The following is a 144,179-nucleotide window of genomic DNA, read 5'->3' on the forward strand; positions in this document are numbered from 1 at the left end:
CAAATGAGGAGCAAAGTCACATCTTACATGGCAGCAGGCAAGAGACAGCACGTGCAGGGGAACTCCTTTTTATAAAGCCATCAGATCTTGTGAGACTTACTATCACGAGAATAGCATGGGAAAAACCCACCCCATGATTCAATTACCTCCCACGTGGTACTTCCCAGGACACGTGGAGATTATTACAATTCAAGGTGAGAGTTGGGTAGGGAGACAGAGACAAACCATATCATAGACTTAACAGAGCTTGGTGATTACTTGAGTTACAATAAACAAAGCAGGAGAAAGATAGTTCAAAAATGTAAGAGAAGATGATGAGTTCAGTTTGGGATGTATTGAGTTTGGGGTATACACAGAACTGTGAAATATTAAGAGTTGGATATACATTTGGATTTGTAATTCAAGATATATATCTGAGTTAAAGATTTTAATTCAAGAATAATAAGCACACAGATAATAATTGAAGTCTTAATAATACTGACCAAGAGAAAATATGTACAGTGAGAAGAGTAAGTAGCACAGGACAGAATCTGACAAATTATTGTATTCCAAAAATGGGTGAAGAAAAAGATACTCACCAACAAGATAGAAAGAAGCAACCAGATGGAATAAAACCAAAGAATTGGTGGTATTGGGGAAGCCCCAGATTTCTCATCTGTTTCTCTTTCCTCAAAGTCACCAACAGATTTTAAGGAGAAAGTAATCAGCATTGTGAAGAGAAGAGGACTAACCTCAGATGTAAAGTGCCCATTGGACATATCAACAAGAAGCACTTTGCTGACCTTGCTATGAGAATTTTAGTAATGGGGGATGGGAAAATCCAGTTTGCAAAGGGTTAGTGACTGATAGGAGGTGAGGACAACTCTTTGAAGATACCTGAATAGGAAGAGAGAAATGGGGCAGAAAATGAGAGAATGAGAGGTGGATGGATGGAGAATGGATTTTTTTAACAATGAAAGAGTCTCAAAGACGTTTAAATGCTGGTGTGAAGGAGCCAGCAGAGAGTAGAGTTTGGAGGCAGAAGAAAAGGGAATAATCAGGCCTGAGGCAGTGGCTCACACCTGGTATCCCAACACTTTGGGATGCCAAGGCAGAGGGATCATAAGACCAGCCTGGACAACAAAGTGAGACCTCATCTGTATAAAAAGTTAAAAAAGATTCCTTTGGGTATATATGCAATAATGGGATCACTGGGTCAAATGGTAATTCTGTTTTAAATTCTTTGAGAAATTGCCAAACTGCTTTCCAAAATGGCCGGACTAATTTACACCCCCACCAACAATGTATAAGCATTCCCTTTTTTCCACAACCTCGTTACTCTCTGTTATTTTTTGACTTTTTAATAGTAGCCATTCTGATTGGTGTGAGATGGTATCTCACTGTGGTTTTGATTTGCATTTCTTCAGTGATTAGTGATGTTAAACATTTTTTCATATGCTTGTTGACCACATGTACTTCATCTTTTGAAAAGTGTCTGTTCGTGTCTTTTGCCCACTTTTTAATGGGATTATTTTTTGCTTGTAAATTTGTTTAAGTTCCTTGTAGCATCTGGATATTAGATCTTTGTTGGATACATAGTTTGCAAATATTTTCTCCCATTCTGTAGGTTGTCTGTTTACTCTGTTATAGTTTGTTTTGCTGTGCAGAATCTCTTTAGTTTAGTTGCGTTTTGGCCATTAAAACACATGCATGAGTATGTTCTCTGCAGCACTATTTACTATAGCAAAGACATGAAATGCCCATCAATGACAGACTGGATCTTTAAAAGGTGGTACATATAGACAATGGAATACTATGCAGCCATTAAAAAGACAGAGATCACGTCCTTTGCAGCAACATGGTTGGAGATGGAAGCCGTATCTTTAGCAAACTAACACAGTAACAGAAAACCAAATACCGCATGTTCTCACTTGCAAGTGGGAGCTAATCTCGAGGACATATGGACACAAAGAAGGGAACAACAGACACTGAGGCCTACTTGAAGGTGGAGGGTGGGAGGACGGAGAGTATTCAAAAACTACCTGTCAGGTATTATATTTATTACCTTGGTGACAAAATAATCTGTACATCAAGCCCCTGTAACATGCATTTACCAATATAACAAATGCACATGTACTCCTGCACCTAAAATAAAAGCTTTAAAAAATGAAAAATAAGTTGGGCAAGGTGGCATACACCTGTAGTTCCAGCTACTCAGGAGACTGAGGCAGGAGGATCGCCTGAGCCCAGGAGTTCAAGGCTGCAGTGAGCTATGATCATGCCACTGCACTCTAACCTGGGGACAGGGTGAGAACTGGTCTCAAAAAAAAAAAAAAAAAAATCCAAAACCAGAAAAGGGGATAAACCGTTACATGAGGTGTAAGGACTCTGAGCAGGCAGGAAGAGTAAGAACCTGAATGGAAATAGAAAACCAGGCACTAATAGGAAGGAAGCCCACTGAGATAGAAAAGGGGCCAAAGGTGGATACTTATGTGGGAAATCCTTGGTGGGAGACCAAGGGAATTCCAAGCTGATGACTCTTTTTTCCATGCTGAGAGTGAGGTGGAAAAGTTAAGGGTCAGTGGCTTGAGGACGTCATTTTTAAAACACGGTTTACTATGGAACCCAGGAAGAGCAAGCAAACCATGGAAAACAGTGCTGACTAGGTAGCTTTGAGGGCCCGGTTGAGGTTGTAGATCATGCATTCACAGTGCGAGTAATCAACAAAGCTGTATGGTTTTTCTCCATGGATCCTCAGGACCCTAAAGAATCTCTCTCCCTGTAGGCCTTCATCTTTTATCCCACTCCTGCAACCAAGCCAGATTTGACCACCCACACACCTATCAGAGCTGCAGAACCCAGCTCAGATGGAGCCCAGAATTCCCATTTGGCAGGGAAAAGGTTTGGCCAATTTCCAAAGTTCAGTATATGTTCAGTCCTTCTACACTCCTCAGTATTGTGTCTCCAGATGTCTCTCCTTGAAGATACAATCAAAGTGGATCACCCAAAGGGAATTTATTTTCTCCATGAACTGCAGCACCAGTGATGATCAACATATGAAAACTTGTTTATTAATTACATTCAGTCTGTGAGGTGAAGAGTTTAAATCTTAGCTCATAGTGGAATAGTTAACAATAAAGCAGACTCTAGAACTTGTTTCCTTGGCCTAAATCCCTATTTTGCCACTTAACTAGCAGTGTGATCCTGGGTTAACTATATAACTTCATTGTGTCTTAGTTTCCTCATCTGTCAAGTGAGGATATTGATAGGAAAGAAACAGTGGGGATAATAACCGCATTTGTCAGGATTCTCCAGAGGGACAGGGCTAATAGGATAGGTGCATATATGAAGGAGAGTTTATTAAGGAGCATGGACTCACACCATCACAAGGTGAAGTTCCACAATAGGCTGTCTGCAAGTTGAGGAGCAAGAAGGAAGCCAGTCCAAGTCCCAAAACCTCAAAAGTAAAGAAGGCAAGAGAGCAGCCTCAGTCTGTGGCTGAAGGCCCTAGAGCCCCTGGCAAACCACTAGTGTAAGTCCAAGAGTCCAAAAACTGAAGAACTTGGAGTCCGATGTTTGAGGCCAAAAAGCAATCAGCACGGGGGCAAGATGAAGGTCGGAAGACTCATCCAGTATGGTCCCTCCATGTTCTCCTGCCTGCTTTTATTCTAGCTGTGCTGGCAGCAGATTAGATGTGCCCACCCAGATTGAGGGTGGGTCTGCATCTCCCAGTCCACTGACAAATGTTAATCTCCTGTGGCAGCACCCTCACAGACAAACTCAGGAATAATACTTTGTATCCTTCAATCCAATCAAGTTGACACTTAATATCAACCATCACAAAAACTCACTGCATTAATTCAGAAGACAACTTAAAAAAAAAATGCCTGGCACACAGTGAGGTTCATGTGCATAGTTGCATAGTCATGATATTATTATAATATCATTATTAGAGTTTCTTTGCTCCCACATGGTCCCAATGAGATGGCCATCTCTACAAACACAATTTGATATTTATTTATAAATAGACGAAGATAGAAATCTAAAATCTAGTCCAACATTCACATTAACATGCATGTACTATCAAACAGTGCCTCTAATACTAGTAAAGCTAGAGGTGATGTTTCTGGTATACAGGGAGGGTAAGATTTGCTGAGTTCTTTTCACTTTATGTAATCTTTCACTTCACCTATCTATAAAAATAGATCTTAGGCTACATTAAAAATTTTAACTTCCATTATGTGAATGACTGTGTGTTGTCTACAGAATTTGATATAAACCACATGGTTCTACTTTTTACATATTTAGCCCTGCAGATTGTTATGTTCAACATTGTATGTTTTTCTCTCAGTTGTACTTTCTTTTTGAAAAACTGAAATAATCTAAGTATTTTTCTTGCGTGACTTTAAATAATCAGATCACTTTTTTTTTCCACTTCAGCTTAGATCTATTCATGGCTGATAGTCCTTTAGATAGAAAAATTGTTGCCTGTGGTTAAAAAAATTTTTTTTTTGAAATTACATCTTCCCCCTAAAAGCAAAATGTTTAAGGACCATGAGTAATCTTTATAAGCTACTTAAATTTTCTTTGTCTTACAGACAAAACAATATTTTTCCTAACCAACTCTATTTCATAGGTCTATCTACCTGGAAGACAAACTCTTTAAATGTTTCACCAGAATTTATTTAAAATCTATAGCATACGTTTTGGTATAAGGCTTAGGTAAAGTATTAAATTACAGTTCATGCTATGTGTAATGTAATAAAACCTGAACTTGTTTACTCATCTTTGTATAAGACTATGTCTTAAAGAAACTTGATTCAATGCCCCTCTCATAATACTAGGTTAATTATTTTCTCTTGTAAAACTATAGAATATACCCCTTCCTATAGATGCTAAAAGCAGGAATCCAGAACTCTTGTTTTTCTTGGTGGAAACATTTCTACAACCCCCCAAATTAAATTAGGCAAACTTTCAAATCTTCAATTATCTGTTGTTCTATGAAAGTCTAAAGGTAATAGGAGCCCATTTAAAATATGGGCTCCAAATACTTTCAAAATCTAACAGCACTAATATATATATTACAACACTATATAGACATGGCATAGATAATTCCAATTTTAGTTTTGAAGATTTATTTTTGGAGTACCTGTTTCTAAAATGGGAAAGCTATGAGATTATTTAATGGGGATAGTAAACATTAATACTGTCTTGAACTGGGTCTTATAACATATGAGGCACCTAGGAGGGGTCCAGAGTCTGTTCTATTATGGGGCCATCTGTCCTCAGAAAACTAGGTTACAATAACCAAACACACACAATACCCCGGTAGAGATTACCACCTGTGGCAACCACATTATGAAGACTGTGATACGCTGCCTCCCCAGATTGGAACCAATCTGTGGTCGGTAAATTGGTTGCTGGAAAATATAGAACCAGGAGTTCAAAACCAGCCCGAGCAACAAAGGAAGAATCCATCTCTACAAAAATAAAAATAAACAAAATAAAAAAGAAAGAGAGGAAAATGAGTTGAATAGCTGCCTACAATATTTTCTGTCTGCTGCCTTACTCCAATTACTTTAGGGATATGTTAAATATATTTTTAAAAAACCCCAAATATGTAAATACATTGCCTCTCTTCTACTAGAACTGGAGCCCCATGGATAGAAGGATTTACCTTTATCAAAGATCTGTTATCACCCCTTTGATCGTCAGTGTCATTACACTAAGTTGCTGATGTAGTTTCATAATGCCTTATGTAACCTTCAGGTTATTAAGAGATCTAAATTATCAAAAATTTTTATTATATATGATATACAAATAATTCTTCAAGAACTTTATATGATTACATGCATGAGGATGTATCTTGGTTAATACAACAATAGAAAATATTCCAGATAAAGGTCAAGAAAAGGAAATGCTTAGAAAATTGACCAGAGAAAAATTGTTTTTTCCTTCAGACTTGGATATGAGGCAAAAATCTCAAACTTCTGATGAATTATAATCCTTCCTTTTTTCTTATAATGGAAGTGGTAGCTTCAAATAAAAGAAGAGAGAAGTTTTAATTCTATTTGATTTTTGTTTTTTCCAAGTCCCCGTCTTGTGACCTAAATTGATAACAGACTCTATTTGTTGGAAGATTATTCTGTCTACCATGTGAATATGGAAGAAATGCAGAAAGATGAACTGGTTTATATAGAAGATGATCTGTAAGTATGTACAATGTTGAAAAAACAAAGAAACACAATATTGACTGGATAGTACCACTATTAGGACTAAGAATTTCAAATTTGCAATCCAGCCAATAATGTAGGACCTAAGTTTGGAATTAAAGTGGAAACAGCAGCACTTTAAACAAGGCAGAATGGGCATCATTCTTTGGTATAATTTTTCATGATTCACAATGTAATATGTAAGAACTAATCTCTTACATGTGTGTATATGTGCACAAGTGGATGTGCACAAGCATTTGTCAAGGAGCTGATGTCTTGAAAGCATCTCTCTGTTGAGGGTTTTCCAACAGAAGGAGGCATAGAACCCAATCAGAGGTTCACAATTCAAATTTGTATTGTGCTTAGAAAATGAATGAAGTGGTACTCCCAGGACCAAAGGCAGGCCATTTAGGCACATACTTCTCCCTTTCCATACATTTTTTTCTTTAAATGCTTACTAACACTCTAAGATGTATTATTAATCAGTTTTTACTATGATTTGAAAGACACACAAACTTGTCCAAACTTCAAGGATAGTAGGAGGCAGATCTGAGTTTGAATCAAAGTTGGTTTCACTTTAGAGCCTAGGAAATCTCCACTTAGCACAGTGTCTCTGGGTTGCTTGTGAAGCTAGTTGATTCTTAGAATTGGGGCCTCTAACCGAGAATCTGGAGAGACCTTGTATACATCCAGCTGCCATGGTCAGGCCTGACTGCTCTAGTTAGATGCTCAAGGGTGTGAATTAAGAATATTGCCTGTCATATTAAAAATCAGTAATCCTTCTGAAGAGTCTCAATACAATTACTCAAATCAGAACTTTCTTTTTTCTAGAACTGAGTATCAGGGTAAAATCTGTCTCTTCTGATGAACTGTCATCTTTGCTTTTTTACATATAATGGAAATTCCCTGGGAAATTTCCTGGCCAAATATTGTACTCAGTTACAGCAACTGGTTTACAATATTTTGTCCCTGTTTTTCTATCTTTTTACTATACTATCATTTACTTAACCAATTGTATTTATTTGTAAAGCTATATTAAATCATTTTTTACAAAACTGGCTTGGTGTATTCGTCCATTCTCATGCTTTTGTAAGGAAATACCCGAGTTTGGGTAATTTATAAATAAAAGAGGTTTGACTCACAATTCCACATGGCTGGGGAGGCCTCAGGAAACTTACAATCATAGCAGAAGGGACCTCTTCACAGGTGGCAGGAGAGAGGGAATGACTGCCAGCAGGGAAAATGCCAGATGCTTATTAAACCATCATATCTCTTGAGAACGCACTCACTATCATGAGAACAGCATGGGGGAAACTGCCCCCATGATTCAATTACCTCCCTCCAGGTCCCTCCTATGATATGTAGAAATTATAGGGATTACAACTGAAGATAAGATTACGGTGGGGACAGAGCCAAACCGTATCACTTGATATAAATACACGGCAACATTAAAAATAAAATCACACCTGAAGCCATTTTGAAAACCTTGGTCACCAGATCCTTTACTTAATAGATAGTCTGTGATGTAAATTTCCTGGTATTCTGCCCATTCATGCAAAAATACATTCTGAGGTAGGAAAGAGAAAAGAAAATAGGGGAAAATAACGCCTACTAGGTGCCAACAATGATTGGGTACTTCTTGTACATAATACTGATTTTTTTTTTGAGACAGAGTCTCACTCTGTCACCAGGTTGGAGTGCAGTGGCACCATCTAAGCTCACTGCAACCTCTGCCTCCTGGGTTCAAGTGATTCTCCTGCCTCAGCCTCCCCAGTAGCTGGGACTACAGGCATGAGCCACCCTGCCCAGCTAATTTTTGTATTTTTAGTAGAGACAGAATTTCACCATGTTGGCCAGAATGGTCTCAATCTCTTGACCTCATGATCCACCCACCTCGACTTCCCAAAGCGCTGGGATTATAGGCATGAGCCACCATGCCTGGCCCTGTAATACCATTTTATTCCTCATATGTTTACACATGATGAAAGAGACTCAGATGCTCATTAAGCTCACGAAGCTCATAAGTGTCAGAGTCGGGATTTTAAATTCAGGTGTGTCTGAATCCTAACCTTATGCTCTTTTCACTCCACCACTAGCCTTCTGACACACTGTTACTGAACTCTAGTGGTCTAATAGGCCAGAGGATATAATGCCTACAGTCTCACCTAGGGAAATAACTACATAGGCTCTAATTTAAAATAACTTCACTTATAACCATGACTATGTAGTTATCCACAAACTCTATTGATGCTATATGTCCATATTGTAGCAAATTGTTTGAAAAAAGGAAAAATTAAAATTTGCAGGTACGGCAGCATGTGCCTTTATTCTCAGCTACTCAGGAGGCGGAGGCAGGAGGATTGCTTGAGCCTGAGAGGTCAAGGCTGAAGTGAGCTATGATCGTACCACTACACTCCAGCCTGAGTGACAGAGCAAGATTTTGTCTCCAAAAAGAAGAAGATTGGCCTGGTGTGTATTAAAAAGATAGCAAGGGGAGAGCCAAACTCAAACTATGTGATAAAATGGGGCATGCAGATAATTTTTCACTGTTTCTTATTTTGAGGGAAATTTTGAATCCACATTTCTACTTATAATTAACATATCCATCCCTAAATTTAAATTTATAAAATCTTTATAGGACTCCAAGCTTTTCTCAAATAGTACGTAAAGTGTATGTTTACATATATGTAAGATAACATGAGCTGGACAAGATCCAATGAAGAGTATCAAAGTACAGTGAGGAGTGTGTCTTTTGTAGTTATATAATATATTGACTTTGGGCTTGTACTAGAAGAATTGTTCCTTACCTCCAGCTCCTGAATTTACTACAGCTGCCAAACACTTCCAAAACCTCTCAGTCTCAATCCCAGGGCTGGAGAAATTCCACATCCCTGGGAGATCAAGTTTCACATCAATATTTTGGTGGGCTACTTGCCAATGCCTTATCAAGGAAAAATATAATTATAGGCGAGACTGCAGCAAGCTGATTCTATAATATTCTCCTGTCCTGTCTCAGCTGCTAAAATATAATATAATAAAAGTGATATAAGATACTGCATCTGCCCTTTTGGTAATTCTATTTTCATTTTAGTTCCATTGCTGGATTGAGGAAGACTCCAAGCCATGCCAGAGCTACTGATGCACAGCTCCTAAAACTCTAGAATCCGGTTTAGGAAAGTTACAGCCTCAAATAGAATTCAAGATAGAAAGGAAAGGTGGCAGTAGGATAGAAAATTGGGGTCTTGTGGCAAATTGGGCTTTTCACCCTAGAATTGCTCTAATGGATAGTCCAACCTCTACACCAGAGATAAAATTAGGACAGGGACTTCAATAATTCATTCATTTTGTTTATGAGTCACTGGGGGCTTATTTTCTATCACCATGTGCAGTGCATTATAACACCAAGGCATAGTTCAGGACTAATTACTATTGTTCATTCAGACTGAATTATACTAAGGTTTTATCCTGCAGTATATCCAGGAGCGAGGCACAATGTGATCTCTGGTATCTTAAAAACCATAAGCCAACTCAGTGGGGTTAGATGATACTCACACAGTTATTATTTTAAAATACAGTTTTAAACAAAGACTTTTTGTGGCTCTTCATCAGTTATAGACTCAAGTCCGAATGCCTCAGCATAGCATCAAAGACTTTCCGGTGCTTTGGCTCACCCTAACACACTTCCTTAGCTTCTTTTCTCACTCTTCTCCATGAACATATTATTCTATCAAGCCTTATTCCTTCTTGCAGTCCTTCCAACAGCTCCTTTGTCTTACACCTTTGTCGCCTTGTCATGCTATTTACTTGATCTTGGAGCCACGTTTTCTCCTTCCTCTGTCTGTCAGCACCTTCCACCAAAACCTACACATGAAATATGCCCCGACTACACCATACCCAACCGAGGCTGAACTAATTATTTCATAGTCACATGACTTTATCCTCACTTCTCTTCCTCCAGCTACATGAGCTTCTTTGAGCAAGATCATGCTTATCCATCTCTGTATGTTGAACATCTGGGACAGTCCCTGGCATGTAACTGGTGCTCAATAAAGAACAGTTAATCGGCTGTCTTATGTACTTGCTTTTATAAAAGCCAAGTATTTCTTAAAATACAGATCCCAACTATTTGCTTGCTTAGTGCTATATCTTAAAGGTTGTATTTCTTTCTAATTCATATTTGTTTATATGGAGTCACTAAGTGTTAGATTCCACAGAAGGAGCTCAGATCTCAGTTTTCCCACTTTCTACTGTGTGGATTTGGGAGAATATCCCACATGTCTGTAAAATGGAAATAATATTTGCCTTGGAGGAACACCTGAGATAAAACACCTGGCACACACTTGGCATACAACAAATGAACCAACAGAATTCATCTCAGAATGGTAACATCAGCCTCGGGCATCCACATGGAAAGCAGAACCCTGAGGGACTAGGATGAGAGTTGTTAGTTTTTGTTGATGAAACAAGGAAGGTTATGATGGAGCACAGAATATTGATTGGGAGGGCAGTCCTCAACTGTGGTACTCTAGGGGGTGACTACAGTGCCAGTGGATACAGGAGTGGCAGAATCAGGAAGCAGTAAGAAGGGAAGAAGGAAGATATACAGGAAAACTAAGAGTCCTAATACCTGATTTCTGAACAACTGATGATACTGAAATTAACAGCTGCATTTATCGAAGACTGAATTGTGTCAAGTGATTTATAAACTCTCTTTTGTCCTTCAAACTACCTTGCAAGGTAGGCATGGTAAATCTCTTCTTAGAGATGAGGGAATTAAGTCCAGGGAGGTTATGTAAAAGGAGACACAGCTAGTAACTGGTGATGTCTGAATTCAAGATGTCAGTTTCTTAAAAGCCGAGCTCTTTATACCACCCCAGTCTGCTTCCTAAAACCTCTGAAACAACAAACTGCTCCAGCTATCAACATTATCAATGTGAGTTAACTGATTAAATAAGGGCATTTTATTTGTGGGTTCTGTTTTTACATTTAAAATAGGGAACTTTGCTGACATTAAGTTTCACTTCATCATGTGAAAAAGGCCAGGCCTGTTTTCACCCCATTATGCAGATGAAAAAACAAGACTCAGAAATTAAATGCCTAAGAATTACATATGGCATATACAGATATTCACTAAGACACATGTTTACATATTGACACCACTAAACTGTAATCTTCAAGAGATCACGGCGTGAAACTGTTCTGCTAACCATTGTATATGCACCGCCTGGTGCCAGCTGTGGCAAATACAAAGCAAAGAACAAGGAACAGCAAGGTTGCTGAATGAATGAATGAATGCATAGATAAATGAGGAAATGAATGCTTTGATGAATGAATACCATGTATTCAGAGGAAAGGCATGAAAACTTTGGTTTTGGCCAGAGCCCTTGGAATACATGGTCAGATGCCTTGCAGGACATAACTAGGTTAGGGTGGCTGATAAAGATAAACCACTGCCTCTTTGAATGAGGAGTTTTAAGTATTTTCATTTGAGCAGTTTAGATCCCTAAACCATGAGAAAAACATAATAAATCCTTAAGTGACATTTACTTTATAACATTTAAAAGTATGAATTTAACACTCTTGTAGCAGACACACGGTATCTCTAGGAATTGGTTCTTTCTCTACTCCAGTAAATGTTCTTCCACTTACATCCATGAGATTTCTCTTCATGAACTTAATACTTCAGCGAGTTTGAGGGTATTTTAGTCCGTTTAGGCTGAGGTGTATTATAAACAACTGAAACTAGAGTGTATTATAAAAAAACTGAAATTGATTTCTCATAGTTCTGGAGGCTGGGAAGCCCAGGATTAAGGAAGCCCAAGATTGAGATTCAGTGTCTGGTAACAGCCTACTTCCCATTTCATAGATGGCCATCTTCTCACTGTGTCCTCATGGGTAGAAGGGGCAAAGGAGCTCTCTGGGGCCTCTTTTATAAGGGCACTAATCCCATTCATGAGAACTCTACCCTCATGACCTAATCACTTCCCAAAGGCCCCATCTCCAAATATCGTCACATTGGGGATTAGCTTTCAACATAGGAAATTTTGGAGTGATGCAAACATTCAGAGTATAGCAAAGAGCGGGGGTTGCTTTTTGAAAAAGCTTTGATTGGACAATCATCCGAGCCAAAACGTACACTGTAGCTATAGAAAGAAATAGAGAAAGGACTAAAAGCATAAGGACATCCATGGTTTGGGGACATCCTGTCATTTCTGGGGGGCATCTGTGTGCTCTGTATGCTCCAGGGTGATTGATCTTCAGTGACGCTTTCTGGAGTTGCTTCCCATGTGCTTGCCTTAATACTCAGATCCCTTTTTAAAAACTCATAGTTATGTAAACTATTCCTCATCCATGTGTTCATCTAGCCAACGATACTGTGCCACTCATTATTTTAGGCACAAATAATACTAAGATGAGACGTGGCACAGTGTATAGATTAAGGCATGATCTTTTAGTGCCAGACTGCTTGTTTTCGTAGCTCAGCTCTGCCACAAGTTCTCTGTCCCTTCTGAGTATGTTTCTTCAGTTCTCCATGCTTCAATTTCCTCATCTCTAAACATGGGGATGATACCTATGTTATGATGTTATTAGGAGGACTAAGTGAGTTAATACATGGGAAATGTTTGAAATTTAAAATGATACCTGGTATGCAGTAAGAGCTTAATAAATGTTTGTTGTTGTTATATCACAGTTCATGTCCTCAGGGGTATTGAATATAGAAAAAGAGACAAATAAGAAAATAACTGATTACAATACATTGTATTGAGAGTTATAATAGGCATCTCTGGCATTTAAACATACATGTAATAATAACTGCAGCTCATTCTATTCTGCTGAGAATACACATGCATTTTTCACAATAGTGAAAACTAACAAATTGGATAAACAGCTGAAGTGGCAGCCAGGTAAGCACTTTGTGCAGACAAGATTCAATCCTTCCTGGATATTCAATTTCCTTCTCAAAATCTGCATAATCACTGATGATCTTTGACTTGTAACACTTCTTTGAGAGATACACTCTAACATTATTTGAATCTTTTCCTGTTACTTAATTCAAGCTTTCCAGTCTGTATTTCTTGTTCTTACAATAGAGTGAAAGTTACTTTAAAGCAGGAAGAAAAAAAACCCAGGAAAATCATCTTAAATATCTTTAAGCTTCCGCAGCCTACACAGCTAAACATCATGGTTGAATGAATAAATGAGAAGCCAACCTGGTTAGATTGGTAAGCAAGTTATATTTCTGCCTAATATTTCTTTTCCTAATTAGATTTCTTTTGAGTTATTTGAACTCAGTGTATAACTCTTTAAGCTTTTAGTCAAGGCCTTTTATAATCATCCTTGTATTAGCTCAAAGGCACTCATATCAACTGATTCTAAGTCCATTTGCCTGACAAAACAAACATTGAACTATTGGAGCAAGAACTGGGAACCTGAAGTGTGACTGTTGCTTATCTCTGCCTCACTCTGTAGCTTTAAAAACCCCAAGTCCCCCAGTTTGCTGTTATTATAGTATCTACATCTACAAATGGGAAAAACATCTCTGACACAGTGTTACCTTCTACAGGTAAGAGGGGAAAAATGCTTACATGGGCTAACTTTCAATTCTGCCAAGGAAAGAGCCCAGATTCCTCTGTTTTGAATTGAAAAGTCAGCTTCTAAATCCCCCAAAATAAAAAGAGAAAGTATGCCCACAGGGCCTGACTCTATTATGGGATCATTAATGGGTCTCCTCAGTTCATTCTTTTGGAATAGATCATTTAGGTCAAGAGCAATACAACCATAGTATGACATCATGCCGAACACCTGTAAGTCTAATTCTGTTTATGTTTCAGTTGATTTGGTAAAATGCAATACCAGAAGAGCAAAGGTTTTTGCCCAGTCAGTTATTACAGAAACAGGAGTGTCACTGCTCTTTAGAAAGAAGCTGCATATAACTAAAAATGACCTACCATGAAACTCAAAAGTAGAATACCAGTAATTTGAATTTTTGTTTATCAGCTTTTGCTAAGTTTTCTCTCTACTCCAAACCAAGTAACCATTCCTTATTTGCTAAACAGATCTTAAATATAAAATTCTGCCAGCTCTTTGTTTCCCTTAGTATTTGCCAAAACAGGGCTTTTGAAAAAATATTTAACTGGTCTCAATTTTTTGTTCAAGATTGACTTAGCATTTAAATCCAGTTGCAAGCAACAGGTCATATTTCACTTAAATAATGGCAAGTAGCCTTATATTAGAGACATTCTCATATAAAAGTTCCACATTAGGAAAAATGCATTCTGAGAAATATTCAAATACTATAAAGTGGTCAAGTATATGGAAAATGAAGCTCTGATCTGCAAAACAGCCTCAATAGCCTGCATTCATTTACCAAGGGGGAAGGGATGCGTGGAACCAGGCAAGGCCAATGTGTGAAAATCCATTACTCAAGAGGAATGTGCTAAGGTTCTAATGTTTCTAAATCAATTTTTGATTAATATTTAAGATGCTTGATATATATTAAATGTCAAATGTATAATAAAATGTATTTTCTTACAGTTAGTAAAATCCAAAGCATGCCAGCACACTAGGACCTGGTTTTTTTTCAAATGTCTAGCAACCAGTCTCAAATTGTTGACTTCGCTCCATTGCTACTTTTTTTTTTAAGGTAAAAAATTACATATAGGAAAAAGTACACATCTTAAGTTATAAGTTAATGAATTTTGATAAAAGAATACATCCACATCACCACCGCCACAACTGATGCAGAACATTTCCAAAACCCCAGAAAATTTCTTGGTGTCTCCTTCCAGTTAAGTCTTCCTCTCAGAGGTAACCACCATTCTGATTCCAATTCCTAGAGATACATTTTGCCTTATTATAGTACCTCACAGTTGCTATGGGTTGAATGGTTTTGTCCCCTTCAAATTTCATGTTGAAATTGATCCTCTCCAAAATTTAGGTGTCACTACTGTGACAGCATTAACAGGTAAGGCCTTTACAAGGTGATTAGGCCATGAGGGCTGCTCCCTCTCTACTGAGATTAAGATGCTTTAGGGCCAGGTGCTGTGGCTCATACCTGTAATCCCAGCACTTTGGGAGGCTGAGGAGGGTGGATCACCTGAGGTAAGGAGTTCAAGACCAGCCTGGCCAACATGGTGAAACCTTGTCTCTACTAAAAACACAAAAGTTACCCAGGCACAGTGGTGCAAGCCTGTAATCCCAGACACCGGAGGCTGAGGCAGGAGAATCGCTTAGTTTGCAGTGAGTGGAGATCATGCCATTTCACTCCAGCCTGAGTGAAAGAGCAAAACTCCAACTCAAAATAATAATAATAATAAAACAAAAAATGATGTTTTAAAAGAGGCTTCAGGCAGCATCTAGCTAGCTTACACTATCTTCCCCTTCTGCCCGGTGAGAATGCAGCAAGAATACTCTCACCAGATCAGAGGTTAGCACCTTGATCTTGATCTTGGAATTCTCAGCCTCCAGAACTGTGAGAAATAAATTTCTGTACTTTTTAAATTACCCAGTCTGTGGTATGTTGTTAGAGCAGCACAAACTGACTAATATATATACTATACATATCCAATAGTATATCCTATTTTGTGTCTGATTTTTTTCACTCAACATAATACTTGAGATTCATCTACACGAATACGTAAGTAATAAGTCACTTTTTAGATTGCTAAGTCACACTGTATGGTATGAATATATCACAGTGGTGTTACCCATTCTATTGTTGATGGACTTTTGGGGTGATTCCAATATTAGGCTGGCTTGAACAAAACTGGTATGAACACATGAACACTTCATGTATGTCTTTTTGTGGATGTTATGTTTTCACCTCCCTTAGGTAAACATACAGAAGTAGAATCACTGGGTCAAAGGGTAGGTATATGTTTGACTTCATAAGAAATTGTCAAACCTTTTACAAAGTAAAACCACTTTTTACAAATTGGTTGTACCAATTCACATAGTCATCATCAAAAGATGAGGATTCTGGTTGCTTTGCATTTTTGCCAATATTTAGTGGTGTCAGTCTTCTAATTACATCCATTCTACTGAATGTGTAAATATTCTTGTGATTATAATTTGCATTCTCCTGATGAATGTTGCTGATAACATTGTTTATGTATTTATTGGCTATCTGTATATCTTTCTCTGTGAAGTATCTAAGTTTTTTTGCCCACTTGAGAAACTGGGTTACCTCGTTATTGATTTAGAAGTCTGTCTTCAGATACGTATTGTAAATATTTCCTCTTAGTATGTGGCTTATTTTTATATTTTCCTAATGGTGTCTTTTGGTGAAGATACATTTAAAATTTTGATGTTGTGGGTTTTTTGTTTTTTTGTTTGTTTGTTTTGTTCTGAGATGGAGTTTTGCTCTTGTCGCCCAGGCTGGAGTGCAATGGCGCAATCTCATCTCGCTGCAACCTCCGCCTCCAGGGTTCAAGCCATTCTTCTGCCAAGCCTCCCTGGTAGCTGGGATTACAGGCATGTACCACTACACCCTGGTGGTATTTTATTTTTAATAAAATTTTGTATTTTTAGTAGAGACCATGTTGGTTAGGCTAGTTTCTAACTCCTGACCTCAGGTGATCCTCCTGCCTTGGCCTCCCAAAGTGCTGGGATTATAGGCATGAGCCACTGTGCCTGGCCTGATGTAGTGTATTATTTTTTTTTATTTTTACGTTTAATACTGTTTTTGTCCCCTGTAAAAAAAAACTTTGTCTATTCTATTTCATAATGACACTCAAGGTTTTCTCCTATGCTATTACTGAAGACTTGATATTTATAGCTTTAGGTTTAGGTTCATTATCCATTTTGAATTAAGTTTTGTGTGTAGTGTGAAGTAGTGATCAATATTCATTTTCCCATATGTTTATCCACTTTTTTCTAGGATACATGTTAAAAAGACTTTCTTTTCCCTATTGCATTAACTTGGTGATTTTGTAAAATGTAAATATACATGTGGGTATATTTCTGCTCTCAATTCTGCTTCATTCATCTATTTTGTCTATTCTTACAATATCACACTGCCTTTATTACTTTAATTTTTGAAATCAGGTAGTATAAATCCTATTTAATCTCATTCTTCCTTTTAAAAGTCTTTAGGCTCTTTTGATCTCTTTGCATTTTTGCATAAATTACAAAATCAGCTTGTCAATATCTACAAAAAGCCTGTTGCATTAAGTTGATTCACTGAATCTATAAATTAATTTGAGGAGAGTTGGCATCTTTAACAATTTGAATCTTCCAACCCATGTACATGTCATATCTTTCCATTTATTTAGGCCTATTTGATTTTTCTAAGCAGTCCCTTGTGATTTTAAGTGCACAAGTTTTGCACTTAAAATTTTGATGTTGTGGGTTTTTTAGTTTTTTTGTTTGTTTTGTTTTGAGATGGAGTTTTGCTGTTGCCACCCAGGCTGGAGTGCAATGGCGCAATCTCGGCTCACTGCAACCTCCGCCTCCTGGGTTCAAGCAATTCTTCTGCCTCAGCAGGAGAAATACATAAGGGATATATTTTGTTAAATGTATCCCTTATGTATTTCATATCTTTAAAGCTATTGAAAAAAGTATTTTTAAATTTTAATTTCCAAATATTTGTTGCTACTATATAGAAATACAATGGATTTTTGTATATTGAATTTGTTTCCTATGATCTTGCTAGTTATAAGTGTTTTTGTAGATTATTTTGGACAAAAAAGTCATGCTGTCTGTGAATAAAGACAGTTTGGCTTCTTTCTTGCTAATTTTATGTTTATTTGTTTTTTTCTTCTTGTGCTGACTTAATCACCCAGTAAAATATATAGAGGTGCAAACATACTTGATTTGCTCTAATCTAAGGGGAAAAGGACTTACTTTTTTACCATTAACTGTGATGCTACTTTAAGGTTTCCTAAATGCTCTTTATCAGATTAAGAAAGTTCCTTCTCTTTCTAATTTGCTAGAAGTTTTAAATCACAAATGGTTGTTGTACTTTGTCAAATGCTTTTAATGACTCCACTGAGCTGATTCTGTAGTTTTTTTTTTTTGATTTCTTATTATGGTATGGTACGCCACATTGATTGATTTTCAAATGTCAAACCAACCTTGCATTCCTAGGATTAATTGACCTATTAATATTCTATTAATATTTTTATATATTACTATATTTGATCTGTAATAGATTGTTAGAGAATTTTTCATCAATATTTGTGAGATATAGTGATGTGTAATATCCCTTTCATGTAACGTATTTTTTTTTTCAGGTTCTGTATCAGGGTTATATTGGTCTCAAAACAAATAGGGAAGTATTCTCTCATCTGTTTTCTGAAAGATTTTGTGTATCGGTATTAGCTCTTCCTTAAATGCTTGACAGAACTCATTAGTCTAAACAAACTGGCCTAGTGTGTGGTTTTGTGAGGGAAATAGAAATAAAGCTATTGAGATTTCCTATTTATTTTATTTCTTCTTGTAACATTTTAAAGTTGCATTTATGTATGCAATTTATCTAGGTTGCTGAATTTATTGGCATAAAGTTGTTGATTTTTTAAAAATTGTTTTACTAACTATGGATTTATAATAACCACTCTTTTTTCTGGTGATTTGCATTTTTTCTTTCTTCTTGTCTCCTCCATTGGTATTGCTAATTTTTTTTTTGAGAATGAGTTTCACTCTTGCCCAGGCTGCAGTGGCACAATCTTGGCTCACTGCAACTTCCACCTCCCGAGTAGCTGGGATTATAGGCGCCCATCACCATGTTCAGCTAATTTTTGTATTTTTAGCAGAGTCAGGGTTTTATCATGTTGGACAAGCTGGTCTTGAACTCCTGACCTCAGATGATCAACCTGCCTCAGCTTCCCAAAGTGCTGGGATTATAGGCATGAGCCACTGCGCCCAGTACTGCTAATAGTTTAACAAAATTATTAATCTTTTAAACAATGTAGCTTGGACTTTAACTTTATTTTTTCTATATAACTGATTTTGGCTCTTATTTTGATTATTTCCTTCTATCTACTTATTTTGGGATCAATTTATTCTTCCTGTTTTAAAATCTTAAAGGGGAAACTTAGTTGATCGATTTTAAACGTTTCTTATTCTTCAAGTCTACAGATGTCTCTCTTTGAAATACTTTAGCCACATTTCACAAATTCTAACAATTTATTTTCATTATAGTTTAGTTTGAAATATTTACTAATCTTCTATTGATGTCTTACCTGACTCATAGATTAAGATATATGTTTAATTTTCAAATATTTGGTGTTTTTTTCTAGATATCTTACTATTGATTTCTAATTTAGTTCCATTATCACCAGAAAGCATACCTTGTAAAAATTTAATCTTTTAAAATTAACTGAAAATCCTTATTTTATGATATAGCACATGATGTATTGGTAAATACTCCATCTGCACTTGAAAAGAATACACTTAAAATGGGTATTTTGAGGTTGCTGGCTGTATGCTCTATAAATGTTAATCAGGTCAAAGTGATTGATAGTGTTGAAAAAATCTTATATATCCTTGCTGATTTATTTCATCTAGTTGTGCTGTCAAACACTATGAAAGAACTTTTAAAGTCTTCAACCATGTTTGTAGATTTACCTTTTTCTCCCTTCAGTATGTCAGTTTTTTTGCTCTCTACGTTGTTAAATTTTGCTACTAGGTTCCTATACCTTTATGTTACTTTTGTCTTCGTATTAACTTTTATTATTAAAAAAAATCTTTATCTTCAGTGATGCATATTATCTTGAAATGAACCTTGTACGACATTAATAGAGCCGTGCCAACTCTCTCGTGCATACTTGTCTGCATCTCATATCTTTTTCCATCCTTTTACTTAAAACGTACCTGTGGATTTATGCTTAAAGTGTGTTCCATACAAACAGCGTAAAATTGAGTGTTACTTTTTATTTCATTCGGTCAATCTAAATTTATTCAGTTAATATTTAATATAATTATTACCAGAGTTGTATTTATGTCTATTATTTTATTATTCATTTTCTATTTGCTCATCTATCTTTTTGTTACTTTTTATTTCATTCGGTCAATCTAAATTTATTCAGTTAATATTTAATATAATTATTACCAGAGTTGTATTTATGTCTATTATTTTATTATTCGTTTTCTATTTGCTCATCTATCTTTTTATGTTTCTGCCTCTTCTTCTTGCTTTCTTTTGGATATACATTTAAAAAAAAAGTCCATCTTAATTTTTCTAAAGGCTTAACTGTATCTTTTTGCACATTTTTAGATATTACTACACACATACACACCCTTGTCAGTTTATTTAGAATTAATATCATACTTCTTCATAAGAAATGGAAGTACTTTGCAACTGTGTAATTCCATTAACCTCTCTCATCGTTTGTATTAACTTATAAACCTCATGGTGTAATGCTGGAATTTTGCATTAAAGACCAGCTTTTTTAAAAGAAATTTAGAAAACCGTCTTTTGTATTTACCCTCTTATAATTTCTTCCTCTAGATGTGGAGTTCCATCTGATATCATTTCCCTTCATCTTGAAGAACTCTTTTAGCAGTTGTCACAGTGTAGATCTGCAGGCACCAAATTCTCTCAGCTTTCCTTTATCTGATAATGTGTTTATTTCACTTTCATTTATGAAGGATGTTTTTGTTGGATATGGAACTATATATGCACTTGTTTTTCTTTCAGGACTTTAAAGATATTGACGCATTTTCTTCAGCATCAGTATGCTGCCATAACAAACTACCACAAACCTAGGGGCTTAAAACAACACAAATTTATTATCTCACAGTTCTATGGGTCAGAAGTTCAGGTACAGCATGGTTTAACTGTTCCTTTCCTTAGCAACTCACAAGATGAAAATCAAGGCATTGGCAGGGATTACTCCTTCTGGAGGCTCTAGGGAAGAATCTGTTTCCTTGTTCATTCAGACTGTTGGCAAAATTTGGTCCCTTATATTTACAGGACGAAGGTTCCTGTCTCCTTGCTGGCCATCAATTCAGGGCTGTTCTCACCTCCAGAGGCTACCTCATTTCTTGGCTTGCGACTCCCATATCCTCCACCTTCAAAGCTAGAAACAGTGTTGCAAGTCCTATCACACTTCAAATCTCTCTTGTCTCCTACTCATATATTTCTCTGACCCAGCCGGCCCACCTGGGTAATCCAGAAGAACCTCCCCTTCTCAGTGCCCATATCATGAATCGCATCTACAACATTTCTTTTGCCATGTAAGGTAACATATTCACCGTGATTAGGATGTGGACATTTTGGGGTGGGTGAACATTATTCTGCCAACCGTAGACTGACTCCATTCAGGTAGAACTCAGCTGCCATTTTAATAGTTGTTCTTCCATGTGAAGTCTATAGGTGTGGATCCCAACAAATGTAGTACTCTTCTTTTAAGGGTCAAACCCCCTCCTGGATAGGGGAGCTGCTAGCCAAGGAATCAGATGGCTTTTTATCTCTCTCCATAGTCTTCAGATTTTTATTTTTTATATATTTTGAGAGTTTATATAGGGAGAGTCACCCATTATCAGAACTGGAAACTCCCCCTTTAAATCCCTTGGTTTTGAAGTTGCAGAAATATTATGACTATAGTTTATAGTAGTGAAGTTATCAATAATAACAGGATGATTAAGGTTGTTTTGTATTTAATTCATTCCAAAGATCAGTAGACTGAGGCCACATAATTCAAAGAGAGATTTCCACATGATTTAGGAAGTTTAAATCCAGCTCTGTTATTACTATGTGTTATTAAAGGCATGTTGCTTACATTCTTTGATCTTTGTTTTTTGTTTTTTAATAGAGATGGGGCCTCACTCTGTTGCCCAGGCTGGCACCATCATGGCTCACTGAGGCTTCAAACTTCTGGGCTAAAGTGACCCTCTTGCCTCAGGAGTAGCTGGGACTACAGTATAGGCGTGTGCCACTACTTCAAGAAAAAAATTAAAAAAAAAATTGTTTTTAGAGATGGGGTCTTGCTATGTTGCCCAGGCTAGTATCAAATTCCTGGATTCAAGCCATCTTCCTACCTTGACCTCCCAAAGTGTTAGTATTACAGGCATGAGCCACTATACCTAGCTTCTTTGTTTGTAAAATATTAATAATAATGTTATGGACACATGCACTAAAATTATATCTATAAAAGCACTTGGCATACAGCTTGGCATATAATATCCTTTAAATATAAATCCATATAATATCCTTCAGCCATTAGACCTGCCGAATCTGAATCACTTCCAAAATTAAGGCCTAAAACTACATTTAAAAAAAAAAAAACAACTATAAGAAACATGGTCCCTAGAGGGGATATCAGAATCTCTGGGGTACTTTTTCAAATCTGTGAGCCCCTTGGAGATCTGATACACAACTGTAAGGAAGAGGTGCCATCCTTCTCTCCTCTGGTCAGGAAGCAGTGGTTCAGAAAGAACTAGGAATCTGTATCAGGTAGCTAAAAATGTTTTTAAACAGTGGTTCTTCTAAACCAGTATCTTGTAACCTTCAGTGTATATCCAGATCTTCTGAAGGGCTTGTTGAAACATAGATTACTACTACTCAGAATCTGAGTTTTTGATTCAGCGAGTCTGGTGCGGCACCCAGGAATTTACATTTCTAACAAGTTTCCAGGTAGTGCTGATATTGCCAGACCAGACACAGACCACAGTGTGAAAAGCATTAGTCTAAGAATTCAAGAAAATAGAAGTACCCGTCCATAAACCATACTTTGGGGCCACCCTCTAAAATGCATTGCTAGGTATGGATCAACTATGACATTTCTGGCAATAATAATGTTGAAGAACATACAGTGAACTCACCGATGCAAATTAGCATACCATAAAAATAGTCACATTTACCAAATCACTTACAACACACTTTGCATCAAGAGACATGCTTTACTTTAATCATCTCTTCTAAACTTCACAACTATCCCAAGAGGTGTCCAATTTACAGAAAAGAAAACAGAGGCTCAGCAAGATTAAAATTATATCTAACATGTCCAATGTTCAGGGTTGGTAAGGGGCGGAGCCAGACCCACGCTATGTTGTGGTAAGGGGCGGAGCCAGACCCACGCTATGTTGTCCTGCGCTAAGCAGTACAGAAAACAAAACAGTTCCAATTACTTCTTAAAGAGCTGACTAAATCCGGTTCTCCAGGCACGGGGAGTCAGGGACAATTCATCCCTGGTGTTCTCAGGAAGTTTACTTTCTGACAAAGGAAACAGCTAAATCCCAATCTTGTGCCAACTGTTTTGATGGAAGCATTGCTTCTACAGAGAAGCGCTTCACCAAGGCCAGGGATGGAGGTGTAAGGGAAGATCTGGGGGGTGAGCAGTCTGGGTGCTGAAGCAAATAGTCTGGTAAAGATGGGGACTAAAGGCCTTTTAGCAGGCTTTCATCCAAAGCCTGACTGCACATGAGAAACACCTGAAAGGCTCCAGCTCCAACTTTACTGAGGCATAATTGACAAATAAAAATAAAAATTGTATATATCTTAGGTGTACAAATATGATGATTTCATATATGGATGCATTTTGAAATGATTGTCACAATCAAATTAGTTAACACATCCATCACCAAACTTAGTTACAATTTGCTCCTCTGTGTGTGTGTGCATTTGTGTTTGTTGAGGACACTTAAGATACACTTTCTTAGCAAATTTCAAGTAAACCATACAGTATTATTGACAAAAGTCACCCTGCTCTACACTAGATCCCCAGAACTTGTTCATGTTATAACAGAGAGTTGTAGCCTTTGACCAACATCTACCCTTTCCCTCATCCCTTCCTCTAGCCCCTGGTAATCACTATTCTACTCTCTGCTTCTACAGATTTGAATTTTTTCCCAGCTTCCACATATAAGTAAGATCATATGGCATTTGCCTTTCTATGTTTAGTTTATTTCACTTATCATAATGTCCTCTAGGTTCATCCACATTGTCACAAATGACAAGGTTTTATTTTTAAAGGCTGAATAATATTCAGTTGTATATTTATACCACAATTTCTTTGTCCATTCATCCATCCACGGACACTTAGGTCATTTCCATATCTTGGCTATTGTGAATAATGCTGCAATAAATATGGAGGTGTAGACATCCCTTTAAGATACTGTTTTATCTTCTTTGCATATATACTGAGAAACAGGATTGCTGAATCATAGTTTCAATTTTGAGAAGAATCTACTTTCAATTTTGAGAAGAACCTTCCTACTGTTTTCCATATTGGCTGAACCGATTTACATTCCCTTCAACGGTATCCAAACAAGTGTTCTCTTTTCCTCACACCCTCACCAACACTTGTTATTTCATCTTTTTGATAACAATCATCCTTACAGATGTGAGATGATGTCTCACTGTGGTTTTGATTTGTACTTCCCCAGTGATTATAGATGTTGAGCATCTTCTCATATGCCTGTTGGCATTTTTATGTTGTCCTTGGAGAAACATTTATTCAGGTCTTTTGCCCATTTTTTTTAGTTGGGTAATTTCGTGTTTTGCTACTGAGTTGTTTGAGTTCCTTATATATTTTGCATATGAACCCCTTATCAGATGTATGGTTTGCAAATTATTTCTCCCATTCCATAAGGTGCTTTTTCATTTGCTTGACTGTTTGCTGTGCTGAAGCTCATTAGTTCCATTTATTTTGCTTTCATTGCCTGTGCTTTGAAGTCATACCAAACAAGTTTTTGCCAAGACCAGTGTCAAGAAGTTTTTTTCCCTAGACTTTCCTCTAGGAGTTTTACAGTTTCAGTTATTGCATTTAAGTTTTTTTAAAAATCTCAAGTTAAATTTTGTATGAAAGTCCAATTTTATTCTTTTGCATGTAGACATCCAATTTTTCAAACACCATTTACTGAAAAGACTATACTTCCCTTGGAGAGCTTTTAAAAAAAGACAGATGTGTGGGCTTCACTTGACCAACTCAATCAGAATCTCTAGAGGTTTGAACCAGAGATTGGTATTTTTTAAAAACTCTCTATGACTCTAATGTGTCTTTGAAGTTGAGAACAACTTCTTTAAATGATTGTTAAAATAAGTTGGAAATAATGATTATGTAACTCACCTGGAGTGAGTTAACAGCATTTTCTAAATTAATCACCTGGACACTTAAAAGAATACCAGTATCTGAGCACTCCTCCCCTGAAAATTCTTTTTCGATAAGTCAAGCAAATTTGGAATACAAGAATAGTTCTCAAAGAGTTGTCTGGAGGACTAACAGTATCAGCATTGCCTGAGAACTAGCTAGAAATGCAAATTATTGGGCCCTACCCCATACCTACTGAATCAGGAGTTCTTGGGGTGTAGCCCAGCATTCTGTGTTTTAAGTAATCATATGTGATTATGACCCACATCAAAACTTTGAGAATCACTAGTTAAAGAGCTCTTTCAGGCCACAGTCATGAGTTCAATTTGTATAAAAGAAGAACCTTTATTATCTCCACAGACTCTTTTTTCAATCCAGGCCTTTGGCCAAAGGTAAATGAACCAGTGCCCCTTATTAGTATTCTAAAGAACAGAAGTGCATGCTTTAGTGGCTGGTGGCCAAAAGCAGCACATCATTCATATAAATATCATTAAAAACACTCTTTCAACTAGAGTCTAAGCTATTAGAGTGACTGCCATTAAAAATAATCAATCATCTTTGCAGAGAGTTGTATGTTGGGTACTTTCAAGGAACTGAAGACAGTTGGAGAGGCTGGGGTGGGGGTAGACAAGAATCAACAGGTTTGATTTCTATTTTCAAACTAAGGATGAAAAAAATCCCAGCTTACACATTCCTAGGCTTTGTACAGAAGCTTCGTGTTGCTCCAAAAATGTTTAAAGTACCCAGTGGGTGTGTCTTGGCATAGCATACACAGTTTTCCATCTGGCTACCTTAGGTGAAGTCATGTGCACACTCCATGCCACTGCCAGACAACAGTAACTCAGGTTCAAGGCCAAGGCCAGTGCATAGGGCCACCACTTTGCAGCCATTTCCTGTAACTCCTTCTCTCACTTTAATTTTTCTCCTTTTTAAGTCCTCTTATATACAATGATGTGCTGCTTAATATCCATCCAACAGAGGATATAAAATCAACTCCAGGACTTTTGCTCAAGCAAATGCCAGGATGAATACTACTGAGCTTTTAGATACACCATGTCATTTTAATTTTATCCACAGACGTCGCCACCAGAGTTGCTCTGTAGATGATAAACTGGTTAACAGTCCCTGGAACCACCTTACAGGTTAAAGTTCAAATTCCTAAATTTGTCCTTCAAGACCCTTCAGATGGGGGCTAACCCTAACCTGTATCCCCAATTTCATCTTCACTGCTTCCCCTATTTTATTCTAAACAATTTGTCATTGCCTTGATACTGCACATTTTCTCATTCTACTAGGATGTAAGCTTTGTGTGGGCTGGAACTGTAATTACTGTTTTATCATTAGTGCTCAGAACAGCACATAAAAGGCACTCAACAGATACATAATTGTCTGTGCCTTTCCACACGCTGTCCTATCCCTGGGACACATTTTGCTTATTTGGCCACTTGACAAAGGCCTTTTCAGCCACAGCTCTAGACCACTGTGGGCAAAAGGAAGGAGATCTTTATTGCAGCCCTTTGTAATACTGTATTGTGGGTGTACTTTAAATGTGTTCCCATTTCAGTCTCCCCCACTGAACTGTGAGAGTCCTGAAGGCAGGGACTGCCTCTGGCTCAAGCTCAGGAAGCACTTATTGAATCCCCGAATGATTCCAGCATGGGATCCCATTAAGATTCTATGGTCTGTAGCCGTCCTGAGACTTGAGGCCAATTCTATCTGTTCACGATGTTCAGCAGTCTAGGCCTAGGGAAGCACCTAGAGTACAAACCGACACTGAATAAATGTGATGGAGCCAGGTTAGTTCTGCTCCTTCCAGCTACTGGGCAGCTACTACACTTGTGAACTTTGATACTCGGATTGGAAAACACACTAACGTGCTATTTGATTCTACTAGCTTCAGCAGAAGACAGTGATAAAATGATACCATTCTGAAGGATTATACTTTTTAAGTATATATTTTCCTAGAATAAAACAGAAACATTTTTCTGACTATTTCTTAGAAAAGTAGTTTATAGTAAAAACTTTCCTAATTCAGACCCATGAGAAAGTCATTTTGAATTAATGCAAATACAAGTTATAGAATATGCCTAAACTCCATACAAGTACCCAAGGTACAATTTTTTTCCCTAGAATCTTACTATTCATTAGAGAAAAAAGTCTTATAATAAGCATAGTAAAGAGTAGTCCTAAAAAAAAGTTTAGGCTTTTGTGCTACTAAACTTGTCTATATCAGCAACACCAAATGTGTTTGGATGCAGTTTATTTTCTCAATGTAGGTAAATAGCATGCTCACAAATATTTTTAAGTGTGAGTTTTTGAGAAAACTCTTTGCTTCACAAGACAAATTTGAGCCTGTACTCTTTGGGAAGAATTGATTCCACATTTCTATTGAGGTTTTGATATTTTAATGTCACATGATAAACAACACTAGACACAGTACAGTGGAATTAAAAGAAACATTTCCAGCACCCAGGAGTTCACGAGGTTTTCTTTTTTCAAAAGTATCTTTTTCAAAACTTTGCTCCTTGAGGCCCCTCAGGGCCTGCTGGGGGTAGGGGCAAGAGTAAAAGAAGCGGGCCAAGCTCCAGACCCCCTTCTTCCCACCATCACTTCAAAGATCCCAGGTTCACATTGCTTTCCAAACAAATTGGGTTCTATGTGAGAATGAGTTTGAACAAAGTGTTCTGTAACAGAAAAGAAAGGTTTGAAAGCCACTGTTTTATAACAGTGACAGACACATAGAGAACATCTAGACAGGGAAATAAAAATATCAAATTGATACATAAATAGACTCTGAAAGATTTACATCCCCCACAGGTCAAGGTTAAATGCATTTTATTGGTGCAGAGCAGTGTAAGTGTCGAAACGGGTGGAGAGCTCTGGGAAGGGAGCTGTCACCTCCCTACTGATCTGCCCAAAAAGGTCTCACAGAAAAAGGAATAACTGAAAGGCTGTTGGATGAAAGGAAGACAGCGTAGCAGGGTGCAGGAGAGAAAAGCAGGATATTCCAAGCCCAGGTCAAAATTGCAAATGTACTCTAGGATTATTAAAAAGAAAAATATCACTGCTAAATCCATTAATGCTCATAAAACCGTCACCCTTCTCCTCATTAGACAGGATTTTTCTTTACTCTCTTTGGGTTCAGCAAGGTCCACTATTTTACACCCTCATCCCTGCCTTTCTGCGCTCTCTCTTCCTCTCCTGACTCTTGTCATTCTCCTCTTTTCCTTAGGAGTTCCCTTGTTTCCTCAGGTGGATGTCTCAGCAACTCTGGAGAGGAGCTTAAACATGAAACCAACTCACAATGACTCTATTGACCTTCATGGTAGCTGAAGAAGCCGGCTCATGGCCTTGGGCTGAGCTGAGTGGAGTGAGCCATCACTGCCTGTGCTGCAAGAGGGAACAGCTAATGTTTCCCTTTCCTTGTGAAGCATCCCAAACAGGAAGCTGTGGGAAACCTGTTGAAGAAAGGCCTATTGCATTCTGTGACTGAGGCTGGAAGACCTGAGTAGCTCTGCCTCCTGGGAGGCATCAAAGTGTAGAGAAAGGTCTCGGGGTAGGCGATCCAACTTGAGGTGGGAAATTCAGCAACTCTTTAAAAAGAAATTATTACAGCTACATATCTTTGGTTTCTTACTTTTGCACATGAGCACTCCTTGAGGGTTACCTGATTCCTTTAATGTCAAACCTGGTATTCAGTATCTATTCCCATTATTTTCTTTTAGTAAGTTCCTACTGATTACTCAGACCATGCTAGACACTTTCCATACTCTATCCTTTCAATTATTTATGAATATTTGATAAATGGTAAAAGATAAAAGTCTGAGTTTCTCCGTATCCTTTCTTACGTAATAAAGCACCACTATTTATTGATCTTTCTGTTCTGGAAATGTTTTCCAGATACCTTCGTGCCCAAGATATCTCATTAGCTTAGATCCTTCTCTTTCCCGCTTACAACATGCACTCACTCAAAAAAGTGAGAACCAAAATATAAAAGCCTTTGGTCATATTTTAAAGTTAAAAAAATGAGCACTTTCTCATTATAACCTTTCCAAGCACGAAATTTAAAAGATCCATATGAATCTAAGCCACCATTAAGCATTAGTAAGAAACATAAGACAAAGCATTAAAAGGCAGTATGCACCAGCTCCACCAAGGCTGTGGTTGTGAAGAAGATTGAGACCTGCGATGGGAGGCTGGTGTCCGAGTCCTCTGACATCCTGCCCAAGTGAACAGCTGCAACAGCCCCTCCCAGTCTGCCCCTCCTGAGACTGCTCCAGAGCCCGCGAGGGAGTCCGCTGTGCAGGGGAGCACAGGGAACAGGAGACCCACCCGATGCTCAGCCCTAGTCCTCAGCCCACCCTTGGGAAGTTTACTGCCTGGGGACCCCCCTTGCCCATGCCTCCAGCTGCAAAACAATTCAATTGCTTTTTTTTTTTTTTTTTTGGTCCAAAATAAAATCTCAGCTAGCTGGAAAAAAAAAAAAAGGCAGTATGAGTAAATGATTGTTAGACTGCTATGTATGCAGTTAACTCTTTTCAGCCCTAAGTTAGAAAAAGGGTTTAAGTCATATTAAAATCAACAAGTATGTATTTATATATCATCCACTATATACCAAGCACTCTGGCACCAGAGCATTTTGAGTTTAGGCCTTCAAATACTTTATAATTTTGATATAGAGGCAAGATCTAAACAGGTGGAAGGAGAAGTATTTCCCATATCTGTATATCTAAATAGGAAACCCAAATAATGATGGGTTAAGTAGTATGAAACAGCTCTCACCTTTTTTCTTCTCCAGCATACTGAAGGAATAATACATACTTTCATCAATAAATGTGGTGATGCCTCTAAACAGCAAGGTCTTGATGGGGTTGGGCTGGATGCGGAGTATCCTCTAGGAAATGTATCTCATTGAGGTAGCATTATAATTTAAAAATGCTCCAAGGTGACCTGAGAGTCCCCATGAGCAGGGGGAGCTCCCTCTTCCTTTCCCAAATTCTATACTCCACCCTGGCATAAAGAATTGTTGGAATGGCCAAAGTACAGCAGGAACCCAGAAAAGAAAGAAGTCACATAACGTAGGACCTTTCAACAAGCTTTAATGAAATGGGACTTCAATTGGACCTTAAAGATGGTATGGTTTTGACTATTATGAAAATGAATATAACATCCCAAACTCTCTCTTTGGACGTGCTGAGGCCTCCATGATCATGTGTCTGAAGTGGAGGGGTCTTGCAAATAGCACAAAACAAGATATGTGAAATATTTAGCAGTTAAAATTCAAATAATTCTATTTTTGTCAAAATAATGTATACACACAGTTTCAAAGGACGAAAAGTGCTAGAAGACTTAAAACTAAAGACAACAGACTCCGGCACATAACCGCCCTTCACTGTCACCACCTTGCCCCTTCAGGGCAGTATATTTTCTAATTTTCCTAGCAAAGTATTCTAGTATTTCCTCTAAGTGATTATGTGTGTACAGCAGTCCCTCCTTATCTATGGTTTACCTTTCCATCTCAGTTACCAGAGGTCAACTCTAGTCCAAAAATAGGTTAATACAGTACAATAAGATTCTTGAGAGTAAGATCAGATTCACGTAACTTTCATTACAGTGTATTGTTACAATTATTTATTATTATTTCATTAATTATTGTTAATGTCTTACTGTGACAAGTTATAAATTAAATGTTATTAGGCATGTATACATGGGACAAAATATAACATGTAAAGGATTGGATACTCTCAGCGCTTTCCGGCATCCACTGGGGGTTATGGAAGAGATCACTGGTGGAAATGCGGGAACTACCATACTGCAATCTCCTGATTCATCAACATTTACCTACTGTCTTCTGATTATGTTAGATAAATATTTTAGCTTTTTTCACTTCCTTTATTATTCTAATGAACTATATGTCGTTGATTCCAAGGTTCATTGTTTTTATACATTTGAACATCTCTGAAATTGATATGCATTTTGTAATGAATGTGTGTCATACTTTTTTTTCTTCCTGACACTTTAAATAATGGTACATCTTATAATTAAAGGTGTCTTGGATTGACGAAATAAGCTTTGATTGAATCCATATTCAGTGCTTCATTATTATGTCTATATGAATAGTATTTACTGTGGAGTTAAGTCGTGACTCGATGACATTTTTTCTTCTATAACTTTCTACTCCCACCGAAATAATGGTCCATTTTTTTGCTTGCTCAATTTTTTTGAACCTATAGGCCATTTTTCCCAGATATATGAAAAATGCCTCTCAATATAGTCTCAATATAATTTTCTACATGGCCCCAAACTATCAAATCATATTTAATTTTTTTGTAAATTTCCCTCTTAAGCTCTGTTGCAATTTGGAATAGGTACTCTAGGCTTGCTACCCAGGTACCATCCTGAGACTTCCCTTTGCCTTAATCTCAGAAATTTCCTTTGCTTTTCTCCTGTATTGGATCTCCTGCTTACTAGATCTCATGTCTTTCTTCACTCCCTAGTTTTAGGGGAATGTATTCATGAAGAGCTGCTTTAGAAATCATTTTCACTTGGAGTTTTGAAAGCATGACTCCACTTTCTTCTAGTTAGTAATGTTGCTACAGGGAAGACTGATATAATTCTAATCCCCAGTTCTTTGGAATACTTTAGGATCCTTCCGACTTTCCTGGTATTTTGAAGTTTTGCCAGATGATGCGCTTCAGTGTAGATGTCTTTCATATTTCACAGGCTCCACATTTCTGTTACTCTCTCACTCTCAGTGGCCTGGCTCTGGGTCCACAGGCCTGTTTTGGCAGCTTCCAGTCATCCTGCAACCCTTGGAGACTCTCACCCAGGCTCTCTTTCATCACCCAGGTTCTGAAGCCTTGGCTTTGCAGCCAATTCCATTGCAAGCTAAGAATTCCAGGCATGAACTGGTGAGCATGTTCCATGATTTGTCTTCCCCTGAGGGGACATGGCAGGAGTCATAAATAAGCCAGTTCCTTGTGTTCTCTCCCTGAGATCTCTCTTCTCATCTGCAGAGCTCAGAACTTCCTGAATTCTGTTCTAAGCAATAATAAAGACTACGAATGCCTTTATCTAGTCAGCGTCATTAAACAGCCATTCCAACTGATGACTGGTTGTTTCATGGCATTCATTTAAAACCCAATTTTAAAAATAAGATATGAAATACTTTTTAATATTTTCTCTACCAATGGAGAGGATATAGGTAGACGTGTGTGGAGGGAGTTCAAATTTATACAGTAAAAACTACCTAAAAAGGCAGAATAGTGTGGCAGCTCAGAAGGCAGGTGCTAGAAGTCTGGGGTTTGAATTCTGGCTCTCACACTTACTAGCTGTATGATCTCATCAAACTTATCAACTCCTCTAAGCCTATTTCTCTAACTGCAAAATGGTGTTAGTAACAGTACTGATATCACACAGCTATTATGAGAACTAAATGAGGTAAATATACATGTTGCGTAGCAAAAGCAGCAGCTATTATTATTGTTTTTGATTGACACTAATTACAGGAGAAAACTGCTTACTTCCAGCCATTTTTAAAAATCTTGTTTAATGGGACTACTGAGTACATGCTTTGTTGGGTAATTTTGAAGAAGAAATGGTTAAATGATCATAAAGCACTAGCTCAGTGTTGCTCACAGTAAGCACTGACTAACACACAGACACACACACACACACATGCACACATATCTTTTAGTCAAGTATTCTGAGCTGATCTACCTGGGCCAAAAATTATGTTTCTAGGTGAAAATTCAGTCAGTGCCTTGTGCCACATGGTTACTGCTACTGGATTCAAAGCAGCTCCTCCTTCCTTTCATTTTGGATAAGAATACTTTTTGTCATCTGATTTTGCATGCTGGTGTTCCTTTCAACTAAATAAGAAGAGTCTGTTTTTCTGTAAGACTTGTGGGCCATATATCTTTATTTTTCCCCTACGCGGGTCTCTGGTACTTCTGGTGTCTGGTCACTCCTTTCCTGCATGTAAATAATTGCCATTCTCCACATCTTTGTCTTAATTGGAGCCTCTCAGGAGTTTGCCTTTCATTCTACTCTCCACCCTCACCCCAGTTGTGAATTCTATCTCTTCACTGTTCTGGGAATACATCCTAGCTCACAGAATTTGCCTGGTTGTGGCAGACTCCAATTGACCAACAATAAGTTAGCGGAATGGAGGCTAATTCAAACCTTCAGGTCTGTTTTTATGATGCTACTTTATCATCTCGTGTTAAAGAAAAAGGTAAAATAGGACGTGGGACTGAATGATAAATGCTGCCAATAAAACAATAGCCTCAAGTCCCCAGCTCCAAAAGGATACCAAATGACCCTCAGAAGACTTTTGCTGCGGTTCAAAGGGTTCCCATTTCTGAAATACTAGGTACAATATTTTTTAACAGAGTAAATAGAGCCCAAGAGATAGCAAGTCATTTAAACACTCCTCTCCTTTTCCCTTTGGTTAAGAAGAGCCAACTTAATATATTTTTCTTCCAATTGAGCCCAAGGGACACTACTCACTCCTGGAGGGCTACAAAAGGTATTTGGGAGCCTACCCAACAGTGCAAGACAGATGGCAGGCTCTGCAGCACTCGCGGGTTCATCTGAGGGATGCATATTAAGCACATGCCCTTTTACGGAGCCTTTTGACACATATTCCTTTTGAATTTGACCCCTTTAATTTTCGTGTGGCAACTTGCAGTTCATGATGCCTTAGGGCTAGTTATAATAAGTTCACGTCTGAGATTACACATCTGATATTTATAAAAACACAAATACTGAAGAACTTTCTCCAGGCAGGAAATGACACATCTTTGGTAAGTTATTTTCAGGACTCAAAAAAAAGAAAAAAGAAAGTTGGTGATGAACTAACCATTGAGAGTAAAACAACGTTGCCTTACTGCATATTGAAACCAGTCCCTCCTAACAAAAACGCCAAAAGTCATTATCTATACAATTTAATACTGTGCAGTAAGTCCCTGGCAATCCCCAGTAATCTGCGGCATTACACAGGCTGCACCAAATGGGACATGAGATAATATGGGCTGACTTAATTAGACTCTGGGATGCCGGAAAATCGTGACTCTGTAAGTCCAACTGTTATTTCCCAGAGAATTCCAGTTGGAAAATGTGATCTTCAGGTGATAACATTTCCTTAACTTTTATGTATCTCCTTTTATTACGTCAGAGAAGCCTGGTGGATGTGGTGGTGGTAGCCAGTGGCAGTTCTGGGATGTTTTCTTTTAAAAAGTACTCAACTTCAGCATTTGCTAGCAAGCATTGTTTAAGCCTCTGAGATACAAAGTCCTCCAAAGCAATGCTTCATTTTTAGCCTTAAAGGTATAGATTACATTGACCTCTGGGATAAATGAAAAAAAACCATGAGAGAGACACACTGTGGTTTCTTGCTCAAGGATAATTAACAGTAAAATCTCAATCCTGACTCTCTGAACTACTTAGAGCCAGTTATTCCAGCAAAGGACTTTAAACTAGTAAAATACATGAATAAGAACTAAACTCATTGTCCTAATCACTTTTAAAAAATATCTGGATATAACTCTTTTTTTTTTTTCATTTTGAAGACTTCAAACATATAGAAAAGTTTAAAGAATAATATAACATTAAGGTTTTATATTTATTTATATATCATCCATATTTAATATAGATATATAATATTATTTTTGCTGAACTCTTTGAAAGTTTCTGCCATTATGACAATTAACCTCTAAATTATTTAATATGAATTCTGTTACATCACCATAATACCATTATCAAATCTAAGATGAAATAATCCCCTAATAATATCCAACTCATATTAAATATTACTTGTTATCCAAATGTTTATTTTATTACAGCTTGTCAATTTGAACCAGAATCCAATCAAGGTTCACATATTACATGTGGTTATTAGGTTTTTATTCTCTCTTTTAATCTAGAACAGTCTCTACAGCTATTTTGTTAGTTTGCATTTTAAAGATCTTGACTTTCTCAAGAGACAAGTTGTCTTACACAATGTTTTACATTTTGAATTGTCTGATTTTTCCCTTGAAATATCATTTAACTTGTTCCTTTATTTTCTGAATTTTCTGTCACCTAAAAGTTAGGTCCAAAGGCTTGTTTAGAGGCAAAGTAAACATTTTTGGCTAGGATAGTTTGCTGATGATGCATTTCATGTTATATTGCATCATTACCAGGAGGCACATAATATGAGGTATTATACTAAAGTTAATCACTTAATTCAGGTATTGATATGATAGCGCTCTCCAACATAAGGTACATATTCTTCTTTATGTTAATACGTTTTTAAAAGTCCAAATCTCTATCTTTTTTGATGATACTTAAGATGTTGTGTACAATTCATTACAGACTCATCTAACACAAGAATTTTTAAGGTCAATCCATGGATGACCTTGGAGCACATAAATGAACTATTTAGAATTGTTTGCCAAATGTTGTGTGTGGGCTCTGGCCTATATGGGAAGGAAAATAAACTTCTATTTAACTTGTTATCGTCAAGATGTATTACCTTCTGCCCATAAAGTGGGTCTTGGTTCCAGTGACTGCATGAATTACTTACACAGACTATATAACCAAAGGATTTGCAAGTACTAAATAAGGAATATGGTGCTTCTAATAGGCCAAAAATGGGTTGGGGAATGGGGTGGAAGGATGAAATTCAAGAAATTTTCAAAGGGAATGAATACACAAAAATGATTAAGAATAACAGTTGCAGTCAAAATTTTCATGCTTGAATTCTATTTTAATGCCATCCATTTTGCCCTCTCTTTATGTTGGTAATTTGGTTAGTGAAGTTAATGATTTACTGACCTGGGCCCTTACTGCCACAATTAAGGAACTCATCATTTTTGAGCTGCAAAGTTGTGTGGCCCAGTCTGTTGTGACCATGTTATATAGTATAGCAAACAGGCTGATGCTTTCTAAGGACATTGACAAGACATTACTGAAGCAGCAGCAGGTCACACACACGTACAGCAAAAGGACATGGGATATGAGTGCCTGGGAGGAGATGGGGGAGACAGTCAGCCAGATGCTGTGATCTAAGCTGATCCTGGTACTGATAAGAGGAAGGGAGAAAGAGAGCAGAAGGAGGAGGAAAGAGGAAGAAGGAAGAGAGAAGAAGGACATAGAAGTTTATCTAATATAAGCAAATGAGAGAAAGCATGGCAGCCCTTCCTCCCACTCTTACAACCCATGGGGATTCCTATAAAACACTTGTTCAGTCAGTTTCCTCTGACAGTTATCTATCTTCCACTGAGTATTATTATGTGACTTCATTCTGAAAAATTCTTTAAAATGAAGAACTTGGGGGTATGAGAGAAGGGGGTACACAGCTCAATTCGGAGCCCCCTCTGGAGTCCACAGACTTTCCTGAGAGGTTTCCTCAGAAAGGCCTCAAGCATTCCCACAGCATTTTCCCTTTCCACTCAGTTTAAGACAGGCCCAGTCTTCCAATATCACCAGAAGGCAATGCCACCATTAGACTATGTCGCTCCTCTGTTCAAATGTGGAAAAAGGCAACCCAGCTGGACAGATGAATTAGACAAAGATACCCAGCCTCGGGAAAACACAGTCACTCTGGCTCCCAGCCTAGCCACAGAGCCTGGGCAGGATTTTGGCTCTCCTCACTCCTGTGGCCGGGCAGAATTGCTATTATTTTTAGCACACCAAACAAAAGACCACGATAAGTAGATTCAGGAAAAACAATTCAAGGAAGAACTTCCTTTTATTTCTGTTTCCAATATTAGAGGAAACCTGAAGAATTCCAAGTTTATAAATACACTCCTGCTAAAGCATCCCACTCCACTAATAAAGTGATTCTTTCTGAACTTTCAGAAAACCACTCCACATCAACCTGGGAATCAGATGATTTTTGGCGTGAAACTTCAGGTTGGCAATTACAGGTATTTCATTCATATTGGTTCATTTATCCCCAATAATGCCTCTGTGTTTTATAATGAAAACCTCAGCACAGGATCTCTCCCCATAAGCCCATGCAGCTGGATGACAACTTAGATTCATGGTTCTGAGTCTGGTAACTGATTTTTCCTATTAGCTTCAAGGAAATATTTTCCCTGTTATTTTATGTTTAGTACAGTTTAATATGGCTATTACAATATATCACCTCCTCCTCCACCCCATTCCCCAACCCATTTTTGGCCTATTAGAAGCACCATATTCCTTATTTAGTACTTGCAAATCCTTCAGTTGTATAGTCTATGTAAGTAACTCATGCAGTCTCTAGAACTAAGACCCACTTTACGGGCAGAAGGTAATACATCTTGACAATAACCAGTTAAACAGAAGTTTATTTTCTTTCCTATATGGGCCAGAGCCCACATACAATCCTGCAGAGAGGAAATAAGGCCAAATCACATATAAAGTTTTTGGTGTCTTATCTTCCCCAGGATTCTTCATTTGCTCACTCTGGTATAGCCTGAGAAAAAGTGTGAGGTCAGCAAAGTTCATCTTTTTTCACTCTTTATGTGTACCTTTCAGTGTTCTCCTCTGAGCTCGGCACCCAGGGCCTCTGTGCTACCAGCAGGCTCAGGCACTGGCCCAGACAGTATTCTGAAGATGATGACTACTTGTCTAATCAATTAATCTGATTTTTCAAGTTAACCATTCTCCAGTTCTTGATGACATCTGCCTCCTTGTAGAAGTCAGCAAACTACGTGGACCAAATGTAGCCAGCAGCTTAATTTATTAAAATAAAGTTTTATTGCTGAACTACTTATGTGATCCAGCAATCCCATTATAAGGCATACATCCAAAAGAAAACAAATTGTTCTACCAAAAAGACACATGCATTTGCATGTTCACTGTGGCACCATTCACAATAGCAAAGACATGGAATCAACCTAGGTGCCCATCAGTGGTGGACTGGATAAAGACATTGTAGTATATATACCACGGAATACTATGCAGCCATAAAGAAGAATGAGATCATGTCTGGCACTTAGTATTCCCTCAATGTACTAAATATACCTCCTCTTCTTTTTCCAGCTGTTTCTACTCTAATCTTGATACCTCCAATTCCTCAACAACCATGACTGGCCTTGAGTACCTGTATTAGTCAGGTTCTCTAGAAGGACAGAACTAATAAGATATATGTATATACAAAAGGGAGTTTATTAAGGAGCACTGACTCACACAATCACAAGGTAAAGTCCCATGATAGGCTATCCGCAAGTTGAGGAACAAAGAAACCAGTGGTGGTTCAGTGTGAGTCCCAAAATGTCAAAAGTAGGGAAGCCAGCAGTGCAGCCTTCAATCTGTGGCCAGAGACCAGAGAGACCCTGGCAAACCACTGGTCTAAGTCCAGCAGTCCAAAAGCTGAAGAACCTGGTGTCTGATGTTTGAGGGCAGGAAGCATCCAGCACGGGAGAAAGATGAAAGCCAGAAGACCTAGCACGTCTACTCTTCCATCTTCTCCTGCTTGCTTTATTCTAGCCATATGGGCAGCTGCTTAGATGGTGCCCACCCAGACTAAGGGAGGGTCTGCCTCTTCCAGTCCACTGACTCAAATATTAATCTGCTTTGGCAACACCCTCACAGACACACCCAGGAACAATACTTTGCATCCTTCAATCCAATCAAGTTGACACTCAATATTAATCATCACAGTCCCTAAGACTGAGAATTCGCCTACCATCTACTTCCTGTTAACTGCTTTACTTACCATTTGATCTTACTATTATACCCATTCCAGCTACCAAGATGACAAGCTGGCCCAGGCATCTGCCAATTACCTGCTGTTCACCTCTCCAGCTCAGCCCATGATCTGGACTTTGTATGAAATTCTAAATTAATGGTTCTTGGAAGATCAGCTGAAGCTTCCTTTGGAGACTGATCACCAGATCCAAATCCTTCTTTGGATTGATATTTCCATTTACCAAATGACCATGCCTTGGGTAGAGTTTCAGTGCCTAACACTGCTTTGACACAGGCTGGTCCATCTGTGATAAACAAAACTCTGCTTCTGAGTCTCAGCTCTGCTGTTCTCTACTTGCTCTAGTTTCCCTGGGCTAACACCTACTTCACTCAGTTCTTATTACCTTATGGTTATAATTCTTCTTTTTTTTTTTTTTGAGATGGAATCTCACTCTGTTGCCAAGGTTGGAGTGCTGTGGTGCAATCTCGGCTCACTACAGCCTCCACCTCCCAGGTTAAGGCAATTCCCTGCCTCAGATTCCCAAGGAGCTGAGACTACAGGTGCATGCCACCATACAACGGCTAATATTTTTTTATTCTTAGTAGACAGGGTTTCACCATGTTGGCCAGGCTGGTCTCAAACTCTTGACCTCAGGTGATCCACCCACCTCAGCCTCCCAAAGTGCTGGGATTACAGGTATGAGCCATCATGCCTGGTCATGGATATAATTCTTAAACTATGGAAGATGAAATGTTGCATGAACAGTACTGGCTGCAAATCATAAGGTATATCCCTGTGTGAAGGGGCAGACTCTCACCTGATAGGCAATGGCATTCTTAGTTTCTAGAGGTATGCTTTCTGGACTGTGAAACAGAATTTAAGGAGATTCTCTAAGAGAGGGCTGTGTGTGTGTGTGTGTGTGTGTGTGTGTGTGTGAGTGAGAGAGAGAGAGAGAGAGAGAGAGAGAGAGAAAGGAAGGGATGATGGGGAGAGATTGTTTTTTGGTTTCTGTTATAATGGTGGGCAAGAATCCAGTAGTCAGACCTTCAGCGGTCTGACTGACAAAGGGAGTCTACATAAGGCAATTATGAAATGTATGAAATGGTTCAATCACCTTGGAACTAAAGTAGGTATTTCAAGACAGCAAGTTGAGAAGGACAGTGTACAAGAGCCACATTTGTTGCTATATCTTCAGCACCTAAAATAGTGCCTAGCATACCACAGGTGGTTAGTAAAGATGCATGGAGCAAATGAATGAATGACAGCATCAGAGCCTCTAGTTTGTAAGCTGGCTTTGTTCCCTGAGGAACCATCTGATGTTATTGAAGGGTTCTGAATTATTTGCAAATAATTATGAAATCGATTTTAATTTTCCAGCAACTGCTACCAATGGGTATCAAGCTTCATTCTAGTTCTTAGGCTTTAATCTCATTTATTTTAGAAATTAAGTCTCATTTAATTCTGAGCCCACTTCCTTTATTCTCCTTCGGCTTGTCTGAAGCCTTAGCTAGATGACTTAGGGTGAAATCTCATCTCTCACCCAATTTGTAAGTCAGTTTTCAACTCTGAACCCTTACCACTCTGATCGAGTAGGGTGAAGGGGAACACTGCCTGTGGTGATTTCTTCTTTCATTGGTTGTTTTATTCTCTAGGTTTAACACCAGATGGCATAGCTTCTAGCTGTGTGGTTGGCTTCTTTTGTGGAGCACATGTGTTGGTTTTGGGAGAAGAACTTATTGTGGCCTTTCGCATCACAGTCCTCATGTGAGAGCGCTATTTTAAAACTGACCTCTTCCCTACCCTATCCCAAGCATCTACCAGGGCTGGTAGATTTGTGGGGCCAGGAGGGACAGAATTCTTGCAAGATTGTTCAACCGCAGCCACATTCTTCGGTGTCCATGTGATCTATAGTGAACTCACATTGGCTCGGAACACCAAATTGTGGGAATACAGGTCTCTTTCTCACTGCGCCTTCTCACCGCTTTGTCATCTTGTTCCTGCCACTTTCTCCACACCCCTGCAGTGCCAGAAAAAAAAATCTAGTCCCCTGGCAGAGCAGCTTTCAAGGAAAAGAACAACCCAGCCCTGACTTAATGGGAATGGTGCTGTAGAGGCACCCTTGGTTTTTATCAAGGGTCTTGGAGAGTTCAAGTTGAGTCACCTCTTCTATTAAAAGATATGTATCCTTGCCTGTCATCTTCTTGTATCCCTTGATGATTAAGGTTCCCAAAGGGCCCAGTTTTTTTGGTTTGGAAGGCACAGGCACATTCACACCAAAAAATTATTATCCTCTGTGAACCTGCTGTGAAGAATTTGCTTTTTCTTAGAGGGTGTCATCTCCATTTGCTGTACTATCCTCACAGAGGGTAAAAACATCTCAGTATCTCTCACTAGCTGGTTATCTTTGCAATCATTGTATTTGTATCTGTTGTTTTCCTTTGAATTATAAACCGGAGACTGCTGAAAGTTCCACCCTGTCTTGGGAAATCAGGAGAAGAAAGGTTGTGATACTTTGGCCAGAATATTAAAGAAGGAGCTGGTGCCTCTCTGGGTATCAACAGCTGAATAAAAATGAAGGAAACTTGAAGAAGGAGCTCAGAAAAAAGGCAGGTCATTTTATCAGGCTTTCCTCTTCAACACGATCATACCTATCATAACCAGATCTGAGAAGGTCAGGGTTTTGTGGAAACTGAACCTCTCTGGCTGAACCTCTCTGGTGACTTAAGCCCTGGCTACTGGGCAGTCTTCCCTGTTAATAGAATACTGGCTTCTTGGGAAATGATCTCAGCAACTCTACACACCACCCTGGTATTCTGATTCCTATGGTTGGCTGAATTCTGTATCATTGCATTATCTCAAGTCTTTACCTTATTCCTGGGTTGTGGTAAATTTGGATGGTTAATTTTATGTGCGAACTTGGCTGGGCCACAAGATGCCCAGATACTTGGTTAAACATTATTCTGGGTGTCTGTGAGGGTGCTTCTTAGCCCTTCAAACTCAGAATGGAACTATACCATCAGCTCACCTCGGTCTCCAACTTGCCAAGTGCGGAAACTGGGACTTCGGCCTCCATAAATAATGTGAGCCAAGGTCTTATAGTAAGTAATTGTATCTATATTTATGCCTCTCTCTATATACAGATAGATAGACAGACATACAGACATATATACACACCAATAAGATATGTATTAGGTATATACCTTCCTGGTTCTATTTCTTTGGCGAACCCAGACTAATACATAATTCTACTACCTCTAATGTAGACTCATATAATTTATAGTTTAAAGTAATTTTCAGGATCGTATACTGTAATTACTTTGAAAGTAAGGAAAGCATGGGCTGGAAAGACTAAGGAATTCACCTACAGTTTCACAATGCCATCAGTTCAGTTTCTTAAACACTGTCCTCCTATAGTGAACTAGTCCATCTATACCACACTGGCTTCCTAACTTCTGACTTAGACCACACTCTGTGTTTCTGCTTCCTGTCAAATTACCCTGGGAACAGCCAGGGCAGCCTTCAGACTGAGAGCCCTGAGGATATTTCTCATTTACGTGAATGCTTTCTAGAGCTGGCTAGCTTCTTTAGCCTCTACTGACTCTTTTATTTTCTTTTTTTCTCTTCCTTTCTCTTTGCCTTTTTGCCTTCCTACCTTCCTGCCTTCTTGACTTCCTGGCTTCTGCTTCTGTGAAGTAGTTTGAATGAAGAGAACTTAGAAAATCTCAAATCATATGTCTAAAGCAGCTAATCACATGACCTAGGTAATATATACAATATTAAGATACATAACTCAGTTTTAAAGACAGTCCTAAGTAACACAGTCCTTTAAACTTGAGGAATTCAGAACTGCTACATTTAAAGAACAAAAAATAACGAAATACCTAAGCAAACAAGCAAACAGAAAAACATGTAGTAACAGAAACCTTCTCCAGAGAATTTCTCCAGATGGTGCCTCAAGCTTGTTTCTTCCTTGATAACTGCTTTGACTGCTGGAGAAATTGACCTGGGATTTCTTACTTGATAACTGTCTTAATTTCCAGTTTAAGCGTTCTCATTGGTCTGTTTATAGTGGTCGGAAGCTGCCAAGGTTGTCAACTGACTATGATATAAGGTTTCATTCCTACTTTATCTAGAATTTTCCAATCGTGTGCCCCATTTATTTTGCCCATCCTGGCTTTGTCATCCTCTCTCTCTGCTCCCCACAGCCAGTGCCATCTCTCAGGCTCAATTCTTTCAAGCCCAGACCTAGGTGTGATCCAAAGCAGAGCTCAGTCTCAACACACTTCAGAGGCACTGTCGGTAAGAAAGTTCTGAACATTTTAATTCGCTAATCTGAGTTTATCATTAATTACATATACATCAGGGTGTAGGAGAAAAACTTGAATGGGATTAGAGGAGCAGTGAATAGTTTTACAATATAATTTATTATGATTATATTACTGTTCCACTGTGGTTCTGTGGGGTTCTTCCCTACAGGAAGACTATATATATGCACCCCTATATATCTCCCTGTAGGAACCCCAAAGGGGACATTTACATATATATGTATGTATAAACCCCAAAGGGGATATTTACATATATATCTACTAAGCCATGTAATTTACTTTGCTCAATGGAATGACAGCCAAAACGAAGTGTTTTCTCTTCAGGCAGAAGCTTTAAGAGTTGGTAGGTGGTTTGTCACCTTTTTCTTCTTCAGTGATACTGGCAATATTCAATAATAAGGCCACCCTATCAGTTTGGGTCCTGGAGAGAGGCGGCAGGAGGTACAACCACAGCTGACCCGTGGCAGACATATAACAGCAGAAGGGAAGAAATTCCTGTTTGTTAGTGTAGGGCACTGAGAATTTGGGATTATTTGTTACCCGATTATACTCTTGGCCTATCCTGGCTGATAGTGTTTTATACAGTTTATCGTTTAACTTGTTTTGAATAGATTCACAAAGAATACATGCTGTTTTAATATATGTTGCAGATGAAGGGAATATCCTCTTTGTTATTTTAGGGAGATTGAAGGAAAATCTATATTTTATAACATAATTACAAAATCGTAAATTACCTAGTGAATTAATTACATATTTTTTATAGTTAGGTGGGAATCTTTCTAGTCTTTGGAGACTGAAAAGAAATGTGTTCTCTTCTATGAAAAATTCTCATATGGGAATGGGCCTGATAATACATAATCCTAGGAATCGTTTTGATAACTAAGGAATTTAACATCAATTATGAGCACAGATTCAGAAAGACCCTGTTACTTTCCAATATATCTGGACTACTGCATTAAAATGATTATATCTGCAAACCATAAATTGCTATGCAAACACCAAGTATCTACTATCATTATCTTTGGATGCAAGTTCTGTTTATCACAGGGCTGTGAGGATTTCTTGTGCTCTGACTCTGCCTCTTTATCCTCAAATTTTCAAAGAGGAGTCAGCTAACCAGTGAAGTATCTTTTAAAAAGATGAATAGAAGGGAGCCAACAAAAAGTTTATTATCATCATGTATATCAAAGGAAATTAAATAAGTTAATACGTATTCACTGAGTCCATTCATGTATTTCATAAACATTTTATGTACTACTTTTCTATGTTTAAATGTGCTTAGACGGAATATAGAATCATAACTAGATTTATGGTTTTAGATATATAGACCATGTTAAGTAATTTCCCGCCAAATTTCACACATATATGGAAAAGTGTTTGCTAGAACACGTTTGGCTTATAAGGTTGATTTGAGTACTGTCCTCCAACACAGAAATGATGCTTTTCTTTCTTATTTAAACAGGACTTAGCAAAACAAATACGGATGTAAATCCATAGAGAGAGAGAGAGAGAATGTTACCAGTTGCATAGAGCTAGTGGTTGGGAACTTGGGGATTGACCGCTAATGAACGTAGAGTTTCTCTTGGGAGTGATGAAAGTGTTCTAAAATAGAACACAGTGGTGGTTGTACAACCTTAAGAGTATGCTAAAATAAAACACTGTATTGCACACTTTAAATGGGTAAGTTGTATTATATGTGAATTATATCTTGATAATGCTGTTATAGTTAAGAAAACAGAAACAAACAACAACAATTCTAATATTGGAGAAGTCCTAAGCACAACATCAAAGGTAAAAATAATAAAGGGAAAGAGGGGTATATTTGACTGCAGTAAAAATTAAACTATTCAAAATGATTATAAACAAAGGAAAGGAACACACTTAGAAAACATGATGACAAAGTGTTAACACCCCTGCCACCACAAAGTTCCTTATACGCCATTTTAAAAAAAGAAAATTTTAAAATGAAAGTAGGTTAAACCCAGTTTCCAAAATAGTATAAATATCTAATAATTGTATTTAAAAGGTGAAAGACACCAGAATCTAATAAATTGCAGTAGCTAGAACTCTAAAATTAATGTCAGATCACTATCTTAATGTTTGTTGACTCTCTCATTTCTCTCTCATTTATTGACACTCTCTCAAGTTATTGACTCTCTGATTTCTCATAATGACCCTCACTCTCATCAGCACAATGGCATATGTATTTCAGAGGGTCATATAAGAATTAAATTAGATAACATATAAAGTATTCATCACAGCACATGAAATATAGCAAAATTCAATAAATGCTATTATGATTTGATTCCTTACTATAAAATTGGCATATGCTATTTCATAAAACATGTAATACAAAGGAATGGACACTTTTATATACCGCCTTTGAGAGTTTGAATGTATTGCTTTTTCTGTAGGACAATTTAGCTAGACACCACAAACACCTTAAAAACAACAATTCTAAGCAAAAAGAACAAAGCGGGAGGCATCACACTACCAGACTTCAAACTATACTACAAGGCTACAGTAATCAAAACAGCAATGGTATTGGTACCAAAACAGAGATACAGACAAACGAAACAGTACAGAGGCCTCGGAAGCAACACCACACATCTACAACCATCTGATCATTGACAAACCTCACAAAAACAAGCAATGGGAAAGGATTCCCTGTTTAATAAATGGCGTTGGGAAAACTGGCTAGCCATGTGCAGAAAGCAGAAACTGGACCCCTTCCTGACACCTTACACTAAAATTAACTCCAAATGGATTAAAGACTTAAACATAAGACCTAACACCATAAAAACCCTAGAAGAAAATCTAGGTAAAACCATTCAGGACATAGGCATAGGCAAGGACTTCATGACCAAAACACCAAAAGCATTGGCAACAAAAGCCAAAATAGACAAATGGGACCTAATCAAACTCCACGGCGTCTGCACAGCAAAAGAAACAGTCATTAGAGTGAATCGGCAACCAACAGAATGGGAAAAAATTTTTGCAATCTACCCATCTGACAAAGGGCTAATATCCAGAATCTACAAAGAACTAAAATAGATTTACAAGAAAAAAACAAATAAACCCATTCAAAAGTGGACGAAGGATATGAACATTTTTCAAAAGAAGACCAATATGTGGCCAAGAAACATGAAAAAATGCTCATCATCACTGGTCATTAGAGAAATGCAAATCAAAACCACATTGAGATACCATCTCACACCAGTTAGAATGGCGATCATTAAAAAATCTGGAGACAACAGATGCTGGAGAGGATGTGGAGAAATAGGAACACTTTGACACTGTTGGTGGGAGTGTAAATTAGTTCATCCATTGCAGAAGACAGTGTGGCAATTCCTCAATGACCTAGAAATAGAAATTCCATTTGACCCAGCAATCCCATTACTGGGTATATATCCAAAGGATTATAAATCGTTCTACTCTAAGGACACATGCACACGAATGTTCATTGCAGCACTGTTTACAATAGCAAAGATCTGGAACCAACCCAAATTCCATCGATGATAGACTGGACAGGGAAAATGTGGCACATATATACCATGGAATACTATGCAGCCATCAAAAATGCTGAGTTCATGTCCTTTGTAGGGACATGGATGAATCTAGAAACCATCATTCTCAGCAAACTGATACAAGAACAGAAAATCAAACACCACATGTTCTCACTCATAGGTGGGTGTTGAACAATGAGAACATGTGGACACAGGGAGGGGAGCATCACACACTGGGGTCGGTCAGGGGAAATAGGGGAGGGACAGTGGGGGGTGGGGAGTTGGGGAGAGATAGCATGGGGAGAAATATCAGATATAGGTGATGGGGAGGAAGGCAGCAAATCACACTGCCATGTGTATACCTAGGCAACAATCTTGCATGTTCTTCACATGTACCCCAAAACCTAAAATGCAATTTAAAAAATACCATTGAATATCCAACCATTCATTGTAAGAATTTACCATAAGAAAATCATTAGATGTGTCCAGAGACACAAATACAAAGATGTCCCTTGTATGATTGTTTGAACATAGAAAAAAATTCAAAGTGACCAAATTGTTCAATAGTCTTAGATTGATTAGATACATTGTGGCACATCTACACAAGGGAACACTAAACTGACATTAAAATGATAATGCAGATAGTTTTCTATTTATTCATATAAAATATTAATAACAGATTGCTAAGTGAGAAAAATCAGGTAATATAGGGATACATATACTATTTTCTGGTAAAAAAATAAATACACTAAAAGTCTGGAAGGAAATAAAATATAAGCAGTAGTATTATCTTTGGGTTATGGACTAATAGGTAAGTTTTATTTTCTTCTTTATGTTAAAGAAAAATTCAACATGATCATGTAGGAAACAGATTACATATCACTTTAGGTCATGAGTTTTGGACTCAGACTGCCTGGTTATAAAACCTGGTGCTGCTATTTCCTAACTCTGTTATTTACACCTAAGTTTCCGCATCTATCATAAGAAATAGTGTAAGACATTTCATTAAAGTAATATGAGTAATTGTGATGAAGCAACACGGAATTGTGAAATATCCATCATCAAAAATGTATATGACATAGTAGTAAATAAAGATGAAAAGTTCTAATGGTAGAAAAAATTTAACTGCTAAAACTGAATATGCTAAAATTGGTACATAAGCATACGGACAAAGTCTGGAATAGAGAGGAGGAAAATAAAAAGCAACCTTGGTGGTATTGTCATGCATTTTTTATTTAAAAATGTTTTTTTAAATTATACTTTAAGTTCTGGGGTACCTGTGCAGAACATGCAGGTTTGTTACATAGGTATATGCACTGTGGTGGTTTGCTGCATCCATCACCCGGTCATCTACATTAGGTATTTCTCCTAATGCTATCCGTCCCCTAGCCCCCCCCTCCACTGCAATCCCTCCCCTAACTTCCCACTCTCCGACAGGCCCCAGTGAGTGATGTTCCCCTCCCTGTGTCTATGTGTTCTCATTATTCAACACCCACTTATGAGTGAGAACATGTGGTGTTTGGTTTTCTGTTCTTGTGTCAGTTTGCTGAGAATGATGGTTTCCAGCTTCATCCATATCCTACAAAGGACATGAACTCATCCTTTTTATGGCTGCATAGTATTCCATATGAATATGTGTCACATTTTCTTTATCCAGTCTATCATTGATGGGCATTGGGGTTGGTTCCAAGTCTTTGCTATTGTGAACAGTGCCACAGTAAAGATATGTGTGCATTTGTCTTTATAATAGAATGATTTATAATCATTTGGGTATATACCCAGTAATGGGATTGCTCGGTCAAATGATATTTTCAGTTATAAATCCTTGAGGAATATCCACACTGTCTTCCACAATGATTGAACTAATTTACACTCCCACTAACAGTGTAAAAGCATTCTTATTTCTCCACGTCCTCTCCAGCATCTGCTGTCTTCTGATTTTTTAATGATCGCCATTTTAACTGGTGTGAGATGGTATCTCAATGTGATTTTGATTTGCATTTCTCTAATGACCAGTTTTTCAATTTTTTTTTTTTTTTTAAGAGACAGTATCTCATTCCTTCACCCACCTTGGATTGCAGTGGTGCAATCATGGCTTACTGCAGCCTCAACTTCCCAGGCTCAAGCAATCCTCCTGCCATGGCCTCCCAAGTAGCTGTGATTACAGGTGTGTACCATCATATCCAGTTAATTTTAAAATTTTATTGTAGAGATGGGGCTCACTCTGTTGACCAACTTGGTTTTAAAGTTCTAGTCTTAAGTGATCCTCCTGCCTTAGCCTCCCAAAGTGCTGGCATTACAGGCATGAACCCCTACACCTGGTTAAAGATAGGTTTTTAAGTAAAAGGATGGAAAAATATATCATGCAAAGGATAAGCATAAGACTGGAGAGACGATATTAATGTCAGACAAAATAGACATTAAGATGAAAATAGTCCTAGAGAAAGAGAGTATTTTATAATGATACGGGATCAAAGATATAATTATAAGTGTATATCAACTTATGTACCTAACAACAGAGCACCAAAACAAATGAAGCAAAAACTAAGACTGAAAGAAAACAGACATGTCAACAATTACAGTTGAAGATTCTTCTATTAAGCAACTGTTGGAATAAGTAGGCAAAAAGTCAGAGGAGGTACAGAAGATTTAAAAACTATACAAGCCACCTGAACTAACTGACATGTATAGAAAACTTCAGGTAAAAACAAACAGATATTCTTTTCAAGTGCACATGGAACATTCACCAGCATAGACCATATTCTAAGCCAGGAAACAAGCCTGAATAAATTTTAAGGAACTGAAATGTTATTCTCCAACCACAGCAGAATTTAAATAGAAATTAATTATATAAATTAATCTGGGAAATTCCCATATATTGTTACAATTCAAAGTAACCCATGAGTAACAAAGGAAAATGAATCATGATATAAAGAAGACGCCTCCTGCACTTGTGTATTCACTGCAGCATTATTCACAACAGCAAAGTCATGGAACCAACATAAGTGTCTATCAATAGTTGACTGGATAAAGAAACCTTGGTATATAGAAACCATGGAATACTATGCAGCCATAAAAAATGAAATCATGTCCTCTGCAGCAACGCGGATGAATCTGGTGGCCATTATCCTAAATGAACTAACAGAGAAACAGAGAACCAACAATGGGTACACGTGGACATAGAGATGGAAACAAGAGACAATGGGAAATCCAAAAGTGAAGGGAAGGATGGAAAAATAACTTGTTAGGTATAGTGTTCACTCTTTGTGTAATGTGTACACTAGAAGCCCAATCCCTACCACTATGTAATATATGCAGTAAGGAAAATGTGTATGTATCTCCTGAATCTAAAATAAAAATAAATTTAAAAAATAAAACAAATAACCTATGGGTCAAAGAAGAAATAAGAAAATGAATCTGGAAACCATCATTCTCAGCAAACTGATACAAGAACAGAAAATCAAAGACCGCATGTTCTCACTCACAGGCAGGTGGTGAACAATGAGAACACATGGACACAGGGAGGGGAGCATCACACACTGGACTTTGCTGGGGGGGTGCAGGGGAGGGACAGCGGGGGGGCTGGTGGTTGGGGAGGGATAACATGGGGAGAAATGCCAGATATAGGTGACAGGGGGATGGAGGCAGCAAACCACATTGCCATGTATGTACCTATGCAACAATCCTGCATGATCTGATCTGAACATGTACCCCAGAACCTAAATTACAATTACAAATAATAAAAAAAAGAAAATACACTGAATTGACTGAAAATAACACAGTACATCAAAATTTGTACAATAGGGCCAAGTGCAGTGGCTCATGCCTGTAATCCCAGCACTTTTGGTGGCTGAGGTAGGAGGATCATTTGAGGACAGGATTTCAAGACCAGCCTGAGCAAAACAGGAAGACCCTGTTGTAGAGGAAAAGTTAAATACTAAGTTTGAACTCAATTGAACATGGACACAAACAACGGTCACCAAGTCCCGGAAGAGGCTGTGTGAACCCCTTGAAGCATTAATTCAGAGTTGTTTCAGAGAAATCTGTTTCAATCTATTCCTAAATGTTAGTTATTGAAAAAATGAGACAATTGCATATTTTTGCCTTCCTTGAACCCAGTCATGAAAGGCTCTCGTGACTGAGCCTCAGGCTAAACAACTTGTTACAGAAAGAGCTAGGATCCCAGACTGCACCAAAGCTTCCTGAGACCTCTCCTCATCTGTACACGGATGAGTGGCCAACTCTAGAGCCCAGGTGGTTGCTTCCCAGTCTGGTGGTGAATCCTCCATAGTCTGCTGAGGGTAAATATATATATATTTTTTCCCTTCTCCTCTTCCCATTGCAATTTACTTATATCATTTGCTTATATCAATTTGTTTATTACATTAATTTGCTTATTATATCATTTGCTTATTATATCTGCATTGTCATTTACATGGGATAAAGCTTGCTTACCCTTAAAGGTATTGCGTGTGTGTGCCTTTTCTTCTCCCCTGGCACATATCCCACACAGAACACCTGTCTCTACAAGAAATTTTTAAAAATTAGTCAGGTGTGGTGGTGCACACCACTTGCTACTCAGCTACTCAGCTACTCGGGAGGCTGAGCTACTCAGAAGGCTGAGTGGAAGGATCACTTGAGTTCAAGGCTACAGTGAGCTATGATCATGCCACCACACTTCAGTCTGGGTGACAGACTAAGACCCTGTCTCAGGAAAAAAAGAAAAAAAGTGGAATGCAGCTGAAGCAGTAATTATGGGGAAATTTAGAGCCTGAAATATTTATATCAGAAAATCTTAAGAAATCCAAAGGAAAGATACTGGAATAATTTAAGTGAATTTAGCAAAATCATAGGAGACAAGGTTAAAAAACAAGTCACTTATCTTTCTACTTAACTAATATCAATTTGGCAATGAAATTTTAAAATTTATTTATAATGCCAAATGATTTAAAAACTTGTGACAAATAATATACAAACCCTGAGCACTTAAATCTATAAACAAATCATTTCTGAGATAAATTAAAGAAGCCCTAACCTCCCACTCTGGCAAAATAGTGAGGCAAGCCATGTTCATACAGTGGAAGACTCAATGTTGTTCAAATGGCAATTCTTGCCAAACTGATCTACAGATACATCGCAGTCTCAATAAAAGTTTCAGTAGGATTAAAAAGAAAACTTTTTTTTTTTTGAGAGATAAACAAGCTGACTAAAATTTACATGAACAGCGCCAGGCTCCAGGCCTACCCCAGTGTCCAGCGATCCCCTTGGTCCCTAGGTTCCAGGCCAGCATCAAACTTCAGGCCTGATCAAGTGCCAGACAAGCGCCTGTAGCTCTAAACTTCAGGCCAGCACCCATGGATCCAGCGTTCAGGTCCACCCCAGCATCAGACTGGCACCAGCAGAGCCCAGGCTCCAGACCAGCCTCATCAGATACTTGTTCCAACCATACCTGGTACCTAGCCAGCCCCCATGGACCCAGGCTCCAGGCTGGCTCCAATACCCCCATGCTTAAAAAAAACTAGTATCCAAGCCTACCTCAGCAGACCCTGAGTCCAGGCCTATCTGCCCTGGTGCCAGGTCAGGCTCCATGGAACAAGGCTCTAAATTGCTCCAAAAGACAGGCTCTAAGCCAGCACATGGACCCAAGTTCTATGTCTGTTCTTATAACTGAGCCTCCAGGCCCACCCCAGCACCAGACTGGTCCTGGTGGCCCCAGGCTCCAGGCTAGCACCCATAGACCCAGGCTCCAGGCTGGCCCACCCTAGTGCCAGGCTGGTACCTGCTAGCCCCACAAGATGGCCTGCCAAGAAACTATGGAATCTGTGAATACTGCATTTTTCATTCATGTTTGGTTAAAAAAAAAAAAAAATCTGTGTAGATACACCCATACAGTTAAAGCATGTTGTTCAAGAGTCAGCTGTATTTTTAATTATCTATGTTTGTGGAACTCTATTTCTTAAGGGCCAGTTACTGGTGATTTATTTTTTTCACTTTGGTGGTGTCATGCTTCCCTGATTGGTGAAGGGTTTTCCCTGATAAAGCCAGTCTTAAAAGAATGGAAGAAGTGCCTGTTTCTTCAAATGAACAGACACCAATGCAAGGTCAGAGGATCACACATAATCAGGGAAACATGATACTACCAAAGTGAAAAAATAAATCACCAGTAACTGACCCTTAAAGAAATAGAGATCCACAAATTTAGATAATTCAAAATACAGCTGACTCTTGAATAACAATTTGAACTGTGCAGGTCCACCTACACAGATTTTATTTTTTAACCAAACATGAATCAAAAATGCAGTATTCACAGGAAGTGAAACCTGTGTATACAGAGGGCTAACTTTCATATGTGTGGGTTCTGCAGGATTATAGTATGAATGCTTTTTGGTTTATGTGGGCAGTTCTGGAACCAATTCCTCATGTACACTGAGGGACAACTGTAAACATCTTAAGGAAGCTCAATGAGCGACCGGAGAACACAGATACACAAGTAAATGAAATTAGGAGAACAATGCACAAACAAAAGAGGACATTCAATAAAGAAAGAAATCATACAAAGAACCATACAAAAATTCTAGACATAAATAACACAATGCCTCAACTGAAAAGTTTTATGGAGAGCTTTAACAGCAGACTTGATGAAACAGAAGAAAAAAAATCAGTGAACTCAAAGACAGCTTTTTTGAAATTACCCAGTCAGAAGAATAAAATTTGAAAAAAAGAAAAAGAATGAAGAAAACCTACAGAACTTATGGGACATCATTAAGCAAGCTAAAATTTGCATGGTGAGAATCCCAGGAGAATCAACAGAAAAAGAAAAAGGAAGAAAGCATATTTTAAGAAATAATGACAGAAAACATCCCAAGTCTGGAGTGGAAAATGAACATCCAGATCCATGAAGCCCAAAAGAACTCAAATAGATTAATTATAAAAAGATCTTCCCTGAAACAGTTTACAGTTAAATATTCAAAAGACAAAGAGAAAAAGAGAATTTGGAAAGTAGCAAGAGCAAAGCAACTAGCCACATATAAGGGAATCTCCGCAAGACTATCAGTGGATTTTTCAGCAGAAACATTACTGCCCAGGAGAGAGTAGGATGATGTAGTCAAAGTGCTGAAAGAAAAAATAACTGCCAACCAAGACTACTATACCAGGCCAGGCTATTTTTCAGAAACAAAAGAGAGATGAAGACTTTCCCAGACAAACAAAAGCTGTGGGAGTTCATCACCCCTAGACCTGCTGTACCAGAAATGCTAAAGGGAATTCTTCAAGTTAAAACAAAACTATGCTACACAATATGAAACACATGAAAGTATAAAAACCACTATAAAGGTTAAAATAGTTAAATTCAGAATACTTTAATACTGTAATGGTAGTGCATAAATATCTTTTGATTCTTATAAAAGTTTAATGATGACGTATTACAAATAATTATAAAATAGTTTGCTAATGAATACACACTATATAAAAGATGGAAATTGCAGCTCTAATAACGTAAAATGTAGGGGGAGAATAAGGTATACAGTTTTTATATGAATTTGAAGTTATTATCAGTTGAAAATAGACTGCTGTCAGATGTTTTATGGAAGCTTCATGATAACCACACAGAAAATACAAAAAAGATAAAGAAATTCAACCATTCCACTACAAAACAAAATCATCGAAATCACAAAGGAAGACAACAAGAGATAAATAATAAAGAAACTATTCCTTCAGAAATAAGTAGCAGGCAGAAAACAACATACTGGCAGTAGTAAGTCTTTACTTATCAGTAATTATTTAATTGTAAATAGATTAAATTATCCAATGAAAAGACATAGGATAACTGAAAGGATTGAAAAAAGTTCCAACTATATGTTGCCTTTAAGCTCACTTTAGCTTTACAGACACACAGAGCTGGAAGACTAAGGATAGAAAAAAACAGTCCATGTAACTAGTAACAAAAAGAGTGCAGGGGTGGCTATACTTACATGAGACAAAATAGGCTTTAAGTTAAAAACTATCACAAACAACATAGAAGGTCATTATGTAATGGTAACGAAGTCAATTCATCAAGACAATACAATGCGCATAAATAATACATATATTCCCAATACAGGAGCATTTAAATATATAAAACAAATGTTAACAGAACTGAAAAGAGAAATAGACAGCAATACAATATTAATAAGGGACTTTAACACACCTTTTTAAACAATGGATAGATCATCCAGATAGAAAATCACTAAGGAAACTGTGGACTTGAACAGCACTATAGACAAAGAGAGGGAACACACAAATACAGAATATTGCATCCAACAGCAGAATATGAAGACTTGTTCTGTGGCTTAATATATGATCTATCCTGGATGATGTTCTTTGTTCAAGTGCACAAATAGCTCCAAATGTTCAAGTGCACGAAGAACATCATCCCGGATAGATCATATATTAAGCCACAAAACAAGTCTTAACAAATTTAAGAAGACTAAAATCATATCAAGTATCTTTTCTAGCCACTATGGTATGAAACTAGAAACAAATACCAAGAGAAATCTTTGAAAATTCACAAATACATTGAAATTAAACATGTTCTTGAATAGCCAATAGATCAAATAAATTAACAGGGAAATTATAAAATCTTGAGGCAAACAAAACTAGATACAGCATACACATTGATATGGTTTGGAGGTTTTGTCTCCTCCAAATCTTATGTTGAAATGTGACCTCCAGTGTTGGAGGTGGGCCTAGTGGGAGGAGTTTGGCTCATAGGGGTGTGTCCTTCATGAATAGCTTGGTGCTGTTTCACCATAATGAGTGAGTTGTCACTCTATTAGTTCATGCCAGATCTGGCTGTTTAAAATAACTTGGCACCTCTTACCTCCTCTCTTGCTCCTGTTCTCATCACGTGATATATAACACCTGCTCCCCCTTTACCTTCTGCCATGATTGTAAGCTTCCTGAAGCCCTCACCAGAAACAGGTGCTGGCAGCTTGCTTCGTGTATAGCCTACAGAACTGTGAGCCAAAATAAACCTCTCATCTTTATAAATTGGCCAGCCTTGAGTATTACTGTATAGAGATGCAAAATGGAATAACACACATATTAATTTGAAATATATGAGAGACCCAAACTGAAACTATAAAAATTTGAGAAGAAAATGGGAAAGTCTTAGAGAAGAGTTAGACAAAGTTTTCATAGGACACAGAGTAAATAAATCATAAATGAAAATATATGCATTGCACTTCATAAAACTTAAAAGGTTTGCTGATCAAAAAAATATCATGGCCGAGGCGGGTGGATCACAAGGTCAAGAGATCGAGACCATCCTGGTCAACATGGTGAAACCCCGTCTCTACTAATACAAAAAATTAGCTGGGCACGGTGGCGCGTGCCTGTAATCCCAGCTACTCAGGAGGCTGAGGCAGGAGAATTGCCTGAACCCAGGAGGCGGAGATTGCGGTGAGCCGAGATCGCGCCATTGCGCTCCAGCCTGGGTATCAAGAGCGAAACTCCGTCTCAAAAAAAAAAAAAAAAAAAATCATTAATATGAAATGGGAAGCAATCCATTTGTATAAAACATTTGCTAAACATATATCTGACAAAGAACTCTTTTCTGAAATATATAATGAAGCCTTTCAACTTAATAAAAAGACAAACACCCAATAAAAAAGGGGGGCTCATAGGTCTAAAGAAACAACTCATGAAAGAAAATATACAAATGGCAAATAAGCACAGTTGGATAACGTCACAAACACTGGGATAACTAAGGAAGTCTTTTGGTGGCTAAACCTATACCAGACAAAGTAGACTTTAAGAAACTTTCAGAAGAGACAGCTGTAGAGAAACTAGAACCCTCATACATTGGTGGTGGAAATACAAGATGGCACATCCACTTTTGAAAATAGTTTGGCAGCATATAAAGTTGAACATGCATTTATCATACAAGCCAACAATCCTACCCTGAGGTTTTTACCCAAGAGAAGTAGAAACATGCCTACATAAAGACCTGCACATGTATGTATAATAGTTTTATTCATAATGGTCTCAAACTGGAAATAGCTCCAAATGTCTATGATTCATTAATGGATTAACAAATTCTGGTACATTCAGACAATGGAATACTACTCAGCAAAATGAAGGAAAAGACTACTAATACATGCAAGATGACGGATGGCTGTCAAAAACATCATGCAACATGAAACCACTTAGACACAGATATAATTAATTATATACTATCTGATTTCATTTATAGCAAATTCTAGAAAAGGCAGATCGGTAGTAGCAAAAAAAAAAAAAAAAAAAAAAAATCCAGATCAGTAGTTGCCTAGGGCTAAGGTGAGACTAGGAGTGGGCAATAGCTGGCAAGTAAGATAAGAGAACTTCTTGTGCTGATGAAATTGTTCTGGAACTTGACTGTGGTTGGTGGTAGTTGGATGACTATTTGTATTTACCAAAAGTCATAGAACTGTACACTTAAAATGGGCTAATTTTATTATATATAAAAAATACATCAATAAAGCTGTAAAAAAAATGGGTATGAAATTATGCAGAAGTGCTGTGAAGAACAGTTTTTATTAATAGCTCTAAAGTAATGTGCACAATATTGGGAGTAAGTGAATAAGCTCTCTCTCACCATCATTTTGTTCCTTTTAACTTCATTATTAGAGGCAATGACTGAGAGGTCTTTTGAAATTAGCTTTTACTCTTTCTTTAAATACTCCCAATTGAATTGTATGGCTCCTTCACATAAAATACCAAATACAAGTTTTGCCCAGATGGACAAAAGATGTATTGTCTTCAAACCATTGGGTTGGCTCTCTTAACTTTTACTTTAGATATCCAAGCTTAAAAGCAACCAGATGAGGTTTTATGGAATTTTGTAAAAAGGGAAGAAAAAAGAAGACAATGATGAAGAAGAAATAATGAAAACAACTTTTGCTCATGGGAGGAAATTTTCTGTGCCAACTTTTAGTTCAGAATGATCTTTTATTGGCCAAATTCCAAATTCCTCAAAGTACAGGCTTCTAATGTAAGTGCTGACACAATTTCAAATGTAGTGCTGCAAACAGGACGATATAATGAATGCTGTATAAATTTACTTGCTGTATTTTATGATAGTCTCTTTCTTTTGCAACAATTTGCCTCATTTTAGTTTCTGTTGTTATTTTAGTATTATGCTAGAAAAAGTGGTTGAAAATCATTCATTTTCCGAACTCTGTTTTTGTGCACTTATTATATAATAAAAATTATCCTTGGTGCTGAAATTTTTCAGACTTGTTTCTCTCTACATTGGCATAATAAATCTTTTATTTTTTGTATCAAGTACAAACTTTCTTTTTATTTTGCCTATTTCTGTTGTATTATGAAATACCTCAGACAGTGCAGTTTTCTTCTTAAACCACTAGCTCTTTCCATGAGGATATAACCAATTTCTATAATTGAAAATAATCTAGGTGAAAAAATTGCTTATTTGGAGGAAAGCAATATTAGCTCCATTTACACATGTGTGCTTTTGTACTATTTCCTGCTTTTTAAGATTCTGACAATGCAACAATGCCACATTATTACCATATGTTAATCAAAGCTTAATGTGCGAGAAGAAAGAATACTAGATATTATGTACATTTTTACAAATGCATCAAATAAACCATGCTTAGAGATAGGGATAAAGATTCAAGCTTTCTTCCCATGACACACTTGAAATCACTAGACCAAACTGCATGAATGAGAACTCACAGTTACTGCTTTTGCAATACAAGTAGGAGATACATAAATCCTTTCATTCAAAGTTTCTCTTCCATGGTTTCATTCTGGACTCATCTTCCAAATGATCTAAACCTAAATGTTAAACAGGCCTTTTAAATTACAATTTGTATGTGTGCACACAGGACAGCAGCAGCACTTACAGATATTAGAGAAACATACCTGAGAATTTCCAGAATTTAATGCATATAAAAATCTCTAAGGAAATCTTTCTGCACAGTTGACAATGATTAAGATCTGGTATGATAAATGTAGATATTTGATACTCAACAGTGGAGGACTGATCACTCAGAATTAGGTAACAGGATATGGAGCCTTCACATTACATTTTGTCCACTGAAATCTAGGTTACATCCCAGGAACTGGATGAAGGTTACCATATAGTTGGCACTGTGAGTGGGATGAATCTGAATTTGACTTTTAGTGGGGGTCAACACATAAAATTACCATCCTAATGGTACCACACTTGCCATTCTTAGTGGTAGAATAAGAATGATGCCAAGGACTACATTTGTTGAAAGTATATTTTTAAATTTGCAAGATAAATATAACCAGGGGGGCTGCAGAGCCAAAATTACTAGAAATGCCTGCACTGTCACTGACCAATTTTCCACTTTTATGCTTATAAATAAAAGTCTTAATTTTTGTGAGAACATAAAAGGCTCAGAGACTGCTATATCCAACAACACAACTAAAAGTGTTCTGCGAGGGATGTCAATATGACTGTGAGGTAACCGGGTGTGGTGACTCACGCCTTTAATCCCGGCACTTTGAGAGGCCAAGGCGGGTGGATCACTTGAGGTCAAGAGTTTGAGACAAAACTGGCCAACATGGTGAGACCCCATTTCTACTAAAAATACAAAAAATTACCCAGGCATCGTGGTATGTGACTGTAGTCCCAGCTACTTGAGAGGCGGAGGCATAAAGAATTGCTTGAATCTGGGAGGTGGAGGTTGCAGTGAGCCAAGATCACACCACTGCACTCCAGCCTGGGTGACAGAATGAGACTCTGCAAGGTATAAAATAACCTGGACCTTTTTGTCCCTGAAATCATCCTCCTGCATACAAAAGAATGAGTGTCTATTTTCAGTATTTTAATGCCAATTACTTATAACATTTTATTCCTCTCTCCCACTGTTACTTTTTAATACAAAGAAATGATACACTTACCCATTAAAAATAATGCACTACTATGAATTCTCTCATTAGGCAGTACATAAGGAAAAACAAAAGTTGGTGCAGATTTTAATTGCTATGAGTTCAAAGAAAGAAATGATCTCTTTAGTAGTAAGGAAAGGCTTCATGGAGATGGAAATTGAGTGGAAAAATGGTTAAGAGAGAGCCAGGTATATTGAAGAGAGATGAGCCTCTAGGATGGACACGATGTCTAGAAAAACCATTTTCTATGAAGGGGTGTATAGGAATAGGTCAGCATCTAGGAAACAGGTGTGCCTTCTCTTAGTAATCCTAGAACTTGTCCTCCTGTTCCGGCACTCGTAACCACCGGTTACCCATGCATTCACCTACTTAAGAGTTGCAGGTAGTGATAGAGACAGACACTCTGGATCAAGTTGTAAAGCCCAAAATGAAAAGAGCCAAGATATTACTTGAGAAGAAAGAACTGAAACGCAATGAAAATATTTAAAATGCCATGCTAATTAAAGGGGAAAATGCAAATGCAACAGGGACACAAGTACTTAAAAGATGTGTATGCACTGAAAAAACCATACAGTGTACTGTATAAAAAGAAAAATGTTACAAGACCTTTTGAGGATCAGACATCATTGGAATTCTTTTCAACAAAGTCAGATTGTTCTTTATTCATATTTGGCTCCCATAATACGAAGCGGCTAAATAATCTAGTAATAGGTCATATGTATGACTACCATGTACTGGATATGATTGAATTAGGTATTGAGAATTTTGTCTCCTTAAAAGACATTAAGAACAGTAAATGACCTGAGGGAACAAAACCCATGCTAATATTTGTTGGTGATGACTTTGATGTAACAGAAGATTATAGAAGACTAAAAAGTCTTCTTATTGATTTCTTAGAGGCCCCACAGTATCCGTCTGGCTGTATTAGAGTATGTTCTGCATTTCACTACACTGAATGGGAAGATTTACTTTCAAAGCTATAAGTTGCTGTTGAAGAAATTTGGTTGCAGAACACTATGGATTGAATTGGAAGAGACGGGACCCTCACTGGATCCAGTTCTGAAGAGGACACACCTGGCATTGAATGACCTTTATTAATTATCTATGAAAATGCCAAAAGTTCTCAAGCCAAAGAAGATCTCCCATGATACTTTTGGTACAATTTATGGAAGGATTCATATGCAGAAGAAAAATCTAAGCAAACTACAAACTAGGAAAATAAAGGGGTTGAAGAAGCAACCTGCACAAAGGATAACAGAAGACTAGGAAAAAAGTCAAAAAGAATTTTTTAAAAAATTGATGGAACTTAACCAATCACTATTGTTTTATTGTGCTCTACTTAAGAGAATTATCAAGTGTCAATACATTCAGAATTTCTTATAAGATCTTATTATATATTTTTGTAAGATAATTTTACTCTATATATTTTTTTGTTTTTTTTTTTTTTATTGTACTTTAGGTTCTGGGGTACATGTGCAGATCATGCAGGATTGTTGCATAGGTACACACATGGCAATGTGGTTTGCGGCCTTCATCCCCCATCACCTATATCTGGTATTTCTCCCCTCGTTATCCCTCCTCACCCTCCCCAGCCCCCGCTGTCCCTCCCCTGGACCCCCTCAACTGACCACAGTGTGTGATGCTCCCCTCCCTGTGTCCACATGTTCTCATTGTTCAACACCCACTTATGAGTGAGAACATGCCGTGTTTGATTTTCTGTTCTTGTGTCAGTTTGCTGAGAATGATGGTTTCCAGATTCATCCATGTCCCTATGAAGGACACAGATTCATCGTTTTTTATGGCTGCATAGTATTCCATGGTGTATATGTGCCACATCTTTATCAAGTCTATCGTCGATGGACATTTAGGTTGGTTCCAGGTCTTTGCTATTGTAAACAGTGCCGCATATGTGTGCATATGTCTTTATAAAAGAACAATTTATAATTCTTTGGGTATATACCCAGTAATGGGATTGCTGGGCCAAATGGAATTTCTATTTCTAGTCCTTGAGGAATCGCCACACTGTCTTCCACAATGGTTGCAATGATTTGCACTCCCACCAACAGTGTAAAAGTGTTCCTATTTCTCCACATCCTCTCCAGCATCTGTTATCTCCTGGTTTTTTTAATGATTGCCATTCTAACTGGTGTGAGATGGTATCTCAATGTGGTTTTGATTTGCATTTCTCTAATGACCAGTGATGATGAGCAGTTTTTCAGATGTTTCTTGGCCTCATAGATGTCTTCTTTTGTAAAGTATCTGTTTATATCCCTTGCCCACTTTTGAATGGGGTTTTTTTTTTCTTGTAAGTCTGTTTTAGTTCTTTGTAGATTCTGGATATTAGCCCTTTGTCAGATGGGTAGATTGCAAAAATTTTTTTGTATTCTGTTCGTTGCTGGTTCATTCTAATGATTGTTTCCTTTGTTGTACAGAAGCTCTGGAGTTTAATAAGATCCCATTTGTCTATTTTGGCTTTTGTTGCCATTGCTTTTGATGTTTTAGCCATGAAGTCCTTGCCTATGCCTATGTCCTGAATGGTTTTGCCTAGGTTTTCTTCTAGGGTTTTTATAGTGTTAGGTCTTATGTTTAGATCTTCAATCCATCTGGAGTTAATTTTAGTGTAAGGTGTCAGGAAGGGGCCCAGTCTCTGCTTTCTGCATATGGCTAGCCAGTTTTCCCAACACCATTTATTAAACAGGGAATCCTTTCCCCATTGCTTGTTTTTCTCAGGTTTGTTGAAGATCAGAGGATTGTAGATATGTGGTGTTGCTTCTGAGGTTTCTGTTCTGTTCCATTAATCTATATCTCTGTTTCGGTACCAGTACCATGCTGTTTTGATTACTGCGGCCTTGTAGTATAGTTTGAAGTCAGGCAACATGATACCTCCAGCTTTGTTCTTTTTGCTTAGGATTATTTTGGCTAAGTGGGCTCTCTTTTGGTTCCATATGAAGCTTGAAGTGATTTTTTCCAGTTCTGTGAAGAAGGTCATTGGTAGCTTGATGGGGATAGCATTGAATCTATAAATTACTTTAAGCAGTATGGCCATTTTCACGATGTTGATTCTTCCCAACCATGAGCATGGAATGTTTTTCCATCTGTTTGTGTCCTCTCGTAGTTCATCGAGCAGTGGTTTATAGTTCTCCTTGAAGACATCCTTTACATACTTTGTTAGTTGTATGCCTAGGTATTTTATTCTCTTTATAGCAATTGTGAGTGGGAGTTCACTTTTGATTTGGCTCTGTGCTTGTCTGTTATTGGTGTATAGAAATGCTTGTGATTTCTGCACATTGATTTGTATCCTGAGACTTTGCTAAAGTTGCTTATCAGTTTCAGGACATTTTGGGCGGAGATGATGGGGTCTTCTAAATATACTATCATGTCATCTGCAAATAGAAACAATTTGACTTCCTCCTTTCCTAACTGAATACCCTTTATTTCTTTTTCTTGCCTGATTGCTCTAGCTAGAACTTCCAATACTATATATGGAATAGGAGTGGTGAGAGAGGGCGTCCTTGTCTTGTGCCAGATTTCAAAGGGAATGCTTCCAGTTTTTGTCTGTTCAGTATGATATTGGCTGTGTGTGGGTTTGTCATAAATAGCCTTTATTTTGTGATACATACCATCAATACCTAGTTTGTTGAGGGTTTTTAGCATAAAGGGCTGTTGAATTTTGTCGAAGGCCTTCTCTGCATCTATTGAGATAATCATGTGGTTTTTGTCTTCAGTTCTGTTTATGTGATGGATTACATTTATAGACTTGCGTATATTGAACCAGCCTTGCATCCCCGGGATGAAGCTGTCTTGATCATGATGGATAAGCTTTTTGATTTGCTGTTGCATTCTGTTTGCCAATATTTTATTGAATATTTTTGCGTCAATGTTCATCATGGATATTGGCCTGAAGTTTTCTTTTTCAGTTGTGTCTCTGCCCAGTTTTAGTATTAGGATGATGTTGGTCTCATAAAACGAGTTGGGCAAGATTCTCTCTTTCTGTATTGTTTGGAATAGTTTCAGAAGGAATGGTACCAGCTCCTCTTTATACATCTGGGAGAATTAGGCTGTAAACCCATCTGGACCTGGGCTTTTTTTAGTTGGTAGGCTATTAATTGCTGCCTCAACTTCAGCCCTTGTTATTGGTCTATTCAGGGGTTCAACTTCTTCCTGGTCTAGTCTTGGGAGAGTGCAAGTGTCCAGGAATTTATCCATTTCTTCCAGATTTACTGGTTTGTGTGCATAGAGTTGTTTGTAGTAATCTCTGATGGTAGTTTGTATTTCTGTAGAATTGGTGGTGATGTTCCCTTTATTGTTTTTTATTGCATCTATTTGATTCTTCTCTCTTTTCTATTAGTCTGGCTAGCAGTCTATTTTGTTGATCTTTTCATAAAACCAGCTCCTGGATTTCTTGATTTTTTGAAGGGATTTTTTTGTGTCTCTAGCTCCTTCAGCTCTGCTCTGATCTTAGTTACTTCTTGTCTTCTGCTAGTTTTTGAAATTTTTTGATCTTGTTCCTCTAACGCTTTCAATTTCGATGATAGGGTATCAATTTTAGACCTTTCCTTGCTCCTCATATGGGCATTTATTGAACAGTAATATACTAATATTAAGTATAAAAAAAGAAATCCTACAACTTCAATATGACTCAAAACCTGCCTTCACTGTTTAAATCTAAAAATTTCAACAAAAATAGAGAATATGAAAAAAATCTGATTTCATAATACCTTTGTGACATTTTTATTACCACCGTATTTGTTAGAGCAATGCTAGTTACCAGAACAGGTAAGCTTCCAAATTCCACTCTTTACAACAATAAATATGTATTTCTTGCATATGATGCAGACTAATGTAGGTGCTCCCAGTTGGGTAGCCTTCCAACCACCCCCGAGCATGGTCATTTGAAGACTCAGACATTTTTCATCTTGTGGCCTCACTCCCTTCTTAGGGTCTTAGAGTCCTCTTTCTTCAGAACAACAGGGAAAGAGACTATGCAAAAGACGTACCTCCTTCACCACTTCCAAGAATGTCGTATGTCACTTTCACTCATATTTCTCTTAGGTAGAGTCAGTTAATGGCCAAATTAGATATAAGTAGGCTGAAAAATGTGGTCCTTGGCTGAAGAGTTACTTCCCCATGACAATTCAGCATTGTGGAAGGGGAACATGAAATTGTGATGGTCTGTTAGCTGCCTCTGCTGCACCATTGAAAGTATGTATAAGGTCAATACATCTAAATTATGTTGCCTTTCTGGATAAAAGTTTCAATAAGGTAATAGGTTGCCTGGATTATTATAGAAATATTAATAAGGCGTTATATAGGCAACACTCACACTTCACAGCTGGCATTCATTCCATTCAATCATTGTTTTATAAAGATCTTATCAGAGATTCAGCTCCTCAGCAAAGGCTTTTTAGATCTAGGTAAGGATACAGAGATAATTTGTGCTTTGTAGATTTTCAGATTCTAGCTGAATTATCCCATTAGAAGTCTCCTGTGGTCTGAATGTTTGTGTTCCCCAGAAAATTTATGTGTTGAAATACCCTCTAGATGATGGTATTGGGGAGTGATTAAATCTTGAGGGCTGAGACCTCATGAATGAGATTTATGCCCTTATAAAAGTTACCCCAGAGTACTATAGTCCGTTCTACCTTGTGAAGACACAGCAAGATGATACCATCTATGAGCCAGGAAGTGGGTCTTCACCAGACACCAAACCTGCGAACACCCTGACCTTGGACTTCTCAGTCTCCAGAAATATGAGAACTAAATTTCTGTTATTTAGAAGCTCCCCAGTCAATGGTATTTTGTTATAGCAGCCTAAATGGCCTATGATAGTCACTTCTGGCCTATTATGGGAAGAAGTCCTGCACCGATGGCACTAGATTATAAACCTCCCCAAAATTGCTGCTCTAAAGACCTGGTCCCTGAGATTTCACTGTAGAGAGCTAATAACACGTTCACGAGAAAGCAGAATAAATCTAAATAAGCAGTTGGGATGCACACATTTTTTGAAGGAAAAAAAAAAAAGGATGAAGAGGAAACAAACTCTCTGCAGAGCTTCCCCCTTTGGTTTGTGGTAACACTAACATTTGTTTCAAGTTCTGGGAAAGGCTTAGGGTTTGGCTTTGAATATCACCCAAACAAAACTGTAAGAGGCTTGTCCATACTCTTTTCCAAGGAAATGGCCTTTTATGGTTCACCACATTTTCAAGTAGATCAGTTATAAAATGAAAGCAGACATTTTTGCAAAACCAATTAGTGACCAAGATGATTATGATCTAATTGGTTCTATGTTTTGAAGGAAAACCATTGCCAAATTTATCAATAATGAGACCACATCTATCTGTTCTTAGAAAACCATTATATGTTTCTCCTTTGGTATTTTTTTTCTAGTATTCTATTGTCAGGTTTTTATTTGATGTGTTATGTATCTTCTTAGAATTCCAAGTGTCAAGTTTATTTGTTGGGCCTGCAGAGAAGGTCTCAAGAAATCCATGCAGAGGGGTCCTACAGTGTTATTTCTTCACGTAGTACATGTTTATTAAGCACTTATGACGTACAGTCCCTATGCTAAGCTCTGTGAGCAATACAAAAGTAAATTAACCTCCCCCTTCAAAGAGTTTACTATATAGCTGGAGAGAAATGACCTGTATATAAATAACTATAAAGCAAGAGTCTACAAATTTTATTGAGCATAATATCACATTACTTTAATCTACAGAATATTCTTTGTAGCACAAGAATTATTGATCACAGTTAGGTAAATGTTTACAAAAAAATTAACATATATCTGGTTTTCTTCTTATTTTATACTGTGTGATAATATAGACTGTGTAGATTATATGCAATGATTCATACAGAATCTCAAAACTGTAAGAAATACCATTTTGTAGGTGGATATTTTGCTTGCAATAGTGTTGAGATTTTGTATGATACTGAAAGTTCAGCTTATTGATAGATACATATTCATTTTTAAAGGAATTTGATACACAATTTTGTATCCAACAGGAGAAAAAGAACTCAAGAAAAAAGTCTGATGAACTATTACCCTATTGCTTTTATTTCCAATGTCAAGAATAAACAAAAGACCTGACTAGTAAAGGAATCATCATGTGCTATTTGAAAGAACTTATTTCAACTTCCCTTCTTTCAAATCCCGCACTGAGAATGAGCCAGTCTGTCAGTTAGAAAGGTATTTGATGATTTAGAGAGGACTCTACTGCCCTTTTCTCTTTCTCTTTTACTCTGGCCAACCTACATTCCTGGAAGAAAGGAAGAACAGATTCCCCAGAGTCTACAGAAATGAATGGAGGCATTGTCAGCCCAGAGAGGATGGGAATGCTCCACACATGTGTCACAGTTTTCAGTGTCCCCTCCTCCTTCTTCTCCTAAATATCTTTAAATGACTGATATCTTACCAAATGACATAAAAGGGCAATTCTGAAATCTCATCATGTGTATTTTTGTGCAGCTGCTGTGATTTTGTAATTTAAAACTGATAAACCAAATCGAAGCAGAAAGAAACAAGAAGTAGGGGGAAATCAGTGGTTTGGGAACCAATATGCACCAAAAGGGGGTTATTTTGCTCACATGTTATACCGTTATAACCAATGCAAGTAGCAGTGAGTTAACCTTAAACTATTTTTGATATGGATGATAGGAAACCAGCCAAAATAGACGTATCAAAACAAATACAGTGACTTAAAGTATCTAACAAATTGCATTCTAAACATACAGTGTAGTATTCAGCTTCCAAAGCTTTATTCTAAAAGACAATTTTATACAGCAAGTTATGCCAACAGAAGGTTCACATCTTCTTGGCTATGTTTACATCAATCAATCTTTCCTAATTAAATAAATTTTACTTCTAAGCACAATACTTAAATTCTAAAAATCCATACATCATGAGAGTATGAGAAATCTGTACATTGTGAGATTATGAGAAATTGGAAGTCAAAGTAATATTTCTAAGAAATCTTATATGTTTCAAAGACTCTACAAGAAAAATCCTGGCTTCTGGACTCAGTGTCTTACTTTTCTGAGATTAAGATTTTTTTTTTTTTGAAAGGCGCAAATAGCCGTTGAGTAACCTGAGAAATATAGAAGGGTTTACAATTCACTTTTCTAAACTTAAAACAAATTATTAAAAAATACTTATAAAGATTAGTTAGAAATTGAATTATTTACAGTTAGAACACTTATCAATAGAATTGTGTCTATTCTTTCTTCAGTTTTCATAGAGTGCTTGACTCTTAACTAAGTGAGAACTCCTGTGGCCCTGAATACAATGACAGGTTCATTTCTGTAAGTCATGCACTGAAGCACGGTAATACACAAATTTTACATTTCCTGCCATTTGTCCTCTCTTCTGGTGGCAAGAAAAATGTGTTTCTGATAAGTTCCTGAGTATGAACTAATCTGAATTCAATTTGGCCACATGCAAGAGTCAAGTCCTGTGTTTACCAGCTCTCTCACCTGTAAGAACTATAAAAGATAAAAGCTCAAAATGTTACCCTTTAAATACCATCTGGAACTGAGCTTGGCTGATACTCATACTATGAAGTAAGAAATCATTGCATGACTGACTATATTGCCTCTGAAAAATAGTCCCCAAATGACACTGCACCTAACCTGCTCATGGGAGTCCAGACATGATTCAAAAGAGCTCCAGTTCACTTCAGAGAACAGCAACATAAAGTGATGTCTGTAAGGTCCTGCATTATAGGCCTGCTAAATTCCACTGCAATTCTTTTTGCAAAGCACAGAGAAGTTAGGTCAAATAAAGTAGTGGCAAGATGTTATAGCCTGCAATCTCCCCTGCACCTCAGCAAACTTATTCCTGTCGTGCATGTCATCTGCAGGTGAGAAACTGAAGAGATTAGAAACAATGCAATTCCGATAGGAATGACTTAGGAGAAGTTATCACAAGGAGCCTGGACCTGGAATATGACTGTAATTTGGCAAGCTAAAACCTAATCAACTCCTTTTTCATCTGTCTAGAGAAATATCTAAGAAAAAAATTAAAAAGAACCATCAGTGTACGTCATAGAAATGAAAAAATTCCAAAGGCCAGAAGTTGGCCATGTATACTGAGTCTTGGCCAATGGGGACAATCGATATGGCCCCTGAAGTGAGACCATCACCATGATGAAGACCATGGAACCACACTTTCCTTCCTGAGGGTGACTCTTTAGAGACACATGAGTTTGTTCTGGCTTTATATTTATGAAAACTCGACAAACAAATCTAACTTCTGCTTGAAAGTTTAGCTTTCCCAGAGCTCATCCACAGGAAGCAAGAGCCTGACCCTCACTTGCCCCAGAAGCTCATGAAGTATCATTTTTGATTATGAAGAGATATCCAGAGCCATATCTATTGCTATCTACTAAAATCAGTTTGGCTAGTGAGTTTCATTCAGTTCACTCGGCTGACTAACTAAGGATTACCCAACACAGCTGAATTTTTGGAATGAGGACTAGGCTCTGGTCTGCTGTGACTTCAGGGGGTGATGGCCTCCTAGATGTGACCCATGTGCTTGTTAAGAGATTCTTCCCACCAAACCACATTTTACCTAGGTGAAAAAGTTACACGAGCAAAGAAATACAAATGAGAAAATAAACTTTACTAGGTAGAAGGTAAGACAATGAGAAGTGTATAATTAGAGCAGCGATGGCACCTGCTGTCTTTGTAAATTGCACTTCTGGGATATCAGTGCCTAATAATGATAATGCCGTAAGCCAGGCTGGTCTTTATACATTTAAATTTTAAAAAGTTCTTATATTATTTTTACTTTAAATTTTAATTTTTTTTAATTTTAAATTTAAGTTATTCCATATTAATGTCACAAATATCACTCAAGAAATAGTAAATGTCCTTGTTGGCAGGAGCCAGGTCTACCTTTCACAATATTGGTTTTCATTCTAGGTGATACTTAAGATTCATGTAACATCACTGATCCTGTGCCATATCTGAAAAACTGTAATAAGTTCCAGTTTAATCTCCCTTTCCCATAATTTCATTTTCCTGAACATTTAGGTATCCTCCTTTCTTTTAGAACCTTATGCCATGTGCAATGATTCAATTTTAGATTATTTTAAAAGACATTTTTGGCAAAAATTTCTCAATACTCATATGAGTACAATAGTTAGCACATTCTTTTAAAAAAATAAATAGCAACAAACTATTATTTTAGGAGGCATTGTTAAATGAACATTTTGTGCTCAGGGTATATACCCTTATGTTAAATATTTTACCCTAGCCTATTCATTTGGTCATTAAATAAATAGTTACTGAGACTCTATTGGTGCCAGGAACCAAAATAGACAAAAATCCCTGGCTTCACGTAGTGGGAGAAAAAGACAATAAAAGTCTCGTCTAGTAAGTAAAATAAATAGTGTGCTAGTAATAAGTATTCAAGAGCAGAGATAAATAAGGAAGAGGAATAGATAGGCTATGGGTGGAGTGATGGGCCTCACCATGAAGGTGAGTCTAAAATAAAGACCTGAATTAACTGAGGGTGCAGTACATGCAGATGTCTGGCAGAAAAGCATCCAGGAAGAAGAGACAGGAAGAGAAAAGACCCCAAGGTACAACAGGCCTGGCATATTTAAGGAGCAGGAGGCCAGTATGTCTGGAGCTTAGGTCAGTGTTTCTCAAACTGGGTTCTTTGAGCCCTAGAATTCTAAAGTGCCTTTTGTTAGCACTCTTACTAAAAGATTACTAGAAAATACTATTCCTGTGGCTACGACTAACACCAGCGTTAACATTCAACAAGTCCAGGCCAGACACTGTGCTATGTGCTTTACTTTATTTAATGCTTCTAATAACTTTGTAAGACAATTTACTGTTATTAAAACATACTCTCATTATGTGTGTATGTAGAAACGAAGGCTTGGCAAGGTAAAGTCACTTGCCCAAAGTCATACAGTAGTGGTGAAGCCAGAACTTAAGTCTAGGTAGTCTCAATCTGAGTCCAGAGCCTCCAACATGAATTAATATCCTATACAAGAGATAGAGAGAAAGAGATGTTTTAAAAATTTAGCTACTTCCATCATATCTATGGCAAGCTCAATTTTGGTAAGTATGCTTGATAATCATCAGGAATAACTTGTAATAAACATAAAGTCATTAAATCAGAAGTGGAAATTCCCTGTGGCATCCTGGTATCACAGTTTCTACTTCCTTACTGTCAAATCTCACAACTACTGGGGGCCTGTCTCATTCAGCTTCCTTGGGGTCTTTGTTAAGGGGACTCCTGAGGTAGTGTCCATGGCTTTCGACTTCTTCCATATCCCATCTGTGAACATCACTCCCCGCCCCTACAGGTTCTTATTCTGAATGGGACACTTCTTCAGCGGAGAGCTCTCCTATATGGTGTCAAGGAGTTTAGACACCCGGGGGGAGTCAGAGCTGGTAGACAATCAGATGTTTTAGAATAATAATTCCAGATATAAGACAGACTATACATTGGAAGTTAAAGATCAATTAAGAGAAATTCAAGCAAGGCATGGTAAAGTCCTAAAACATAGATGAGACAGCCAGAATCAAGAGAAAGAAATTAGATTTGAAGGCATTTGAGAGACAAAATTATTAGGACTTTAATAATAATAAATAAATGGATTGAGTAGGTCATAAAGAGAGAGGAATGGACAATGACTAATAGTTCTAGAGAATCTTGGTCCTAGTAATGGAGACACAGCAGACAAGAGGGAAACGGAATGTAGGAGGTAGATCACTGATGAGTTCTCTTTTAAAGGGCTTGCATGGAAAGCATAGATAGGTAAACTTGATTAAAATGCCCAGGAACTGCCTTGGCCTGCTCAGACTGCCCTAACAAAATGCCATAGACTGAGTGACTTACACAGCAGACATTTATTTTCTCACAGTTCTGGAAGCTAAAAGTCCATGATGAAGGTGCCACAGATTCAGTGTCTGCTGCGGGCTCTTTTCCTGGCTTGTTGATGGCTACCATCTCCCTGTGTGCTCACATGGCCTTTCCTGGGTGTATGTGCACAAAGCAATCATCTCTCTAGTGTCTCTTTCTATGAGGACACCCATCCTATCATGTCAGGGCCCCATTCTTATGACTAATTTAATCTTAATTATTTCATAGGGGTCCCATCTCCAAATACAGCCACACTGGGGATTAGGACTTCAACATACTAATTGGGGTAGGGGACAGAAACATTCAGTCCACCATAGTAGCTCAACATTTGGCTTTGGAATTTGAATTCAGGCTGGAATGTGGAGATGTCAACATATAAATGGGAGCTGAACTGACTGCATTGATGCAGACACGAAAAAAGACTGTAGAGGGAGAAGTGCTGAGAGTTACACACCAGGTGACACCAACGTTGAAGAAGCACACAGAGCTTCTTCAGGAGCCAGGGAATTCGATTAAAGGGGAAAAGCCCAAAAAATAGAAAGGTAAAGAAAAGATCAGGAAAGGGGAATATTAGAAAATCCTGCAAGTGGATGACTGGAGTTTAAATGATGTTAGATCTCCTCCACTGAAGAGTATGTGCGCTGAAAAGTAGCCTTTAAATCTGGCACTCAGTGCATCATTGCTCCCCTGTGTTCCTTTCAGTCCACCATGGCTATCATGTGGTTATGGTTTCTTTACTGAGCAGTCATTTTCTGAGCTTCTCCTGTGCCAACCACTGTGCTAGGAGCTGTGATGAAAAAGATAAATAACATATGCCTTCTAAGATCCTCCTAGTGAAACAGTCACTTTACTGATGTCAGCAGGCTCTGGGCTATACATCCTGTGCATATTAGCTCAGTGCTTGTACCCAGTTTTCGTTGGTTTAATTATCTTGGCACAGCCTGACTCATTAATCAGATATTTATGTTACTTATATTTCTCTTCCTAGTTCCAAGTTTTGCTCTCAACCAGTTCAAATGATGTGTTCTTCCGGTGTGGATCCTGGTGTAACTAGGTTGAAAGTACTTTCTCTGTTGTCATTTGAACATTCCATATAGTCTCTTGCTAGCCTACTTTCAGATTCCAATCAGAATCAGTTTCTTTTTTGAGCACACATACCCCGATGAGCTTTTCTGGATTTCCCTTGGTCTTTTCCTATTTGAAATATTTTTGGAGGACTTTTTATTTGTGATAAACATACTGCTCTTATAGGTACCAAATGAGAATCTCTGGCTTATACCAAATCATCCAGTTTCTCCCTGGGTTCTTCCATTCTCTACTGCAAGAAGCTCCCATATTTCATCACATAAACTGTTACCCTCAGGAATAGAGGAAACTCAGTGGTAGTGTACCCACTGAAGAACGTCTCTTATACAATGCACTTTCTTTGGCCAACACAGAGTATACATGTTAAAAAATTAGTTATTGACACTTAAACATTGGAATATGTTTATGTAAAAATCTAGATTTTCATGTTTTCTTGAAAGATCAGATGATCTGACCACACTGGGCCTGGATTCCTTTCTGACAAGCGCTGGTTGAAGCTGTGGGCACTGCATCCTTTATAAAGGCCTTGGGTGTTCTGGTTTGCCACAGTCTCCACCACTCCCTAACGTATGATCCTTAGCTCCTGTATTCTCCACCAGTCATTACTCTTATTTAGTTATTTATCAGGCTCTTAAAATATTGAATTTGTGATCCTCACTCTGATAAGATCCATCTAAAATGAAGTTATAGGGTTTGCTTGGCTGTATCTATTAGATAATAAATTAGTCAAATTCTCACTTTCTACAGGTCCTGGCATGTCTAGTTACCATACATACTGTAATTGCATTTTTTAACTCAGATGGGAAATTCACATATCTTTGCAGAGGATGAATTACATAGCTTTTAGGGTAGAGACTTATTAGCCCATGTTTCTTTCATGCAGTCTTCATATTTACCCACTATTGGCAAGCTGTTCTGTCACCCTTCAAAGACTATTTCTCCATGCTGTGAATTCCATTTTTGATTTTATTTAGGGTGCTTCCAGAAAACACATATTACATGAGTGCTAGCTACAACAGTTCTCTTCTTGCTTTTAGTAAATACAAGGTCTGTTAGGGCTGCAGTATAAGCCCACAGCAGTTATACTGTGGGACAACAGCTATTCAAGGAATGGCTACATACTGATAAATGGCAGACCCTGGTCGACAGCACTGTTAATCCAGCACCTTTAACTGTCAAAGGTTGGAATATTTTCCCCTGAAGTCTCCCCAGAACCAAATATTTACTTGAAAAACATATGTGCAGAATTCTAGAGTAAACAGAGACAGAGCAATGTGCCCATGGGTGAAAGGTCTGAGGCTTAGAATTCACATGTTGTGTTCCTAGATGTGTCTCAAGCTTCCTGAGGGATTTCAGGAAAATCACTTTACTTGCCTAACACAGCTGTCGGATGGAAATGTTACTATTTATCTGTTAGATTGCACAACCATGCTTTATCTTTATAAAGCTTTAGATGCTGTGCAAAGGGATCCCTGTGATATTCTAAGGACCTTAAAATGTGCCAAGCAAAATGAAGCACAAAAGGCCTCTCAAGTAACCATGGATATTTTTTCCCAAAGAAATTCAAGATCAGGGATGATATCTTTCCTGTGGCCACAGAAATGGGCTTCTCCCTGCTCCTGTGTTGCTGGACAGACTGTCACTGCTCTCTCACTTTCCATTCTAGTCAAACATCAGGTCTCTCTATCTTCTCCCCCCTTTCCCCCATTTAATAGGAAACACATTCTTTTTCCTTAGGACACACACACACACACACAAAAAAAAAAAAAGAAAAAAAATGGGGAGATTTAAGTAGAACAGCAGAATCTCTACTTACATACAACTTGCTAAATATATAGAGCTGAACATAGCCAGAGCTGAGAGAAAGGAAAAAAAGAAGAGTGTTTTAACAGTAAAGTAAAACCACAACTAATGACTTCAGGAGACAGGAGCTAGGTGGACAAGCAAAGCATTACAGTTTTAAATATATGGGATTTGGCTTCACCTCCCCAGTAAGTGGCCTGGCACCAATTCAAATAGGCTGGTCTGGCACGCTAGTGCCTCGGAGAGGGACCACACTGGCGGATGGAAACGACCACAAAAGCCACAGAGAAAGTGCAGGCTTCCAGAGGCAACAAGTAGGCAACCAGATTGGCAGCAGAAACAATGCTAAGGCCCCCACATCAGCAGGGAGGGCCAGCCTTGCCAGCTGGATTTGTCTTTCTCCTTAGATTGGGATGGCCAACGGTGAGCCTGATTGGCAGGAGAATGGGCAGGCACTGTAGAGGATTCTAGACCCAGGTAGCCCAAGAGTGGACAACAAGGTAGGAGTGGAGAGGGCCTTCTCCCTGCTGGGTGCCATATTGCAGAAAGCCGAGACGGTCATGTCTGCCGAGTATTTCTGTATACTGAAAAGGTAATAATCTTTATGGGCTTCTAGCTCTGGAAAATATTTTGCTGTACAAACAGTTGTTTTTCATGCCATTGAAGACTGCCAAATGATTTGGTACTGGAAGCATTCTTGCTTTGAGCTTCGTGAAAGTAAGGATTCTAGTTCAGTGGGTAGGAGACTCAGCAGGGGGCTTTAATTGGCCAGTCCCCATTTTTAGCATCCATGGTGGCGTTACACAATGCCAACATTGCTAGCTGGAAAGCTGAAATGGAATTAAAGGTTTTCTCAAGGATAAACAATACATAATAGTGTGACGATTTGCCCTGAACTGGCTTTGATGGTTTAAACGCCAGCCTCAGTTATGTCAATGTTAAAATAAGACAAAAACTAATTTCCAAGACTTCCAGAGGGATAGTATCAGCAAATTATTTCCAACTTCTTGAAGGGGTTAAAAATGGTAAGTAGTTATCGAAAAAGATCATGGTCTCACAGTGACTAGAAAACAACCATAACCATGAACTTTATATAATTGTTCATTCTTTTTTTTTCTTCGAGAAGACCAGCATGAATAGGAATAAAAATATAGCACAAAGGCACCATTTCCTATTACTCTAAGCACTTCAGCTATTATTTCATGTTACAAACACATTAGGCATTTTTAGATCACAATTCTCAAGAAAACTCGAGTTTGGCACATTTAGGAAACTTTCAGAAAGGGCACAGTGATGGAAACCTAACAAATCAAAAGGGTGTGATGGGCAAGACTTGGGCAGAAAGAGGAGGGCTGTGCCACTAGGAGCCTTGTAAGCTGCACTATCTGAGCTCATTGAGCTAGTGACTCTAGATGAGGGTTATTTTGTTTTTTTTTTTTTTTTTGAGACAGAGTTGTTCTGTCATCTGGGCTGGAGTGCGGTGGCAGGATCTTGGCTCACTGCAACCTCTGCCTCCCAAGCTCACCTCAGCCTTCTGAGTAGCTGGGACTACTGGCATGTGCTATGATGTCTGGCTAATTTTTTATAATTTTTGTAGAGATGGGTTTCACCATGTTACCCAGGCTGGTCTTGAACTACTGGGCTCAAGTGGTCTGCTCACCTCAGCCTCCCAAAGGGTAGATCAGGAATTTAAATAAGATGGGTAGTAGGTGGTTAGCTATATGGGCCTTTCATTCCCCAAGTTTGGGCTGGAGCTGTGACTTTGGTAACCACATGGATGGTGTTTTAAGCCACATAAGCATAAGAAGTTGCTTAGGTAGTGAATGCAGAGAGAAGGGAAGAGAACATAATATGGAGCCAGGAGAAATACACAGAAAACAGAAGCCAACAATGAAAACTCAGAATCAAAGGAAAGCAACTTAACTGTAAGCCAAGGGCAAAGACTACGTCAGGAAGGGAATCATCAATTACGTGGAATGATCCTGACCATTCTGGTAAGGACTGAGCAATGTTCACCGGACCTGGGGAGATGAAGATCATTGCTGACCTACGCAGTAGCAGTTTCAATCAATGATCAGGACAGAAGCCAGACTAGAATAGTTTAAAGACTGAATAAAATTAGGGATGTGTAGACGGTAGGTGAAGATGCCTGGTTATAATAAGGAGGAGAAAGATTAAGAGACAACCTGGTGTGTGAGGGACCAGGCAGAATTTGCAGGCTTTGCTGGTTCATTTGATAGAGCAATGTGAGCACACAGAAGCACTGTTGGAAGACTCCAGGAGCCAGGGAAAGGTCAATGAAGTGGGCGGGAATCCTGGTGGCAAGAGCATCCTGGGAAAGGCACTGATGGTGGGTACGGAGATCCAGGCCACCCAGGAATGTGGTTGTCTCTGCTAGGTGAGACCTCTCCCTTTGGAATAGAAATGGCAAGAGGTAAGGATGCAGATTAAGGGAAGAACAGAGAACACGGAGAAAACTGCGTTTACAGCGTGGCTCTGGGAGGCTCTGCCTGCATTCCCCAGCCTCCTTTCTCCCATGTGGCTTTCTGGCTCAGGACTCTCTCTCTCCCAGGGTTCTGTCATCTCCAACCCCTTTTCTTTTATTTCAGATAATTCCTCATTTACCTCGTTTTGCATAATAGCATATCATCTTGCCTTTTCACTGATCTTTTCCTTAGATATGCATTTTGTAGGAGAAAAGAACTCTGATTTTTCTTTTATTACTGGTAAATATATGTAACATAAAATTTAACCATTTTACTTATTTTTGAGTGTACGATTTAGCAGCTTTAAATACATTCATTCACAATGTTGTGCAGCTATCACCAAGATCTATTTCCAAAACCTTTTTCATCATCCCAAACAGAAATCCTGTACCCATGAAACAATAACTCCTTTTCCCTCCTTCCCTCTGCCGCGAACATCTCAATTCTGGCCTCTGTCTCTATGAGGTTGCCTATTCTAGGTGGCTTCTATAATTGGAATCACACAGTATTTGTCCTTTCTTCTATGGCTCATTTTACTTATTTGTAAGATTCATTATAACTGTATCAGAATCATTTCTTTTTAGAATCAAATAATATTTGATATATGGGCCTCATTTGTCCATTCATCTGCTGTTTCTACCTTTTGGCTATTGTGAATAATGCACCATAAACATGGGTGTGTGCTTTTAGTTCTTTGGGGGTATATACCTAGAGAGAGAATATAGCTGGATGATATAATAATTCTATGCTTAACTTTTTGAGAAGCTGCTCAACTGTTTTTCACAGTGGCTGTACCATTTTACACTTCCATCAGCAATGGATGAAGATTCCAATACCTCTATCCTCACCCACACGTTTTATTTTGTTAATTATTATTTGGAATAACGCAACTGTGAGAATCCAGCAGCTGTTCTAATGAGTGTGAAGTGGTATTTCACTGTTGTGTGATTGTGCATTTTCCTAAGAATTGTGACGTGGGGCATCTTTTCATGCCCTTATTGACCATCTGTATATCTTTAGAGAAAATGTCTATTCAAGTGCATTACGATTTTTTAGCTGAGTTGTTTGGAATTTTTGGTGGAACTCTCTGCCTTTTACATTATCTTTTTGGATTGCCTCCATTCCACACAAGGTACTCTTGATAAATTAAAAAATTACAAAATAACTTTTTCTTTTTTAAAAAACATTTTAATGAAAAATTTCAAATAGGAAAATTTAAAGAATTGGTATTGTGATGATCACCGTGCCTGAAGTCTAGTTTTTGTAAGTGATATTTTATTATATTTGACTTATTTCATCCCTATCAGCTGTCATACCTATCATCTATCCAACATTCTACCTGTCCACCAATCAAGCTTATTTTGTGGATGCATTTAAGAAAAGTTGAAGTATCAGGAAATTATTTTTAATGAACAAAAACCACTCTCATGAAATGTGTAAGTAAGCTGGAGGCAGGGGTACAGCTGTCTCTGGGACTTCTCTGGCAGATAAAGTACAAGCTCGGAAGAGGGGTAAAAGTCAGTGGGGGTTTAGCTCTTTTACTTTGAACATGCCTTAATGAAATTTCTTGGGAAAATGAATCAAAGGAAACATTCCCAGGGAATAGGCAGCGCTGACAGGGAGATGTCACTATCACAGCACCCGGGCTGTATATTACAATGGTTGCTGGGCAACACCGCTGGCTCATCTGGTTCACGTGTAAGCAATGAATCCTGGGCTAGACGCAAAACTTCCTGAGGCTAGTAGCTTCCAGAATTAGCTCTTAAACCTCTCTGTCCCTCTCCTACCATAGCATTGGCTCCTTGGTCTTCCACAATGGGCTGTTAACTCCTTTGAAGTTTATACCCATTTCTTTTTCAAAACATCATCTAACATCTAGAATAGTGTTTGAGACAGAGAATGTCCACGATGACTTTTGCAAGCTCCATTAAGCATTTACATCCTCCAACCTTAGGGTTCATTGGACTGTACTCTGCATCCTTTCCTGTATCTACACTCTACCTTTGAGGAACTCCTGGAAACCCTGTCTGGAGTTCAAGGGTCTACGCTATTACAACCAACCTATTGCCTGCCTAGCATCTTCCATCTTTGTCAAACTTCCCATGCTTAGACAAACTTCCCAGCCTGCATGATGCCCTTGATCCAGCACAAATGAAACTCTCCTTGAGGTTATTTATGAGATGTGAGATGTCATGTCATGGAGGCTGAGTAACGAGGGGACCTTCAATTTAAAGGTGTAGGATGTAGACTTGTAGACTATGCTCAGAGAAGCATTATATCATGTTTTAAGAAATGGAATCTCATGGTAAGAGTAAGAGAAATTATACTTTTTGGTTGGAAGAGCATCTTTAAATGGGAAACGAGGAAGATTTCCAAAGATAATGTTGTAGTTACCCAGACGTGAAAAATCAAAAACAGGGCTCTTTGATGGGGGTGAAAGTCAGTTGCAGCTGAGAAACAAGACCACAATCAGATTTAGAAACAGATTATAATCTCTGCTTCTCAGTTATGTAGTCAGAAAGACTCCCTGGGTCTTCTGACAAAGAGGGGAGATGGTAAGACTTACCAGCTGGAGACCAGGAAAGAGGCAAAGAGATGGGAGGGAGTGGGTAAGGAGTGGGATTTCGACAGAACGATGAATTGCATCCAAATAAATAAGATTTAATAACAGCATACAAAAAGACAAAGTCCTCATTTTCACCTGTCTCTGGATTTGCAAACACAGATATTTCCTTTAGAGAGGAAACCACTATATTTATGATTGGTTCATATTTCACACCTTTATTCATATATTTCCTGTAATGTAAAAGGCCTATTTCTTATTACATAGGAAATGCTAAATGCACTGGGGAGTCACAGAAATGCTCAAAGCTTTTCTAGAAGTTAACAGAAGTAGTTGGTCACAGGAGTACTGCCTAAAAAACAAAGCCTTCTTTCTGACTCTGCAGAAATTAAGTACTGACATGTGAAACCTGCTGAGAGTTTCATCTGTCTTTACTCTCAAAGCCTCATTCTTTTTTTTTTTTTTTCCTAAGTATGAGCATACACACATCATGCTTTAAACTTAAAGATGCCAGCAAACGCTGACACTCATGCTACGGGTTAAAGAATGTAGCAGCGCCCCCTAGTGTTCGCTGGGTGGAATAACAGCCCACAAACGTGCAAATGCCCGGGACCCTTCAGTTTTCGTTCCTGGACAGCCAGGACACGAAAACACCAAAAGCTTGAATTTATTACTATTATAATGCTAAACAAGATTTCAAACAATATCAAGTTTTATTGGGAGGAAAAATGGGGACAAGTCAGATATATAAACTTTCACTCAAACATTTAATGAAGATCAATGCAATATCATTTGCAAATCCAGTAAGGTCACACTTCAAATACAGAAACAATATAACCTATAGATCAGCAAATGCAGGTAAGTTGGCTTTGGAAAAATTGAGTCTCTGTTGCAAACATAAGGAGAGATGACCAACTTAATTTTTTCTGTAGATAATATCATTAATTTAGCTTCTTATGTATCAGATTTAAGTGTATCAAAGAGTAAATTAGCAAAGCAGACCAAATTTTCCCCTTCTTGCCACATAGCTAATAACTATATGCATACCAAGTGTTCTTTTTAATTTTAAAAATGATTGTAAAATACTTCACTCACAATTCCCTTCTTCCCACACTTTCTCCTTCAGAAAACTGTATTTAAGAGTATTGAGTGTAGCTCCATAGGTGAGGCTGTTTAGGATACTATGAAAAGAAAAGGTGGCCACCTGTTAGTAAATGTTAGCCCTCAAATAATAATGACTACTTGTTGAGAGTTTTATAGAGTTTATCTCATAGCAAATTAACGAAGTGGGCGTGATTAGCTCTCCCATTCTACCGGGCAGGAAACCCTGTCTAAAACCGCACAGCTTGCAGGGTGGCTCAGGTAAAATTCAGATCCAGGGAGTTTGACTCCAGAACTCAGACTCTCTTAATCACTCAGGGAGATGCTGCCTCCCAAATATGATGATGTCTGGCCTACAGTGGCAGGTTGCACACAGACGGGTCCGCACATGAATTGATGTGTAAATTTGTTGCCAAAGGAATGAAGATGGAAATGTCTTTGAAAATTTCCATATCACCAAAGATTCATTAAAAAGGGGCCATTATCACTGCTGGTGCTTGCCTCATCCCACTACCTAAGAACTCTAGCTCTATCATTTTCCTGAATTTCTGTGTGAAGGTAAGATTCCAGTGGAATGGTTATTTAAGGGGAGATCTCTGTGGAAATTTTGGGGCTGCTCCACTAGCTAGAATTTTTTTAAAGCATAATGTTAGATTAAAATGCCAAATGTGAAAAGCAGTTCTAGCTAGAAACAAGGAACCAACCAGACAGACCACAGAGAAGCTTGACAACTTCTAGAAAGAGGCATTTTCTCCCATCTTTGCCCATAGAGCAGTGAGGGATATACAACCCAGATCACTCAGAATACACTTTAATTTCTTTGTAAGCCACTTCTGTTCTTGAGATTTAGGAAGTATAATCAATGACACTCCTTACAGTAATGGGGGAAAGTGGAGGTTTTCATTCTATTTTTAGAAAAGAAATACAGGCCTAGCTTTTTACACTATCTTTGATAAAATTAGACAACTAGTTAGAATTATTTTCTTTTACTTTCTTAATTGTTATTTTTAGTACTAAATTAATATATGATCACCGTTACCAAGAAAATCTTCAAAAAATATATAAAAGAGAAATGAATCCTCTCCATCCACCCAGAGTCCCTTTCATTCCCTCCCTCCTGAGGTAACCAATGTTAACATCTGATTTTCATCCTTCTACCACTTTCTGCATACCTATGCAGACATATACACTCACATATAGACATAGGTAAGGTTTCAGTTTTTTATTTTGCTTCGAAATGAAATAGTACCATACATATTGTTCTACAACCTGGTTACCTCACTCATCAGGACATCTACATCATAGACACCTCTCCAAATTGACAGATACACATGTAACATTCTTTTCAAATAGCCACACAATATTCCATAGTATGGATGTGCCATAATCAATTCAAATGCTTTCCTAATGGTGAAAATTTATTTTCTTTACAGTTTAAAGCACTGGAAGATGATGAGGCAATAAATGTACTATAATACATGTTCCTCTCCTGCTGCTTGCTTTCCGGAGATTCTCCAAAGTTGGAGAGCTTAGTCAAAGCATATGTATTTGTAAATTGTATTAGATACAGCAAGATAATTTTCAAAAATAGTGACAATTAACACCCAACCAGCAACATTTAAGACGCTTATTCCCTAACATTCTTACCAGTCATAGATACTTCTACTCTTGAAATTTTGCTAATATGACGGACTTTAAAATACAGTCCGTCCCCCCTATTCGTGGAGTATCCGTGGAGTCAATCAACTGTGGACAGAAAATATTTGAAAAAAACATTGCATCTGTAGTGAACATGTAAAGGCTTTTTTCCTCTGGTCATTATTCCCTAAATGATAGTATAACAACTGTTTACATAGCCTTTACCTTGTATTAGGTGTGTAATATAAGTAATCTAGAGGTGATTTAAATTATACAGGAGGATGTGTGTAGGTTTTATGCAAATATTATACCAATTTGTATCAGAGACTTGAACATTCAAGGATTCTGGTATCCATGGGAGGTCCTGGAACCAAACCCCCATTGATAACAGGGGACAACTGTATCTCATTTTGAATTTAATTTTCATTTCTTCTATAACTAGTAAATGAGGCTGAACATGTTCATGTATAGGCCATTTGGATTCCATGTTCATATTCTTTTCCTATTTTTCTACTGGATTAAAGTCTTTAAAATATTATTATAGAAACTCTTTTAATATTAGGGAGACTAACCCTTCATCCTTCGTATGTACTGCAACTTTTCCCCTAGCCTCTCATTTTTCTTTCTTCTTTTTATACTGTTTTATATCATCCAGTTAAAAAAGTTACATAGTTCGTTTTTTTTCTTTTAGCATCTTGGTTTCCTGACTTGGTAGGACGTTTTTTAGTATCTTTTATTTCATATTTTATATGTATACCTTTAATTGATCTGGAACTCGTTCTGTAATATGGATTGGCATTTAGCTGTGCTTTTTCCTGTGTTGGACAGTCATGATGTCAGCATGCTGTCCACTTTTATTTAGTTGAACCAAATTTTTCCCACTGAATTGAAAGGCCATCCTTGTCAAATTTCAATTTCTCACACGTTTGCAACTATTTCTGGACATTTACTCTGTTGTACCAATATGTCTGTCTGTGCCTGTGTCAGCTCTCTCCTGTTTGGTTTTTAGTAGCTTTACAGAAATAATTGATATCTGGTAAGGCAAGTTCCACACACAATGATTTTCCCATTACTTTCCTGGCTCTTGTCACACCCTTTTTCTTCTATGTGAGCCTTAAATCATTTTATCCAGTCCCTTCCTGCAAACAAAGAATATGCAAACCTAGTTGATACTCTAGTGGAAAATGAATTCAACTAAAAATAATTTTAAAGCATGAGCATGTATAATACTGTCATTTACTCTCCCACCATTCAGAAGTGCGTCCTTTGTGGGTAACTTGTATTTTCTGTCTAGAAAATCATCAGTTATTTCTTCGCTGTCCTTTTGAAGTTTAGAAAGTCACTTGGAAACATCAAAATGCTTCTTTCAGGACTCGACAAGGCTTTCTTGTCTAGAAACTCGAGACTGCCTTCAGAAAACTATTTTACATGTTATTAATTATATTTTCCTGTTTCTAATCTCCCATTTTTTTGTTCCAGAACTTTTATGAGTACATGCTGTGTGTTCTAGATATGTCTTCCAAGTCTCTGTTTTTGCTGAACTTCAACTTCAGCCTCTTGATCTACATTACAATTTCAGTTTTACAGTAATGATTCTTCTAATCCAGTTATCTACTAATTTTTAATTCTACTCTTGTTTTAGTTTTAGAATTAAATTTTGGTACCCTCATTACATCTTCCTGATACTTCTGTGCTGTTTCTGTTTTTTATTAACATTCTCTTCTGTTTCTTCTTTGAGACCTGCTGCCCTAAGACAGTCACATGGGCTCCCTGTCAGGATCGCATTTTTCTTTAGTGAGTTGTCATTATTCTCTCCTGACCAGGGTTTTATTTTTCTTCAGCACTCACACATAGGTTTGTAGAGATTTTTCCTTAGCAGTGGCAAATGAGCCAGTGGTAGAAAGCAAGTACTTTCTTTCCTTACCATCTTCAATGAATTCATTCAGGAATGAGGAGCCTGGAACAAGGAGAGGGGTGTGGAGAAACGCCACTGTATCCCCAGCTTCCCAGGGACAAGAAGCCCCCTCTCCCATGAGCAAGGCCTGAGTATACTTCTGACTTCTATAGGCATCACTTCTCAGGGCCACTGGCATCTACAGCACCGATTCAGGCATTCCCAGGTCACAGGGATCAACTCCGTAGCTGAGGATCCTCTTTAAGGGGAGGGGATTCCCAGGCTTCCTAGGGCTCAGAAGGTAGTGTCTAAAGCTGGGCCTTTGCTCTGTCTTGAAAAAAGATAATCTTTTCCTCTGCTTCCATTCTTTAGGTTCTCACCGGGAACCAGGGCAACCACATCCCCTACTTCTTTAGTCCCTGATGATCTCAAGAGAACGACAGCCCCCAATGGTACCGTCCAGACATCTCTCCCACAAAGGGAGTCAGGAACAGGCAACCAATCCTGTCCCTACACATCTAGTTACTGGAGTTGAACAAATGCAATACTGGACATTTGTCAGACACTTGTCAAACCCTTAGTCATCTTCCAGTTATAGATAATCTCACTGATAACCCAGAGGAATTAAATGCTCACTGAAAAAATAATAGAATGGCTGGAGGGCAGGCTTCTGAGTTCAAATGTACATAAAATAGAATGAGAAAATGTATCAGCAGATAGTAGCAAGCAAGGACTTTGATTTGAGTAGGCTACACTGATAAAACGTTTTCATGACTAATTCACACTTACATACAAAGGGACAGGAGATTAGGTAGCATTTATTACAGGTCAGCATTGGGGTGCTGTTTTATTTGTAGTAAGTATATAATTTTGAGGAGCCTCATAGTATATGATTCCATTGGGGAATACATCAGGGATTCCAAACAGGTTAGAGACTCTTGGAGAACCCCATTCCTGTCTGTGAATTGCACCCTGGTCAATAACAATTCAGGCCAACCTCTCTGCCCTGAACTCTCCCTTCCAAAACAAAAATAAATAAAACATTTCAGTTCAATACTTTCTGAGGCACACATTTTGGTTTTGGCTTTTGGTTGAGAGTAACATGAGGAGTCTGGAGACCTATATATCCGTAGAGTTTTCAAGACATGTAATGGTTGATTACTCTTGAGTCACAGAACCTTAGCAATGTCACATAAGAATTTCCATGAAATATAAAATCTTCTAATTAAGCATGAAACAATAATAGAAGGCGAAAGTAGTCTAATTTTTTTCTGGATGTCTTGCTCTATTAAAAAAAGAACCTAATGCAAATGTGGCAAGCAGTAAGGTGTGTTACATCTAGGGATGAGTGTATTGGTGTTTGTAAATGTCCCTCTCTGTATGTAATGTCTTTATATGCAATGTCCCTCTCTGTAGGTTTCAAATGTTTTGTATTAAATTCAAAAGACTCTTATTGACAGAAGTGATAACTTTCTATAGACTTAGGTAATAAGCTGAGACTCAAACCATTACAAATGCATTTATATGCTGTTAATTTCCAGTTGGCAAGTCTAGAATGTGCATTTATGATCTGAGCAGATGGGAATATTTTTACAATGTCCTACCTATACTCCATCATTTCTGTTTTTTACTGACAACTTGCTTTCCTCATTCAGGACTAATGAAACAACTGCTTACATGGCTTCCTTGTTTCATGTCTGAAGGTGTGGGGCGGCCAAGTAAGGCTCTCTCGCATCATGGCTGTTTCCCGGGGATCTGGACCTCCTTCCCTACAACATCCAAGAATCCTCTCAACAGTCTATCATCACTCAATCCATATGCAAATCAATCCAAAAACTCATGAATTTTCAGACTGTGTACAGGGGACAGCACAGTGCTACAGTCACAACTTTTCCATGCTATGTCACATAGTAATTCATTTCCTTTATGCAACAGCTGGGATTTATTCAACTATGTAAGAGAAAATAATACACATAACACATTCTTGACTAACTCTATCTAGTTTTCAGTGAGAGAGAGAGATTAAGGGAGAGACAGACTGAGAGAGTGAATCAGAATCGGAATCTTCGCAGTGACAAGGCATACAGACCAAAAAAGGGTTATGGGCCCCCCTAATGGAGGATGTGTTTGCTGCAGCCCAGGAACTGAATGAATGGCAGGTGGAAGAGTCCTCGCCCTGGAGTGGCTCTGAAAGCTTCTGACTGTGATTCTTATATGCTACTGTTTCATTTTCTTTCCTTTGCTTTGGTTAAAGACTAACTGCCACAAATTTCTGTTTTTACACAAAAGGGCACCACTGTCTAGTACTCAATGCATTGATTGGTTCATGTTCAGACTCAGTGTTTCTTAACATTGAATAGCGTTTTGGAAATTAGTCCCTGGATGGGCTCCTGGACTGGCTGAATACACCTTGGCTTTTCTTATCCCAATGTAGCAGTCTAGAATAGCAAATATGGGAAGCCAAGCTTTTTACATACACATAATCCACAGTCCAGCGTCTTTGACCCTGTCTGATGCCATTTTCAGAAAGGAAGGATGTGAGCCCCATTTCTTCCAGCTATTGCAAATATAGCTTTCACGTTGCACTGACATACAGAATGAGCAATGTCAATGCTCAGGTTTACTCCTTTTGAAAATACTGAAATTATGGCATCTAGTTGTGTTCAAAGCTGCACCCCTTAAATTTTACATTCAATTAAGCTGAGGCTTAAATAAGAGATAGGTTTCCTGGTAACTAAAATGCACCCAGCCAGTATACAAATGAGAAACCTTTTAAATGAATCACAAATAAGGAAAGCAACTTTGGAATGTCTTCCCCCGTCCATGGAAAAGGAAAATAAAATGACCATCTAGGCTGACAGATCAAGTCATCTTCTGCACAAAGCACTCCATCAGCTTCCTACCTTACTATCCAATCATCCAGTGTGTGTGTGTGTGTGTGTGTGTGTGTGTATATACATATATATATATTTCACCAGGCATGCAAGGCCTCCTAGAACCAGCCCTTTCCACATATACTTGTTTTATCTTTTATCTACAACTGGTAATCCTTCCCCTCCTGCTTCCCTCTCTCCCTTCCTCTGCCTCTCCCTCCGTCTAGCCACACAGGCCTCCTTGAAGCTTCTGTTGCATATCCACAGGGCTTCTTCATACACTTTCTTCAGGCCTCTGCCTACATTTCACCTTATCAGAGAGACCTTCTTGGACCACCATATTAAGACCAGCATTCAATCCATCAATAAAATAAAATAAAATACAACCACCATTTCCCACTGTTCTCTGAACTCCACTCATTCAATTTTCATTTTAGCACTTCCCATCAGCTTAGCATTTGGTATGTATTTCTTTCTTTTCTCAGTACCCCCTTCAAGGTAAACTGCACAAGAGAGAGAACTTTGAGAACACTGCTGTGTCCCGGACACCTAGAACATTAGCTCTGAAAATGTATTTGCTAAACAAATAAATGAAAATGATTGATGGAAATAGATGAATAGGGAAGTAAATGATGTTTTATTCTTTCTTCAAAATATAAGTAATTATGATAATTATTATATCTTGTTTCTCATTAGGGCACCCTGAGAATTTTATTAGTGACATAGATGGATGACATTAGCTATAAATGCTATATTTGCTATTACTGTTACTAATATCAGGACATGGGGTAATTAACATTGTGTTTCATTATTTGTGATTAAAATGCTATACATCTCATGCCTCCAGCACTTTCCATCGTTATATTTATTAATGTGGCTGTTCTTAACCCTTTTGTCTTGTATCTCTTTGAGAATCTGATTAAATCTAATAAAATCTATTGACCCCAATACCCAGAAAAATGCATGCACAAATAGAATCTGCAGAAAATGTGTGACTGCATGAACCTTTCTGAAGCCCATTCAAACTCAAGGTTACAAGTTCCTTAATTGAGCTTTAGAAAGAGTAATAAATATATTGTCTTGCAGTTATCAATCAGAAAATATCCAGTCCACACCATAAATTTATTGCACTGGGCCTACTGAAATGCCCATTGTTTCTGAAGATATTTGTTTCATTTTGATGTGGTTGTTACTGGTAGCGGAGCCACCGTTATGTATGTGGTATGTGTGTGTTCCTGCTAGGATTCACATATTACAACAAAGAGTATTGTCTCAGATATTGTCTCAACTATCAAGCTTCTGGTGAGTAATTTAATTTCTCCGATTCATTTACCTAATCTTTAAAAAGGGTGAAACAGCATACACTTCAGAGCACTGTTAGAAAAATTAAATAAGAAAATGTTGGTAAAGTATTTTCAGCACTTCCTGCCTGACAATAGGTAAGTACTCAACAAATAATAACTATTATTATTATCCTTGCTTAGATATCATTCTTCTTTTATCTGATGTTTTTATCTTTCTCTTATCTGGGTACCCTTAGACCAGCCTGATAGATGAGCATATTTAAAAAATCATCTTGTGTTTCCAAATGGCAGTATACACTGGCCTTTCAATGTACCCCTTTTTCTATGACTTTTCTAAAACTGGAACTAATTCAGCATTTATTGTGGTTCACAGAGAATGAAAGATTAAATCACTGTTGGATTACATGCAGAAATTAACCCAATTATTCTTCTAAATGCAATATATTTGCTGCATAATGTCAGTATCATCAAGCAAGAGAAGAAATTACATTACTCTAAATATACACCAGATGACTCTAGGGTGACATGGCTATTAAAAAAATAAAAGTCTTGACTGTTTATAGTTTCCCCAAGGGCAGAATCTGTGTCTAATCTGTGTCTGTAATTTACCCACAGCCGCCAGCAGAGGGACGTAGGACGAAATAACTTTTAATTTATGGTAATAGCAACAATTCACCATTCTTTTTGCAACAGTAGTCTCTGCTAGTTTGCCTAAAAAGATTTGAAGATTTCAATTCAGACCATAAAAAATGAAATGGTGACACTTGGGTTTCTAAGGTGGCGGCTAATTGATTGCAAAGGACAACCAAGAAATGAAATTTTGCATGCAGAAGCTTGATTTAAAGTTTAAAAACTCAGAGTGGTAAATTTTGCTGCTACTCAAATTGCATTCTGAGTAAAAACTTTAGACCAGATTCCTTTGCTTTTTGTTAATTCACTCTTTTACTGAAAAAGAAAAAAAAGGCTGTGTTCTTATTTTATACCAGACACTAATCTAGGTCCTGGGGACTCAATGGAGGGCTGGTAGATGTCCCCTACTCTCTTCTCCCATCCTGACTTCTCAACTGGGACACCTAAGGACTACCCAGTTATATCCTGGCCCATTTTTTCTCATCCCCATAATTCCAATTTTCAACTCCAGTTTTTGTGTTAGCCTAAAGTACCTTTGATTGGGTGATACCCTAGACCTGAAATGCCCAATAAGGCAGTTGCAAGCCACTAATAGCTATGAAGCACTTGAAATATGACTAGTCCAAACTGACATGTGTTGTGAGTGAAAAATATAGGAATTCCTAAGAGTTAATATCACAGCAGGAATATATGCTATCCCATTTATACTTTTTTATATTGAGTGAATGTCAAATAATATTTTAATTACTCATTTGACCTATTTCTTTTTGTTTAAATGCATCTATTAGAAAATTTCAGATTACATATGCGGCTTGCATTATATTTCCATTGGACAGTGCTGCTTTAGACTCTCTTAATAATGTTTTGGATTTCATCTTTGTTTGTGTCCCTGATATACAGGGGTAGGAATTCCCTGATCTAACCCCTGCCATGTAGCAGTTGAAAAGACCTCAACTTATTACTCCCACCATGATGGTCTTTGTCAGATACAAGCTCCATTTCAGACACTTCAAACAAAATGCAAATAGAAAATAACACACAGCATTACTTTTAGAAGTTGTTTGGGACAGTTTAATCCGATACCATCAAACAATAACCTATGGGAGATGCTGCAGCAACTACAAGGAAGCATGGTAGGGTATATATACAGTGTAGTTCCTGCCTGTAACGAGGCTACAGTAGGGTGGGAGGGGAATGACAAGAGACCTGAACTGTAAGAGAAGAGAGACGGAGGGGATGACTCATTAGGAGGGAGCAGACAAGACACTTGGGTGACCTAGTTAATGCACAGCATCCTATGTGTCACCACTGCTTATTTGTATCAGAAAACTGGAAAGTACCACAGGGATTCAGAAATGAGAAAACTCTGAATAGGTGGGAGAAATAGGACAAAGTCTTGAGAAGGAAGCAATAAATGAGTTCGTGCTTGAAGGCTGAAGTGGAAGAGTGAGGGATGATGTATTTTGGGCAAAGAGGAGGAAGCAAGGGGGAGGATGTTTGGGAAGGAGAGAGTAGTTGAGTTTGGCTGCAGCAGAGGAGCCAAAGACTGGAGAAGTAGATGGGGTTTAGGATGAAAACTGTGAGAATGCTGGATTCTGAGCTAGGGAGTTTTTACTTAACATAGTAGACAATTTTGAGCCATCAGAACTGTGCTTTCAGAAGAATAATTTATAGTGTTTTATACATGAAAAGAAATGAGGCTACAAGAGAGCAGATCAATTAGAAAACTCTTGGAAGAGTCAGTGCCAGCGAGGCTGCCATTCTTTCACACTCTTGGCAAACCTTGCAGGTGGTAATACACCCTTTCCCAAATGCAGCTTCTGAGTTCTTCTCAACACAGAGTTGTAGGCAGCTATAAATTGGTCATACACACACATACAAAAATCATTTCTCTCTCTTTCATCTAGTAAAAGTGTTCAGGCCCTTATCTAGGTTAGTAGCAGTTGGCAAAGGAGAAAAAATGCAATATCATACTAGAGGTTGCATGTATACCTTTGACATCTCATTGAAGAAGAGCAAATTGTCTGCTACATTAAGAGCATATGACTGCATTAAGTATTCAAGACCGCTTGACTAAGATAATGTTGGTGCCACTGGTAGAAACAGAGAAGCTCAGGAAGAGTCTGGTCTTTCCTGGGAAGATGTGTTCAATTTCAGGCTATGAAGCAGAAGTGGATAATTTAAGAGGAAAATATCAGGAAGCCTTGGGGTATGCATGCCTAGGTCTGTGGACGGAGGATGGGACTCAAAGTCTCGACTGGAAAAATGTTTACCAAGATGTCATAGTTGAAGATGTAAGTTTATACTTAGAGAAATAAGAAGGAAGGTTTAAGAAAAGAGTTTTGGTGCAAGTCTATATTTGTGTGGCAGGATGAGGGAGAGGCAGGATGAACATATGATTATAGAGGTCCAGTGAAAACAAAGCAAGCAGAGTACCACAGAGGCTGAGGGAGGAAAGAGTTTTTAAAAGAAAGGCATTCTATATTTCAAAGGTCAGGATGAGTAGAGCTGATAAAACATAATCAAATTTGTTCCTTGGGGCATCACCAGTAATCTTTGAGAGTCTTCAGAGTTAGAGATGGTGGGGATAGAAGCACATCTGCAATGCAGTGAGCTGATTATTAAGTGTATATGAGCAATGAGCATAGAAAGGACAAGAGAAAAAGGAGTAATATTTTGGAAGAATTATGAGAGCAGGAATTTGGCAATACATTTTCCATCATCATTTATTGAAGAGACTATTCTTTCCCCATTGTATCCTCTTGGTTCCCTTGTCAAAAATTAGTTGACCATGTATGTATGGACTCTATTGTGTTCCACTGGTCTATGTATCTGTTTTAATGCCAGTACCATACTGTTTTGATTACTATAGCTTTGTAATATAATTTTAAATCAGAAAGTGTAATGTTTTCATTTTTTTTTCTCTCAGAATTGTTTTGGCTATTCTGGGTCTTTTATGGTCCCATATGAATTTTTGGATTATCTTATTTTTGTAAAAATGCCATTGGCATTTTGATAGATGTTGCATTGAATCTGTATATTGATTTGGGTAGCATAAGCATTTTAACAGTAATAATTATTTCAATCCATGAGTATGAGATATCTTTCCATTTATTTGTATTTTCTTTAATTGCTTTCATCAATGTTATAGTTTCAGTGTAGAGATTGTTCACCTCCCTGGTTAAATTTATTCCTTTTTTTTTAATACTATCATAAATGGGATTGTTTTCTCAATTTTTTTCAATTAGGTTGTTATTTGTGTATGACAATAATACTTATTTTTGTATGTTGATTTCATATCCTACAACTGTACTGCATCTATTTAATAGTTTATTTGTGGTATTTTTGAGGTATTTTTAACACATAAAAGATCATACCAGCTGCAAATAGAGATAACTTTATTTCTTCCTTTCTTATTTGGATGCCTTTTATTTCTTTCCTTGTCAGATTGATCTTGCTAATAGTTCTAATACTACACTGAATAGAAACAAAGAAAGTAGACATCCTGGCCTCACACTGAATCTTAATGAAAAAGCTTTTGGTTTTTTCCCATTGATTATAATGTTAGCTGTGAGTTTTTCCAAATGGCCTTTATTATGCTGAAGAACTTTCCTTATTTACCTAAAATGTTGAGAATTTTTATTAAGAAAACATTTTTGACTTCATTGAATGATTTTTCTGCATCAAGTGAGACAATCACGTTGTTTTTAATCTCTCATTCTACTAGCATGATGTATTACATTGATTGATTTGTGTATGTTAAACCAGCCTTGCATGCCAGGGATGAATCCCGTTTGGCCATGATACATAATCTTTTTGATGTGTTGTTGACTTTAGTTTGCTAATATTTTATAGAGGATTTTCACATTAATATTCATCAAAGAACTGGCTTACAGTTTTATTTTCTTGTGATATCTTTGTCTGGCTTAGGTATCAAAGTGATGGTGACCTTATAAGATGTGTTAGAAAGTACGCCCTGGGGAGTACTTTGGAAGAGTTTCAGAAGAATTGGTATTAATTTTTCTTAGAATGTTTGGCAAAATTCAGCTATGAAGGCATGAGGATTTTGTTGTTGTAAGAATTTTTGTTACTTCTTCAATTTCTTTACATGTTATTGGTCTGTTCGGGATTTCTATTCCTTCCTGATTCTATCTTTGTAGGTTGCATTTTTCTAAGAAGTTATCCATTTCTTCTAGGTTATCCCATGTTTTGGTGTATAATTGCTCATAATAATCCCTTATGATACTTTCTAAAAAATTTCTGAGGCATCTGTTGTAATTTATTCACTTTCCTTTTTGATTTTATTTGAGTCTTTTCCTTTTTTCTTAGACTAGCTAAGGGTTTGTCATTTTGTTTATATATGCCTTAGAACGTCATGTTATAGATGTTAAACGTATACAATACAAGTGATTTTTTAAAAAAGAGAGAAGAAATGCATTTTAGCTGTTTTAGTCTACTCAGAGCTTGAGAAGAGACTATTAATAGCCTGAAAGGAAGGATCTACAACAAAAGGCAAGATAAATGATAACCTGGACAAGACATCATTGATGGAGCAAGACCAGGAAGCTTAAGAAAGTGTGGTCAAGGATACAGGTGGGTGAAATTAAGAGAAACAAGAAAGGGATCTATACAGGCAACAGCAAAGAAAGGGAGGAAGAATAATTGAATATTGAAATTAGGGCAATTAATGACCTACAATGGCTTCTAAGTTCAAGTGAAAGGAAAAGTCGCATACCTCCCACTTGAAATCAAAACCTAGAAATATACCTTAGTGAGGAGGGTATGTCACAAGCCAAAATAGACAGAAAACTAAGCCTCTTATATTCAGTAGTTAGCCAAATGGAAAGGAAAAGTTCTTGAAGGAAATTAAAAATGCTACTCTGGGGAACACAGGAATAAGATACAGCCATATTGCTGATATGGAAAGAGCTTTAGTGGTCTGGAGAGAAGATCAAACCAGCCACAATATTCTCTTAAGTCAAAGCCTAATCCAGAGAAAGGCCCTAACTCTCTTCAATTCTGTGAAGGCTGAGAGAAGTGAGAAAGCTGAAGAAGAGAAATGTGAAGCTAGCAGAGGTTGGTTCATAAAGTTTAAGGAAAGAAGCTATCACTTGAACAGAAAAGTGCAAGGTAAAGCAGCAGATGCTGATACAGGGCTGCAGCAAGTCATCCAGAACATCCAGCTAAGATCACTGATGAAGGAGGCTACACTAGACAACAGATTTTCAATGTAGAGAAAGAGCCTTATAAGATATGTTAGGAGGTACTCCCGGAGTACTTTGATATCTTATATTCACTGACATCTTATATTCAATGATACCTTACATTGAAAGAAGAGGCCATCTAGGTCTTTCAGTAGCAGATAGGAGAAGTCAGTGGTTTGCTTTAAAGGACCGTCTGACTCTCTTATTATGGGTTAATGGAGTGGTCGGCTTTACGTTGAAGCCAATGCTCATTTCCCATTCTGAAAATTCTAGGGCCCCTAAGAATACTGTTAAATCTACTCCTGCCTATGTTTTATTAATGGAACAACAAAGCCTGGTGACAGCTCATCTATTTATAGCATGGTTTACTAAATATAAAAAAGCCCACTGTTAAGACTTGCTGCTCAGAAAAAAGGATTCATTTTAAAACATTACTGCTCATTAACAGTGCACCTAGCTGCCCAAGAGTTCTGATAGAGACATAAGGAGATAAATGTTGTTTTCATATCTGCTAACACAACATACATTCTCTAGCCCATCGATCAAGGATTAGTTTTGACTTTCACATCTTATTATTTAAGAAATACATTTTATAAGGCTATAACTGCCATAGATTATTATTTGTCCAATGGATCTGGGCAAAGTAAGTGAAAAACCTTCTGGAAAAGAGTCATCCTTCTAGGTGCCATTGAGAGCATTTGTGATTCATGAGAGACAGTCAAAATATCAACATTAATAGTAGCTTGGAAGAAGTTTATGCCAGCCCTAATGGATGACTTTAAGAACATCAAGACTTCAGTGGAGGAAGTCATTGAAGATATAAAAATAGTAAGAGAACTAGAATTAGAAATGGAGCCTGAATATGTGACTGAATTGCTACATGATAAAAGTGATGGGGGGATGGAGGCAGCAAACCACCTTGCCATGTAAGTACCTATGCAACAACCGTGCATGATCTGCACATGTACCCAGAACCTAAAGTACAAAAAAGAAAAAGTTGAATGAACAAATAATTGCTTCTTATGGATAAAAATAGATAGCGTTTTTTTTTCTTCATTCATTTCTTTTTGAGACAGAGTCTTACTCTGACACCCAGGCTGGAGTGCAGTGGCATGATCTCGGCTCACTATCACCTCTGCCTCTTGGGTTCAAGCAATTCTCATGCCTCAACCTCCCAAGTAGCTGGGAGTACAGACATGTGCCACCATGCCCAGCTAATTTTTCTTCTATATTTAGTAGAGACAGGGTTTCACTATGTTGGGCAGGCTGGATTTCAAACTGCTGGACTCAAGTGATCCGCTCGCCTTGGCCTCCCAAACTGCTGGGATTATAGGTGTGAGCCATGGTGCCCAGTCAGATAATGGGTTTCTTGAAACAGAGTCTACTCCTGGTGAAGATGTTGTGAAGTCTCTTATAATGGAAACAAATTATTTAGAATATTTCCATAAACTTAGTTGATAAAGCAGCAGCAGGGTTTGAGAGGATTGACTCCAGTTCTGAAAGAAGTTCTATTTGGGGCAAAATGCTAGCAAACAGCATCACATGGTACAGAGAAATCTTTAGTGAAAGAAGAGTCAATTGATGTGACAAATTGCACTGCTGTCTTATTTTAAGAAATTGTCACAGCTACCCTACCCTTCACCACCCTGATCAGTCAGCAGCCATAAACATAGAGGCAAGACCCTCCACTAGCAAAAAGATTAAGACTCACTGAAACCTCAGATAATCATTACCATTTTTAGCAATACTTTAAAATTAAGGCATATTCATTGTTTTTTAGACATAACACTGTTACAAACTTAACAGATTACAGTATAGTGTAAACATAACTTTTATACGTACCGTGAAACCAAAAAATTGTGTGACTCGCTTTATTGTGATATTAACTTTGTTGCAATGATCTGGAACAGAACCTGCAATATCTCTGAGGTATGCCTATATCATGCATTTCAAAAGTGCTAGGAGAGTAAATTTCAAATGTTATAATTACAAAAAAAGTTAACTATTTGAGGTGGTAGATATATTAACTAGCTTGATTTAATTATTCCACATTAGATTCCTAAATCATAACATCACTTTGTATCCCATAAATCTATACAAATATAAGTTGTCAATTCACAACTTAAAAAAGGCAAAAAAGTTCTATCATTTGGTTCCTTTTAGTCCTCTCTTTCTATGATATTAGAGAAGACACGGGAAAGAGAACTGTCATTTTTTTTGGCACCTATTACCTGTCACTTCCATATAAAGCTAAACACTTCCCCCTGAAGACAGAGACAAATTCTCAGCAGGAGGACGGTAAAGTCTTCAGGACCTTCAGCTTGGCCTTTCTGTGCTGACTAATCTCACCTAACATTCCTAACAACTACATTCTAGCCTCACTTTACAGATAAAGAAACATATTCAGAGAGATTAAACAATAGCCAGAGTACACAGACTTGCAGCCAGTTATGACCTTCCATTTCTCCCCCAGCAAGCCCAGCTTCTTCCCCTACAACTCTTCCACCTACACAAAGCGATGTGATTCAAACATGGCATCTCCTCTTCCTCCCAATACTGAGTTACAAATGAGTCACTCACTCACTGCAAACAATATAAGATGGAATCACTGTACCTGTAATGAAAGAGTTTTAATTCTTTTTCTTCTCTATTTCTATTACCCAGTTTCAAAACTACATAGGAGAATCGACCATTTCACAGAAATTTCCACACAATCCTAAAACTCACTCATTGAAGCTCTCTTAAAAAACATAATGGCAGTTACTTCACGAAGGGCAATAGTCTGCATCTCCTAGACCTCTGAATCTAAATCAGAACTGCGGGCAAAAAGTGGCTTTTTTAAAAAGAAATATATAGAACCCAGGTAAAAAGCGGTTCTTCAGGGAAAGTAATTGAAGCCCCTTCCTCTAGCCTCTGGAGGGTAAAGCAGTGTGAGCAATGGCATTCTACCCCCTCTGCAATATGCTCTAGTGTGTCGTGTGTAGTCTATGAAAGGTTCAAAGAACAAACGAAGGAATAATCATGGATTCTTGAAGAACAATTGAATTTAACTTTGTTTTGTCTTAACCAAAGGATGCATCAAATACAGAGTTTATAAAAAAACACTGACAAAGGAAGAAAGCAGTGTACCATTAAGTACTGATGCATTATGTACAATGGGATGGGATAATTTAATGAGGTTCTAAAATCTTTTCAAATGCATCAGAGTGCAATAACAAAAAAGATTCAGTTGACTACTTAACTGTTTCTAAACAGTCATGTTTCACTCATGTAACACAGAAGAAGTAAATCAAGCATTTTTATCTGAGAGGCGGTCTGTACTGGGTTTCTATATAAGAGGGCATTATAGATTTATCAGATTTATATAGTAGTGAGCTTTCTCTGAAATGCCCTAAGTGCTTTATCTACAACATTTATATAGAGAATACAAAAATGCTTCTCAAAATGCCAAAAGCAACAAGATAAACAGGAGAGCACGGAATATGAGAACAGTGAGAAAAGAAGAACAAAAAATACCGATGCAAATACATCTATAAGGGCCAACACAGAGTGAGTTGATTCATTCTGTACACAGTGCCCCGTATATCTGTAAACATCACTGTTATATGTTCCTCCGGAGCTAGTAAACAGATGTGCCAGGCCAGATCACTCTGCTTGAGTGTATAGTAATACAAGACAAATGGTGGTAATTCCAGGGACTTAAGCAGGCAGGTGGCCCATCTCCCACATTGGAGAGTTCATGGTCTGCCATGTGGGACACACCTTTTGACACATGATCTCTTGGAAATCTGTGGAGTAGAAGATTAAAGAAGCGCATTAGGGCTATTTGTTTGTTGTCTGGATCTACTTTCACTTGGAGACACAAGAATGTTACTAAATATTTATTGGGCATCTTAAAAGTGTATACGGCAATAGTCAGGCTCTGCAAAAAGGATTATCTGTGTAAACATTCTGCCCCTTACATTCATATAAAATGTGAAAATTTTTGCAACATGTGATTCAGTAATTGTAGATGCACGTAAATCTGAAAGTTTCCTAAACTAGATCCTTTGTATTTTTTTAAGATAAGACATTTATTACATTCTGGGAACTGAATAGGACTGGAATGTAAACAATATCAATTGTTTGCATTGCATTTGCATTTTCCAAAAGAATATATAATAACGGAATGCATATTTTTTCTTCATAGTCTCCTGAAAGTATAGCAAAGATTTAATTTAAATCCCATGCTTCTGAAATAAATTAACTTAATAGATCTAATCATGGTTGTATCAGTAGATATTGAATTTAATAGCCTTACAGCTTCTTATCTCCTTTAACAACCTAAAAATAACAGCTGAATGGAATTTTCCACCAACTTTGATGAAAAGTACAAATACACATTTTTCATCATCATCACAAGAAAGGGAAGCAGGTTTATGTACTACTTTAGATGAAACAGCTTCTGGTATGAACAATATAAACCTTTTCATTCAGACATATTCAACTGGGTCCTGGAATCTGAAACGTACAGACACAGCTAGACCCAACAGCATGTCAGTGGCACAGTCAAAACTAAACAGACAGATTTTGGGTGAAGGAACTGACTCTTTAGAATTTAAATGGAAAGGCAACAGTCATTACGGGTCTTCAAAAATCATTTTTATTAGAATCTGAATAGATGAAATTGAAAGACAACTTCTAAGAACAGTAATCTGCAAGAGTATCATCTTCCCCATGAATTTACTTTTTCTTAATGTCTAGCAATGTGGTAACGAACATTAACTGCTAAAAGGAAAGGAACAGAATACTGAAAGCTAAACACCTCCCCCCGAAGACAGAGACAAATTCTCAGCCGGAGGATGGTAAAGTCTTCAGGACCTTCAGTTTGGCCTTTCTATTGTATCCTGGGCTCTGCTAAGATCAATGCAGGAGGCAAAGTGAGGGGTCAGCACCACTCCAGCAATGGGATCGTGGAGTCTGGAGTCAGTAGCTGTGTAACTGTGGGCAGATTACATAACCTCTGTCAGCATGGGTGGGGTTTTCCCCACCTATAAAATGGAAATATGCATACAACATATGGAGCTATTTCAAGGTAACCACTTAGCCCAATGCCTGCTTGGCAAATTCTGAGTATTCTATTAATTACTAGAGCTAATACCTGTGTAGGTACAGCAGGGAAGCTCTAGAAGCATATAAAAGAAATCAAAGAGAACTGAAATATGTTCCTTGGGAGGGTGGAAGTAGTAACTTTAGAGTGGAGAAGCCTGGGAAACACTGCCTCAGCTAAGTGATTAAGGTTGACATCATCTATGATAAGTTGTGTTGATGGCAGGTACCTTTGATGTGATTAGAAGGGCACTTCGCTTTTGTGGCCTTCCTCCCAGGAACCTGTAACACCAACCTAGTCATGATGAAAACATCAGACAAACCCTAATCTCAGACATTCCACAAAATACCTGACTAATACTTTCCCAAACTATGAAGGTCATGAATATCAATGAAAATCTGAGAATCTGTCATAGCCAAGAGGAGCCTAAGGAGACATGATGTCTAAATGTAATGCTGTATCTGGGATGTGATTCTAGACCAGGAAAAAAAAAAAAAAAAAAAAAAAAAAAACTAGGGAAAAAGAAATGAATCTGAATAACATTTAGAATTTGGTTAACAGCAATGAACCAACATCGGTTCCTTAGTTGTGACAAATGTACCGTAGTAATGGAAGAATCACAGGGGGATCTGAGTGTGGGGTATATGGAAACTATCTATAATAATTGTGCAACATTTCTGTAACTCTAAAACTATTCTAGAATCAAATGTTTATTTCAAAATTGGCTCCATGGAAAAGTCAGTACTTGATCTATTGTGTGGCAAGCTATTTGATACCTTCAATAGAAAACTAGGCAACACAATGGTGAGATTGAGGACAAATCTGTTTCTGAATCACTCATAGGAGGCATTTTATAATTTACTGTATTAAGTCAATAAATATCTTGTTATATTTTTAAATACTCCTGAGAGGTGTTCATTTGAATTTCCATATTGCCAATTCTAGCTCAGTTAAATGTTAATCAAATGAGAACAGTTGTTAGTCTTGGTGGGAACCAAGAATTAATGTTGAAACTAGGTAAACTAGCATTCAGGTTTTGGCTCTGGTGCTTACATTATTACCATTTATTAATAGTACAAGTCATGTCAACCACTCATATTTGCAGTGTCTTTGTCTATTACACAAGCTCCCAAGCTTCATGGGAGTATTAAACAACATCGGAGCAGCACCTAGGACAGCAGAGGCTCAAGAAATGTCAGTTTCCTCCCTTTCTACTTCTTTTTTCAGCTGCTGCCATCCAACTGTCTCTCTGACATGTCCACCTGGATTTCTCCCAGATATTTCAAATGCAACATATTTTATATTAAACTCTGAGTCCTCTCACACCAGCTCACACACTCGTTCCCTGCCAACACATTCTGCTCCTAGGCTTCCCCAGTTCAGTAACTGGCACCATCAGTCCTCCAAGGCACCCAGCTGCTCATGCTCAAATATGGGATCATATTGGAGTCCCTCATTTTTCTCACTCTCACCTCCCCGCAACATCCAAACCTTCAGCAAGCTCTGTCCTTTCTACTTGTGCAACAGTTCTGCAGGGTGTGCGCTTCTCTCCATCTGCTCTGACACCAACCTTCACGGTGTTCTCACTTCACTTCTCCCTCCCACAGTCAAGGGCCCACATGTTGGCCAGAATGCAGGTTTTCAAATATGAATCAGGGTGTGTCATTCCTATTCTTAAAAGACTTCAAGGACTTAATAATTTGGCAGGTGAAGTCAAATCCCTGCACCATACTGTTCCTCCCTTGCCTCTCTGATGAGCCACCCCAGGGCCACACAAACCTTTCTAAACCCCAAACCTGGAAGTCATTTCTCTAGAAGAAAGTGTGCAGATGCTGTTCCCTCTGCTGGCAGTACAGTGCTTCTGGCTCTGTTCACAACTGGCTTCTTCTCAACCTTTAGGGATTGACAGCATCTCTCATCATTCTTTCCAATAAAGTTTTCAAGGGCTATTTTTCTCTCTTATTTCACAATTTCTCATCTCTTTGTGTGTTGTCTGTCTCACCTCACAATTTTTTAGGCTCCTGGATGGGAGGGAATGAGTCTTCCTGATTTATTGATGTGACCTCAGTGCCTAGATAACTACCTGGCATACAGCAGGCACCCAACTTATTGGATGAATGAGTCGGTAGGGTATCTTTGGATTCTCGTAAAAAGCACCATGAGCATGTAGACTCACAGCATGATTCTAATTTTAGGATCTTATCCTCGTATACTTATCCTAGGATAAGATTAAAAAAGATGAAATTCACCAAAATGTTAATGGTTATTATATTTTCCTGATGAAGTCACAGGTTATTTTTGGTTTTTCATATTCCTATACTTTCCAGTTTCTTTGCTATGAATATTATCTTAATACTAGGAATAAAATTTTAAATTAATAATACATAGTGAATTAATGCTGAAAATATGTTTATATTTTTTAATACATAGAAAATACATACATACAAAATTTTTAAATTAATAATACATAGTGAATTTGTGATGAAAACAGAAGGTTACTCTGGGTTAGTGAACCTTCCTTTTTGTGTGCCACAATCTAACGAGGCATTTGTTATTCTGTAATGCAAAATACATAACTTCTGGAGTCTGAAGTTACTGTTTCAGTTTCAGCATTGACAAGCTCTGTGACTGAGAAACCTCACAGAGCTTCCTGAATGATATATAGGGATGATAACAGCAATGCCTCCCTACTTTTGACTTTGGTGAACTCTGAAGTACCATAACAATTTTATTGTTCTGGTTTTCCTCTAGTGCAGCCTGTATGCTACTAAGATCTTCAGAAAAGATAAAAATCTATTCTATCTATAAAACATATTAATACGATGAAATATAAAAGTAGTTCACTGTTCATAACCAGAGTGTCTTTTCTATCAGTTACTACACTTGTGCAGGATGCTATTTCTCTATATAAAGATTCCAGAGAATGCAGTGATGATAATGACACTGCTGTCACGTATATTCAGAAAGATAAGTTTGGTGTACAAATTTACTATCTTTCAGAATGATTCAGACCGGAAACAGAAGGAACAGCAACAAGTGAAACTTCAGCGGTCTAACAATAGAGACCCATCAACCCAACTCATTCAATCACTTATTCATTCAATCAGTCAATCAACACATATTTATTGAGTTTCAACCATGCAACAGTCAATTCTCTTCGTACAAAAACACATCAGTGAAAAAAATGGACAAACATGACATCCTTGTAGAATAAACAAGTAGGTAAACAATATTGAATAAACAAGTAGGTAAACTATACAGAAGTCTATAAATTATACAGAATGGAAAAATATAAAGTGAGGAAAGGAGAAGGGAAGTTGCAAGCCAAGATGGGAAGTTATATTTAAATACGGCAGTCAAAGAGTGCCTTATCAAAAGAGTGACCTGCCAAAGAAGGTACCATTTAAGAAAAGATTTGAATTCGGAAAGGGAGAAAACTATGTAGATATCTAGGGGAAGAGCAGTCCACGTAGAGGGAACAGCAAGTGTAAAGGATCCAGGCAGGCATGTCTGGAGAAGAGCAAGGAAGCCAGTGTGAGTGAGAAGAGGAGGAGGGAAGATAAGATCAGCGTGTAAAGAGGAGCTGGGCTCCTCTAGGACCTGACAGCCTCTGCTCTGACCTTAGTTTTTACTTTGAGTGAAATGGAGAGATGAGAGGTGACATGATGTGACTTGTGTTTTGACGACATCACTCTGTTACACTCTGGCTGCTGTACAGAGAACAAGCTTTAGAGGCAAGGCAAGGGTGGAAGCATGGAAACTGCTACCTCCTGGGAGAGGTGATGTTGGCTTAGACCAGAGTGTTAGTGATATGACTAAAGGTGGTAAGACTGAGGATCGATTCTGAAGGTAGAGCTAGTAGTATTTGCTGTAAGCCTGGCCAAAGAGAGTCAAGGATAACTTGAAGGTTTTTGGCATAAGCAACTGAAAAGATAGAGTAGCTACTAACTGACATGGGGAGAAGATCCAGGGTTTAACTCAGTTAAGTCTGAGATTCCTTTTAGACATCCAAGTGGAGCTATCAGGTGAGAAGCTGGATATTCCAGTCTGGGTTTCAGGGAAGGTGTCCAGAGCAAAGTTAAATTTTAGAAGTCTCAGTGTACTGATCATATATAGCCACGAGACTGCATGCAATCCTAATGACATAGACAGTAAAGAAACAATCCAAGTTCTGCACCCTGGAGATGAGGAGGAAGAGGCAAAGGAAACTTAGCAGCAACCACCAGAGAAATAGGAGGAAAACCAAGAGAATGTGTTGTCCTGGAAGCCAACAGCACAAAAGATTCCAAGGAGGTGATGGTCAACCTGTCATAGAACCTGATGACTTAAAATGGGCCATTGGGTTTAATAATGTGGAAATCATCAGTGATCTCTACAAAGATAGTTTTGGTAAATTGGTAGAGGTGACAGCCTGATGGGAATGAGATTTAGAGGGAAAGGAAGGAGCAGAAATCAAACAGCAAGTACAGAACATATTTGAAAGATTTTGGTACCAAGGGGTACAGAGGAGTGAGACAAGTGTAGGTAGAGCGGGCAATGGCAGTTTCTAAATAGTTGCCCTAAAGGAGCAGAAGTAAAATGCCTGTGGATTGCAAAAAAAGGCATCAAGAAATGTAGAGCTGGTCTGAGGTACTGGGATGTCCAGTCTGAGAAAAGCTATACCCAGACTGATGTGGAAGCATAAGAAAGGAAGTGGTGCATTAAGCACATTACTACCTAAACAAAATTGATAAATGGTGTCTGGTTGGAGAACGGGAAAATCCCCCCAAGGAGGAAAATGCTAGGCACAAATATGTACTCTAGGCTAGCAATTTCAGCCTTTCAACTCTCATTCAATATAAAATCTACTCTCAGTTACTTGCAGAAGAATAGATGTAATTTTAAAATCTTGAGCCTAAAAATTTATGACAAAAAGCTACTATGAGTTTTGTAATTTTACAATTGAATTTGTAATTAATTAATTATAATACTATTTAGGAAAAAGCAGTACATGTATGTTTGAGACTTTCTGTACTATGCTTTCAGTCTACAGATAACATCTGATACGCATATGGCTCCTAGGACCCCTCTTAGAATAACTCTTCCCTGGATTTTAGGAAGGCAGATTTCATGGTATACCCTCTCTCTCCAGTCTCATGCATATAATTTATTTATTGGGCAGCCATTATGTGCCAGGGTCATTCGTCTTCATTTTCCCCTTGGATTCTACATTCCTGCCACATGAGGGTATTTCTCCAAGTATAACAGTATTTCTCTGGCTTTTAGACCTTTACTCACATTGTTCCCCAGCCCAAGGGACACTTTCCCCACTTCTCCCAGCCAGCTTCTAACTGTCATTCTGGATACTAGTCCAGAATTCCCTAAAATTTCCACACTTTCCCATGTTGAATCCAGGAAAAACATGCAGTTCTATTATAAACACAGGTGTTTGTAATAGAAAGCAAATAGCATGTATGCAAATGATGAGTGCCAAGCAGATGAGATGGGTATGGACAGCAGCTACAAAGATGTTTCACCTCTGGGTTACTGTGGCCCTTATCACTGTGACTCTATAAAATAACCTGTTTGCTTTGTTTTCACCAGGAAATGATGAGTTATTTGAGGGAGGGAAATTCTGTCTTATCTTACCCACCAGTGCTTCCCTGGGAAGAAAGTACCCAGAATATTGGTCAATAAATGTTGGTTGAATGGCCAGGTGTGGTGGTTCATGCCTGTAATCCCAGAACTTTGGGAGGCTGAGGTGGGTGGATTACCTGAGGTCAGGAGTTTGAGACTAGTCTGGTCAACCTGGTGAAACTCCCATCTCTACTAAAAATACAAACACAAACAATTAGCCAGGCATGGTGGTGAATGTCTGTAATCCCAGCTACTTGAGAGGCTGAGGCAGGAGAATTGCTTGAACTTGGGAGATGGAGGTTGCAGTCAGCTGAGATCACATCATTGCACTCCAGCCTGGGCAACAGGAGTGAAACTCTGTCTCAAAAAAACAAAAAAAAAAAAAACAAAAAAAGTTGGTTGAATGAGAAAATGCATTAAAAGAATTGTATCAAATTCTAGAACTTTATGATTGGAAGAGAACTAGTAGCTTTTTTAATTGTAACTTTTTTCGGTGTTCCACATGCCTTCCATAACATACCCGCCAAAAAGTCGTTGAGCTCATATTTTTAAATCTCAACTGAGAGACTCTTCTTTGGACAACAACAGTCTTTTGTAGAAAGTTCTTCCTTATGTCAACCTAAAATCTGTCTCTTTCTACGTTTCTTTCCTGGGAGGGTAGAAGGATTGGGTGGGCACAATTCAAAACAAAGGTAACGCCACTGTCATATTACAGTCCTTAAGGGATTGAAGGATCATAATCATGTCCCTTTGGCCTTCTCATCTCCACCAGAAACGTCCTAATTCCTGCAACACTACTTTACACAGCTGGATTCTCCATTCTGACTTTTTACTGTTCTTTTGCCTTAAATGGGTCACTATTTAAATAGTGACCCATTTAAGGCAAAAGAAAAGATCTATACTCCTCTTAAACTGCTGCATCCAAATGGTGTGCAATGCTCCAGGGATGATTTGAGCTGTCCACTTCCTCCTAAAATGATACTAGGGCTAGTTCTTGGCAGCAAAAATACTTTCTTTTTTGCATATGCTGTAAAGTACCTCTTCTTCATCCTGTACCTATTCAAACATGGTACTATATAATTACCCATGTTAAATTCTTGGATGATGCCACCATGGAGGTCTATAAAATGAAAGCTATACCAAGGACATGAAGAGAAACAAGCAAAGGAAACAGAGAGAGAGGAAGAAAGCCAAAATCTCAGTAAGACATTGTCATCTAAACAGAATGTGTGAGACTGCAGAGCATGAGCTACATGACCCCAAGGAAATTACAAAAAACAAAAAACCGGCCAGGCGCAGTGGCTCACACCTGTAATCCTAGCACTGTGGGAGGCCGAGGTAGGAGGATCACCTGAGGTCCTTTAGTAGAAACCCTGTTTCTACTAAAAATACAAAAATTAGCTAGGCGTGGTCATAGGCTCCTGTAATCCCAGCTACTCAGGAGGCTGAGGCAGGAGAATTGTTTGAACCCAGGAGATGGAGGTTACAGTGAGCTGACACAGTACCACTGCACTCCAGCCTGGGTAAGAGAGTGAGACTCCATCTCAAACAAACAAACAAACAAACTCTGAATCACAATCACAGTGTTCTCATCTGTAAAATGAGTATCACACAATTTCATGAAATTGAAACTCCAATTATACTTCAATTTCCTGCTGAGAGAAAGGCATTAGGAAACGGCCTGGCACAGTGGCTCACACCTGTAATCCCAGCACTTTGGGAGGCCAAGGCGAGCAGATTGCTTGAGGCCAGAAGTTCAAAACCAGCCCGGGCAACGTAGTGAAACCCTGTCTCTATAAAACTTTTAAAAATTAGCTAGGCATGGTGGTGCATGCCTGTAGTTCCAGTTACCTAAGAAGTTGAGGCAGGAGGATTCTTGAGCCCAGGTGTTCAAGGCCACAATGAGCTATGATCATGCCACTGCACTTCAGCGTAGGCAACAAAGCAAGACCCTGTCAATCAATCAGTAAGAATAAAGAATAGAAGGAGTAGAATTTACCTTTGTATGAGAACACAGATGCAAGCAGGATGAGAGAACTTGGCCAAGACAGCTCTAGCCCCACCTTTCCTCCTCCTCAATGTACCAGAGTCCTTCAGCGCTCAAGTGCCCATAACTGACTTTTCTAGCTTGTGATCCAAACCACATGGAACCATCATTAAGCCTTAACAGCTGGCTGACCTTCCTCTCACTTCCACTAGACAGCAAGTGCAGGAGCCAACATCCTCTCTCTATAGAAGAAGGTTTTGTATCCTCCAATAGCTTTGTAAATAACTTCTGCATGCACTGTCATGCAGTGTAAGGTATTTAGGTGGAATGTGGCTATTGGACTTACATTTCAGTTATGTTGTTGGTTAAACAGTCACTTGTAAGATGGACTGGAGGAGCTAACTCCTTGCATAACATGCTTCTATTGGAAAATGGAAGGATACATTCTGAGTTCCAAACAACGAACCTTAATGTTATTTCAGCAAATTAATAAACATGCTTTGAGCACCTTCTAGACTCTGTAATTCAAAAATGAAGAAAGGCACAGTATCCTTAAGGGGCAGTGAATTGTGCCTTTTGCTTCTTCATTCTGAAAAAATTACGATACAATGTATTATAACACATACTATATGAGGTACTAGGGGAGTTGAGGAGATAGTGATCAGGCTACTGGGGTGCTAGGGAAGGGTTCAAAGAGATGATCTAAGTCTTCAATAGACAGAAAAGGATCTAGTGAGCATTTTAGGCAGAAAAGCCTGCATGAAAAGGACACTGATGTTTCAATGTACAGGCATATTTGCTGCCAATTCTGGGGACAAATTGCCATCTTCAATAGAGCAGAGCCTAGATGTGTATGTAAGCTGGGCTTAAACATAACTTCAAACACAACTTGTTTCTAGGGTAAGAACTGTCTGAGCGTAAATGAATAAAATGTACTTCCCTTCAGTGAGTTTATAATCTATAGACAACATAAGAGGAACACTCTGAATGTACCTCCACTATAGCATTATGATACGATTATCTAATAATTATTTGTTTTCCTGTCTTCCTGCTCCCACTAAGATGAGAATCTGCTTAGGGTAGGGTATCTGATTCCTCTTTAATGGAGCAATCATGCACAGAGCCAAACATCAGACACATATGAGATGTTCAATAATTGCTGAGTTGAAAAATATATGACAATGCAGAATATAAGTGACTTAGCATGAATATAAAACAGATGAGGAATGGGGAATCAGAGGAGACTTGAGGGAGAAGTAACCATTTGTGCTTTGAAGTATGGGTAATATTTTGTTAGGAAAAAATGGAGGGGTTAAGCCTGGATACACCTTCCAGGTAAAAAGAATAACAGTAATGAAAATAAGAAAGCAGGTTAAATGTATAAGGAACAGTGAGAAACCTAACTGGGCTAGAATATAATGTGTACCAACAGGAATGCATTCTAACTTTCATGCGCCCTAGGCATTTTTGCATTTGTGGACCCTGTCCTTCATTAAAAATGTTAACAATTATATTTTATAACCATGTTGATATATAGACAGACATATTCATGCTGGATTCATGATTATTATTCATTACTATTATTACATTAATTTTTATTCTGATTTTAAAGTGCATGAAAATAAAACATTTTAATGAACCCCTCAAACTATACTGGGGCCTAGGTACTGTGCTATCAAATCTAGTGGACAAATCTGCCCCGTTATCAAATGGAGACAGGGAGGAACACATCTGAAAAGACCAGTTAAGGCTGAATGGGTATTTTAAAAGGTACCGATATTTTGTAGGACCTCTTTTTGCATTTTCTATAAAGCTGCATATGTTAGAAAATTAGAGTAAATATTATTTACAAGATTTGGATCTTCAGCTATGATTCTATTTGTTTGTAAGACAGCTGTAGCTTTAGAGATCTTAAAAAGTATCTGTTTTCCACTTATACTAAGGAAGCATTTTGAAAATGTCAGGAAAAACTCTAAGCTTATTTATTTTTTTATATTTCTTCAAAATATATTCCTTCTCCCACATCAATATTAATAGATTAATAGCTGTTTTTATTTAATTAGCTGGTTGCAAAAGAGAACTTCAAATTCCAGCCATTGAAATTAGACACGCTCACCCCCACTGCACAGTTGAGAGTCCTACTTAGTTCTCAGCACATGCACGACCTTAGGGCACAGAAGAAAAGAAAAACTTTCCTGTGCCTAAATTGAAGTGATGCCTTTTCTGTGGTGAACAATTCAGCCATTAGCCGCGTGTTTAGGAAATCTCCCTTTTGCCAGTGAAGCCAGCATCAGTGTTGGCTAAGATCATAGAGCACAATGACCAACGAGTCAGGTGCAAATGGCCTTTGGCATTAATGGAAGAGATGATTAGGCAAGAAGGCAAGAGTTGAACGCAAAGGAACCAAAACTACATTTAGACATAACCAGTCATGTCCATCATGGTCCATGTATCTGCTCAGAGATACATGACGGTAGGAAGTAGGGAGATGGAGATGGACTAAGACTTTAGAAAGAAGAAAGCCATTGAATCCTTCACTGATTCCAAAAAGCTTGAAAGAAGAGACAAGGTCCCAAAATTTCGGAGGTGAGAGACAGAGAAGAAAAGAGAGGAATAAATCTGGGGAGGGGTAATGCTGCTTCTTTGGAGCCTCAAGAAACATTTGCCCAAAGGCACACAAGATGGGAAGCAACAGTGATGCAGTGAAAACAACACACGGGCAACTCATGGAACCTCTCTGGGCCTCAGTCTCCTCATCTAAACTTCACAGGGTTGTTATGAAGAACAAACAGCACGATAATAGAACATATAAAAGCACTTTACTAGCTGTAATTTCTCTGGAACCCAATGCATAATTGATTGAAAAGAACAGGCAACAGAACAAAAATGCCTTTCTAGAGACATGAAGTAACTGACTCCTTCTCTCTTCCTTTAGAGTTCATATTAAATGCCATTTCCCTAGAGGGGCTTCCTTGGTCACTTACTTAAAGTACGTGTCCTTTATTCTCTACTTGGCCCCTACCTTTCCTCATAGCCTTATCTCAAGTCCCAACAATCAATGGAGGGGAGGAACAAATAGTTACTCCCATTTTACAGATGAGAAAACTGAGTCAAATACAACTTTAGGACACAAAGCTGTTAAGGGGTAGAATCAGGATTTCAACCCAGTTGGTGTGGCTCCAGTATTTTGCTCTCAACTACCATGCCAAACTATTAACATGGAATCTGAATAAAAAGTTGAAATTAATAAGAACAAAGATATTAATGTCTAGAGTCATCATTCACCAAGAGAACAGGGTAGGAGGGAGGAGTAAAAGGCTAAAGGAAAATGGAAGAGAACTATGAAATGTTTGTCATCTTGAGAGAAAAGGAAAAGAAAAAACAAAACAGAGAGCATGAGTGGTATGTAACTGCTGCGTGCCCAAATCTGTCATGTAAGGGCTGGCTTGTCTTAGCTCCACTGCCTTGGCTTTAGGGGCTTACCTGTCAGAAGGAGCTTGATGCTGCTGCCAACTCCTAAACTGCACAGCGTTTGCTCCTCTCATGCCTATGTTAAATTATTCTCCTGTCAATACTCTTTCATTTGTGTTTCTTTCAGAGGCATCTACTGCAAGTGCGAAAGAATCGTGATGAAAGCTGCCTGATCAACAGCTAGAGCCTGGCAGAGCGTCTCCTTCCAGCCTTACCTGAAAATTGCTTACTATGAAACACTATACCACGAGGCGTCATGCTTATTTCAATCTCAGATTAAAGGCAACCTCTTTGTCCAAAACAGTACACACCCAGGGGCGGGGGTGTATATGAGCAGTTTTGACAAGAAACAACAAACGCTGGATCTGAATTTTTCACTAGCACAAACCTAGTAATTTTATTATTGTTGTTATTATTGGATGAAGTTGCATTGAGGAGTCTCTTCTTAGAGACATATCTTGGTTCAAGTAATCAGTGGAATGTGTGGGGGAAATGTATTTAAAAATGAATTTGGAAATTTTTCAAGGAGTGGTGGTTTTACAAGAGGACTCATCACAGGATTTTTTTCGCAGAACCTTTCCTAATGTTTATGAAGGTTTGAGACGCTAACTCAGTTCTCATCATGGACTCTCTCTTGGTTGGCAAGAAGAAACTCACAACTCCAACATTTGGTGAGTTGATAAAAGTGACACGTGGTGTCTCTCTCACTCTGTGGCAGCTGTTTCACACGAAAGGCAGTGAATCAGGTTCTCTGTGGGGACAGCAGAAACTGCTCCCCCTGCCTTGAAGGTCATTCCCAGAGTCTTCCCCTATGAGTCGGCCTTAGCATCTGCAAGAGCAGCAAAAAGGGAACACGCAGGGGCCCTCACACAACAAATCTAAATAGTCTAAAGGTTATAAGTCAAGCTAATACACCACCGAATAACACAGCCTACCTTTCCATCTTGACAAATGTACCTCTGTGACAACAAAATTGAAAAAAGAGTGAAGCTATGGGATTTATTTTATGATTGCTAGTCAGCAAGACTTCAAAGATGACTGATAGTCATTATTACTGTGTATGTCAGGGGTTCTTTTGATAGGCCACTAGTGTTTAGATGAGTCATAAGCATATACACAACTCATAAATATGTTTACTTCATAAAATATAATTTTCCTTGCCTTTATTTTTTAAAAATAATTATGTTATATAGTTAAGGTTTTCCCATAAATTTCCTTATAGTGACAATAATGCTAAATTAGATCATCTTTTTTGAATCATCCTAGTTCTTAGATTGTTTTCATTAATTTCAATTTTGATAAACTTCTTCATGTAGAGGTAGTAACTACAGGAATTGTCAAAATTCTTTTTTTTTTTTTTTTTTTTTTTTTTGAGACGGAGTTTCGCTCTTGTTACCCAGGCTGGAGTGCAAAGGCGCGATCTCGGCTCACCGCAACCTCCGCCTCCTGGGTTCAGGAATTCTCCTGCCTCAGCCTCCCGAGTAGCTGGGATTACAGGCACACGCCACCATGCCCAGCTAATTTTTTGTATTTTAGTAGAGACGGGGTTTCACCATGTTGACCAGGATGGTCTCGATCTCTTGACCTCGTGATCCACCCGCCTCGGCCTCCCAAAGTGCTGGGATTACAGGCTTGAGCCACCGCGCCCGGCCTCAAAATTCTTACAGTAAAATAAATTCAGAGATGACCATTTTATACATTATTTTATGTTCAAATATAATCATCAATGATGAATTATAATTGTTATAGAAAATGTAACAATATTTTAATTTCACCATTCAAATCATCATCTTATTCAACTTCTGCTCTCTTTCAAAGCAGTGTCTAGATCCATAAAGAATTTAGTTGTTGTTTTCTCAAATTTTTCAATGCTGAGTTATAAAGAAAACCAAACACAGCAGGATGCTTCTCAATTTGTTAAAATCTTCTTTCAATAAAGACTACTGCCTGACCTATGGTGGGCAAAAGATCATGTTTACAGAGAGTATTTTCCAGATTACAGACATATAAATCTTTCCCATTATGGAGTTCATGAAATTCACTGGGATGCTTTTGTCCTGTAGCATCCCAATGAATTTCACGAACTCTATAATGGGAAAGATTTATAGTTTCTTCCTAGGTAGTGTAACTGTTTTCTCTAAAATGTTTTGAAATATTTTAAAACCATTATTAAACAAAGTAAGTATACTTTGATGCTTCTGGATTTTTAGGAAATAAAACTTTTGTAAACATTATTAACATGAGTTCACATTAATTAACCATGGATCTTTAAATTCCAAATTAGCTTCTGCAAAAACTGCTATCCATTCTTTCTTTGTGGAACTGCTGTTATATCACATAATTGTTTTAAAATATCTTTTCTAAATTTATTCTAAGTATTTTAATAACATTTAGTTGACATTGCCACCAGATGTCAAAAAGTAACTCTAAGGTCAATTTCAATGTATTTCCTTAGGATGTTCCAAATTTAGACAGACTCAGAAAACAAAGTACATAATATCTGAATTGTTCCAAAGAATGTCATCGCTCTGGGTGAATAGGAGGCTATACTTCCTAATAATAAACGCACTATAAAACTTCAAATAAGCTACTTGAAAATAAATTGTATTTGAATTTTGAATAGATTTTATGATAACATGTACTATAACTATGCTTATCTAATTTAAAAACTTTTAAAATATACTTTCTGGCCGGGCGCGGTGGCTCAAGCCTGTAATCCCAGCACTTTGGGAGGCCGAGGCGGGTGGATCACGAGGTCAAGAGATCGAGACCATCCCGGTCAACATGGTGAAACCCCGTCTCTACTAATACAAAAAATTAGCTGGGCATGGTGGCGCGTGCCTGTAATCCCAGCTACTCAGGAGGCTGAGGCAGGAGAATTGCCTGAACCCAGGAGGCGGAGGTTGCGGTGAGCCGAGATCGCGCCATTGCACTCCAGCCTGGGTGACACAGCGAGACTCCATTTCAAAAAAATTTCTTTTTCTTTGGACTCAGATTCTGTCTTTTAGGCTCTCAGGTACAACTTCCTCTATCTCTGATGTTTCCATGTGTGCTATCTTCAAAACCGTCAAGTCCCTATAGAGACACATCAAAGAAAAAGAATTTGAAACAGCAGACACAGAACATCCTCATTTTCTAGTTACAGTTATGAAGTATCAGAAAACAAAAAGACACCTTTATGCTTTAGTATCAACTCACTAATACTGAGTCCCAGGCCAATCACCCTTTCAGCATCATCTCAAAGTGCTAAAGTTTTGCTTGTTACTGAGTTCTAAGGGAAAACAACACTAGAGGGCGCTGGGAGTTTGTAACTTACTGTCCCCTCAGCCAGGAACACCAAGGGTTGTGTTCTCTGAAGGATACCAACACCAATTCAATCCCTGAAAATGTCCGTTATCATCACAGTTCCAACAAATCAAGAGCGTGATCCTACAAATACGTTTTCCCTGAATACAAAAGGGGAGAGAACAAGAATCTTACTGGCTCTAGCAGTTTCACTGTCTACCATCCAATCAGGTGAAAAAGATAGTAAATAAATTCCAGGAGAAGAAAGAGGGAAGAGCGAGCTTGTAGCTTACAGTTTTTTTCTTTCAAGTCATGTGGTAAGTGAATTTTTGGTGTGGGTATTCATGAGAATTTCTGCCAAAAAAAAAAAACAGTCAGGTCTTGCCTTAAGTCAGGCTGAGTTGATATTCAATACACTAAGAACTAAAGATAGAAGTTTCCATTGTAAATCACATCTCAAACTGCTAGTAATTTGCATTTAGGACCATGAACTGCAAATTCTATTCAAAAGGTAAAATTAAAATAGGACTTTCATAAGTCATTCTCTCCCAAATCTTTACAGTGTTATGACCAATGTGGAAAATAAAAATTATGGGGGATATTGAAGCACGTCTCACCTGGTCTCAGTATTACCTGTCTAAGGGTTATCATCCACACCAAAAAGGCAAAAGGCACCCTAGAGCTAGAAGTGGTCTTACCTTCGAATGGAAGACAGCTCAAACTCTAACTAACCACATATTGTGGGACATGTACAATTTAGTAATCTCTCATACTTTTGAAATGTATACATTTTTACAAAGGCCCAATGTCAATTTGCATATGGATTTCCAATTGCACATGCAATTGTAAAGATAGGATTTTATTGGTGATTGAAACAACAACTGTCAAAACTACACTTCAGCCTGGCTAATCCAGTCTTCTCCAAGACCAGCATGATGAATCTGGCTATTTGACATAGTGACAGGTAAAGTATTACTTTTTTGGTCAAATCAAGCTAGTCATAAATACATTTGCCGAACATGATCTATCCTAAGGCTTTTCGGTGTTTAAAATTATGGACACGCTTGGAATTTTGTCCTATCACACAAGAAACATTGGCCCAGCAGGTCAAACATGGACATAAAGTTCATAAACACATGAATCTTCCTCCCACCAAGGAGACTTTGAGTTTGCTATTCAATCAACCCAAAGCAATCAATCTTCTCCCAAGGGGACCAGGAGTAAGACCTCCTTGTTTTTAGGAACTGGCAGATTAAACCAGGGCCCAAGACTCAAATACATAATATGTCACCAATACACACGCCTTGTCCAGATTTGGTTCCAGAATTTTCTCTGGGGCCTAAATCTGGTCTGACTGGACTTGTTTCTTCTCTTAACTGTTTTTCATATAACCCTAGGAAAGTCCAAGTTTCTGTCCTTGCATGAGACTTTCATTCCTGGCATACTAAGTTAACATCAAAATGCTCTTCCCGCCGAAACACTGTCATGAAAACAGGTGCAGCTGAGATCCCACAATTTGTCACTTAACTGGATTGCTGAGAGCTAGTCTAAAAATGTAAAAAACATTTCCAACATTTTTGTTTTGGGAATGTATAAATTTCACTCTGATTTTCAATGGAACATATGAAGCAATAATTGTACAGTGTAAAGTTTTGTAAAGGAAACAGATAAATATAAAATTACATAAAAGGCATTTTTAGCTTCAGATGCTGAAGGGATGGTGAAACTCTCCTCTAAAATAAAAGAAGGATTTTTAAGGGATTCCTACATTTTTGAATCTGAAGGCACATGGGATATTTATTTAGGTACTTTCCCAAAGATGTCAATTTGGCTAAGTGAGGGCATGTGGTCTGTTCAGCATAAGATTTTCAGTCCCGAACTAGAGGACAGAGCTCAGAAGAGAGTCTTAGAGAGGCTTTTTGTTTTGTTTGCTGTTTTTAAATAAGACATACTATAACAGAGATACAAAGCTAAATAGATAAAACTTTTTGTTTTAGAACAGTGGTTTTCAAATTGTAGGTGGCTGTTCATTTGGCTTATGAAATTAAATGGGTCTTGAGACTCATATCTTTAGAATGAAATGGAACAGGGAAAAAAGGAGGGGGTGCAGTGTATTTCTTACTTTTTGGGTGGTCACAATCACAAAATTTTTGAAAGAACACTGGCCTAGAAGTTAACAAAAAGAGCCAAGGAGTTAAAAAGCTAAAGACATTCTTAAAGTGGAGTTGGCAACTGTAAAAATTGGCAACTGTGTATTGCTTTGGGAAAAAGGAGACAGAAAATAAATTGAGAGGGTTTAAAGATTTGGGACCATTAAATAGTGTTCCGGGGTTAGACAGGTAGCCTAGGGACTCTCTTTGTCCCGTCAGCTGTGGCTCATCCCAAATATGGCTTAAATATCACTTCCTCAGACGTACCTTGCTGCTTCTCTCCTCGTTCACCTTTTTTTAATAGAACTTATCAAAATGTGTAACTATATATTTGTGTGTTTCTTTAATGTGTCTCTCATTGTTTCTAAACAGACTTTAAACTCTATGGTGACTTTTACTTCTGTGGTTGATTACTGCATAATCCCTGGCCAGGCACTCAATTAATATTTAAAGAAAGGAGCATCAGAAGATATTGTGAAAGACTTTAAGATAGGCAAAAAAAAAAAAAAAAAAAATACTGGGTGTCCTGTCTAGTGTACCTTTCTGAACTACCTGAGCTGTTCATTGCCTTGGAGCTGTTTTACCACCCTGTAAGTTATAGAAAACTGACAGTAATGCCAATGATTCTTATCCACAGAAATGCAAGTGAATCTTGGTGATATACAATTGATTATTGTCGTAGGAATATTAACAATTTTTTAAATCTACTAACAAATCCATCTTAGCATTTCTGGTTGTTTATATATATATCTGTGTTCTTTGAGTACTATTTAAAACTATTTGTAATATATTACAAGTTCTTCTTATTGAGTCAAAACTCTGATGTGTGTTTTATATTTTATCTTTATGTTTTATATTATAGGAGAGTCATTATTTAACCTTTAAAAAAATTATAGCCTAACAGGAGGGAAAGAGAAAGGAAGAAACAAAATGCAGGATCAGCTGGAAAGTCTATGTGCTTATTCTCTTGGGGACTGGTGTGACCTGGTTGTGATTATGTTCAGAGAAAGAGGCTGGTGAAGGAAAGAGAAGGAAGGCATCAGCAAGAAAACCCGTTTTATAAGCTAAATATGTGGTAGAATGTAGCCCTCTACATTGCTACAATGTGGCAGACATTGTTTTAAACAGAGACATAAACATAAATATAACATGAGGGAAACAATGTATTTATTCCATGCATTCTGTTCTGGCAAGGCAGATCTGCTGTTGAGATCCACAGCCTAGAGAATCTGACACAGGTAGATCCAGAGAACAGTTTTAATGTTTCACTGTTTACATGCAAGCTGGCATATGTACTATGCTACAGAATTCCCATCAAAGTCACCAGTTAACAAAATGAATTAATTACTCACTACTATGTCACTCAAGCACAACAAGGAGGAAGTAATCAGGAGGGAAGTCAGAGTTATCCAGTAAAAAGTAATTGGAGGTGTGTTTACATGAATAAGGATATCTTTCAATAAGAAAAAGTAGATTAGCAAAGCTAAATCTTGCATTTCTTAAAGATTATCAGCCTGTTAATTAGAATAGCTATGATAATTAAATTGAATTCAGGTGGTTTACTTGGAGTCAAGAATTAAATTTATCAGGACCTCCCTCAGCTTTATAAAGTTAAGTTTCATTTACTAAATCTAGACACAGAGTTCAAGCAGGGTTTTGTGTTTTGGTTGCATGGTCTAAATATAATAGGTCTCCAATGAGTGTTCACATAACTCTCTGGGTAATAGGTACTGATTCGATAGCAAAAAGGCATTATATTACACATCCCAGAGTTAAATAAAATGCAATGCGCCATATTCACCAGAACAATAGGGAAGGTAATAATGATGACATAATGCATAGTAATAAACCCAAATGGTTTCTTTCAGTCATCTCAAACAAGTCTGTCTGGCATAATTTTTATGTGCATTTTTGTCTCAAACATTTTTTCAACTGTAAGCAAAACACATAACAAACATTTCAGAAAGACAAAAAAAAAAAAAAAACAACTTGTATAATGTTCCTGCAAGTTTATACAATGTAGATTTGAAATTGCAACACACAGACACACACACACACACACACAGACACACACACACACACACAGAGAGAGAGACACACACATATCTTGTTATACTCTAAAACTAAATTATAAACAGTAAATAATATTTTCATTTATATAGCATGTCACAATTGACAAGCATCTTTGAGTATATTCATAAAACCCCTGTGAAGCCATTCCTTGTTTTCCCCATTTTGTAGATGAGGAAATCAAGGTTCAATGATCTTTATTTCATAGATGAGGTAATCGAGTTTAGAAGTCTGGTTTGTGGCCACAGAAATGGAAAGAGGTATAGGTAAAGTTAAATATTAATCAAGGTCTTTTTTCCCTAATGTTTTTGTTTCATCCTGTAAACGTAACTCATTCAAGTAAAACAAAAATTATTATGATATTTTCTTCATTATTACAATAAAAAGTCCACACTGCCTGGGATAGAGTCCCAACTCCACACTTGCTGGCTGTGTGATCACAGTCAGATCACTTATCCCCCCTATGCCTGGTTCACTATCTACAAATCGGGGATAATATCCCCTAACTCATAGCATTGTCATAAGGACTAAAATATTTATGAAGTGCTGAAAACCGTGTCTGGCATTTACTAAGTAAAATCTATTTCTTCTAATTTCAGCTTAGCAAAGTAAGACATTTGCCCTGAGAACCCAGTTGACTGCCTGAACACTCATTGGTTGCCATGTATCTGATGATCCATGGGCTGTAGGTGCAACTCACAAACTTCAGTAAGAAAGAATTTCCCAGCATCAATGCCCAGACTCGCTTCAGGAATCCTGTCACCAGGGATCAGAGAGCTCCCTTGGGTATATTTTGTTGAGCAATTTCACAGCTTCCTATCCAAAGACACAGAGAAACTGCCACTTGGGACTCATAGCCTCTTTCTAACCTGGGATAATAAGTACATGTTATATTTCAAGAAGTTACATTCCTTTCTATTTTTATTTATTGTAAATAATAGCAGCTGCCACTTACTGAGCACCTACTGGACGTAAGATACTAGACTAAGTGTTTTCAACAATTTTTGTACCCCTAACAAAATGCACATCATTATCTCCATTTCATAGGCAAGAAAACTTGAGACTCTTGAGTGGTTCATCAGTTTATCCAAAGGCACACAGCAAGTGGTAAAACTGACATTCACCTAGTTCTCAGGTGCTGCCTGTGAACCTCCAAAACCTATGCTCCTGACATACAAGACACTGCTTCTCTCTAGAGCCAAGTCATGCAATACTTACTTATTCTATCTTGTTTTGTTTTTTAATACTCTGTATTTATGTCCTCCTAGGGCTAAATTGTGCAATATTTATTTTTCCTATCTTGCTTTGATTTTTAACAGAATATATTGTTTCAAAAGGACCTGAGACCACCTTATACAAACACATAAACCAAATAAAAATTTTCCAAGAGGCTGAAAAACAGAAAATAAAAAGTAGAGATAAGACCAGATCAAAAGTTAACATATGAACCTCATGCTCTAAGGGCACATAAAGTGACTAGCATCAGACCACGAGTTCTACTTCTCATCTGCATTGAAGAGTTTAACTTCTTATCTCCTATTGTAGGAGAATCATGCATGTTAAAATTATGCAGGACTCTAGTCTGATGCATATTTAAACACGTATTAGTTATTTTTAAAATGAGTTGTACCTAACCCTTACTAAACCTAAGGCTTAGGGTTTTCTGAGCATGAAATAAGATACCATATTATCAGGTATACTGTTTGACACATCACATAACAAGTAATCAATAATTGTTAGCTATTGCCTTTATAATATTCTTGTAATCTTTTATTCTTTTTCTTCTCCTCCTTTTTCCTCTCATTCTCATCCTCTTTCTTTCCCTTCCATTTACTCCACTTTTTTTTTCCTTTGAGATGGAGTTTCGCTCTTTTGCCCAGGCTGGAGTGCACTGCTGCGATCTCAGCTCCCTGCAGCCTCTGCCTCCTGGGTTCCAGCAATTCTCCTGCCTCAGCCTCCTGAGTAGCTGGGATTACAGGTACGTGCCACCACATCCAGCTAATTTTTACATTTTTAGTAGAGACGGGTTTTCACCATGTTGGCCAGGCTGGACTCAAACTCCTGACCTCAGGTGATCTGCCCTCCTCAGCCTCCCAAAGTGCTGGGATTACAGGCATGAGCCACTGCGCTCAGCCTATTCCACTTTCTTTGCTTGCTGGTCACCTAGAAACCAGCATTTCAATTCTTCCCAGGTCAAGAGATGTCTTTATACTTTAGGGATCAACTCTATGCCAAATACTAGCTAAGAAAAAGTCAGGGATGCAAAATAAGTAAATATGGCTTCTATTTGTAAGCAATTCATATTCTCAAAGAAACATCAACAAATATATTTTTTAAGTCCTAAAACATAGAGAAAGCATAAAGCAGCTTACAGAGAGCTTAAAATGATTTGGTGACATAATTTCAACAGAATCTGGTTAATGCAGGGCTAGAAGTCTGTACAGAGGGTTTCAGGAGTGTGAAGATGAGAGGAATAACATAAGATAAGATAATTAGAAACTATAATATAAATACACAGTAAGGGTCATGAGAACTCAAAGAAGTCAACAAAGAACAAGAAAGAAGGTTTTTGGTGATAGCTTCATTAAAGAGAAAGGAGGGAAGGAAATTTGAGATAGGGAGAGGGCAATGCAGGACCTGGGACCTGCAGACACGCTGCTCTAGTACACCCAGCTCCCTGTGCTCCACGTCAATCACGTGTACTGCTCTAAGAATGTAAATCAAATAATGTACCTGGCAAATTACTCAAATCAAAGAAGGAAAGGAACAAGGACACACACACACACACACACACACACACACACACACACACACCAGTTTTTAAGGAACACCTTTCTGGTTGGAAGTCCCAACTTTGGGCTTCTGCAATGAAAAGATTATCCATCTTGAACAATAATAAGATAACATAAAACTCATGCTGGGAAGTTTCCATGTCAAAATTTAGGTTCTTGGCTTTTTTTTGTTGTTTTTTTGTTTTTGATGGAGTCTCATTTTGTTGCCCAGGCTGGAGTGCAGTGGCACGATCTCGGCTCACTGCAAACTCGGCCTCCCAATTTCAAGTGATTCCCCTGCCTCAGCCTCCCAAGTAGCTGGGATTATAGGCACGCACCACCAAACCTAGCTATTTTTGTATTTTTAATAGAGAAGAGGTTTCACCATGTTGGCCAGCTGGTCTTAAACTCCTGACTCAGGTGATCCACCCACCTCAGTCTCACAAAGTACTGGGATTACAAGCATGAGCCACTGCGCCCAGCCACATGTGGCTTTTGTGAAGCAGCCTCTTTAACCCACATCTCATGAGACTGTGAGTTTGGAAGAGAATGCTAGTATTTTCTTGCTCTAGGAAATATAAATGAATTCACAGGCGAGAACAGCATGGAGTACGGGAAGAACATAGGTTTTTGGAACCAGAGAGATCTAGCTGTCCTTTTCCCCTATGGAAACTCGACTATGTTTCCTGACCTTCTGTGTGTCAGTTTTCTCAAGGTTAACATTAGAATTAAGCTCAGCAGAGATAATAAGAAACACTAGAAGTTTTCTTTTTTTTTTTTTTTCCAGATTTACTCAAAACACAAAGGGAAAACATAAAGCCATTACTGTATTTAAAGTAATTATAACAATAAAAGATAAGTTTGTTTTGGAAATACAAATTCTGGGAATTATAAAATCATATCCTAAGATGTTATTGCATATTTTCATTTTTACTTCTCTTAGATCTGAGTTCAATTAAATTGGTAAACTGTATTTCTAAGAGCATTATAGTGTATATAATTATAACATGCTAAAAGTCTTTTGATGGCTTTTTAATTGTTTTAACATAGTAAAATCAATGTGTATATGCCACCCTAGGCAATAATTATGTCAGATCTCATTAATAAAACAGGACTGAGCTTGGTCTCTGCTTGGAAGAGAGCCTTGATAGGAGACACAAGGCATGTCTAGAACTTAGGCTGGAGGCTCCACCACTGTGGCTTTGGTTCTACTCTTCCTCACATTGTGGGAACCTGGAGAAAAATGATTTTGGTATGACAGTACTGGTGGCATTTTGTCTGTTATAATGCCCAACTCTGAAATCAACTCAATCAAATGTATTACTCCTTATGAAAGCCATAATACACAGTGGAAAGAAATGAACAAAAATGTCCTCAAAAGCTTATTCTAGAACAAACAAACAGATAGGAACAGATGGAGCGTCTCAAGTCTTACATTAGAGTTACTGGGCAGGGCAATCAGACTGCTGCCTTTGGATAGCCTCTAATTCACTGTACCCAATAGATTCTTCTCCCTTGTAAATTTTTGATTGAACACACACATCATTCTGAACAACATAAGGCTACTGGCAACAAGTCTTTAGATGACCGAATGAGCTTTTTTGGTATGGTATAATAGTAAGCAGGGTGGTTTAGGGGTCTCACCAACCTATGCGAATAAGACTGCTGGGAGTGAAAGTCACTGGACTTTCTCAAGTCTCTACTATATCTATCACTGTATTAGTCCATTTTCATATCTCTGTAAAGATCTAGTATCTCTCCTGAGCCTAGGCTTTTTGGTACAGTTATCTGGCTGCCTTTCTATATTAGTCAATCTCCTCCATTACATAGGTTCTGTATTCTTTAATTACCACTTAATAGATTCAATATGGACTTAATAAGACTTTGTCAAATCAATTTGTCCATTTTTAGCTAAAGGGGTTTGGAGGAAGCGCCAACACTATCACTGGGTGCAGCCTGGAACTCATGTCTGGGCAGAAGGGTCAGCAGGTGAATACAGTCCCTGGTTCTCTCAGCATCCTATTAGAGGCATCCTAGGGCTAGGGTGCAGCTGGATGCAATATGGTGCTAGACTTCAGCAGGGGGCCTCCAGCAGAGCTTGCTGTCCTTTTTGTATAAACAGAGCATGAGCATGGCCTTTGTGTGATTTGTGGACAGCTTTGGGATCAGAGTCTGAGCTTGGGTATAACCTGGTCAGGAAAGAGCTGGGAAAGGTGACTACCTGACACTGGGGACCTCGGGAGTTTCAGAGCTTTGTGTCCCATAAGAACTGAGTTTGTGGCTAACCTCTCCCACTAAGAGGCAGCATCCCTGGTTACAGCTAACTAATTTCTAGGCACTCTGGAAAGAGCTGTTGAGGTCATCTGACAATCTGTTTATCTTATCTATCTCTTCATCCACTCAAACCACTCAACAAAAGGTTGTGTCTATTCTGAAGACAGAAACTGGAGAGGGAAAAACAAAGACGACGCTATCCTGGCCTCCAAGGAGTACCTTTAGCCTTGAAGACAGAAGCATATATGCAGCTAAAGAAGGAGACAGAAGTGTTACAAGTGCTAGGATAGAGGTGTGTTCAGGGTGCGATGGATGCACAGAAGATAGTCACTCATTTCGCTGCGAGCCAGAAAAGCCTTCACGCTCCTGAGGGATGGGGGAGTAACTACAGGTTGGGCCTGAAGAGAGGTTTGGGAGACAGAGTAACATTCCAGTGGGCAGAGTCTTTAAGTAATAAAGCAAGTTCAAGAATGTCACCAACTTGAAAGAGAATTAAAATGTTTCTGGGATCATCATTTGTACGACTATGTACCAGCTCCACTGAAGATTGAGCAGATATACGGAAAGAACATTAGTGTCTGAATGAAGTCTCAAATACTACTTTTGGGTTTTATTAGAAATTATCTTTAAAACAATTCTTTGAATTTTATATGGCTTTATTGTTTTGTTGTTGTTGTTTCAGATTGAAGAAACCAAGAAATCCATTGAGATGTCTCTAGGTCACACAGCTTTAATGTGTTAGAAGCAATATTTTATTCCAGTTATCTCTGACTTTATATTAACATTTTCCCCCATGACTCTGTGCTTTTCTGGGAAATGCATTGATTTTTAACCCTTGTTTACAACCCACTTTATTTCAGCTATCATAATAAGTACATTATCACTGCACGTTACCCAACAATCACAATCTGTATATCCTGAATAATATGGTAACAGCAAATCACATTGATTTATTTTCTTATGAAATAGTCTATTTAGAAAGTATGTCAATTTGATGCATGAGATTTGAAAAGAAGGAAAAACTCAGTGGTGATAAATTAATACACAAGTATTTCTAAGTGCTTTACACATATCACCCACAATGATCAAAGCAAAACAATGATGCAGCCATTATCATTCTTATTTTGCAGATGGAGAAACTGAGTGTTAGTAGGTTTAATAACATATTCAAAGACATAGAAACAGTAAGTTGCAGAGGCAGTATTCAAATTGAGGTTCTTTTAAATCCCAACCCCCATGCTCTTACTTATTATACTGTAAGAATAAGAAGAGAGCAGAGTAAAATGGTTTTATTTCTATTCTTTTATTAGTCTTATATATACAAAGCTCTGGGGTATTCTTCTAAATTCCTGCTCTTATCACAATAAAACAAGATGAAAAGTTTTTGAATCCATTGCTCCTTCTAAGGGCATAATATTGTATAGTAGGGAAGGTGGGGCACAGAAAAAGTAAAAGAATAAATATTCTTAGGAACTTTCCGAGAATATTTGGCAAAATCCAAGTTAACTCTCATTGGTGAGAAAATGTCAGAAAATCTACATGAAAGTAACTAAAAAAAGTGAATAATGATAAAAGCAATTTAGCATAACAAAGCACGCTCCTCTTGATCAGAGATAGCCTGACATAATCCAATACAGTAGACATACTGGAAGGCACATGGCTAGAATCACCAAATTTACTGCTCAAAGTGATTCCCAAATGGATACAAGCAAGTATTTCCTTAACAAAGTCAATGTGCTGTATTCATTTCTGACCCAAATTTCACTCTCTGTGGGAAATCAATTCTTTTCTCAAACTCCAAAACACTGTTGGATAAACTGTCTACGCTTTCAGTAAAAAACTGACATCTTAAGTTTTAGTACACCAAGCAAAATAGATGAATTTTCAAAGGGACCCAGTCAGTAAATTTTCCAGATTGAATATTTCATAACTTGATACCATTCCTTATTGTTGAGAAAGATTAGCAGAGGTGAAGACTAGAACTCAGGCATTAAAGATAGCATCATTTTGTCTTGAATTCATGCAAACTACATGAGTCTGAGGGCCCTGTTTATCTCTGCAGAAAAGTATACTGACAGAGGTCCTGATGACTTTTTCTTTCTAATTAGTTATCCTATTTTGTTTATCTTTTTATTCCATTGCTTGGATCACATGAAGAAGAAAAAGAAATATGTCTTTTATTTCTACATTTTTTTTTTTTTTTTGAGAGGGAGTCTCATTCTGTAGCCCAGACTGGCGTGCAGTGGCACGATCTTGGCTCACTGTAACCTCTGCCTCTCAGGTCCCAGTTCAAGCAATTCTATCTCAGCCTCCCAAGTAGCTGGCATTACAGGCGTGAGCCACCATGCCCAGCTAATTTCTGTATTTTTAGTAGAGACTGGGTTTCACTATGTTGACCAGGCTGGTCTCAAACTCCTGACTTGGTGATCCACCCGCCTCGGCCTCCCAAAGTGCTGGGATTACAGGCATGAGCCACTATGCCCAGCCATGTATTTTATTTTATATACATTAGACTTACTAATTTTCAGCTTCAATGTAACACATTGGAAAGTGTTCTGAATCAGTATTCTATTAGTATTAATTTATATGTCGCAAGCCAAAGAGAAGAGCATGAGCAGTCAGGTATACTACCTGAGTAAACAATTACAGCAGTCATTCAAAGTCAAAGGATGCATACAATAACCCATGTTTGTAACTCTAAGTTAAATGGGAGTACAGACTAAGAGGCGTGTGTGAGTTTATTTTCTGTGTATAGACGTGTTTGGGTATGTAATGATGCTTGCAGTTTTTAAACATCATGCATAATCATCTCTTCCAAATCAGGCACAATAATCCCTTTGGTATTTCAAATGGAAAAAAATATACTTATATAGTTCCAAAAGAGAACCAAATCAGTATAGAAGAAGAGTATAATAATCAAAGCAAAACATAAGAAACAAAATTATATTATGTGATTTGTTGGTCACTTTTACACATTTTTTTTTAATAGAGATAGTGTATCTCTATGTCACCTAGGCTGATCTCAAACTCTTGGTCTTAAGTGATCTTCCTGCTTCAGCCTCCCAAAGTGCTGGGATTACAGGTATGAGACACTGTGCTTGGCCAAATTCATTTTTAAAGTATTCACTTGGTATATTACATAGTCCTGAAATTTACTTGGATCGTTTTTAGTTTTGGTTCCTCTTCTCTCTCAACAGGAGTAATAATGTCTTTGGGGAAGTTTAGCCAAGAGCTATCATTATGATGAGCCATCAGATGATTTCATTATAATCAGATAAGCTATAAACAGCTTGGAGACAATATTCATATATTTATATAAGACTAATGACCAAACTGCAGACAACAAATTTAACAGGAAAAATATTTAGCAAGTTTATGAACCAGTTGTACTGCCAAATTTATTTTTAAAGAACTTATAACTACAGTTTGATCCTTACTTAGCACGTACATTTTACAAATAATGAAGAATTTTATAAATCTTGCATCCTGTACCAAACTTGGAGGGTTAGCATATACCTTTATGTGCTAAAACTCAATTAAATATATCCACCCGCATCAGCTTATTTAACGCTACATATTCTCCAGAAAAAAAGATGTTACCCAGCTTTGGACTTTTAGCCACATGATGTGTAAATTTTACACATCAAGAGATATTGAAAGCTTCATTTAAGTTGAAAACAATAGAACTGTCAAAATACAAACAACTTCATAATTTTAGGTCACTTCATAAAGATTAGTTTTTCTTTCGTTGCCCTATATTACTTGTGAAAATGCTAATACTTCCGAATAAATATGGAAGAAAAATGCATTGCTCTATTTAGTGCTCAATTGTCTTACATTTGACAGGTTCATTATCCGAATAACAGATCCATTTTTTATTTTTATTTTGAAAAGACACACTGACTTGCATATTTCAATTCCTAGGGAAAGTGAGACTAACCCAACAGAGAAGCCACACTTGTAAGTACATTTTCTTCATTCACTCATTCATTTGCTTACTCAGTCATTACTCTGAATAAGACAGTCACAGTCTCCACTTCTCTAGCTTTCATTGGTAGAAGACAAAGAGGAAAACACAAGTATACTATCAGATAAATGTAGTTGCCAGAAGTGTTAAAAGCACTTTGAGGGAAACAAACATGAGACAAAGAGAATTAGCATGAGTGTGAGAGGGTGAAGGTGTAGGAGCCTACTCTAGGTAGTAGGTTCGGGAAGGCTTCTTTGAGGAGGGGACAATTGTACTGAAGCCTGAGGGCAGGAAGAAGCTGGTCAGGTTGAGGGCAGGAATAGAGAACATTTCAGACCGAGGGAACCAGCTGGGCAAAGTCCCTAAGGTGAGAAGGAGCTTGGTGTGAGGAACTGAAGGACTAGGGTTAGTAAGCAAGGCATAAGAGGTGCAAGAATGAGAGTGGAGAGATACATGGAATCAGATTCATGGAGGCTGGGGACTGTGATCAGGATTTGGAAGCAAAGAAGAACTTGAAAAGTTGAGTGTAGATTATCAGGCTTGAAGAGCACCCCTAAGTAAACCATCCTTACCTACTGAGACTATCGAAAGCTGAAAAGGCCAGCAGGGATTAGGCCAAGCTCAGGCTCTCTGCATCCCTACTGTACCAGGCAGTTTTTCCCAAAATTTCATCAAGGAATCCTGGAGGAAGCCCATCTACTCCATTTGGTTGGCTGCAACAGCCACATTTTTACAATTAAGCCTGAATATATTTATTCCATTAAGATCTCTGAGCTAACTTTTCCAGAATTGCAACTTTCATGGACTTTTCTTTTATGATGACGTAAGGAATAAACACACAGGCACACACATATGCCTTAAAATGCAAATAAACTCATGTTACTTTATAAATTATTCACGTCAGTAGCTCACTTAATTCTCAGCTAAGTGGATTTATCTTAGCAGTTGGTTTAGAAGTGGGTAGGAAGAAAGGGGAATGCAAATCTGGAGACCTCTCTAACTTCATATGAGATATCATGAACTGAAGCTCTATGCAGTAGATGAATGGCAAAGTCCCTGGGTTGAAGCTGTGTTATAAAATGTCCACCTACAGGATGCTACAGTCAATGTTCTAAAATAGGTAAATTTATGTGACTGGTCCTAAACAGAAAATGGGAAGTGACATATGATTTTTTTTTAAGTTTCAAAAATATGGTTTTTAATTTTTACAAGACATGAATCAGCTAAAATAATTTCCAAGAAAAAGAAATGTGTGGACAAAATCCCTCTCTATGGATATCTAATTAAAAATCTGCTAAACATCTTACCAAATGAACATATGACTTCAATTTTAGCAAAGAAAAGAGAAGTAACCTAAAAGGGCTATGAGATAAACAAGTTTTCAAGTATGACACTAATGTCTCATGTCTATTACCAGTAGGGCTTATGGCTCATGGCATTTGCTTGTACACAAATTGCTTTACAGTGATGGATTTAGCTATCAAACAAAGTTCAACCAGTACCAGCTCTTTTCAAATTATAAGGCCAAAGAAAACACCACTAAAAGAAATGTCTGTGTGCAAATGCATCATTACTTCTTCAGAACAATTTTTTTTAAACTTTTGACTATATCCCTGGAAACAGCATGAGACTGGAGTCAGCCAGCCAGCCTGTGTTTGCTCCCAGTCCTGCTGCTTGCAAGCATGGAACTTAGCCTTGACCCCAGCTCCTCATCTGTAAGATGAGGCTGCAATGACACATCTTTTAGGATGTCAGGAGGATAAAATAAAATCACAAAAGGGCCTAACACATAGCCTGGTAGACAGAAGGCCCTCCCAGAGGCAGTTTTGATCCTTGCCACCAAAACCATTGGAGGTTACACCACTAGAGTACCTTAAGAATGCATGTCTTTCATGCATTCTTAAACTGGGCATTATGAAACGGGAACAATGCCATTTTTTGGAGAAGCTAATAACTCCTGAAAAGATGAAGCTTGTGTGTCACTCACTCCTTGGCATCAGGTACCTTAATTAAAGGATAGTCACAGCAAATGCAGACTTGGCCAGAAGCAAAGGTGGGACAACTTGGAGAATATGGGTGTGCAGAAAGTCTAGGTAGGCTTGAGGGTGGAGGAGGAAAAAGAAGAGAAGCAGGACAGTTGAGCACGACTTCTCCTCTGGCATTTTGGTCCTGGTACTGGGGTTCCACAAATATCACTTTGCGTAGTCCTTGACCCCGGGCCACGAGGCATGTACACTGCTGATGCTGATGAAAAAGCAAGAAGGAAAAGATGGGGCAGGGTGACCTCTGCAGCAGGGACGCAAGATTCTTGCTCTTAGGAATCTTAACTCATTCTCCCTGAAGAGAATACGTCCTACCACTTCATCGGACTGGAATGGGAAAGTGAGACAGGTCAACATTGTTACTGGTACAACTAGGAGGACCAGTTCGGGGACCGTGACGTGCAGGGGTCAGAGCGACAGCAGTGCCCCTGGAGGGTGCATGTTGCTTTTGTTAAATTTCTGTTCTCTTCATTTTCTGCTATAATAACCATGTGTCCCCCTGTCAACTTTCTCAATCTCTTTTCTACTGGTGTCTTTTTTTCTGCCTGTAAATATGTTCAAATCTCTTCTTTAAAAAAAGTAACTTGACTTAGCCACTTTTATATTCTCAGAGGTTTAACAGGCTTCCCTCCCCCCAGCCACGGCCAAAGGAGGAATCTAAGCTCATCACTTTAGTACCTGAGTTCGAACATGCTCTTCTTTTTTCTTCCTACACATCCTGCTTCTCAGAAAAAAATTGTAACTTTTTTTCCAGTTACAATTCCACTATCTCTCCAACTGTCCCCTTCAGTAGGTTTATCAGTCACATTTCTTCTAGGCAAATTCAGTAGCTTTTTTCTGCTATCATCATGGTTGTTATTACTACCTAGAGCAAAAAGAAGCCACTAAATACCACTAAATATAATATATATATACACAGTGGAGAGTTTGAATGCATTTTGCCCATCCTTACAGAAAAATATAGTAAAACATGCATGTGTGCAAACAATTTTAATACAGGGATTCAAATAGTAAGGAACTGGGGAGATAAAGAAATGAGCAGTCAGTCTTCCCCCTAAAAAATCCTAGGTTTATGGCATAGTGAGATCTGCTTCTCAAATTCCATACAGGGGCCCACTCAAAGAAAAATTATGTTTCTCTGTGAGGAGGCTGTCTGTTCTTTCCCTTTTGATGAGGGCGGCAAATTGTAGTTCTATTTCTTCTTCCATTTCCCCATTATGTTTTTATTCTATTTGCCTCTCTTCTTTTTGCGTCCTCACATGTGGATTTGGACATCATAGCAATATCTGAAATCTAATAGATAAAGGAAAAACAGTGGGGAGGGTGAGAACCAGATGAGGAGGGAGAGACTTCATCCAAGGCAAAGGAGGTTTTCTGAACAGCTCCATTGCTAGCAAGGCACCATGGGTCCAACTGTAACTGTTCCCAGTTACTCTTCTTCCTCCTGCATAGTCCATGTTATCATGTCCTCCCACTGTGGCTGCCAAAACCATTGTTTGTATACGATTCTTCCCCATTCCTAGTCAACTTGCAGTCTACGTTGATCTCACAGCTGGCACGGTCATCTTTTCAAAACGATTTGCATCCTACAGTGACTTGACAAACCCGCAGTGATCCTGGAGTCTGAATACAATCTTGAAAGTTATTTGAAGCTACTGGGGATGAGTTCTGAGAGGAATGGGGAACCCAGTTAACAGCAGCGTTATTTATTTAGCCCAACCAAAAAAAAAAAAAAAAAACCTGGAAAAGGAAATCTGGATCTAGTATGTTGACTCTGTGGTCACTCGTCATACTCTTAATATCTTCAGCACATTTTGTCTAAGTATTCCTTACATCCTTTATTGCTCTGGTTAGACCGTTCCTGTGTATATTATACATAAAGTTAAAATAGGAATTGTGGAAAGCAGAAATGATCTACTTTTGAAGTTTATGTTTTGTACAGTGCTTGCAATGTAAGCTGCTCAATGAATGCATATTGCACATATAAAACTGACTAGGAATAGGGATATGTAACAACTCTAAGTTGGCCAGGCTTTTCCTTTATTCTCTAAAACCATGTATTGTATATTTTTGTTTTTGTATTTTCTTCTATATTAATTCTTCTTAGAAACAGTGCTGTAATATTTTTTTCAGTCTAGTAAAAATGTAGTACTGAGCATTTTCTAGGTGATCCAAAAATTATCCAGTAAAAGAAATTTAGAAATGTCTTATCCAAAAATCATGGTTTACTGTCATTTACCATGGAAAAACACTGGAGAATATTATAGCTTCCAAAATCATATTCATTTTTTCCAAAACCATTTTGACAATTAAATCATGGAGAGGTTTAACAAGCTTAATACTCCACTCGCCATTAGACACACAAGGCAGGATGAATTTCTGAACACCCCCATGATATGCTCAAATTGTGTCACATTTGATCTGTTTATAATCATAATCCAGAGATTTGACTTGGTAAGACTTCTTTAGTGGATTTGAGGAAACTGAAACATAAAGAGATTTTGCCCAGGACAGAAACCAACTTAATTTAGAATTTAGCCTTCCTGACGTGCTCTAAGTGGTGATGTTTTCAATATCAAAGTCTGAGGAAACACATCTTATACAGGAGCACCATTATTGATTTATTGACGCACAGAAGGATGAAATATAATAAAATAAGTCCCCGCAAGAGTAGAAAGGTCAGCAACAAAGAATCCAAATATTCCTATTAGAAAAGTTAAATGGATTTAATTTTAAGCATGCAGATAGGAACATGAGAAAATGACCATTAAATGTACCATTTTAGGAAAGAATAGCATCAACGTCACACACCGTAACTATCATACCCAGTTTATTTCATCACAAGGAGATCTTAATTGTACTCATCACAGGACTAAACAATTATATTATCATTTTTTTATATTATCATTACAGTAACAATAAAGTTTTCATTGCAAGATCCTAAGAATCCCTTTTACTACTCTCTTCTTTAAAACCTCCCTTCATGTGTTGTATTATAACTTCATGAAATGGAGAGAGAATATGGGCATAATAAAATATTTTGAGAAATAAAGTAAGACAAGTCTCTGGAATAATAAGCTTCACAAAGCCCTCTAAGAATTGATGCCAGTTACCTCAATTATTTTCAATTTTAAGTGATATCCTAATAATCAGTCCTGGAAATTTGTGGAAGCTGGGCATCCATGCTAGCAACTGTGAACTTTAAGCTGGTAATTAGATTCAGGGAAGAAGTCTTCTTGACAAGGCCAGAGCCTTTAAGGAACCTGTCTAAGGTAACAGACCACCTTCATTAGGCTGTAGGCTGAACTTGTGAGGTTCCCTCTCTGAAGTTTATGTCTCCAGGGATTGAAGAAGAAAGTGCATCAGTGTGCTGGTTCTCTTTCACCTAAGACACCTATCAGTCTCCCAGTGTGCTGTTTGGGCCTCCCAGTCAAAGGAGTCCCTGTCCTCCTTAGCCTCAAGGGTTGAGGATGGCCGGACAAGACAGGAGTTCTGGAGCCCTGAGGCACATCAACAGAAGCTGCTACTAGTAATTTTTCAGAGGACGCATGGGAGCAGGGGAGGGACAAACACACAAGGCAGTTTCTTCTTTCCCTCATCCACGTCCCCGGGACCAGATGACTGCCTGGCAAGAAGCCACCCATGCAAACTATCTAGGTCTGTTCATAAGCATTCCAGTCTGAACCAAGTCCTCAACTGGCACCTGGCAGCAGAAATATATGACCTAAATATTTCTTTTGGAGTTCTCTCCTGCTCTCTTTACCACTGTAAAAACAATTATGAGACGATAATTTTCATCTGCTTATTTGTAATATCATTCTAGATTTCTTGTGGAAATGTGAATTATTTTGACACCTGTAGGCAGGTTAACAAGAAAACAAGTAGACTCATTTGCCCTAGGGGCATGTTAGAGCAAAATCCACTTCGCTGGAAAAAACACAGCGCCACTTACTGGTGGGTAGTCAGAACTGGTCTTGCCAGTCTTGCCATGGAATTTATGAACACTGATGGGAAGAATCAGTAGTTTGTTAAGCCAAACAGATTCGTTATCAAACAAACAGGGACAAAGAATAAAATAAGCTTAATACTTAAAAATGAACATACAATAAAAATTATTTGTCAAATTTCAAACAACAATTGTAATTCTTCAGCAGGATTTATTTAATGGGTTCAAGTTTGGAGTAAGCTGCTATTAGACTCAGTGCCAGAAATCAATGCTTATCTTGTAAATAGCTGAATTTTCTCCCAGTTTGGGAACAATCAATAAAAGCCTGGCTTGAAATCGGGTTGAAATAGGCACTCTGATTAACAAAATAAAGGACATAATTTAGACAAGCATAAGAGTCCTCTGTTTAAAGTACAAGAGTGTGCTGGTCACAATGACAGTTCCTAATCTCTCCCACTGAAAAGTGACTTCCATGGAATAAAGTCAGCTTAGATGGATTTTCCATTTAAATGGTCAAGGATTAAAAAGAGTTGGTTGGACAAGCGTAACTCATTCATATAACATTCCACTTAAAATACACACACACATCATGATATCCTTATGAAAATAAGCTGTCTTCTTAGTTGCTGGAATTTGAAAGCAAAAGCTGACACTAAACCATTTTGATTAATCTATGACATAGTTGGAGGACTATGCTATACTTCATTCCCCTGAATTTCTGAGCTTCTGTGACTATTGTATCACATTATGCAATTTGCAGAGCTGGATCCCCTTAGAGGTTACTTATACAAAAACATACATTTCATTTGAAACCTGACCAGGCTCATTCTTGTTCTAGATAGATTCATTATGACAAGCTTTAATTGGGCAAACTGCCAAAATGCAGCCAGTTTAACAGGCTTCTTTAAAATGTAGCACATACACTAATATGCTTATTTGACTTACTTGTTGAGAATGATTTATTGAATAATACATGCTAGAGATAGAGTACAAAACATTTCAAAAGGCAGTTCTCAGAGAGTTTAAAAGTCCACAGAACTGGCCAACACAAAATAAAGAAACTTGAGGAGTTCTCTTAAAAAAAAAAATATCTTGGCAAATACAGTTCTATAATAGAATAGAAGCCATATATAATTTTGGGAGCTGAAAGAGTTAATCCCTAATAAAACTTAGTTGCTATCAGGCTTTTACTGTATACAGTTGCAGAGAGCCGCATGCATGGGGAATGAGAAAAGCATACACATTTTGAACTATGACATATCCATAACTTAAAAGTTTTATTTTATGTATTTATTTAATTTTACAAAACTGGAGGTGGGAAAAGGGCCTTAAATCTTGCCCTCTAAAATAATTTTAAAAGGTTTCTTGGGTTTGAGGAACTGGCCTGATATAAGAACTTGTATGTGCTTGCTAGTTATCTTGAGAAAAATCTTATAAAGACACCACATAGCCTTTTATAGAACCAGCTTAGATCAACTGTGAAGTCTGCTGCCTTGTGAATGACAATCGTAAAATTTATCTAATTATTATGGCTTTTTAAGTAATGAAATTAAATCAAATAAATTTGCAGTGTGGCTATCCACAGCCATTTCGAGAGAAAATTTTCTCTACAATCTCAATTAGAACAATGTTCTCATGCACCCCCTCACCCCCCAGCTCCCACCTCAGTTGGAAGCAGTACACAGCTCAGCCTGGCAACTGTGGAGTGGAACTAATTCCTTCCTCTTAACGCCTGTCTCCAATTAGCTGGTGGGAAATATAAATGATTTACTTAGGAGACAGCTTTTTCCATTTACTCAAGCCTATTACCATTCTCATCCAAGCATCACTCAGCCACTAATTGTCCTGGGAACCTGTATAGTGCAGTGATAAGGAGCACAAAGTTGCTAACACTGTGACCTAAGCAAGCTATTTAACCTTCCCAAGCCTCAGTTTCCTCACTTGCTGAATGGAGATCCTTTCTGCTTCACACTGTTTTAGGGAATGAAAAATGATGCCAACAGCCCTTAATCCTGCCTGGCCCAAAACAGTGTTTGGTAAATTCACCATTGTCATCGAATACACAGGAAAATAGATTAACGGATAATTACAAAACAATAAAGAAATCATAAAGAATATGTACAAAATACAGTGAAAGCACCAAAGAGGGTTAACCCATGAATCTCCCCTTTCTAACATCCCTGGCAGTTTGCTGCTGCCAGAATCCATTCAAGTAGCTTTTCCAATAAAGAACTCACTACCTAGGCCAGGTGCAGTGGCTCACGCCTGTAATCCCGGCACTTTGGGAGGCCAAGGCAGGTGGATCACAAGATCGAGAGATCGAGACCATCCTGGCCAAGATGGTGAAACCCTATCTCTACTAAAAATACAAAAATTAGCTGGGCATGATGGCATGCACCTGTAGTCCCAGCTACTCAGGAGGCTGAGGTAGGAAAATCGCTTGAACCTGGGAGGCGGAGATTGCAGTGAGCTGAGATCATGCCATTTCACTCCAGCCAGGGCAACAGAGCAAGACTCCATCAAAAAAACAAAACAAAACAAAAACAAACAAAACACCTCACTACCTAATGGGTAGCTCTAATTATTGCACTATTTTCCCTTAAAAAATATGTCTTAAAATCCTCTAAGAGTTGTCTTTCAGTGATTTCCACCCATCTGCCTCCTCTCTCATCCAGTAGAAGTAAATTCATCTTCTATAGTACACCTATTTGAAGACAATTATCATGTTTCCAGATGGTTTCTCATTGAAGGTCACTTGTATAGTTCATGTTTTCATTTGCCAGTGTGAAAGCACAAGTGACAAGCCAGACAGAAAAGACCCCACAGAATTCAAAATCCCAGAGAACTTCTGAATTCTACCACTGACCGAATCCCAATGCCAACGAATTCCTAAAGACTGCCAGTGCCTAAAATTGAGAGCAAATCTGAAGGATGTTCTGGAACCATATGAAAAAGTAACACAATCAATTCTCAGATTTTACATGAATGTACGTGTTGAGGGGAGAAGGAGCGTGCTGGTGGTGGGTGTACCAACTAGTCAGCACCCACGTTAAACAGGCTCTCAGCTCTCCTAGGGTCTCTCTTGCTACTCAAGGTGCAGGCATGATATTTTGTTTATTCTCTGTCATTGCACCTAGCTCTAAGAATGAATGAATAAATGGCTGTATCACACATTTTGCACACTCTATGGTACCCATCAAAACCTCACATTCTTAAATTTCAGTAACATAAGCAATAGATACCACAAAAATGTATAAATGGCATTTAAATAAAATTTTTAAGTACAGGATAAATACATTGCATAATTATATGCAACATAGTCTTGTTTCCTTCATAGTAAAAAGATATAATATGTCTATGAATTAGCAACTAAGGTCCATGTGAACTGTGAGAATAACTTTTATTTTCCTTCCATTCTTCCCTACCTGCTTTTTTCCTGGCACGCTTCCTTCTTATTACATATTTATTGTATAATTTTAAATTACAAACTTACTATTTTATCCTTGTTGCAGTGAAGAAAATCCAGATACATATTAAAAATAAGTCAATAAATTTCAACTTTCCTTGTGCACCTAAATGAATAAGCTGGCTTTCTTTTTTGTGTCTATGATCATATAAATGTATACACATATTTAAATCCCTTTTTATTTTTATTCAAAAACAGGAACCACATTATACACATTACTGTGCAGTCTTATCAAGATCTTACTATATGTGGATAGTTAAGCCCTTTAGATCTTTAAATAAATCATTTAAAGACCGAACAGTCCCAATGTGAACCTATAGACAGGTCATGTTTACACCTTTGAAATTCATTTAAAATCTGATGCAGTTTTTTAGAGTAATAATACCTTAAATAGGAGTTATTTATTTATTTATTTATTTATTTATGTTTCATTTTTTTTTTTGGTCGAGACAGGGTTTCACCATGTTGGCCAGGATGGTCTCGATCTCTTGACCTCGTGATCCGCCCGCCTGGGCCTCCCAAAGGGCTGGGATTACAGGCATGAGCTACCGCATCCAGCCCAAATAGGAGTTATTTAGCTTCAGGGAACCAGGAACAATGAGACACATCATGTTTTCATCATCATCTGTAAGGACTGTCCTCCATGGAGCAGTTACTAGACAGAAGATGATGACGAGACTCCCTGTGTACCTAGAACTCTGCATCAACAGAGAGAAGTTAGGTAGGCCCAGGACTGAGCAGCTGCATCACTCCAAATGTGAGTCACTTACTGGGAACAGCACGTGACAGTTGCTGATGAAAGGCAGCATGGTGACCCAGAAATAATTTTGCTCTCAAGAGATGACCAAATGAGATGTAGAGTTGAAAATCTTGGGTCTGGGTCCTGGTTCAACCATTTACCATTTATGGGATACTGGACAATCTCATCCTTATAACTGGTAATATATATGTTCGTGTGTGTGTGTGTGTGTGTGTGTGTGTGTGTGTGTGTTTTATAAGCAGTTCTGTCAAAGGGACTGAGATGCAAAGTCTACTTTTATGGTGGGGCATTACATACCCATTTTACAGTTGGAAAAAGGAAGTCTCAGGCAGGTGACATGACTAGGATGCGTTTGGGCAGGGACTAGACAACAAAGCTTCAAATTCCTGATCAAGACATTGCAACATTTACTCGCATGACATCACCCTACATCAAATGTCGAGAGATGCAGAGAAGACTGAAAAAAGCAAACTTCAAGCAAGTTTATAGGAAGGTTATAGAAACATGCTTCAAGTTTTTTGTCCTTTTTAAAAAATAAGAACTCGATGGTAGTTGTTTCCTTACTAGCTGTTTCACAGACCAAGAACATCTCTTCCTCCCATACCTTACAATCCAGAAACCACCCTATGGTCCACAACCATTATTAGCCATTCTGTATTGTTTACAATTCCAGCAATCTTTTCTCCTTGGAAACAGAAGCCAAGTTGTCCCCAGGCTGCACAGAAATAAGTGGTACTTGATTCTCAGCTCAAGCATTTCTCGTAACTTAAAATCTTTAATTCCTATTCTTCAAGGATTTTGACATATCACACCGTGAGAAAGGCATATGTAATCCTTTGACCATAAATACTTACTTATTTTATGATCTCTTTGATTTGACCCTAGAATAAATTTTAAATTCTCAAACCCTTCCAGGTTTCCATGGTCAAACACATCCAATGCCACATCAATAATTGTGAAACTTTTTCCCAATTGTATTAGGTAGCTCTCTACCTTCTTGCACAGCATGTATTTTACATGACATAACCAATGCTTGTAAACTTGAAGTCATAATTATGCACCCATTTGTTACTCAGTTATGCTTTCAAAGATTATACTGATGTATAAGGCTACTCCTTCCTATACCAAATTGATTTAGACAGCTAGTGCTTTTCTGATAATTTCTTGATAATTTTGTTTTTAAAACAAGCCTGTCTCTTAGTCAGTTGTCACTTCTCTCATTGCTATCAATACCTACCTGATTCAAGTAGCAATGTCTTTGTTTCATAGCTTAAGAAACCAATTGTGTTAGTTTTTTATACTGCATAATAAATTACCACAAACTTAGTGGCTAATAATACACATTTATAAATTCACAGTTTCTGTGAGTCAGGAGTATGTGCATAGCTTGGCCAGGTGCTTTGCAAGGCTGAAATCAAAGTGTCAGACAGGGCTGGGTTCTCATCTGGTGGCTCATCAGGGGAAGCATTCACTTTTTAGTTTATAGGTTGTTGAAAGAATTCATAGCCTGTATGTCTGTGGGATTCATGGTAGCTTGCTTCTTCAAAGCCAGTAGGAAGGACAGCAGGGCTCTCAAGCAAGTCTTCTAGTATTAGGGAGTCTTATAATAATAACATCATCACAGGAATAGTATCATTTCACCTTTGCCATATTCTGTTGGTTAGAAGCAATCACAAATCCTGACCAAACTCAAGGGATGGAATTATGAACACCAGGCTATAAAGACCAAGAGGTGAGAATTATAGGGGATATCTTAAACTCTTTGAGCTACAGAGATTTAATATCCCTAATCTGAAAATCTGACATCCAAAATGCGCCCTATAATGTAAAAGTTCTGGTGCCCAGCATTTCAGAAAAGGGATATTCAACCAGTGTCAGTTATTCAGTCTGCTTAGTATCACATGCAAAGTTAGGACAATAGACCCAGAACGAGAGACCAAAGGGCCTTTCATGAGTTAGTTACAGTGATTTTTATGACTGCCATTTTAATTACTTTCTGAGTTTGGCCATGTTTTGAATAGTCCAGGCATTCAATATATGATTTTTACTTATATGGATGAATTCTTAAGCCAGAGGTCACTACTTTCAAGAAATAATATTGCTGCCTCCTACTTTTTTTTCTTCTGCAGGTGGGTTGTGAAAATATCGATCAACTCACTGTCATCTCTCTCTGAGAATTTGTTGTTAAGTGGATTGAGTGTATCTCTGGCTAATGTTCAGTTACTAAAGAATGCCTACCCACAGCAGCAGGCCAAGACAAGGCGCTTGCCTACAGTGCCATTCAGATGACAGCAGGCAAAGTGAAAGTGGACGTTTCCCTTTTTTCTCACTCCAAAAAGTGAAAATCATATCCTCTTATTATATCCTCTTAGGTACTTAACTGCCTATGGAATATTTTGATACAGGTGATTTAAAAAAATTCTTGTAAAAGTTCTGTTTAGGAAATACTCGAATAATCCTAGACAAACTTGAGAAAAATTGACATTTCCTTTACCTTACCCACCAGTCTGGAACTTGTTTAAATTAGTTTCCTCTTCCAGGAGAGAAAAGTCAGCTCCTTATGGCTCCTTTGGTACACCATGAGGCAGAGGTCATAGGTAAAGTATTTCGTGTGCATAACAGTTGTATACCACAATTGCTATCAGACTTTACACTCTTTGGAGCAGTTATCTGGCAAACAAGAAATGTATGCAGCAAGTGGAATGAACTTTGGAATCCATTCAAAGAAAATGAAATGCTTGTCACTTCTGTCAGCATTTGTTACATTTCGGAATTATCTGTTGGATGATGAAATAATCTCTCCCTCTTTTAGACAGCACTGGGAAACAAGACAAGACAACAGGGTGAGTTTATTCTATGACCAAATCCTATCTGAAAAACAATGTCTCAGATTTAAACTACAGTTGAAACTTCTCTCCCTAGCCATGGCATTTAATTAGTTTGTGCTTGTTTCAACTATGTAAAATGTAATTTCTCGGTACGAATTCAAAATAATAGATAGAAAAGTTATCAGTACAAGAATCTTTAAGCTGCAATTAGAATAATAAAGTTATGTCCAATGTCACCCAGTCAGTAACTAAAGACTGGTTTATTCTTTTTTACATAAATTACTGAATGTTATACACAAGTCAGAGTGGCAGAATAATTATTTGAGATATTAACTAATTTTTTTTCCATTTGATCCAAAAGATACGAGGGTCACCATTAACCCCAAATGAGAGATTAGCTGACCAGGCCAAAGCACAAAAACGCTGATTTACTGAATCCTAAACTCAAATGCTGAAATTCAGGTAAAAGTTAGAACATTTAACAGTAAATAAGATGCAGCATAAAATTTTTTCCCACATGTACCCTTCTCCTGACTACTTCCACAAGATGGGAATCTTCTATAGAAGCTAGGTAGGTAGAATGTGGAGAAAACTCGAGATATATGGACATGTCTGGAAACTATACACCCTTCCCATCCACCAGAAAGAGTCTTACAGAGGAGAAAAAGGAAGCATGTACCCTTACTTTAAGTTTTATGTTTGAGAATCCCAGAAAAGAAAATAACATTATCTACTCTGTCTTAGAGGAAGGGACATCAGGCCGCACAGAAAAGTCCTCCAAGCCATTCAGTGGCACTGTGAAAAGGGTGGTATTACATATATATTAGGCATGAAAGGGCAAGAGACTTCAAACAGATATCCACACCTTCAACTCTGGTTTCCTATGGCTGGAGAGAAGCATCTAAAATATCCTATGGGTTACAGATGGACTCAGATGATCACAGAAAGAGAAAATGGTGGCCTGTCTACCAGAAGGCTCTTTGCTCACACTGAAAAAGTTCAGACAGTTCCTACCAGGAACCTGCTGGATACAGCTGCTCTTTGGCAGTGATAGTGACAAGAGGCAGAGAAATTCTAGGTAGACAGAGGCAGGTCCCTGGTGAAGCCCACCTTCAAGCCAAAAAGCCTGAGGCTGCTGCCCAAAGTGAGAACTCTCCCTGTTTTCCTGCTTGAATGTCACCTTTTCCTAAACCATCCATGGCCCTGCCCCTACCCCGCCCCCATCCTGTGCCTTATAAGACTCTAGACTCAGCCAGTGGAGAGGAGAAGGAGCTGGACATCTGGACTATGGCCGGATGTTGTAGAGAAGTGTCTTGACTTCAGAGGGACAACTTGATGGCACAACTTCGGAGATGAATCTGGCCGGAGATGCCCGGACTGCAGGGGAAGATTTCCTACCCCCATCACCTTTTCAGCTCCCCTTCCCACTGAGAGCCACTTTCATCGACAATAAAATCCCCCACATTTACCATCCTTCAATTCATTCATGAGAACCTCATTTTTCCTGAATGCTGGACAAGAGCTCAGGAGCCAGGAGTACAGATACAAAAGGCTGCCACACTGGCCCTTTGCCCTCGCTGGCAGAGGGCAGCCACCCATGCAACAAGGCAAACAGCCCACTGAGCTGTTAACACTTAAGCCATTTGCAGATAGCAGAGCTAAAAGAGCACTGTGGACACCCTCTTGGATTTCGGGGGTTGCAGGCACCCCAACCTGGATGCTGCTGCAGGGCCCACACAGAGCTCATTCCTGTCGGCACTGAAGCAGTTTAGAGGTTCCAGTGCTTGTGCACTCCGGTTCCTGCCTCGTTCACTTGTGTGCTCCCTCCCATAAGGAGTTGAGAGCGGCAGGCTAAATAAACAGGCACCCCTGTTGCCAATCCCAGAAAGGGGTCAGGGAAATATCCTCCTTTAGCAGGTAGGTAGTAGCAAGAGTCTAGTGGCCTGGCAGCAGGTCAAAGATGATTCATCTTTCTCTACCCCAAGTTGCCGTGTGAGCGCTGAAGACCACTGGGATGAGTTAACACCTTGAGTGGGAGGCCAGGTTAGATCCAAGCCCCTTTTCCTTGTTCTCTGCAGTGGCATTTACACAAGCTCCCCAGAGAATGAGGGGACAACAGAGAAACAATCCTGGACCCAAGTCACTAATTTAGATGCAACTCGCCTGGAAGGAACTAAAGTAACTTCCTGCAATATGATTAATGGGGTGGAAGTGAGGAGTGGGGTATAAACAGAAAACAACGTGAATAGCAAAAGGAAACAAAGTCACTCTTCTGCACGCCTCAGAGTGTGACTGTGATATTTACACTCATCACATCAGTATTTAGATAAAATTCTAAATTCTAAAATATGAATTTTTAACACATTCTTTAAAGTACTCAACAATATTCAATTTCTTTGGGGATGATGAAATTTAACAACCCACGTAAAGAATTTTAATGGCACTTTAAAGAGTTAAATTTCATCATTTAACAAGCCAGGTAAAGAGTTTTAATGGCTTTAAAGAGTTTTAATGTCTTCCCATTAAAACCATCCTTGTTATATTTTTGTTGAGGTCATGTGTCCCTGTGTGTGATTTTTGGTTTTATAATTGTTATATTTGAACAATTTTTATCTTATGTTTGCTCTAACATATTCACAGAATAAGTACAAGAACACAATCAGGTATGTCACAAGCACCTCCAAACACTCTACTCCTTCAAGTTTTCACGTGTGTTGTAAATATCACATACACTAATTACGTGCAGAACAACTCCATGTACACACAATTTGAAAGGGAATATTTCTGCTCTGAGGTAGGATTGCCTGAGCTTTAAACTGCCTTGAAGAATAAACCATTTAGATTCCTGTGTATTTTTCAATCACAGCAATAAGAGTGCAATACACATCTATATCCTGAATGGTCAGAAAACTGCGAACAATGTCAATCCAATTTTTTAAAAAGATGCTATGCTTGTCAAAAATAAGCCATATACTTAGCAGGACCACATGGGATCATCTGGAGGAAAAAAAAAAATAAAAGAAATTTGTCTTACTGCATCACATTAGATTTGTCAAAGGAAAGACGTGCTTTGAATATCCAGTTAAAAGCAAGCCTTGTGTGGCAGGTCATCTTCCTCAGCCACACATAGATTCACACGTGTGTTTGTGTGTTTTTGTGTGTGGCTTTCTAAATAATATCATGTCAATTAGCCTAGGAGAGCATAGTATAAAAATGAACAAGGCACTCCTAAAATGGAATGTGTCCAGTCCTATTTTACAGAAGCACTTTAATAACTATAAGCAAATTTAACTTTTTTTAAAAAAACAGAAAGCATCTTTCTTTCTTTTCTTTCTTTGAGACTGGGTCTCACTATATCTTGCCCAGGCTGGTCTCAAACTCCTGGCCTCAAGTAATCCCACCTTAGCCTCCCAAAGTACTGAGATTACAGATATGAGTCTCTGCACCCGGCCTAATTTTAAATATATATTATAAAAATCCCCATATCCTTAAAAGATTATTTTTTTCCTCCAAATCAGAGGATACTTTGTTGTTAGTGGTGGTTGTGACACTTTATTTTTGCTATTAAAAAGAAAAGCAAACCTGTGTGACAAACATGTCTACTAACAGATTGGCACCTCATGGCAAACCTTTTCAATGTAAAAAAAATTTAAGACTGTTTTTAAAAGTAGTTTCAGTTTCACAGCAAAATTAAGAGAAAGGTACAAATATCTCCTAGCATAACACTGGCATACTCTTCCCCGTTATCAACATTCCCCACCAGAATGGTACATCTGCTACAATTGGTGAACGTACATTGACATATCATAATTACCCAAAGTCCACACTTTACACTAGTGTTCACTCTCATGTGTGCATTCTATGAGTTTGGACAAATGTACAATGAATCCACCATTATGATATCATTTAGAGTATTTTCACTGCCCTAAAAATCTGTGCTTCACCAATTCATGCATCCCTTTCTGCTAACCCCTAACAACCTCTGATGTTTTTACTGTCTCCATTGTTTTCCCCTTTCACAACCTCATACAGTCGGAATCATACAGTATGTAGCCTTTCAAATTTGTTTCTTTCACTAGTAATACACAGTTAAGTTTCTTCCATGTCTTTTGATAGCTCATTCCTTTTCAGTGCAAAGTATTATTTCATTGGATATATCAGTTTATTTATCCATTTACCCACTGAAAGACAGCTTGGTTGCTTCCAAGTTTTGGCAATTATGAATAAAGCTACTATAAACATCTGTATGTAGGTTTTTGTGTGGGCATAACTTTTCAACTCCTTTAGATAAATACCAAGGAATGTGACTTCTGGGAAGTATGGTAAGAATATGTTTACTTTTGTAAGAAACTGCCAAACTGTCTTCCAACGTGTCTCTGAC

General features: G+C 38.0%; 1 pseudogene; it reads left to right on the forward strand.

Annotated features, from left to right (window-relative positions):
• The first annotated feature begins 6,141 nt into the window (after positions 1-6,141).
• LOC105715600 (ribosome production factor 2 homolog) lies at positions 6,142-62,763 on the forward strand (annotated as a pseudogene).
• Positions 62,764-144,179: the final 81,416 nt, after the last annotated feature.

Source organism: Aotus nancymaae, unplaced genomic scaffold, assembly GCF_030222135.1.
Source record: "Aotus nancymaae isolate 86718 unplaced genomic scaffold, 86718_ANA_hifiasm-v0.15.2.pri h1tg000003l, whole genome shotgun sequence".
In the NCBI taxonomy this organism is placed as follows: Eukaryota; Metazoa; Chordata; class Mammalia; order Primates; family Aotidae; genus Aotus; species Aotus nancymaae.